Raw genomic sequence first — 144,179 nt, 5'->3', positions numbered from 1 at the left:
CTTTTTGAAATCGTTTTTACTTTTTCTTTTTTCTCACAACGGTAAGAGGGATGACCCTATTGTTGTGATGCAATAAATATTGTTATTGTTGTATTGTTATTATTCCTATATTTGAAACAATTGTTCCAAAAATTTGATGTCCGTGGACGAGCTAATTTTTGGAACAAATGTAACTGAAATTTTTCATCGTGCACTTGACTATTTTTGATTTTTTTGCCACGAAAGACTCATAAAAACTCGATCCTGAAACCTATTTCATATTTCACATCCCCTAAGCAAAATAATTGATTATATAAAATGAATATTTTCACTTTCTTGATTTTTTTAAAGAACTTTTTATAAATTGCAAGATTTTCAAGAATATTTTAATCGTTACAATTTGATTTTAAAAGATTTCGACATTTGCAAACAGCGCCGCCATCGGGGTAAACAAAAATTAGTTCAAAGGAAATTTCTTTCGTCAAGTAAATTGTCACTTGCCGGCGGCGCTTACACATTTTTATTGCGCTTTTCACGTGAAAAACTTCAAAAATCCGCAGATTTCTAACACTTCAGGATGTCTGATGAGTATTTCTACGGTAAGGATTATTAGATATTTGGGGAAATGTAATTTTTAGGGGATGAGCGGGAATTAGGAGAAATTTTAGGTTATGTTTGGGGTAAACAAATTTTGTTTTTCTCACCCCAAAAGGAGTCACTTTGACCAAAGCTGCTCCCACGCAGACATGGGATCCTTTTCACAACGACGAGGACAATGAGCTCAATATCGTTTATAACAAATTAATGGTGAAACAGCTCCTGCTCGGCCACGATGCCAAGGAAGATGAATACAATGTTGTCGAAGTAAGTTGTTTTCTTTTGGATTTTTTTAAGCATTTTATTGTAAATTTTTGTTAATTTTAGGTGACCACTCAGACAATTGATGATGTTATCAAGATCCCTGTTGGTGTCCTCAAAGCTGGAGAAGCCCGAAATATCTGTATGGAGTTGGAATTTGTAGCTCCGGTGATTTTCACACTTGTCAAAGGTTCTGGCCCAGTTCATATCCATGGTCATCATTTGATTGGAGAATCTAACGAGGAGACAGGCCTTTGGGATGATGGAGACACTATGGAAGAGGAAGAGGCAAAAGCCGATGAAGAGGAGAATGGAAGTGCCAGGCGAAAGCAAAAATTTCCCAGCAGCCTCAAGCAATTGACAAAGTTTGGAACTCCTGTCCCAAGAAAGAGGAAATAGAGTTGATGAAATGCCATAATCCACCACCTAAAACTCCATAACATTTCCTCCCACTTCATGTACAATGTTTCCTAATAGAAAACATTTTCATTCATATTGAAAAATTTTGTGTTTGCAAAAAATTTCCGCTGCGATTCGTCAAGTCGGCGCTGAATCTCTTTCGTTGAGTGCACTGTCAAAGTGAAAGTGAAGGCATCCAATTTTCCCAATCATTTTTATCATCTTTTTAAAAATCCGACTTTTCCACATTCATCGCTATGTCTAACGAGTTTTTCTACGGTAAGTTTTCTTTATTGTCTGTCTGGGATTGGTATTTTGGCTGAATTTGGGGAGATGAGGGTGTATTTTGTCCAGGATGCTGAATAAGATAATAGAAGCCGGCTTTTCCTGAAAATCTCAAGTTTTCATGGAATATTTGGGGATTTTTCTTTTACAAAGGGGGTTTTGGTAGCAAAAAGACTATTTTCCAGGAAATTTGATAAGGTTTACCAGCGGAAAATTGCAGATTGTGGCAAAAAAGCCTTAAATTCGGCATTGTGAGGTTATGTCATTCCGGGAAGACTGGATTTGTTTCCACAGTCTCTTTGTTTTTCAGGAACAACCCTCAAGAATGATGCCCCATCCCAGACATGGGATCCTTATCACAAGAATGAGGAAAATAGCGAGATGCTAATGCCTCATAAGCTCATTATCAAGCAAGTCCTACTGGGATATGAGGCAAAAGAAGGGGAATACAACGTTGTTGAGGTGAGTTTGAGACCCTCCCGGACACCTGAAGCAGCTTTGCTGGATTTTCCCAACTTAATTTTCCCAGGTTACCAGCCCAACAAGCCAGGATGACGTCAAGATCCCAATTGCAGTGCTGAAAGTGGGCGAAACTCGATCCATTAGCATGGAAATGGAGTTTCCGGACGCTCCCATAACATTCAAGCTGACTCAGGGCTCTGGGCCAGTTCACATTCATGGTCACCATTTGATCCGGGAGGCCGAAGCTGATCTCATGGGGGAGATGCAGGAGGGTGAGGAGGATGAAGATGGCATTGATGATGTCAAGGATGAGTATGCTGAGGAAGAGGAAGAAGCAGCTCCAACGGCAAAGAAAGCCAAGTTGTCCAATAATTCCAAGGATGGCGGCACAAACAACAAGGCAGCTCTCAAGAGCAAGAAGTAAATTTTTGCCAATCCTAAAGATTTTACAGTTATTAAGACATTTATAATTATTCCTGGAAATATTGTATTCTAAAACAAAAAAAACTTTGAAAAATAAAAACAAATGTCCTCAAAACATTCGTTAAGTTCTTCCCCCACCCCTTCAACTGTCACTTGGCCCGGCTTTGGAAAAGTTATTTTTCAACAGTGCACGTGAATTATCCTGCAAAATCCAATTTTAACACAGCCATCGCCATGTCTGACGAGTATTTCTTTGGTGAGTACCCTTCCTGGATTGTATTTAGAGCCTCCGATGGGGATATTTTGGGGATTGTTTGGGCACCAACCAAGATGGAGCCCTAAACAATTTTTGGCGTCGGAATATATGTTCAGGGACATTTTTGCAAGGAATTGGGCTGAAGATGAGCTCTGGCATGAGGTATTTCTGATCAAAAGGATTCAGTATGATCCTGGGAATGAGCACATATACCCAAATGGTCAGGTTTCAAGGAAATTGTAGTAATTTCAGGGAGAAAACTGAATTGTTTGGGGCTGGGAAAAATGAAAACAATGCCTTTTGGCTGAGATTTGTGGCAGGAAGTGTTGAAATTTAACTGTACAATCCTCCGGAGGATTTATTCAAATAGATTTGATGGATAAGAAAGGGCTATAAAGAGGATTTGGGGCAAAAGCGCAGTTTTTCTCGCTGAAATTGTGAGGTTAAGTAGCCCTTTTTGGGATGATTCTGCTGCAGGTATTACTCTGGCCGCTAATAAGAACACACACACATGGGATCCGTATGGTAACCTGGATGATACGGAATGTGTGGTGCCCAACAAGCTCCTCATTAAGCAGATTCTCCTGGATGTGACAGCCAAAGAGGGTGAATATCATGTTGTTGAGGTGAGTTTTCTTTTTTTGGAGCGAAAACCTTTCCGGATGCCTTCTAACTCGTGCCAAATCTCAAGGTGACTGCTCCCACGTGCATGGATGAGGTGAAAATCCCCATAGCTGTGCTGAAAGTGGGCGAAATGCGATCAGTTAGCATGGAACTTGAATTCCCAGATGCTCCAGTTGTGTTCAAGCTGGTTCAGGGAAGTAGTCCTGTGCACATCTTGGGGCACCATTTGATTGGTGAATCCAGCGAAGAGGAAGAAATCTGGGAGGCTGATTATTCAACGGGCGAGGAGGAGGGTGAACATGCCGAAGATGATGATAAAGAGGGTGCAGCCAGGAAAAAGAAGAAGCTCGCAAATAATTTCAATGCAAGCACAAAAGGTGTGCCGAAGAAAAAGAAGTAGATTTACGGGGATTCAGGTCTAAAACAAAATAATTAACTTCCAAAACTCACCTTTCTTTCTTTTTTCCCTTGACAACATTTCTCTATGAAGATCCTCCTTTGAATCTGTATAAGAAAATAAAATACAAAAAATAAAGATTTAATTTCAATTGGAATTAATGCAATACTTCCGGGAGTTCCGGAATCTTTCAATTTTCTTCAATTCCTCTGGGGTCGTATCCTCCAGATGTGAGAGTTTGATTTTGTGGAAAAAGCCAACTCTCCGTGTGGAACTCGCCTATTTGGTATCTACGAAATTTTCGATTGGAAATTTTCTCATCAAAAACCGGAGAGATTTCTCGAGTGGTATTCCCGGTGAGAGTTTGATTAATTTACATAGAAAATATAGCGTTTTTTTAAGTTTTAAATGGGTTTTAAATGATTATTTCAATTAATAAATACAATTTCTGTATATTTATAAAAAAAATTCAATTAAGTGTTTTTCTTAATAAACTGGGTACGCATTTCGAATTTCTTTTTATTATCTGTTTTTATTTGTCTAATTTTTTTTGAGTTTGATATCAATAATTCTCCAAATTGTTTATTATTTTAATATTATTTTGTTTCAGCTCTCGTAAATAAAAAAACGTTTGTGGCCATTTAATGATTAGATTATTAATTAAACTATTTATATTCTTAATAAATACGAAATTAAACAGATTTTTAGCAGTTTACTTGGCTGTGAACTCTTTGAAACTCTTAATTTTTGTGTTAACTAAAACCGGAGAAAAAGATCGCATAATTTATAGGGAGTTTATCAGAAAAAAGGTCTTTTTTAGTACAGTAGACTCTCTCTCAATTGGGCATTTGGGGCAAAATGTCATCCGGTTTAGCGATAGAATTGAGCGTCAAAGCCTTTGTAAATTCCACAAAAAACGCTCAATTATAAAGAATCACGATAAAATAGGAAGAACTACAGCGAATTTGAGCGAATTAGCTTCATAATTAAACGTGAAAATTGTCAACAAAATTTGTCGCCCTATTAAAAAAGAGCCGATTGAGTGAGAGTCTACTGTAAGTTGAAATTGTTAGATCTCAAGAGTCAACAAAACAAATATTTTAAACAAATATTTTTTATTTTTTATATGTACGTGTTCCTCCTTAAATTAAGAAAAAATATATTGAGTGGGATTCTTGAAATTGCATCTATATTATCTTTTTTTATTCGACATACAATCTAAGAAAAATTGTTACTTCTCTATTGAAAAACTAATTACAATATTTGAAACTCTTCCTTAGGTTAATAAAGTTTTTATTCGAGAAAATTCCTTCAAATACTCCATGCAAAATAGAAAATAAAACGGATAATGTCTAGAATTTTCCGAGAAAAACATATATCAATTTTGAATTTTACTCTTGAGTGATTGTATGTATATCAGTATCCCGTCTGACCAAGTAAGCGTGGATTATAGCCTCAATTAACCCCTATCTTTCATACCTTACTTTTAAGAAGCTCCCATACAAAATACCCCTTACTAAATATATGTGAAGGACACTGTTTTGCGTTCATGGTGGTGAGCAGCGAAACTAAGAAAATTATGTTGCCGGCCTTGTTGCTCAGCTGTAAGTGACAAGATGGAATATTTTCCAAAAGAGTTTATTTGTTTTTAAAAATCTCTCAAAGATTCTCAGTGTTTTTAGTGTTTTTATTATTAATAATAAATGTGCGTGGGTGCGTTTCGTGTAGAGAAAAGTGTCGTGGTAACTATAGACAAATTTCCAATGTTGAAATACGTGTTTTTATTTCATTTCGGGGGTATTTTTTATGAGACAATTTTTTCAGAATAGTTTTTGCTTTTCTAAAGTGTTAAATCGTTCATCCTGGTTCAATAAAACATTTCCCTATCTTTGTAGCTTTTGTCATTTGTATAAAATTCGAAGGTGAAATCAGGATGTGCATTGTGCAATTGACAGTTTCATAACACCGCCATTGATAATCCTGGGAAGATTCAGTCCTTAATTTGTGCCTACCACTCGGATCTTGCCGATGAGGGCTAAAATAGTGCCTAAAGCTGGGTGTTAATTAATGGCTCAACGCTGGGTCCCCCTTACCCTGTGTCAGACGGGATCTTATAAATTTCAAATTTTCAACGATCTTTCTATTTTTCTCAAATTGACTATTTCTTATGTGTTCTTATAGAGATAAAACCGAATTCTGAAATAATTCTGTAATAATCGAAAAATCAAAAAATCCTCAAACTCTCATTAAAATAGCGGAAGTTCGAAATGATTATCAAACATTGCGAAACTATCATGAATATTTGTCGAGGTTCTCGTTACAAAAATACTCGTCAAATCCGAAAACAATACCTAATTAACCACTAAGAAAACTTTCCTTGGCGAAAACTCGTAACCTTCATAACATTTAATATGCCTTGTCGCTTGAAAATTGGTTCTAAAAATAAAAAAAAACTACGAGAAAATGTGAAAATATTGAAAAAAATAAATAATAAGAATTCTTGCAAAATAATACTGCAAAATTGAATTGAATTGAATTGAAATTGAACGTGGTTTTTTGTTACAAAAATCTCGGAAAATTCACTTTGGCATTATTAAACAAATTTCAGAAAATTTATAAAAAACCACAAGAAAATGAGAAAAATCTTTATACGTATAAATACGTATTTATAATTGAATTGGTACAAATGCAAAGGGTTTTTTTCCTATTTTTTTTTACTGTAGTAAGAGAAATTTTGCATGAAATACCGTTGCAGACATTTAAGTGTTAAGAATAACACTTTGAATAAATCAAAGCTTATAACAATGTTATTTAATTGTTTATTCATTTATTGAACTTATAATTACTTTAGTATTCAGTTTTTTTTGCGACTAAAAAAACGTGGATGTGGAAAGTCAAATAACGATTTCCACACGAAAATGTCGCCTGATTCTCGCAGATAATATTAGTGAATACGGAAAGAAGGCAGGTGGGAAAAATAGGAGAAAATGTCACGGAGGGAAACTCGCGCAAAATCTTTTCTTACAAAGTGGAGGGTATGACCGATACGACCCCAGCGTTCCAGGCTCTTGCAAAGGATCAGTAAAAATTCTTTGATTTTTGAAATTGTTGCTCAATTTACGGTGTAAAACTCAGAGCTAAGAACTTTTTATTGTTTTTCTTCTTTTATTCCTAAGTTTACAAGATTTTTTAAGAATGCTGAAGGAAGAATTGGGAATTTTCTCTGAAAAAAGCCTCTGGTTTCTAGAAAACTGTTTTTCTTATTTTTTTTTTTTGGCGAAAAAACAGGACATTTTGAAGGTGAAAGCTTAAAAATTACATTTCTTACACTGTTTTCTTGGTTTTTCTTTTTCTCAAGTAGCACTAAATTGGCAGTTAATTAATGTATACTCTGCAAGTTTTGATACATCTTCACAACTTTTCGGTTCTTAACTATTTTCTTTTTTAAATGACTGTTAATTGAAGGTGAAATAGCAATGTTGAAAGTTCTCTCTTGTTCTGTATCTCCTTATTTTCATCCTCAAAATTTGTTTTTTTTATTGTTGCGGGAAAAATCTAATATCACACACAATACATTATCAGGGGGAAAGATGGTCTCTGTGAAATAATTTTTCAAAGAAATTGAAGGGATGGGAGAGGAATTTTCGACTCCTGCAAATCTTGAAGATTTCATCTTTAACTCGGTTTTCTCTTTTTAAATGTAAAATTTTCATCTAAAACTTCCTCCTAGATTTTTCTCTCAATTTTTGATTGCAGATGCTGACTGATAATTGTTTAAATATTTTTTTTAATTCATAGAAATTCATTTTTAATTTTTTTAAACTTTGGTAGAGGAGAGTAGGTCTGTTTTAGACAGGGGCAGTTTGAGGGTAGTAGGTTTTCTGGCCTTTAAGAATTATGCGAAAATTTTCCACTATATACACAATTATAATATTGAGCATAAAAAAATAAAAGTGTAGGGGAGGTGGGTTATATTTGCATTGGGGCACTTTTGAAATAAAGCTTTTTCTTGTTTTGAAATGGAACTGGACTTCAACATAAGCTTCACAAACCAATTGTAAAGCTAAGTTGCATTATGTTAGGGTTCAGTTCTAAGGGAAAGTACGGCGCCGTTGAAAGTGGAGTACCTTTGAAATTGGGATTTTTCACCTATTTTTAAATAAAATTTAGGCCTATCGTGATATAATTTAGCTGCACAAACATATTGAGAAGCTAAATTACATTATGAAATGACTCAGTTCCATTTAAACATAGGAGAAAATCCCAATTTTAAAGGTGCTAAACTTCCCCTTAATGTCTCAAATTACCCCAATATCGTCTCAATCTGCCCCACAAAAGGGCTACTGATCGTACAGAATTTAAAGGTTTTTCTTTTAATCAAAACGCAAAGGAACATCAATGATACTAGAGATCACATGAAACTCTTAATTTGCTGGATCTTTGGAAAAATACCAGATAACATTCGGATCATAAAGTGCTCTAACCGCTAAATAAATTAAAAATAATTTAAATAAGAGATTTAATACAATAAAAAGGGTTAAGCTAAATGGATAAATAACCCTGAAGATCGTTTAAGTTTAGATGGTAAAATAGATAAACGGAGTAGAGGAAAGCGTCCATGCTTTGCACGCTCCCAAGCTTCATAATGACTAAATTTTCCTATGATTTTCAATAAATGTTATTCATTGCACTAATATTTCAATAACTAGGGAAAAGTGATCTGTTTTTAAAATATGTTGCAGTCGCATTTATTTAGAAACATGGGAAAAATTTAATCATTATGAAGCTTGGGACTGTGCAAAGCATGAGAACTTTCCCCTAGGTAGAAACGATCGCTTGTGTAAGAAAAACTCTTCAATATGGACATAAATTTCTCAAGTGTGTAGAGGCCATTACACATAATTATCAATAATTGATAATAAGAAGTTAATAATGTGTAAGTCTCTTAGGAAAAATAAAAGAAAATTCACATTATTCGAAGATAGTCCCCGGCGAGTGGCCTTCAAAGTTGAAGCCAATTTCTTACTTTCACATACAAATGCGTATGGGAATTTTTCTGCACTCGTGATCGATATGCTAAATATTTAAAAAATGAGAAGTTTTTCCGTATTATAAGATACCTTTCCGTATGGAGGGATAAATATACTAAATTTTTGTTTAAATAAATTTTTTCCTCGGAGCACTGTGAACTGAGTCCGAGATCAATTTAGGAATTGGCTTCAAATAGCTCCATATAGCTCCATATCCAAATAGCCAACTTGCCAGGCGCTTGATTCGAAGGCATGAACGTTTGAAGGGGAAGTAATTTCCTCTATTAAGGATTTCTGGGATTGTAGTCAATTAACATTCACAACTTCTCTCTACGATACTCCTTTGAAAAGGTAAGTCTTTGTCTAACAATAAAAACACTTAGGAAAAGTCCGGTCTATTCGCGAGATTTCCTAACATTTATGATATCCATTCAAATGCCGACTGGGAATTTAAGTCTTTCCTGATCGTAAGATATTCAGCAAGTCATTTTCATTCAAACTTACGTTTTTCAAAGATTTAAACGTTTTTTTTAAGTGTTGCAAGGTTTCGCTAGATTCTTGCAAAAATAGTGTTAGATTTTTCACAGTCCTTTTACTTTACGATTATCCACAAAAAACTAAATTCTAAATAGTTCAAAAAATTTCTTGAGTATTCAAAGTCCCAAAAGACACGATGGAATTAACAAATGAGAAAACGCTATCAAAAAGATATGAAAACCAAATATGAAACCGCTCTGTCGTTAAATTACCCCACCCTCTCTTATGGCGTTATCACACTTGCACATTAAAATTTTAATGTGATTCACATTAATTGTCGCTTGTGAGCGTCCAAATATGTTATTTGTGTCTTTGAATCACTTAATATTTGGGGTTTTTTTCTATTTATTGATAAAGAAGTGGACTTGGCCTGCAAAAATAAGTTTAAATTTACCTAAAGCATAAATATTTTTCACATTAAAAAATTAAAGAGAAAATCGCATTAATTTTTCGCATTAATGCTATAAATCAATTTATATCAAATTTTTGCGGGCCAAGTCTACCTTTTTATCAACAAATAGATCAAATTTTGAATATAAAATTCAAAATTGATTCAATGACACAAATTACACATTTGGACTTTCACCAGCGACAATTAATGTGAATCATATTAAAATTTTAAAGTGCAAGTGTGATAACACAGTTAATACGGTTTTAAGAGTAGAGGTGTAGTCTATTAACAAAGATTGCTGTGATCTTTCAAAATTTGTTAGATCAATTGCCCTTAAAATACAATACCAAATCATTTTTTTTTATTTTCCATAGAAAATTCTATTCCTTAGTTGAAAAAATTATAATGGTTAAGTCATGACGATTGAGCCTTCAAAACTATCAGTTCTATTTCCAATTGCTTCGAAATCCTAAATAATAAGCAATTTTATGGGTTTTAAAAATATAGTAGTCAATAATTTGCCCTGCATATTTCATTTATTAATGGTGCTATTCCATTGAAAAACGAAAAAAGGGTATCTTTTTCCTGAACATTTTTTTGGTGCATGACTGTTCTCATGCGCTCCTGCACTATGAGTGCTTTTTTTTGTTCCCCGCCTTAAACCCTTTGCTCAGGTCTTAGGCCTTAGGCCTATTTTGACCGATATCATGTCCACTAAAAAACCTAAAAAGGATCAAACTCCACTACTATGAGTGAAAAATTGCCAGACTACCATAAATTTTATAAACTTATCGTATTTCTCTTTACAAATTTTGCAATTAATTTTAAAGGTCCAGCCACTATGAGTGCTATTCCAATAATAAATTGAGCATGCTTTTTAGCACATTACTGTTCCCAAGTACTAAAAAAAACCATGACTGTTCCCACATGTTATTTGAATGAAAATACCTATTAATTAGTAGAGATTATTACAGAGTAGTCCCGCTATAGGCCATATTTGGTTCCAGATTTGACACTTGGGTCGCACTATAGTCCATGTCATTTTTTTTAAAATTATCAACGACTTTTAGTATTAAAATTGCTCGACGGCTTCCACTTTCTTTGCGATTGTGGTACTTGTCCTCGCTCTCTTCATTATGGATCACAATTATTATAACTACTCAATAAAGTTTGCCAAAAATATTAAAATAATTAGCACAACATGCATGTCGCGTACTAAAAAACATAACCTAACTTAAAATCAGTGTTTTGAAATCAACGGTCGATGAATTTTGGACCATAGAGCGATGGCCTATAGCAGGGTTCTACTTTATGAGTAAAATTGTGTAGTTTTCGTCTATGATAATTATGAAGGAGTCGTTGCGAGGACTGCGGAAAACAGTCAAGACAGGAACAAACACAAAGAAAAGTCGATAATGCAGAAACACTCTAGAACAGTCATGTACTAAAAAAATGTTTAAGAGAAAGATTTCTCTTTTTCATTGGAATTAGCAACAGGATCCCTTTTTTTCTGTAAAAAATAATAGCAATTTTGGTCAACATCTGCAAGCAAATATTAGTTGGTGCTCGATGGAAAATGTCCAAGAAGAAAAATTGATCATTTAACACTCAGAGGTCGGATACAATTATTGTGTTGTAAATTTTTAAACTCTTCGCTAAAAATTTTTAAGGCAATTTACAGTTGATGATTTACGTCTACGCTTTTTCTTTTTTTAAATTCTCTCTATCTTATTTTTTTTTCCTACTAAGAAAGTTGAAATCATAAAACATTTCAGTCTTTACAATAAATATCCATTTTTTTTAGAAGCAAAAATTCTACGATTTCTTTTTATTAATTTAATATAGTTAGTCAATATCTTTAATGCAAAAATTCTTATACTTTTTTTCCTGTATAAAAAATTCCACTATAATTTTGCTCTCAATTATTTTAATATTATTTTTTTATCTTTTGAGAGAAATGTCGAGTTGACTTGGATGAGAACCTTCAAGATTTTGCTGAGGAATTCTTTTTGTGCATTTTTTTTTGGGTGGATTCATTAAAATCTACAATTTTCTTTAATTTTTCTGTGTTCTCTTTTTTTTTTTTTAAATATTCCACTATCACAACACAATTATACACATATTTCGACCAATTATGCCAATTTTTTTGTCCACATGTTTTTTTTTTTTAATTTTAGGAAAAAGAAAAATTATTTTCTGAATCTTTGTTCCATTTTTTTGTGGCTTCTTTTTTTTTTACAAATTCATTTTGCTTTTTTTTGTCCTTGTAAAGATCCAGCTCTACAATTCGAAAAAAAAATTAAGAAGGGATTTTTTTAAGGGTGAAATTTTGTTACTACACAAGTCTTTCAATTCAACGTCAATTATTTGTTTTTGTTAGCAAGAAATGTTAGTTTCAGTTAGAGAAGTTTATTGCTGAAAAAAAAAATAATAAAAAATAAAAGTAATTTGTTTTTCTTGAACAATCCGCGATGAGAAATTTATTTAATAAAAAAATATCTACCTAAAAATTACACAAATAAAGACATTTAGAAATATGCTGAAATTCGCGAATTGTATAAAAGATTGTTTTATTTCATAAGTTTTATTAATTATTCTCTCATTTTTTTTCCTAGAATTTAGTGGTATTACTTTCCTTCATTTTTCTTTTATTTAAAAAATCAATCTCTCATTTCTAAATCTGTTTTTCAGCTTTTTTTTTTGCTTAAGTTTCCTATAAAAAAAAACTGAAAAGAGAAAAAGAAAAAAAAACATTAGTCGGTGAGGAAGAAAAAACAAAAATAATCTAACTTATTAATCGATACTACTTTTTTTGTTGTTCTTGCTTTTTCTTTTATCAATAATTCATAATTCATAGAATAACGTAAAATATCCTCCTTTTATTAAATTTATGTTGCTTGTTTTTTAAATCCTTTTTATTATTCTATATCAAATTATCTAAATTATAAATTAAAAGAACTATAGTTTTTTTTACATTATAATTAATTATAAATTATAAAGATTATTTCAGTGAATTTTTTCTTGTATTTTATATTTTTTCACGTTTTTTTTATTTCTCTTTTTCACTTGTTACACTTAAAAAAAATAGGAAGGAAAATATTGTTTATAACAAAACAGATAGTAAAGTAACTTAAAAAAAAACTTTTGTGCTCCTCACTCGCAATTTTTTTCTCACTAAAGTACATTACTTTTTTTTGAAGTTCTGTTTTTTTTCTCTTTTAAAAAAAAAAAACCTTACAGCACAGAAAATTTATGTGCAAATTTTCAGTACACTTTTCTAAAAAAAAGGGACGCAAAATAGTTCTTATTATTTTTAAAAAATGTAAAAAAAAAACAAATTTTTAAGAGTTTTTCTGTGTTTTTTTTCTTGTTATTGTTCAAAAGAAAGAAAAAAAGAGGAACTAAATAATTTAACTGGAAAGCCAAAGAGATGAGGAGCTCTGTCCAGAATTTTTTTTTCTTCAAAAATTATTCTCCACAAAAATTTTGCAAAATACTTCTTTAAAAAAAAATGTTGAAAAAAATGTTTGCTGATTTTTTTCACGCTATTTCCAGTCTCTCGTGTTTTTTTTTCTTTTTAATTTTCTTTTTTTTTTACTTCTACCTCTGTCTCTTGATTTCTCATCAAATTTTCTCTCACCAGTTCCTGCTACTTTTCTCTCAATTGTTTTTTTCTCTTTTTTTTGTTGCTCATTAAATTAAGAAAAAGATTTCTCACGGGGCATCTTTCTTCCTCTTGCTCACTCACTCTCCCTTCGTCTTTCTCCCTCTCTCTCTCTCTGTCTCACCACTCTCCTTAGCGCCTTCCATAGGTGGAGTTTCCTCCAGAACTGCCCAAAGGTGCTGAGGAACGATCCTGGTCACCACCTCGACCCATCGGCATTCGGTCAGAGCGATTGAAGCTGTTTCCACGCATTCCACTGTTGCTCCCGAGGCTGCGATTTCCTCCTGGGCGCATCATGGGATTATTGGAGCCCCTGAGGTTGTTGCCACCTCCGAGACCACCCGGTCCACCACTGTTCATACTTGATCGTGTCCCATTGCCAGATCCCATTCCTCCGCCGCCCATAACGCGCCTGTCGCGATCTCCGCTGCCCCCAAGTTCCCCACGGGGCTTCGTCTTCTTCAGCTCGATATTGAGCTTCTGGCCATCCGGAGAACCGTCCTGATAGACGACGTTCTACACGATTAAAAGAAAAAAAAAATTGCACATAAAAAGGCTGCTCTTGAAAAGTACAGTGCCGGACAAAATTGTACCAATGTTTCAAAATTCTCTATAAAGGATTTAATATCTCTAGATCTAATTTATATTTTAACTGAAACTTTTTTTTCTTAGAGAGCTTTGTTATAAAGCTACAAATTGTGCCTTATTAGAATTTTTTAGGAGAAGGACTAATATTTTTTTAGAGCCTTTTAAAAAAAGGATGCATTGGTACAATTTTGTCACTTGTACCCAAACGCTACTTTTTGTTCTAAGATTTTATTTTATGAACTATTTACGTAAAAAGTAATTTAATATAATGACTTCCGGCTGTTTTAAATGCATTTTCCATGAACACTTCCGGAATTTTTTTTACTAACAACTTAAGTAAATGGTATATTTGAGTAAAATACGCTCTTATATGAAAAAGTGTGTCAATAACGGATTTTTGTCTAACAAAATGGCTGCAAAACATGACGTAGGCCATATCACAGAGATCAGACTACGTATCTAGACGTGATCCAGTGGTAAGACTATCAAATCCGGACTCCAATCACAGTTTATTACCATTTATTTTTGTATTTGGGCGCAAAAAATCGCGTTCGGCGAGGTCTAAACTATTAGTTAGCCCTTCAAACTAATCAAAATCGATATCCTAAGCAACATCAGCTTCAGGGTATGATAACTAAGCCATGAATTACCCGACGGAATAGCCTATATACTCTGTATAGGCAAAAAAGCAGCGAAATTATTTATAAAGATTTTACGAACTGATTTAGTATCATAAAGTTTAATAGCAAAATCGGACGATTAGGGCTGTATGACCATGGAAATAAGCGCAGAAATATATAAAATAACCAACTGGGATCGAAAAAATATTGAAAATTCTTAAGAAATGTCGGTTTAATTTAGGAATTGTAAAATTAGTTGAAAACTGTTTTAGTTTCTTTTGCATTTCGTTCTCTTTCCCTGCTTTACCGGCCATTCAGCCAAGTATTTTATGATTCAGTTATTATGCCCTGAAGCTGATGTTGCTTAGGATATCGATTTTGATTAGTTTGAAAGGCTAGCCAACAGTTTAGACCTCGCCGAACGCGATTTTGTCAACCAAATACAGCAATAAATGGTAATAAACTGTGATTGGAGTCTGGATTTGATAGTCCTGCCACTGGATCACGCCTAGATACGTAGCCTCATCTCTGTGATATGGCCTACGTCATGTTTTGCAGCCATTTTGTTGGACAAAAATCCGTTATTGACACACTTTTTCATATAAGAGCGTATTTTACTCAAATATACCATTTACTTAAGTTGTTAGTAAAAAAAATTCCGGAAGTGTTCATGGAAAATGCATTTAAAACAGCCGGAAGTCATTATATTAAATTACTTTTTACGTAAATAGTTCATAAAATAAAATCTTAGAACAAAAAGTAGCGTTTGGGTACAAGTGACAAAATTGTACCAATGCATCCTTTTTTTAAAAGACTCTAAAAAAATATTAGTCCTTCTCCTAAAAAAATTCTAATAAGGCACAATTTGTAGCTTTATAACAAAGCTCTCTAAGAAAAAAAAGTTTCAGTTAAAATATAAATTAGATCTAGAGATATTAAATCCTTTATAGAGAATTTTGAAACATTGGTACAATTTTGTTCGGCACTGTAAATGCCTACTAAACGCTTAATAAGGAATTATTTCCCTTGAAGTTCGTTAGAGAAAAATCTATATAGAATTTTTCGAGTTCGAAATGAAATCGCTCTAGAACACTAGGACGTATTTCTAAAGTAGTTCGGCTCTTCAAAATAAAACTGTTTTAAGAGCATTTGCATAAGCCCTCGTATGAAAGTTTGGAATTAGGGTAAGTGTACAAAATTCCGGCCAGCTTGCAATTTCGGCCACTTTGTTTTGTTTTTTGTTTTTGAATTTTTTGTTTTTGCATCTTTTGGAGATTATACAATTCAAAAAAGAATAACAAAAAATGTAGCTTCGTTAAATTAGATTATGTGAAAAAGGCATTGGAAGAATTTCGGAAGGGCAAAGAACTATAAGAATGAAGCTGGCCGAAATAGGACACCAAAGCTATGTCAACATTTTTATTCATTTTAAAATGTATTAAGAATGATTTTAAAGAGAATAAAAACGACAAACTGTTTACTAGGTTCCAGGCAACAATATTTAAGATGGAATAAAAAAATCAATTTGCATTAAAAAGGGACAGATAATCCTAACCGGCTTATGTAGGTGAGATTCTTAATGTGAGCTAACTCGAAATGTATGCAAATTCGATTTAGAGCTGAAGTTGGGGGACGCCATTCAGTTATCTTGAATCAAATTCGTGAAATTTTACAAATTTTATATTAAAACCAAAATATCAAGGATTTGGATGGAGTGACAGAAAAAAGATATATGGGTGAAATGTAGACCAGAATGTTCTCTTGTCTATAATTTTGCCGTAGAACTTGATCTCATCGATTAATCAGAAGCCGAGATAATCGAGGTTGTTTGTTTCTGAACTCGTTTTTTCGCCCAGAGCGCCCCAAGTGTTCATTTGATGAACTTCAACTATATCAAAGAATTGTTGTATTTTGTGAGACTTTTCATTTAAAACCCTATTTTAAGTGTCTTGGTGGAGTAGAGGCAGTCAAATTGACATCTGATTATGGGAAAAATCAATGTTTTCACACTTAAACGACAAAATCGGACAGATCGCATTGCCTGATCGAAAAATGATGTATGGACGAAATATAGACATAAATATCCTCTACAATTATGTCGAAGTAATCATCAAGATTGGTTAAGCACGTGTCGAGATAATTGAGGTTATGTGATATTGAAATTGGTTTTTCGGCTGTAGCGCCTCTGGTATTGGTCCCACGAAGTTCAAATGTACTAGAAAGTTGTAGCATTTTGTGAGATCTTTCGTTTGAGCCCTCAATCATCAGCACTCAAAAGTGCTCATCGAGATGAAACCAAAACACCAAAATTTAGCTCAAAATATTAATTAGAACCGGAGATAGATGCCGATCAATTTTCGAACTTTGATCCCTTATAGCTCGGGTCAGGGGTTATGGATCGACTTAAGTATTTTTTTGTTTGATAGGTATAATCAGCGGCTACAACATACTAAAATTTCAGCTTGATGCACAAAGGAATTTTTGAATTATGTAACTTAGAAAATTGAAAAATCTTCTTTTTAAAAATAGCGCCCCTAGCGGAAGTTTGAAGCAACATTGCAAGATGTGAATTTAACCAGTGTCCTGTGTAAATTCCTATAATTACCCTCAAGTTCCCCCTGTTAAGACTTAAAAAGAGTTGAGATATATTTAAATTTAATAAATCTATTACGGAATTCGCGAAACTACAGCCTTTTACATTATTCCAAAGTGCTGTATGCTCTATTCCTGCAATATATTAGACGGAATACAGATTAAATCGCTGGAGAAATAACCTCACTTAGAGGTAGAAATTTAGGTAGAACTTGTTCCACCAATGGTTGTTTATAAAACTGATATTACACAAATGATTGCCGTTCACAACGCAATAAAAATTTTAAAAATGTAATAAATAATTATTTTCTCATTTTAATATGCTTGTAAATTGAGTGATCCAATTAAAAGACCATATGACCCAATTAGCGAAAAGGCGATCCACTTAGTGAACGCTACCTTATTTCAGTATTATCATTATTTTATAAATTTTCTTTACAATTTTTGATAATTTTTTTTTTATATTATGTTTCTGAATGAAACAGTGAATAATTCTATGGATTTAGAAGAATTAAAAAAGAATTTCATCAGTTCAAAAACAAGCGTTTAAGTAGCACTCTTCGGAAAACGATCCAGTTACCGCACCTTACTATATTTTGTGATTTTTTTTTAATCTAAAATATTAAAAATAACCGGAAATATCGGAAAGAACCGAAAATATGGTTTGTTAAAGGTCATAAACTTTGAATTGATATAATTACAGTTTGACTAAACCCAGAAAGAGCCTACATTACTTTCCTTCAACATTTCCCTCTAACCTACAGAACTGCAAAAAATTATAAAATTGCACCAAAAAGATTCGGAGAAAAATGTGTTCAAAGTTTGAAGGTTTTTTGAGGTTAAGGGGAGAAAACTGCAAAATTAAAACTTCACTTACATTCTCGTTGTGGCAATTTGTGGCGGCGTCTGGGTCAGAAAAGGTGATGAAGCCATAATTTGGAGGCGGAGCCCTTCCGATGATCTTGGGTGTGTTGGTCTTACTGAGAATCCGAAGTTCCAGTACTTGACCGTACTTGGCAAACAGCGGCCTTAGATCCTCTTCAGTGGCCTGATGGGGAATATTGCCGAGGAAGAGCTGCTGCATGTCTGAATACGAGCCCTGATTCGTATTGCTGCTCCTCCTTTCACGCAGCGGTCTCGGTGGTACATTTCCACCCTGACGCTGTGGCAGTCCTCCCATTCCACCCCCTGGACCCATATCACGCTCCCCACTGCCCCTGTAGCCCCCACCACTGTTGCTGCCGTCATACTTTCCCGGAGGCGGTGACGTAACATGTCGCTGGAGGTTCACGGGAACACTGGGCTGAGGAACTCCGCCCAGGGGCCCATGAGGACCACCACCGGCACCAGCGTGAGCCATAGCCGAGGCGAAGGAAAGACCACCCGGGGGACCTCCACCGGACTTCACCAGATTCGCGTAGGTCGTCTCAGTTTGCATAACTCGTGGCGTCATGTCGTCCTTTGCATCATCCTTACCCTGATCCTTGACCGGTTCCTCTGCTGCCGCTGCAGCTGCAGCAGCCACCGCTTTAGCCTTTTCGGCCGCTTCGATGGCGCTCACCTGGAAAAGATTCCAGCCAAAATGGAAGTCAGGAATAGAGCCATGTACGGGTCGCTTTTTTGGGTTTCTTTCAACCCGCATCCGCAATGGATTTCACCCGTACCCGACCCGACCCGCAAGAAATATATAAATTTACCCGTGTCAAACGATATTAACCCGAAAAAATCAAAATCGAATAAGTAATTCTAGAACTATTAATAATTTAATGTCATCGATAATCGATTTATAACCAATTAAAAACACAATAAAACCATAACATTTTGAAGTAGAATATTAGCCGTACTCACTATGGCGTTGTTATCTCGTAATCTCCGTAATCTGTTATCTTGTTATAATTTTTCAATTATAAAATACATTACGAGAACATAACGAGATAACGAGATAACGATATTACAAGATAACAGCGCCATAGTGAGTACGGCTATTGTGTTAAAATAATATTGTTATTTCTTTATTTTCGGAAATACCAATTTGAGAAATTTCTATTTATTGCTGTTTTTACTAAGAGTACTCCAAGATCAAGAAAAGTCGTCATATAAGTGCAACAATATGTTGCAAAATACACGAAATTATAGTAATTCAAAGCTCAGAATAAAAATCAAACATATCCTATATTGTATAAGCACGCATGGGATATTTTTTATTTTTATTTTAAATCTTAAAATTATTATTCAATTTTTGCTATAAAGCGTCGATAAAACTCACACTCAATTAATGTAAAACGATTAAGATATTGCGTTAAACGGTCTTAGCCGCATTAAAATACTTAAGTGTTCAGCCCTCGCAATACTTCAGCATAAACCGCTCTAAAATTTGTTATAGTAAACTCGTGCACAATACAGGACAAATGTAAAGCCATTGAAATTGCGCTGTTACAGATGGTGCACAAAACGACTCGATTAAACTTAAGATAGTAAACAACGGACTAAAAACACGGATACCTTAATCATAAAACGGTTAAGATTGTGTTTATAAATACACATAGTTTAATCACAAAAGGGTTAGGATTGCGCTTAAAAACACGCACAGCTCAATTGTAAAACCACTCAGATTACAGCTTAATCATAAAACAGTTAAGATTGCGCTTAAAATCACGCGCAGCTGAATTACCAAATGGTTAAGGCTACGCTTAAAATCTCGCACAGCTCAATCATAAAACGGTAAATGCGCTTAAAATCACGCACAGCTCATACATAAAACGCTTAGGAATGCGCATAAAAAAGCGCATTCTTAACCTTTTTATGATTCAGCTGTGCGTGATTTTAAGCGCATTTACCGTTTTATGATTGAGCTGTGCGAGATTTTAAAAGTATTCTTAACCGTTTGGTGATTCAGCTGTGCGTGATTTTAAGCGCAATCGGAGTAGTTTTATGATTGGGCTTTGTGAGTTTTCAGCACAATTTTAACCGCTTAATGATTGAATTTGATAAAAAAATGTGAGTATTGGTCAATGTGGATTGTTAGATATTAGTGGACTATACAATAGCTAATCTACTTACATAATATTTGTCAGTGAATCAAATTTTTAATTAAATAATAGGGTAAGGGCTCATAATTTTGCCCAGTCTGCTTATAAGCATCGATGTTCCAAGTTTGAAGTGCGATATTTCCAATAGTTAATTGATTTTTTTTGTTACTCTCTTTTCAAAAGCATTATTTAGAAACTTGGCAAGCTATTTATCGTCTTATTTTTACTAAAATTAGTTTTAATACGTTTAAAAATGAATTATTATGTAGAGGTGAATTTGACTCTTATTTTGGACAACTTGGTTATTAATTTGGACAACTTGGCTGTATATTTGGATAGCTAATCCGCTTCAACAGGATGCCCCTTTTTCTTCATTTAATGAACCAATCTTACCAAGTCCTCTTCCTGTTCATGTAAGGAAAACGTAGAATGTGAAAAGAAGCCCGGAAACTTTCCATATCATTCATTAAAGTGAGTTGACTTCGGTACTCCAGGTACGTGCGGATTCGCTCATTCCCTGGCCTTTCCGGGAGCCTTTCAAGGCTTTTCTCACTACATATCGTTCGTAGAGATGATGTTCCTTTATTTCTCTAAGCATTTGTCCAACCTAGTCATCACAAAAGCTAAAACTTCACAAAATTTCGTGAGAAAAACACCTGTCCAAAATAAGAACCATCACCTCACTGGTGAATGTCTTAAAAAATTTCCCATTTTCACGCGAAAAATCTAATTCACAAGGCAAATCTCAATTCAGGTCAAATGTGCAAATCACCACTAACGTGAATCAATACAATTTTCAATGAATATTCAATAATATCACTCAAAAAAAAAGCGAAGAAACATTGTAGTACTTCACCACAGCTAAATAAGAACTGAAGTAAACACGAAGTTCTGTCATATTTCTCGTAAGCAATTGCTCACACTGAATTTTCAACAAAGAAATTTCAACTTAAATCATATTCAAAATTTAACGTATTTAGTGTTAAAAGCTTTCAAATAGAACAAATATTGAAATAAAAATCCATCATTTTAATCAATTTATTTTTAGTGTCCAATTTTATCCTCAAAGTGTCCAAAATAAGAAACTGTCCAAAATTATGAGCCTTTCCCCTAATCAGTTTTTCTAATAATTCTTGTTCACAATAATTCTTCTTTAGACCAATAGTAAATTGGAGTTTATTTTTATGAGAAAATTTTTCAAGGACATATTTAATAAATGATACTCCTAAAAAAGTTTAAAAATTTATAATACTATTGTCGCGTTATTAAATTTCAGAAAACATAGTCTTGGGGTAGAAGTCTTACTTATTATCTTGCAATCTTTATCCCGGGAACATGCACATTATTGCGCACGAAAAAAATCGAGGAAAATGACATTATGCACCTAGAGGTGATTGCATTTGATTAAGTCTAAAAGAGTTGAATTTATAGAAAGGATTTTTTGGTTTTTGCCCGGAGTTCTTCAAAAAATTGTTAGAATATTCAAAAATTTTACCTTAATAAAACAAAGTTTCCTAAAAAAATAAGTATAAACTGTTTCAAATCAAAAATAAATTCACAAATTGATTTCCAATGGTAGGCAAACATGCTTAATTGTATGAGCATAATAGCATAATCCCGTCAGGTGCGTAATTCCTGGATCTAGTGTAATTGTTATTTGTCTTCGTCAGACCACTTTATTACTGTTTCAAGTTCATATACTCTTTCGATCATATAAATTGTTCTTTGATTATCATATCTTTTTTCTATGTTTCTGTAAACTTCGCCAAAGTTTAATATATAAAAAAAAAACATTTAAAAAAATGTTTTTAAAAAATCCTAGAATTCTAGAATCGCGGGTCGGGTCGGGTATGCGGGGCTCTAGTTAGGAAAACTGAAAGAATTCAATGGCACAATGTGAAACTCACCTCAGCGACAGTGGGCAACTGGATGGTGTTGGTGTCCTTGCCGGTATTCGGAGTCAGAGGCATTGTTCCTTGAGCCACAGTCGGATCCAGTGGCAGAACGCCCGTATTGGCAGTTGGAGCCACCAAAGGTGTTCCTGCAACGGTTCCCGACGTTGGTGACACGGGCAGGAGAGTGGCCGACGGGAGACTCTGGAGCAATCCCTCATCGTGTACCACTCCATTCATCTGGACCGTTTGCGTGATTTGCTGCAGTCCCGAAGTGCCACCCTGTTGGACCAGAGGATAGTAAATGGGCGGTTGTGGTTGCTGAATAGCAGCCCCAGCAGCTGGTTCCTCAACTCCACCCGCCACAGTTGTCCCATCGGCATCGGCATCATTCTCAGAACGTTCACTATCGGCATCTGCCTCGTCGTCAGAATAAACGTCCTGGTAGCGAAAGATGTCATTGTGAACATAGTACTTCTTGGGTGTCTCGGCGGCCAGGACAAAAGTCTGCGTGAAACGTCGCATCGGTTGACCATCATTGGACAATTCTCCAGTCACCTGAACCACAACGCCATTCCCCAGGGTCGCCTGACTGTCCACCTGGCTGATCTTGGCGTGGCAGTCGCGGAAATTGAGCTGCTGGATACGATTATGGATCTGCTTCTGTCCAATCACCAGGGTCGTCTCGCGATTATTGGGCTCAAGACCGCCATGCACGAAGCTCGATTGGTGATTGTAGAAGCGATGCAGATGGTTCGGCGCCTTGTTCAGGAGCGTGTAGTATTGGCGCACAAACTCACGTCCAACAGATTGGGGAGATGGAGATGCGTCCATGACCATTGCCGTTATGTTACTGATGTGTTGCTACATTTTTAAGAGGACAATTACAAAAAATTCTAAATGCATAAAACATAAAAATTTTCTCTAAAAGAAAGTGATTTGAATGAAATGATAAAAAATAAAGGAGGATGGACAAAAATATATTAGCGCTAGTGCCACTTTTCCCCTAATCTGACTTAAAGGGACCTAGGGTGGAGTAAGTACTATTGGCCACTCCAAGTTTTCATGTGCTTGTAATTTTTATAATCTTTATTTAAATATAAATAATCCAAGAGAATTCCCAAAATTTATTGGATATTTTAGTGAAAAATGCATTTTATGAAACTACAGTCAAGTGTGCTAATCTGGGCGCTTCGCTATCTGGATCTTTTATGACTAATCCACTTAAAACTATACTTTTATTTTTATTTCCGTAATATAGTCACTATTCAAATTTGAGAAAAAGTAAAAATAATATTTTTATCCATTAAATCTGTCGTCTCCTGAAAATGCAAGTGTTCTAACTCAAAATAAGTTAATTCACGAGAAAAGCAATTTAATACTTTGTGAACTTGATCCACATTCTTGACACCTCAAAATCGTTTTTGTTTTTTTTGTTCAAATCTTCGAAGCAACTAATATTGGATGAGTTCATATATTCTGTCAGTAGAAGAGGTCGAAAGTTTGGAGTGGTATATCTCAGCTCCTGATGAATATAATTGGATGAGTGAACTATTGTTGGAAAGCTTGGTTCATTAGCTTTTAGAATCTGGTATATGTAATTGGCTATGGGTAAATCATGGTCATCCAGAACCATTTATGTCGAAGAAGACACTTTTTGCAGCGTCACTTTTGACCATCTACTGCTGGGACCAGGAGTGACCCACAATTCTCGCACTTGGACTGTTCGTTAGAGGAACTCAAAGGGTATAATTTGTAGAAGAAACTTTTTTTTTGGACATCTTACTTTTTTATTCATCGACCGATTTGATGATTTTGACCTCCTTTACCATTATCAAAAGCTTATGATGTATTTTAGCGATCACATTGACCCTTCTCCGGTTCCTTAAAACCTATATTAAAGTGCTTATTATTTTTGCCCTTTTCACAACGTAAGTGCATGAATCGTCACATAGAACAATTTCACAGAAAAATTTAGTGAATTCATGCACATAGAATAATTTCATTTAATCATATTAGAAAAACAAATGGTTTTTGGGAAAAATTTTATGAATTTTCCGATAGTATTGGGTTAATATAGTACCACTATGGCAGTAACTGAAAATCGACCAAAATATGAGTTAGAACACTTGAATTTGAGGAGATGAAGTGAGTGCCCGGATTAGCACGCTTGACTGTAATCGACTCATTTCAATCTTGTGCCAGCTGGGTTCTTCACTAAAAATTTTCTATCAGTGATATTTTCGCTAATGACAGTTGGTTGATTGAAAACATTTATTGTTTTTTCCTTGTGAAAAAAGTATTTTAAATCCAATGTTTAATTAAAAGTGAATTTGTTATCCTGGGCCCTGGAATAACCCCTTTATTCGCTCTCAGGAGCCCAGGACTCGGAGCTTCATGCTCCTCACTTTTAACTCACTCTCTCTCACTCCAATTTTATGTGATTATTAGAGTATTTTTAACGACTTTTTGCACATTTTCTATTTGATGTAAAAATCAGTCACAAGTCACGATAGTTTTTACTGAAATCTGCGAGGTGCGCCATGTGTAAAATGTATGGGAAAATGAATGGCCAGAAGTACTTACACAGCCGAAAAAAGTAAGCTCTTTTAGCCACATCCGATTTTCATTTAATTTGTTAGAAAATCTTATTAAGGATGATATCACAATAAAATTTAGTTAATTAAGAAATGGACTTTCATTGAATAACATCAAATATTTTCATAAAAAATATGAATTAATGCAAAACAATTTCTCTTAACATTAACAAATTTCTTAAGAATCCCATGTTTTTTTTTAGAGATTGTTTACCTTGTCGAGAATTTCTTTCAATAACTTAGAATTAATCAAGTCGATACAAAATTAAATATGGTTTTCTAATTCGTTAGATTAGAGGTCACGAAATAAGACCCATTTTTCTGTTCTAAATAAACTCATAATTGCCTTACAATATGATTTTACTTTAGGTGGCCAAAAGTGCTTACATGGCCAAAAGGGCTGACTCTACCCTAATTTGTTACTTGGGATATTACTTTTGCTTTAAACTTATTCAAAGTTTCAGAATACCGGTATACATTTTTCGACTGATCTTTAGTAATCTTAGTTTTTTTTCAAATTAATATATTCGCTCCCAGCGAGCACCAAATGCTAAGCTTTTTCAAATCAGCTGAAAACATATATTTTTTCAGCTGAGCTCTGCTGACCTCGAAGTTACACTAGCGATCGCAGTGGCAATTAGTCAAAGTTATTCTTTTTCCCCAATCGAGTGAGAGACTTTAATGCACTTGGTTTTTGTCTTTGCTGAGTTGAGTAGAAGCTAAGGTTAACCTTTTCCATTATTACAATTTTATGATTCTTACAATAACCACATTTGACATTAAAAAATAAAGCAAAAAATTTAAGATTCACAAAAATTTTAAAAAATCATATTTATAATATATTTTGAATAATATGTATTCTTAAACCTTTTCCGACCAATAAATTTAATTTTTTTTGTCTAATTTTATCAAAATATATTGTGAATTCATTTATAAAAAAATATACTACACCTAAATTAAAATTGCATTGCCAAGAATTCTTGTCCGCTGTGATTTTACAAAATTAATAACCCAAGAAATTCTTGGGAATTCTCAAGATATTTTGATATTTAATGAATTCTAAATTCGAGAAATATTGAAAAAACTTCGGAACCTCATGGAAATACCAAGAAGATCAAGAACATATAGAATTTAGAGCCTCTATCATTTTTATTTAATGGTATACATAGTCTACTCAAAATTATTTGAAATGATTTCCAACAAATTAGCATATTTTCCTGACTTTAAAGCTATTTAAAAACTCTCTTCTAAAAAATATAAATGCATATCATTTTAATTTAAAAAATGAATCATCAAATTGAATAAATTTTTCATTTAAAAAAGAATACGTACAGTATTAAAAAAACGATAATTGTTGGTTTCTTATTTTACCACGATAATAAAAGTAGTTTTTTGCGTAAAAATGCGCTTTAGAAAATTTATAAATAGAAAAGTGCAGCATATACATTATGCATACGCATCGTGCACGGATCATACATTTATTTCACTTGTAAAATATAAAACATTTTATAACATAAAAAAATATATTTTCCGCATTTGCCGCAACAAACAAAAACGCTTTTATGTAAATTTTTCAACTTAAATTGTGATAAAACAATTATATTTTATTTTGTAGTATCCATAGAAATTTTTTTGTAGTATTTTTAAAGGCATTATTGAACTCATTAACTCTTTCCGGACCGCAGCATATACTGTAAGTCAATTTCACTTTTTTTTTTAAATCAAAAATATCTTTGCTCAGAAATTAATTGAGGTCCTACAAAAAACTATTTTACATTTAGACATCCTTATAGTTTGTAATCATTCACAAGAATAGGATTTTTATCAGTTCTGAATAATTAAAAAAAAAAAAACATTGTTTTCCACAAAGTATTCATATGCTGCTTTGTGTACTCAGAGTCCCAAAAGAGGCGAAAGAGTTAAGTGGGGGAGTCACAACTTTTAAAAAGATTTTTTTAAATGCATCAATAAAGTTATTTACCATAAAAAAGTTAAAAAAGTAGAAAAATCCTGTTTCAAGATCAATTACAATAGTTGTGACCGACTGTGAGCATAATACATCAATGGCTGTTCCAGGAAAGATGCCAATATTTAATTGCGAAGATTGAGGAAAATATGCTTTTTGCAAAAGAAAAAACATATTTTTCATAAATAATGAATAATTTTATAACCCCCGACTGAATATTTGCTCAGAAAAAAATATTTTTTTTTCTCGGGAAAATAATGACGCAATTCACTAAAAAATGCAACATTTTTAGTCGGGAGTATGTTTAATACTCTTATTTGACCATTCTCTATAGGCAGCATACCGCAGCATAATTCCTATAATAATATAAGTAATAAAAATCGTGATTATAATATCCCCAAATTGATAAATAATTTCAGGGGAAATTCCAAGTCCATTTTGACATTTTGAGAGAAAAAGAAAAAAAATGAAAGAGAAAATTTGCTGCTAAATGCTTCCTGGTGCCATCTACCGGCAGTATTTAGTTCTGCCATCATCCACTGCGAGCGCTAAACAGTGCCATTTTTATGTATTTGCTTAGCACTTTTTGTTCGAGAGCTGCTGATTGGCCAGCAGACCGATTCAGCAAAAAAATGCTGAAAATCCTATTTTATTCTGCTAACTGTGCTCGCTGGGAGGAGGAATGTCGTGACATGCGATTTTTTTTCGTGTAATTAAAGGATATTATTGTAGATGTGTGAGGAAAATTACAGGGAATATAAAGAGATAAATTGTTCTAGAAAATATTCTTTGAGTCCTATAAAAAGTATAAAAGTCTCTTAAGCGGGGAAAGTTAATTTGCCCATTCTCCTTTAACTTCTCTGACAAATTTTTATAATAATTTTAGTAAGTTTCGAAGATTTAAAATTTTGGTAGAGGGGCAATGATTAAATTTTGCCCAGATTCCCTTTCCTTCTAAACCTTTGAATTCTCTGAATAAATCACTTGTTCCTGTCTTGTAAAATCTTGTTAGAACTGAATCTCTCAAAATTCATTCAAGATCTTGTAGAAGTTTAGTCAAAAGACTCGTTTTATATGAAAACAAAAGAAAATCAAATCTTGCCAAAATCTTGTTTAATTAATGAATTAGCTTTACTCATAAAATTCATCATCTGGTTCTGTTTTGATTTCTGTGGTTGCTGTGGCTTCTTGAGGTTCATCATCATGACTGTTTGTCCTCTTGCGTTTTCCGTGCCCTTTCGCCTTCCTAATACTGTTGTGATAAGCAAAATACAAAGTGCCTCCATAGTGCTTCTTCTTTCCGACTCTACTGACTTTGTAGTAGTATTCCTGCAATAATTTAATGTTTTTTATAAAGATTACGAGACTAAGGAATAAAAAGAAAACCATTAAAAGGAATATTTGAATATACCTTCTCTTCTTTGGGAAAAACTTCATGAATTTCCTCTGTAAGCCTATCGATAACACGAGATGTTAGTGGAAGCTCTCTATCTTTTGCAGATTGAAGAATAAGAGCCACTAAATCTTGTTTATTGCTTTTCACAAATCCTCCTTTGTTTCGATAAATTGTCTTAAGCCTTCTGCCTTCATTGCACGCTAAAATATCAACCAATTTGAGGGTCTGAAGGCCTCTTTCATGACTTGAGGCGACGGGAAGCGTTGCAGCCATTCCCGTTCCGGAATGTCCGGGACGCATATTCATGTCTCGTCCATAATACTTTTCCCAGCCACTTCTAAAAGCAATCTGGAGACCAACTGTTGGAAAAATGAGTCTGTTGTCTTCAGGAGTCATTTTTGCGACTCTTTCCATATTCATTTCTTGGTCTGTAATTAAAAATTAAGTAAAAAAACATGTAAAATGAAAATGTTAGGTTATGTCTTCACAAACATACTTACTCAACAAGAAAGCGTAGGCTTCAGGTAAATCGAGCTTCTCACAAAACTCCCTGAGTTCTTCGTCACTTCCTTCTTTCATTTTTCTGAAGAACTTTTCCTAATTCACGCCACAAAATGACAAATTTTTGCTTTAAAAAGATTTTGTTGTCAGCGTCGCAAAAAATGAAGCTTCTATCGACCCGATTTGCACCCGAAGTCAGCCGATTTAGAAATGCATATACAAGATCTGGGCAAGAAACCTGTATAATGCTGACATAATCTTGTATATGTAGTAAATATTGATTTTTACTTGTGACATTATGTTTCATTGCAGAATAACATATTCTTGTTTTCTTGGCAGATTCTTGTACAATCTGGCGTGTATTAAACGAAAACTCAAGACAAAATCGATATTCAATCAAAATTGGGTTCTACTTTACTGAGGTTAGTCACATTCTTACAAAATAACTTACATCTGCCGTTAAAAATATTTTATAAGCCTTTCTTTTATAATATTATAAAAAAAATACTGCTCGATCTCCAGACAGTGCAGTACACATAATCCCTCGAATTTCTCAAATTTGTACCTTCCTCAGAGATTACCCTTCTCAACAAATCTTCGCGTCTCAGACGATTTCTGAGAAATGTCGTCACGCTGTTTGTCTAGAGGCCAAACGGTAAGAGATAGGCGTCTTGGGACCTTCGGGACCCCACCGCTCATAAGTCAACCCAAAGATTGTTAACATGTCCCTCACCTACCCCTTCCAAAACCAGGCTTTTTTGGAATTGTATGAAAATGCTTCGAGCAATATTTTTCACTTTTGGATATGTTTTAGACAAATCCCCGGCGAGTGGCCTTCAAAGTTGAAGCCAATTTCTTAATTTTATTTATTTTTTTAAAAAATAAATAAAGGAAAAATAAAGGAATAAGCAGAGCTCGCACTAATAGAAGCCGGACACTCTGAGGAGTGTAGAAACGATGTCTACGAAGGGTGAAAAGTGAGAAGTTCACTCTCTTACAAATGTAAGAATTGTGATCGTCCCATGTCATGGAATCACTGAAAATTATTCCAAGATTCCTGAAAATGGGAATTAGGGAAGGATGACGCCGATTACTTGACACAATCAAAACCTGTGACTTCTACAGGTTAAGAAGAAAATCGTTAGAAGATGCCCACAGTGAAACGGAATTCACAATGTTATTTGCACCAATAAAACAGTTTTGAGGAACCTGGTTATCTCCAAAAAGATAAATATGTAAGTCGTCAGCATATAAGTGGAAACTATGATTAACTAAAGTTGAGGAGATATCATTAACGTATATAGAAAAAAAGGAAGTTCAAATACCGCACCCTGAATTAATCGTATAAAAAGAGGCATTAGCCAATGGCCACGGGAATTCCACTGAAAATACCTCGGATTCTTTTCAAGGAAATCTACGCGAAAAAAAAACGATAACTCCGCAGAATTCCAAGCGGAATATTAGCGTTTATTTCCACGGAAACTCACGCGGAAAAATAGAAGATAAATTCCATGAATTTTCCTGTTACTCTGAAACTTTGTGACCGATCGGCTACAGCGGGACGAAATACTATCGTCAATTTTAAGGGATTGTGTTCTACAAGATAAATATGATTTGAGCAGTTTTATGCTAGAAGAAAATGAGTATAAGGTTTCCAATTAATGACACACTGAGAAAAAAAGAGGGTGCGATTAACTTTTTTTCTTCATAACTTTAACACTTTTTAGATGTAAAAATATATCAACATTTTTTAATGTTAATTTAACACATTTTCAAGGGTAAAATTAACATGAAAAAGGGTTAATTTAACCCCTAATACACCTAAAAACGGTAATATTTACACCGAATTCGGATCAATAATGAAGGTTAAAATTAACATTTCCGGAATGTTATTTTAACTTTTTCGGATTTCTCTCAGTGCAGCATCAATGAGATTGAGCATTAATGACAATAAATCTATCAATTTATTTAGATAAATTTCGTTACTATTAAAAGCTTTAGGAAATCTAAGGTCAGAGATTAAAAAAGCTCTAGAGAGCGAATTCTCATCCGAATAGTGTCAGTTTTGGGCTTATTAGAAAGGTCTTGGAATTTCTGACAAGACTGAATCGGTTCCAATCGGTTATGAACCACCCCCTGAAAAGTTGCTTAAAATTTGAAGCCACTTTCTCATACATCGATTTAAATTTATATGGGATTTTTTTGCACTCGTGATCGTTATGCTAAATATTTAAAAAGTGAGAAGTTTTTCTGTATTATATAAGATACCTTTCCGTATGAAGGGATAAATATACAAAATTTTTGTTTAAATAATTTTTTTCCTCGGAGCACTGTGAGCTGAGTCCGAGATCAATTTAGGAATTGGCTTAAAATAGCTCCATATAAAAAGGACAACTTGCCAGGGGGTTGGTTATGAACCGGTAATGAATTTATGTATAACCGATATGTAATTTTTATGGAAAAATCAATTTTATTACTACTGAGGTGCATTAACTCTTTCGTCTCTTTTGGGACTCTGAGTACCCAAAGCAGCATATGAATGTTCTGTGAAAAATAATGTTTTTTAATTATTCAGAACTGATAAAAATCGTATTCTTGTGGATGATTACAAACTATAAGGATGTCCAAATGTAAGATATTTTTTGTAGGACCTCAATTAATTCCTGAGCTTAGATATTTTTGATTAAAAAATTGTGAAATTGGCTTGCAGCATATGCTGCCGTCCGGAAAGAGTTAAGTGAAGATGGCCTACAATTGTGTGTTTTAATGGGATAACGTAATGGCATGACCGCTTTCCTTTGAAACCCCTGTGTAGGTATTCTGTAAGTGAAGTGATCGCTTCATTTGTATTTTGAATTTATTTATTTGTGAGACTTTGTTAAAAACAAAAGAAAAAACATTTATTGCTTTAACGCATTTTCAGACCTATTCTAAAATTCTTTTCGGTTAAATAGTTACATTATCCTGTTTCTGACAACATTCATTCACAACAGTTAGAGAATCCCTACCATGGGTAAGGATTCGGTAAGTGAAGTGATCGATTCACCAAGTAAGTGATAGATTCACTACCTTGGAAAAAACAGATAAATGTACTATTTAACCGAAAAGAATGCTAGAATAGCTGTAAAAATGCGTTAAAAATCAATATTAGCAAAGTTTCACAAATAAATTAACTCAAAATACTAGGTGAAGCGATTACTTCACTTACAGAATTCCTACTCTGGACCGTAGCCACGCTAATAAAAAGTACCAACCAAGAATCGGACGAAATCGAGTTAGTTAGCCAGTTAGAGACTAAACGCGGACTTACAAAGACGAGTGCCTTTGCAAACCAAAAGAGGATCTATTTGAAAGAAAAGAATGTGTTAAAGGTTCATATCTCGTCCCTGCAGGGAAATTCTGTAACACTGGTAAAAATAAAAGGATCAAATTGATCCAAATTTGATCCTTTTGCAAAAGATGGATCAAATTTCGAATTCTGAATGCACATTTTTCATAATAGAATATGTTAATTTGATCCATCCTTTGCAAAAGGATCAATTTGATCCTTTTATTTTTACCAGTGAACGATATGACAATGTCATGACAAATTTTCGTGATAAATTTGGGAACAGGACAACATTAAAGGCCAGTTGGGCATCGCATAGCCATTGCAAGGAGCTCTATGAAGCTTTTAGCACCTTATATGAATCGGATTTTTAATTCATTTTTCCGAATTTACAAAATAAAAATTCTTAAATTTGTCATATGACATTCTCACACTGTTTTAGAATCCCCTACCTGTAGCAGTATGACAATGTCATATGACAAATTTTAAATTCGATTTATATCAATTACTAAGGGCTTAATGGAGCTTCTTGTAGTGGCCATTAGATGCTCACTGGGCTTTAATGTTGTACTGATCCCGAATTTTACCACGAGAATATGTCTTGACATTGTCATAGTGTTACGGAATTCCCCTTCTGATCCCCTTTCTAAGAAATCTCGGATGCTTTCCTTTTGGGACGCTTGCATCAGGGGCCCATCAAGCCTAATAAAAAATGAAGATATTTTTCACTTTTCATTGTAAAAATTTAGCAGATATTGCACCGCGACTTAAACAAATTTGCTCGTAGTTCTTGTATTATTTCGGCGAGCATTATGAAATATGTATTTTTAGATAGCTTTTAGTGCACGATTTCGAAATATATAAAACTGATAAGTGAATGCTCTTTAGGAAAAAACTTGCCAATTGTCTTCAATGCCTCTATGCAAAAACGTATGGAAAAATGAAATGTTGAGAGGACCCTGTTTGCATTAATTCTGAGGGAAATAAATTTTATTTATTTTTGTTGAAACGGAATTACATCTTTAGTTCTGAATTATTCAACAAGTCGTAAGGTTAGTAAAGTCTGTTCGAAAGCCAAATTTGGTATCAGAATTTGGCAGAATCCTTTGTCTGGCAATTGGAATACTACAATGCATCTAATAAATCGAGTAACTTAATTATTAAATTTAAAAGTTAAAAATCTGGTTTTCAGAATACAAAATCTTTAAAGACAAAGAAATTTAACAGATTAACTTGTAATCTTGTTTGTAGAATACCAAATCTTTAATTTTGCTTTAATTCCGATTTTGCAGAATAAAGCCCTACTAAATGGTAATTCCTGAAATACTAAGATTCTCCAAGATTTTACAATCGACAATTGCGTGATATCCGTCCCCAATAAAATTCAAATGGTTAGAAATCAATTAAAATAGGTCACATCCTGACCCAGAAAAGTTTCTATGGAAATTTAATCGAGGTTCCGGAAATTCCTGGAAAGTATTGCGAAGGTGAGGATAAAAGGATTTCCTGGATGCTTCAATCCATTGTTCATTGTGGTTTGAGAATCTCTCTGGGATTGTAAATATCCTCAAATTATCAGGAAGGAAATCTATTTCAGTCGAATTAGGATTCAAGATAATTCAATTGAGACAAGTAGAAGAAGTAAAAGGGTCTGGAAGTCTCTTGGGAATAATAAATCTCTGTGAAATGAAATAAAAAAAGACCCACCCTTATCTCTAGAATTGGGGCAGTTTCTGAAAATCTTGTAGTAGCTTCAGGGACACATCCGCTGAGGCCTCAAAAGAAAAGAAAAAGCCCGAAAGTCGCAATAAAAAAGTAAATGGGGAACAAAGGATGCCTGAGACAACAAATTGCGTCGAGAAATCCCAAAATCTTCGATCAATAGTGTCACATTTGGGGCGCTCCTGACCCCAAGAGGCATTCTTTATGTCAGATTCACAGTGAAAAAACCCAAAACCAAGACCTAATGGGATGTTTTTGCTCCCGGAAGAGCACTTCAAGGAAGCTTATCGTTCTGAGAGGATGTCGCAAAAAAGGGGATAGAGAAAAAAACGCATGGCCCATTCGCGGTACTCTCATGGCGTCTGCAAAGCCACTGTCACTATCACACGATGAGGGAGACCTTCGGGAAGGGTGGTTTAGTCCCCCAAAAACTGCCCAGAAAGCCCTTTGTTCCCCTAAATACCCAGTGAAGCACTTTCCCAGGACCTCAAGGAGGCATCTGGATAGGGATTTGGATGGTAAATTGGTGGGGAAAGTGGCAAAAAATGGGTGAGAAAATGTAAGGTTAAATATGGCATCGTCGGAAGCTCTCTCTCTTCCCTTCGAGCACACTCAAAGCACTTTTGTTGGGACTTTTTGGGGCCCTCTGAGAGCCTCCACACCCCCACAAACACAATCACTCAGTAACAATTACCTGCTAATTTTGATTAATTCTAAAATATCACTTATTTGTATTACAACAAGTTAATTATTTTAATTATTTTGAGAGAAAAGCTCGGACGCAGGAAAATTTGACAATGGAGCAATGTGAAGTGAGGCACACTTCGGGGAAATTTTTATTTCGTTGAAAAATTACTGGGATATTTCTTTTAACGAAAGGGAATTTTACTGTGGCGCAATTTTTGAATATTGAAACTTACCGTTGAGGATTTAGATTGCAGTTCTGATGAAGAAGATAGAAATTTTAGTATTTTTAGTAAATAAAAATGATTTTTTGTTATACAATTTTAGTTATTATCGTACAAGAAAACTAGCTTAAACTTTATAGTTAGAATATTTCTTAAGAGTATATTTCTTGTAAAAATCTTCAAGATTATAAGTTATTTTTCTTGCTAGAATTAAAACCAATTTGTGCTAGAAACACTTGGTTTTTTTTAATAAAATAATATACTTAGAAAATGCTAAAATATTCTATCAGAGAAAGAAATTGCAATTTAAATCACAAATGGTGATTTAGATCCCAGAAAACCTACGCAAACCATTGTGAGGAGGCATCCACCTCGAGACAGACCTAGGACAAGGTGGCAGAATCAAATTCAGAATCTTGCCTTGGAACGCCTTGGGATCGAACCCGAACATCTTCCTGAAGTGGCGGAGAATCGACAAGCGTGGGCTGCTAAATTGGACGTCATAGGCCCTCGACCCTCGACCCCAATAGGGATAAGCGGTTGTGAAAATGATGATGATCACAAATGGTCAGTTTTGGTAATTATTGGTTTTTATTGTAGCAAGAAAAGTAAACTTAAGTTTCATGATATTACAAGAAATAAATATTATTACAGTGGGCCCTCGATAGAAAATCAATTAAAATGTGAAATTTTGATATAAAGGGGTATTTATTTTATATTTTTACTAGATCATTGATAAATTTAATACGAAAGTAGAATATTTTATTAAATTAATTCATAAATTCTATACCCTCTGGACCAAAAAAGTCGTGTGTTTAGGCAAAAGTTTGAGAATAAGGAATGATTTTTAGGAATATTTTTATTATTAGTAAATATACTCAGTCCCAGGGGTCCCAGGAATATGCCCAAAGCACAATAGCTTTTGTTTGTAAACATGTTTTCAAAATTTTCTGTAGGGGAGACTGGGGCACATGTAACCATTTTCGATAGATGCGAATTTGAGGTGATTTTCCAAGGACACCGTGATTTTTTGGAAAATATTTCTTAGCTCATGTTTTACCCTTGGGTATAGGCAATTCATTGCGGGTAATGCGGACGCTGGAAAACAATTGAGTTTTCCATAAAAATAAAATTTGTGTCACTGTGCATTTTTCTCTTTTCACAAAATACCTGGGGTAGAAGTAAACACTTTCTGGGGAGGATGTAAACACCCTTTTTTCCACCCTTCAAATTAACTTTGCACCACTTTCAATAATTTTAATTACTTCAGAGATATATAAAGACTGTATATTTTTCAAAAAATCACGACACTTTCTACAAAGAATGATTAAAATAGCAAAAAAACTAAAAGCATGCTTTTCAAAGACATTTTTCAATGGATTTTCCCCATATTTTGACATCATGTGACTTTTTATTGAACACAGTGCCACCAATTTTTTTCGTAATCTACGAATTATAGATATTTCGCATGAAGGTCAATTTCCCGCTCTTTTACCTACTCATTTTGTGAAATTGAAATTGCCTGTTTACATCTACCCCAAATGCTGTTTTCTGACCAATTATTAATTCTTTTGAAATAATGAGAATCTCAATTTCTCTAGTAAATGTATAAATATAATCCTAAAAGATGTAGGAAGGAACTGGTATTGCTACATTTCGATTATTTTACACAGTTCTCAATTTCTAGGTGGAAATCCAAATGACCAAAATAATCGAAATATCAACATTTTCGGGAAAAATGATTTTTATTTTTAAAGTACTAGGATTTTATTGACCAATTTATCTGTGGACATACATCCCCATGGTATCTATGAATGCTTATGGGTTTTATCCTCTGGAGTCTTAAAATTAATGAAAAAAATCACAGTGTTTACAACTACCCCAGTTTACTACTGCCCCAGTTCCCCCTAGGAGTGTATGAGGTGTCTAGATGTAGATCTCAGTCACTCTCATTGAAATGTCAAAAACATGTTTACTAAACAAAAGTTATTGTGCTATGGGCATTATGCAAATTTTCGGGAACGAAAAAAAACGTACAAAATGGTATTATGCATAAAAAAAAAATTGCATACCCACAAGCGATTTCTTTTTAATGAATTTGCTTAAAAATTTTAATTTTCTGTTGCTTATTTTTGTTTTTGATCCAAATTTTCTTTTGAGATACTAATTTTTTAAATTAAAAATGTAAGTTAAAATAAATTTACACGTTTCTTTTAGAAGCGTAATTTTTATGATCGTTTATCATGTACATTTTTTAAAGAAGTAAGATCTATAAAAAGATCGAATAAATTTAGAAAAGTTTCTTCACTGTTTTATACTCAAAAAATCTAGCATCTTGTGTGTTTTTTTGTAGTTCGAGTTTCTATTTTTTTGTTTTTGCCATAATATTATTCACTTACAAATTAATGATGGCTCAAAAGGAGAATGGTCAAAACTATATGGGCGCTGGTCCCGGAATCGCCACAAACGAGATTAGGCGCATTTTGTAAGTACTGATATAAGATTGAAAAATTGCCGGGACCCAGGACCATAAACGCTGGGAGTCCTTGTAAAAATGCCTTTATCCTTTCGATAAATCGCTGTTTTGACAACGAATTACGCAAGAACGACTAAAGTGATCTTGATGAAATTCGGTATAGGGTCACTGTATGACTTAAAGTTTTTATCCATGCATACCACCCCCTCCCCCCACCCTCCATTCTGATAGCCCCCATACAAAATGAGGGCACTTTACCTTATAACTCCTTTCTAAGAGGAGGTAGAAAGCTGAAATTCGACAAGGGAACAAAGCTTAGGGAAGACTTTTAAACTATGTATAATATCTCCCTCCTCTGTCCCCCTTTCTGGTAGCCCTCATATAAAACGAGAGCATTTCACTTTATAACTCCTTTCTGAGAAAAGATAGGAAGTTAAAATACAGCATGGTAACAATGCTTAAAGAAGACTTTTTAACCATACTGCCCAAACTCTTCGTCCATCACCCCTTCTGGTAGCCCCCATACAAAATAAGACTATTTTACCTTATAACTCCTTTCTAAAAGGAGGCAGAAAGCTGTAATTCGACTAGATGTCTATAAATGCATATAAAATCTAGAAAATTATTGTTAACGTTATTAGTTATTAATTTTTTTCATTCTTTTACAAACAAATTACTTCTTCTCAGAAAAGAGGTCAAAATGTTCTCATTTTGTATAGGATTAGTAGAAGGGGTGGTGGAGGAGGGGATTAACATGCATGGTTGAAGTGTCTTCCATAAGCTTTGTTCCCTTGTTGAATATCAGCTTTCTACATCCTCTTAGAAAGGAGTTATAAGGTAAAGTGCCCCCATTTTGTATGAGGGCTACCAGAACGGAGGGTGGAGGGAGGGGGTGGTATGCATAAATAAAAAGTTTAAAACATACACTGACCCTATACCCAATTTCATCAAGATCATTTTAGCGGTTCTTGTATAATTCGTAGTCAAAACAACAACTTTTCGGAAGGATAAAGGCCTTTTTACAAGGACTCCCAGCATTTATCGTCCTGGGTCCCGGCATTTTTCTCAACCTTACATCAATATCTTCAAAATGCGTCTACTCTAATCTTTGTATGAAGATGAACCAGCGCCCATATACTTTTGATCATTCTTCATCATTCTAAAAAATAGTTTTTATGCTCTAGAACTGTTCCTCCATGGTTTAGAACATTGATCCCAGAACAGAAGTTGTTACCTATACTAATGTCTATCCAATGACATAGGTCCCGTTCGTGGCGATTCCGGGACCGGATTTGACCATTCTCCTTTCTGACATTGTGATCATAGACTTAATCAAAAAGTCTTAAGACAAGAGAGAAAAAGACAAGAGAACTTTCAATCGGTCAGAAAGCTTAAAATCACGTAAAGAAAATTATTTTGTTGGTAAATGATTAAATGATAAGGAAAAGTGTTCAAATTTCGTATTTCAAATGGAAAAGAGTAGGGTATCAATAGGTCCTGATACGAGTTCTTAAAGTGTCAATAGGTGTTCCTTTCACCCTACGAGCAGGATGTTTGAAGAAATGTATTTATTGAGAGATCATCTGAGTAGATTTGTCAGTGATTTGAAGATACCTCGTGTCCAATAAAATTGTTTATAAATTATTCTACGGTGGATAAATAAGCAGAATACATGCATCGAGAAAGAGGAAGGAGTTACGTGCGGAATAAACGTCGAACTTCGCCAAAATTGCTCGCTGGTCTCCCCCTTTCAAGTGGTGTCTATAAGAAGCATTGTTCCCCCGCTTAAGCGCTCATTCAGTCTTGAAATATTGCTGGAGACACTTAAGTCAGAGACGTGACACTAAACCCTAATAGTTACCAATCAACTGTGAAATATTTCTGTGACAAAGGATCATCTTCTTTGGCTCTTCCTCAGTGCTTTCTAGAAAGGTGAAAAGTGATTAAAAAAATTATTTTGTGAATTTTTTTTTGAAGAAAATTTGAATGAAGGAAATTTAGTTAAAAAAAAATTGGTTGTTAAGTTTTAAATGAGTGCCCTTGCTTAAGTTACAAAAAAAAATAGTTAATTGATCTCTATTTTTTCTTCTTTCTCCAAACACGTTTTGCCGCCAACATAAATTTTTTTTTTTTAAATTTATGAATATATTATTTCAATGCATTGTAAAATAATTTTTTGGCATTGGCATTGCAATTAGAGAATGGTTCAGTGTGACAATGACTTCTTGGTGTGCAATGTGAATTCACATAAATTAATTAGAGTATTCTGGATCAAAGAACTTAGAGTGTGGTGTGATATTAGCAAGTCTAATTAATTGCAAATTTGTCTTGATTCTTTATTGTGTTAGAAGTTGCCCCGGGGCAGGTCAAGAAGCATTACATGTCACTGTGCAAAAACCTAGTAAATTTACAACAGACCTCCTAATAGATCCGTGTGCATTAATTTTAGTGCAAATTATTTTTGCACCCACAACAATTTAAATTTCCTTCCGTTACTTGTTTTGGTTTGAATGTGAAAGAGTTTTGAGCCAAAAGGAATATAACAGGGTTTAATATTAATATTTACCTTGAGGAATTATTAATACATTTCACAAGATTTGGCTCTATGGTCAAATGACATAGTTTCTCACCTTTACATATTCAACAAATCTTGGTTTATTTTTTTAAAATCTTTTTTCCACGTGAGCTACAAGTATTGAGACATAGTCAAATATTTCTATTCAAGAATTGACACTGGTTTAATGCAACTTTAGACTATATTTTGTTTATTTCACTAACAAAAAAGAGATAAATCAAGTCTATGAGACAGATATCAATTATTCATGGCATCGTGTCGAGAGGAACAATTGTGTCCATCAACTTCAAGTGTTCTTCAACAAAGAGAGAACTCTCTCTTTTAGGGTCACAAGAATGTATACAATAATTTCACCATGTTGAGAGTTCGTCGTAACAATTTATTAAATGCAACTTGACATTGGCAATGAGTTGCATACACAGTGAATAATTTCTTTAATGCTGTTTCACTTTCGACAGCACTGAAGTATGCATCTGAAGATATGAAGAAATTTAGGACAAAACTACTCTTTACAAATTGTTCTTCACAATTTATGAATCAAGTCATTAATCTCGTGATCACTTCTCATTTCGTCTCAAACTTATAGTATAAATCTTTTAATAAATTCAATGTGCTTTCTGTATTAAATAACCTCCAGCTATGAATTTTGTTATATAAAATCCCAAACCCAATGTGCACTTGAAATTTTGACAAACAAGAAATCATTCAAGTAATCAACTTTGTTGTAGTTCCCAAGTTTGCATGCTTTTGGTCTTAAGAAATCCAATTTTATTTTTACCATTTTAATTTTAAAAGATGGGTACAATTTGGGAGTATTGAGGAATTGATGCATTTATAGATAATTGGTAAATGATTGAATTTAACATGCGTCATGCGACATATCGGAAGATATGGTTGTTAATTTAAATGGACAGTGATTTCAAGACAGATATGGAAAGCTTTAAAGTATAGGTACATAATAAAATAAAATGCTCGTGGAGTATGATCACGTACCTAAGTATTTTGAGACTTTGACCGCGACAGAGTGTATCGAAAATGTTCTCCTATATAGTTTAAACTTTTATGTGCTACTGATTAATTTTTAAAGATCTAAAACTTTTACGATTGTTATTATTAAATATTAACGTGTAATATATAGATATAATAATAACGTGTAATATAACGAACGTAATAACGTGTAACATATAGATATAACACATTTGTAAAAAAAATGCACTTATTTCCTATGTGTCGGAAGTTTTCTTACAGTTATCCACAAAAATACATAAGGTAGAATAGCTTAATTCAGAACCTGATTCAAATGGGAAGATTTTTAATAAAAATTTATCAATATGAAAGGTTTTTCAAAATCTTTAAGGGGGGAGAAACAGATAAAAATTGTGACATACTAAATACTATAAATAAAAGTTCAAATTTCCATTTGCAGCAGGTTCTGAATTAGGCTATTGTACCCTACATTAACTTATATATTTCTTTATTTGAATCAGTACGTAATATTAATGGTAATAAAATTATAAATAAACACAAAAATAAAGAAAACGTTAAACTCCGGGACTTTTCAAACAATTTTGGGTTTCGTAAGGAAATTTGGTGACAAAAAGAATACCTACATCATTTTTAAGAACTCCAATAGAAAACCTGAAAGAATTTTAATTAGTACAACCTTTCCAAAAACTATTTTCCTGTAGCTTGAAGAGAAATGTGCTTTGTTTATTCATTTTATAAAAGTTGATTTTTGTAAGAATTCTTTAAAGCGTTGGGCAAGGGCGTCACAGTCAATCTTATAGAGGGATTCTATAACAATATGACAGTGTCATACGACAATTTTTGTAGTAAATTCAGGATCAGGACAACATTGAAGGTCAGAGGTCACTGAATGGACATTGCAAGGAACCCTAAGAAGCTCTCAGTCAAGCGCCTGGCAAGTTGGCCTTATTATGTGGAGCTAGTTGAAGCCAATTCCTAAATTGATCTCGGACTCAGCTCACAGTATTCCGAGGAAAAAATGTGTTTAAACAAAAATTTGGTATATTTATCCCTCCATACGGAAAGGTATCTTATAATACGGAAAAACTTCTCACCTTTTAGATATTTAGCGTAACGGTCGCGAGTGCAAAAAAAATCCCATATAAATTTAAATCGAAATATGAGACAGTGGCTTCAAATTTCAGGCAACTTGCCAGGGGGTTACTCTCAGTAATTAACACAAATCGAATTCTCGAATGATTTGATTTGTTCTAAATTAACTCTTTTTTATTTTTAAGAATATATAGCGACTTAGGACTAACTAAACCTGCCAAGACCCGGTCAAATTGACCGGTTTAAAATTAACATATATTTAAACAGTACACTGTCACTATCAAACCTTATGAATTTCTTAAAATATGCGTGTAATATATTTTTCAGTGTTTAAATTTTAATTTTTGCTCTTTTCCAAGGCAATTTTGTTGAGTATCCTACCATACCGTGCATGGTTTGTCATTTGTCCGAAAAACGACCAAAAACGTTCGGTAGGTTTAGTGTTAAGATGATACGTGGTTCAATAGACTGAAAATCAGCATATTTTGTTAACAAAAAAATTATCTAATTCAAGTTCTTAAGGTTCAAGTTCTTAAGTTCTTTTGGTTTCGTCCTTTGGGGCAAATGGAAATTTTTTGAGAAAAGGGAAATTTTTGGAAAGTTATAAAATATCACTTGTGCAAAATGTGTTACAGACAAAATTTACAAAAATTGTGCTAAATATATGAAAGACAAGATTTCCAAAGACAAAGTTTCTAAAAAACAAAAATTACCGAAGACAAAGATTCCAAAGACAAACTGGAAAAAACAAAATGAAAAAAAAACAAAATGGAAAAAACAAAGATTCCGCAAACCATAAAAGTGCAACGTTTAAACAATATTTCCTGAAATTTTCATTAATAGAATTTTAAAAAATTTTGAAGATATTTTTTGGAAAAACTTAATTTTCGGTGAACAAGATTACTTAGGATAGGTTCATCTGAAATTAAAAAAAAAACAAATTATTACTTGTTAGCTGATGGGTCAGACTCGTACTTAACCGGTGGATCTTTGAAAAAATAATAATTTTGGGAGAATTTTATTACCATTTTCCGTGTTTTTAAACAATATTTTGCTTTACAAAATAAGTTGTAATCAAGGAAGTAAAGAATCCTTCGTTCAAGTACTAGCTAAACTCATCTACTAATAGGAAATATTTAGTTTTTGTGTTAGTAGACGAATTTATTCTGATTAATCTTGTCCACTGCAAAGTGATTTTTAAAAAAGGTACCCAAAAACACAGAATTTTTAAAATCCTTAATAAAAATTTCAGAAGATATAGCTGAAATGGCTGAAATATTGTACTTTTGTATTCTTAAGAGATTATTTAATTAAGTAATTTTTTTATATTGAAAAAAAATTAGAGTAAATATCCTTTTTTAGTCTGTGCGACTCACGTAACCAATTGAAAAAGATTTGATGGAATTTGTATTATCGCATCGCTTCGAAAGATCTTTTTTAACACAATCATTTAAAAAAAAATCTGTTTTCTTTTCTTATCTTAAATTATGGTAATATATATTCTTAAAGTATATAATACACATTTCCTGAAATATTTCTGTAAATAATCAGAACAATAGCTTCTCGAGTGTGATAATTGAACTATAACAAAATGTAATCATAGAAAGCAATTGTAACTTTATTGTTTAAATTCTAATTTATTTTAGAGTTACTTCATTTATACTTCTTCATGTTTATGATTGTATTTAAAGTAAAATTTCTATGGGCTTTCCATTTATTTTCTTCTGTATAAGTTTTAAGTCTTACAGACCTTCCTGATCTTTTACTTTATTACACAATAAGAAGAAAATACATATTGTAAAAATTATATCAAAACGTTTTGATACTCCATTATAAAGTTTTTTTTTTTGTATTTTGAAGTGGTAATGGGTAAGTTGGATAAATAACAATTATTATTAAATTGTTTATAGATAATAATATAATAGATATAGAAGGAGAATTGTTTCTTTACGAAACACATTAAAATGTTCTAATTAGAAAAGTAAATTGCGGATGAGTATTGACGTCCAAAATAAGATAAATATGTTTAAAAATAAAAATATTTCAATAAAATAAGTAAAAATAATTTAAAAAACAAATAAACAAATAAAACAATAAAAGAAACTTACTAATTTGCAAATATAGACGCGCATAGAATTGTTATAAAATCTTTAGATAGGCAAAACAAGTAAGGCTTAAAAGCTTGAATAAAATTTAATTAATTTACTTTTCAATCATGATTTTTTATTGGACTCTTTTGTTTTTTTTTTAGCTTCTTTTGTTTTTTTGATAGTTCTTTTCATAATAATTTCGTAGACATTGGAATAATATTGTATAAATCCCGATTATCCTAAGTAAAGCTTATCTTATCCTGACTAAAGTAATAGACTCAGATTGATTCTCAAGAATATTTATCCAATAAAAATTTGAGGGTAAAGGTTCATGTTTAGGATAGTTACGGAAAGGACCTCTAATTCATTATCCTAAGGACCCAACAGGCTGATCCTCGAAAGTATTTAGTTTGTAAAATTTAACATTAAATATTTAGCCCAAACTGTCATATACTGAAGGCTTAGGATCATCGATTAAAAGTTATTTGCATAAATTTCCTTTACCTAATCCTTTACTGCCAAATTTTACAGGCTAAATATTCTCGCGGATCAGCCTGGGTCTATTTAGGCCCTAAGCCCTCAGTGTGCGAAGGTTTGCGATTAAACTTTGCAGTAAAATTTCACAGACCTAAAATATTCTCGAGGATCAGCCTGAGTTTATTTGGTCCTTAAATTGGAAATTGAAGATTTGAGGACTAATCCTTTAAGAATGAGTGGGACACCGGTGGTGTCCCAAAAACAAAAAAAAACATTTTTTCTGACAATTAGAGGACATGATAACTTTCTATAACTAAAAAAAGTGTTTTCGTTTTTGGGACACCGGTGTCCCATTCGTCCTTAAAGTGTTAAGTATTTGATATAAAAAAACTCCTTCGTCACGGTTTTGTGTTAATCATTTGCGGGCTTTATTTCAATCATCTCCCTCGATAATGCAGAAAATTATGGTCACTTTCTCCAAAAATATTTACCGGCACGGCAATTCATTATGCATTTTATACATAACACATACCTTCAACAATTTTGCACGTGTATTGTATGAAAATGAACCTTAACCTTGGGCAAATTTCACGATCATCATTGATTTTTTACAACTTTGATTATTTTTCCTATAAAACAAAAAAGACTAAAACTATCAATTATCATATACTTGGGTGTATTGGCTAAATGATTAGATATTTTAGCGCAAAAATGAGTAAAAATAGTTTGTGTGCAAATGTGTGACTTGCGCAAAGTATTTCTTGGAAAATTTATGCAAAATATGCTACCTGTTGATATGTCTGGTTTATCTGTCAGATGCTCACAATTGAAATATAGATTATTTTAGCAAAAGTGGCATAGTACATTTTGGAATTTTCATTGGGAATTTTTGAAAAATATTCTCACGCTGAGTTTCGCTGATATTTTCACCACTGAAAATTTCAATGAGAGTGTAAGTTGCAGTGGGTTGTCACGAAGATCATAATTTTGGATGTGCAATTTCACTTCTATTCTCAAGAGATACTTGGCATTGCAAGGGCACGGCAATTTATTGAAAACCGGATACGATTTCTCCGCTGATGAAAAAAAAAAGAACATCGTCCAAAAAATGATGAGTTGCCCAAAAAAAAAAAATTGGTCATTTATCGTGTTATCATCAATTTATTGCAGGCGAACCAGCGAATTTCTACAAGAAGCACGTATTGCAGTGAAGAATCATGCCGCCAAATCTCTTTGGGAACACACTCCTCTTGGCCGAGGGCACACTTGAGACAGAGAAAAGTGCATCTCGACAAGATACAGATGAACCCCAAATCAAACCACAGACTATTCAGGTGAGACATCTTATTCCACATTATTTATTTATTTTTGATCTGCGAATGTTTCCAAAGTTCTACACGAAAGCAAAGCAATTATTGAATGAAAGTAATAGTTATTTAACAATGCGTACATCATAGTACCATCAATTTAAACCTTCTTGTTAATTATTTTAATATTCATGAATAAAAAATATCAATTTTAAGATAAAGGTCAAAGATTTACGTTAAATATTTAGTGACAAAATTAAAGATTTGCAATAATTACTGATCAGTGTTAAAGGTCTTCTATCATATACAGTGGCGCTCAAAATAATAGAATCACTATAAAGACCATACCATTTGTAATTTTTTATTCCAATTCGTTGATATAATTTTGATGAAGGAATAGTTGAAATAATTACCTTACGTCAAATAAGTATTGTTTGGCCGCTAGAGGTCTCTTATTTTTCACAGAAACCATAAAAGTAAAATTAAGGAAAATTTAGCTTGAACAAAACGATAAAACCAATATCATTTAAGGAGATTCCCCTATTTTGGAAGCATAAAAACGGATTTGAAAGGCATAAAAACGATCAATCTTATTGAAATTCTTGACATTTCGAAAAATTACAAAATAGCGGACGTATGAGTATTTCACTGGAAAGTAAAAGATTGAAGATTTCTTGAAATCTACTGAAAAAGTAAAAATTACAATTTCTTATTTAGATTTATCATTCTTATCACTTTCTTTCAATTTACGGTTGATTTTCGTAAGATTTGAAGCATATACAGTAGAGTCTCGCTATAGCCCATATTTGGTTCCAGATTTGACACTTGGGTCGCACTAGTACATGTCATTTTTACAATTATCAACGACTTTTAGTATTGAAATTGCTTAGCGGCTTCCACTTTCTTTGCGATTGTGGTACTTGTCCTCGCTCTCTTCATTATGAATCACAATTATCACAACTACTCAATAAAGTTTGCCAAAAATATTAAAATAATTATGACAACATTGCATGTCGCGTACTAAAAAACATAATCTCAGTGATTTGAAATCAACGGTCGATAAATTGTGGACTATAGAGCAATGGCCTATAGCGGGACTCTACTGTATTACTTACGTAACGTCTGCCTTGGTCTGTCTTTGAATTTTTGGAGCAGAGACCATGGAATCACTATCAGATATACTTGTAATGCGGTTATCAACTCTCTGAGTCGAATCCTTGAGTCTACGGTGTACCAGTAGCCTTTTTCAAATGTACTCGTGTCTCATCACTACAAATTTTCGCTATTTTCCATAAAATTTGGCAATTAACAACGTACATTCATTCCAGCAGTATCTCTGGATAATTTTCTTTCTTTTTAACGTTTTGTAACTTGCCATTTTAACACTAAATTGTAAATTAACAAAGAAACACATTATTTCTTATTATTTATCATCACTTTTATAAAAATATATTTACCACTGAAAGCTTTAAAAGCGCGCAAACAGTGCAAATCCACCATTTGCCTCCCAAATAACATAACTTAAAAATATGATCGGATTACATTAAGTTAGTTGCATGTTTTTGATAATTTTGAACTACTTTTCAAATGAGGCAACAAAGTTTTGGCTCATGATAAACGATCAATTTTTGGAAAATAATTATATTTTATATATAAAATAAAATGAGTTATTTTTTTAAATGCATAAACAGGGGCAAAACATTTCCTGTTTTCCATATGTTTCTAGCGCGCCAAAAAACTTTTGAGTTTATTAGCTGTTTTTTGTCAGTGTAGAATGAATTAGAAAAAATATAAATGCAAAATAAAAGCCAACTTAATATTGAATATGCAACCGAAAACCCCAAATTGGCAAGCTACGTAGTTTTGAAGATATCTCGTGAAATGTGTACGAAAACAGGAAAAAATTACACTAAAACTGGTCGCATTTTTCAGAGCTAATGTCATCCCCCTGTGCATAAATATGTTCTACGGATTATAGGCAACTCATTAACAAAAAGAAAAAAATTAAAAGCAACATTTTCTATCATTTTTCCACGTGGTTTCTCGAACATACATGAGGCAACAAACTTTTGGCACCCACTGTGCGATTTGAAATAATTTATAGCAAATTAGAAACATTGTTAAATATCAAAAGTTTTCCAGTAAATCGAAGAGATAGCCAAGAAGAAGCGTTAGGATTTTTTAAGCATCAACTTTAAAATTCAGATAAAAATTTGTGTTTAGTAGTTGAGACAAAGGAATGTTTTTAACACTAGTCTCTTTATAATAATGGTAAACAATAGGCTAAAAGATGATTTTATGCTCAGAACTTTCAGATCTTGATATCTTATTCACAGTAAAGCTCCTAAATTAGGGTAAAATTAAGCTTATTCAAAACCTGTTTCAAATGGAAACTTTTCTCTACTCTAAATGGAAACATCACTTTTTTCCATGATAAATATAGTATTAAATTTTTATTTATATATTTTCTATACCTCAGTTTCATAATTTAGTTAATTTTGCTCCAAATAAAGCGAAAGTCCATTCATATTCAAAAAATTTAATTTATAAATTTCTCAGAAAAAAAATTAAAAGTGTGCCTTTTCACCATCAAATATCTCATCAATCAACTATGTTTTCTAATGCAAAACACAATAGGGTGATTGTTCTTTATTCGTTTTTTACATTTGTGTAATATTTCTATCAAATTATATGCAATTAAGTATTAATCTTTACTGTTAATTGCAACTGTTACTGTTTTTAAATGAAATAATTACCTATTTCGTGAACAAAAAGGGTTTTTCTGAAGTGTCTGCAAATGCTTCAATAGGAAACACCGGAAATATGATTTTTTTCGAGATTTTCTTATTGTCTCAGATGGAAAAGGAGAAAAGACCAGGAATGAGAATAAATCCTAGAGCAACTCAACAAGATTTTGGAAGCCTTTCGTCGCGGTTTCACTTACACTGTTTGTCTCCAATTAGAAACTTTCCCTTGTCTCCATTTGGATTAATTTGTTTCCAATAGAAGCATTTTACACTCGTGTATTTTTCTTGCATTTAAGAAATTTTTAAATAATATTTAAAGAAAACAGTGACATTTTAGAAGAGTCAAGGACCAAATTTTTATAATTTTCTTCAGAAAAAATGAACTTATGTGTTGAATCTTCTGTCAAAGTTAAAACGCCTGCAAATGGTTTTGAATTAGGACATTTACCCTACTGTCTAATTTAATATTTGTGATAACTTTTTAATGGTATTTATTTGACAAACAATTAACATGTTTAAGTCGATTTTTTCTTAATTTTTCGTATTCATAGTTTAAAAGGGTTGCAATGCTATAACATTTTAATTAGTAAATTAGTATACATTTTATCAGTAAATAAATAAAAAAGAGAGAAAATTAATATTTAAAAAGAAATTAAGGAGTTATAAATAATTTTAGCATGTCAGGCGTAGATTAGACTGATTTCTAATCACTTTTAAGTTCTTTACTGGTCAAAATAAAAAAAATTGCTAAATGTATTTTTTTTCAGAATCTTTTCGATAAAAACATAAGTAAACATCATATGCCTTCTGAAATCTCAATTTTTATGCCCAATGCACAATAATTTTTATTTAGTAAACATGTTTTTGACATTTCAATGAGAGTGAGTGAGATCTAGATCTAGTCATCTCGCTCACTCTCATAGGAAATTTTGAAAACATATTTACTAACAAAAGTTATTGTGCGCTGGATATTATGAATGAGTTGTAATGATCTTTAAAATATACGTAGAACAATATTTAAAGACAAAAATTTAAAAAAAATAGAAATTAAAAAAAAAATTACTAAATCATCAGAAATTATTACATTCTTTTTAATTTTATAATTTAATTTTCACACTTTCCAATTATTATTTTTTATTTATTAAATGTCAATGCTAATGGATAGAAGTAAAAGCGGGTGAAATTTCATTTCAGACAATTGACGAGAGAAGGACATCAACAAGAGTGGTGGAGAAGGAATCGTACAAAACACGTTATGTTTGGAAAAATATAATTGTCTTCTTGTACTTGCACTTGGCGGCACTATATGGGATTTATTTGCAATTAACAGTTGCGAGATACATAACATTTGGCGTTGGTAAGTATACAAATACCTATGAAAATGTGTGAAGATAATTTAACGATCAATTTCCAAAGTACCAAGTACTTTCTCTTTAAAATAACACTTCTAAAGAAATGGTTATTGTTTAGATTACTATTGAATAGTTAATTGCATTTGTCAATTCAAATAATATTTCACTCGATTATTGATTGTGTACAAATGTAGGTTAATGGTGAAAAATGTTAACTCGTGTGCCTTTTCAAGTTCAAAATCACAAAAGGGTGTACGTGCCAGATTGAAGATATTATAACTTTTTGCACCAAGCAAAATCATATCTGAATGAATCTGACGATTAGATTCTAATCCAGCAGGAATATAAATATCTTCATTAGATTAAACCGATAGCGCTGTCGATGAGTTTACGTCTTTACCCAAATTTGCCTCATGAACGAAAATTGACTATACAGAAATGGTAGAAAATCACAATGAAAAATTTTCTAAGCACGTCTCCTGGAAAATTTACTTACAAATTGGATGCTGAAAACACGTGTTTCTTATTTTTTGCATTGGGAGCCTTCCGGTGTTGGGTGGATCATTAAGAGGTCTTTGATCAAAAGAACCATTCCACGGACCACACCTTTTTTGCCATAGAGTCTAAGAAATGGTATTTCTGTGACGTCAATTGGGATCTACATTCAATAAAATTTGGACCTTGGACGTGAACCTGAGAAGATTAAGAAAGTATTGAGTATTGCCAGCCAAAAACTTCTATTGAATGGGGATTCATGTCGCATAGAGATGGATGGGATATGCTAATATTACGAACAAACGTGGACCTAGCAGTGGAGTGTTTCAATTGTAATTCAGTAAATGAGTTATTATGAAATATTTCTATTCAAAATTCAGATCATGCTACACTTCAGCGCGTAATTTATCTTCGAAATGTGCTGATGATCGTCTTTCCTTCGAAAACTATCAATATGTATTCTCAATAGATTCAATATTAGCCAATAAATTTAACACACTTCCCGTCGATCAGCTGAAAATTAGAATAAATCCAAATTTTATTGCTGCATTCTGGATTTAAAAAATAAGGAACAAGATTCAATTAAAAATATTAACAATTGGTAATGTAATTAAATAAATACATGAGAAGAAGGTGGTCTGATGCATCATCGCAGAAATAGGACTTAGAAGGCCCATAACACTTCTGGAAATAAATAGATAAACTCGTGAATAGAGATTTTTGGTCAATTTGGCTTCAAAAAGATTCTTTATGCTGTCGCACTGATCCGGTACCTTGTCGTATTGCTAATGCAAAGCAAAGAAAAATGAAATGCTTGAAAGATTTATTTATTCAATAATTGCAAAAATATAATGAATATATCGTAAAGTAAAAATAAATTGTGCTAATTAGATTTATGATCTTTTTTATAAATTGTCGATTAGTACAAGAAAACGTAAAATTTTAAAATCTAATTATAAATGAATTAAGACTGCAAATGTAAAAGAAATACTCGTATTGCAAGGCAATGGCTTTATTTTCTTTATTAATAGGGTAAAGTGGTACAAGTTGGACAATGGTACAATTTGGACAGGGCTTTTTGTCTTGATAAATTTAGTACTTTATTTTTATTTGTATATTTTTAATGCTTTAGTTTTATAATTTGGTTCCTTGTGCTTAAAAACAAATTTTGTACTGTATTTATCAAGAAAAAAGCCATGTCCAACTTATACCGGCGAATTGTCCAACTTGTAACACTAATTCTAAATTATATCACTTTACCCTAATGCTAAATAAAATGTTGCTAAATAAAATTTTACACTAAGAATTTTTATGTCTTTTTCAAAGAAAATAATTTAAATTTAAATTTAATAATTCTGATTACTATTATACTTTAGTCTTATCTAAGGGCCCTTTTCCTTAGTATCTTGTAAAATTGTTGAAATTCCTGGACAAGGCACATATTTTTGAAAATAATTTTTTAAATGAATTTTTTATGCGACTGACACTGACATACCTCAACCGGTCTCCGTAGGAAAACAGTAGCAATTTTAGTTCAATAACTAAAACAACAATTAACTAAAAATTGAGCATATTTTATGGTTTTAATACAAAACCTAGATAATATGTCAAAATAAGCATAAAAAATGTTTATAAATCGTAATATTTTCGTGTTCTTATACCTAGATCTTCTTGGAGGCGTAGTTTCCTTTTTTTTTTTTTAAATAGAACTCTTTGGTCATTATCAATTTAAAATACCGTAGATGAGGGTAAATTTCCCATTTCTGCTGTGCATAGGTTTTTCTTTTATTCCATCACTTAAGGATGGTCTCCATTAATCCGGACCTATACCATGTCCGATCGGTGAAGATTATCTTTAAATGCTATAGGATTAAGGAGAAGCTTACGCACAGCAGGGGACCAAAGTTGTCAGTACAAGGGTATACCCAGGATTTCAGGTCTTGGTGCGAATGGATTGGAAGTGTTCCTTGGACCAGTTGGTGGTCTCCGTTGTCTCCCATATTATTGCCCAAAAATAAAATAATATTTTTTAACCTCTTCCAATGGATGAATTTTTAAAATTTTTAAATGAAAATTAAAAAAAAAAATGAAATGTTGTGCTTTCACGTGCTTAAGAGGTTGAATTAAATATTTGTTTTATTATGCTGGAAAAAACGTAAAAATTATGTTATTTTTCAATCTTTTTGACCTATATAACCCGTAAACCGATTTAAACGAAATTCCGCTCAAAGTCAATGTAGGACCTCAACTTTATATTCACATTCTTAGATTTCACCTCCGACTATTCCATCTGGTGATTCCTAAATAAAAATTCCTAAATTCGGAGTATTTGAAAATATTAAAAAATATCTCTCGAAGGAACTTAAGGTTCATCACGTCAAGCTTTTAAGAAATCTTAAGGGGAAGATTTATGAAGAAATCAGTAGAATTTTGTTCCGAAACTTGCTTTTTTCTCAATAACAGTACGTGGCAAGTTCTTAAAGAACGATTTCTAGAGGAATCAAGGAAGACTGCCATAAAACAAATTCTAACGCTATCTTTTTTTTATTTTCTCCGTGACTTTTTTTTTAGAGTTTCCTTATAAATAAAATAATAAAATAAACTGGCAAAAATGAAAGGATCATCGGAAATCCTTTGAAAGTGTTCCTATTTTGACCGTTTTGATACTTATTTAAATGCGACATAAACTGATAAAAATAATGAAAAAGTCATCTTTTGTGTTCGCTCAAATGAAAGAAATATGATATGAGTAATAAGTTTACAATAAAAATACCTAATTTATCGTAATGAGGCATTAGTGCACCTTTGAAAGGGTCAAATGTGATCCAGTTTGACCCTTATATTTTTGCCAATGTCCTCTTATACATTTTTACTGATACTATAATATTGGGGAAACTGGAGTACCACCAAATACAAAAACACGGGGTAGCACCGAACACTAATTTTTATTTATAAACTACTTGGAACCTAGGATGATTAACTAACGGATGGAGCATTTTAATTCAGAAATGGTATATTTTTCTTAAATTCTTTATAATTTTTAAGTTTTAGATCCCACAAAAATAAATATAACAAGAAATGGTAGGCACATGTACAGAGAATTTTTTTTTTATTTAATTTAAAATGTTACTGGTGTTACAAATAGAAAAATTCTTAGAAAAATTCAAAAAATTGCGAATTTTACGTCTTTTTCATATAGGTTTTAGGCACTGTTATCTTCGTGCAATCAATATAAATTTTGAGCTAATAATATAACATTAGATACTCTTCCATTTGGTAAAAGTTTTAAAATGATTGCATTTGGTTTTACACTAAAACTAAAAAATCACTTAAGAAAAAATATACCATACTTTTGTACGGAAAATGTATGAGAATGCTCTACCCTGACTTAGACTAACCCGACCATTTCTTCAGTGGACAAGCACCCCTATAGCACCTATAAATTGCTATCGGTCTTATCCTCTGATATCCGATTAAGAAATCGCAGTGTTTGGTGCTACCCTGTGTTTGGTGGTACCCCAGTTTCCCCTATTGAGTGCAAAAATAATTAGAAAATATTTCTCTAATTTTACGATTTTTTTTTAAATAATTGAATGTTATATAGAAAGAGCTAAAAGTCTTGCTCTGCCCCTCTCACTGGCCTATTATTTATTTCGGTTTTTATATTTAAGTACATTTTGCTATTGACACTGTACGTACAAACGTGCAGAGAAAATATCAAATTTGAGCAGTGAAAATTTACAATTTCAAAAGCAGTAGAATTTTCATGCCAGTTTCGGTCTTTGTCGATAAATAAAAAAAATTAGGCCTATTTTTGAAAGATTTCGATTTTTTTAGTATTAACTTACACTTACTGAACAAACTTAATTTTTAGCTGATCAAATTTTATATTTTACTTATTATTTGATTTTGTCTTTTATATTCTGCTTTTATAAGGGGGCAGCTCCCCTAGCTGAGTACGCCCATGTACTAGTATCTACGGTATTGGCATCAGGGGCCTCTCTACATTTCAATTTTCAATACGTTTTTGTATAGAGGCACTGAAGACTATTGGCAAGTTTTTTCCTAAAGAGAATTCACTTATCAGTCTGGTATATTTCGAAATTGTGTATTAAAAGCTATCCAAAAATATATATTTCATAATGTTCGCCGAAATAATACAAGAACTACGAGCAAATTTGTTTAAGTCGCGGTGCAATATCTGCAAAACTTTTACAAGGAAAAGTGAAAAATATCTTCACTTTTTATTAGGCTTGATTGATCCCTGATTTGCATTATACTTAGACTTATTTATAGCTTAGACCGGATTACTACAAAAATTATAATTCGCTATAACTTTTAAAATTTCTTTTTGGGTGTATCGATATTATCAGGATGTTACAATATGGATTTTTACAGATAAAAACAAATATAACGTTCGCTAATCCATTCTTTTTATTGTATATTCTTGTAGATTAAGGGTAAAATGAGATAATTTGGAACCATTTGCAATTTGGGGCATTTGAGATTTTCTCACTTCTTCATAATCGTCTTTTTCTTCTAATTTTGCGGTTTCTGTTTTCTCCTTGCTCATCAGAAACAATGAGAAAATCTCAAGTATCCCAAATTGGTTCCAAATTACCTAATTTTACCCTAAACCATAAAATTATCCAAGTGATTTTATTACCATTTTTATTGTGATTTGCATAATTTCAGCACTCATGCTTGGTTTCTGTGGTGGAATGGGAATTACAGCTGGTGCTCATCGTCTCTGGTCACACAAATCCTACAAAGCAAAGCTTCCCCTCCGAGCACTTCTGATGATCTTCCAGACCCTCGCTTTCCAGAATCACATCTTCGAATGGGTCAGAGATCATCGAGTGCACCACAAATTCACTGACACCAATGCCGATCCTCACAATTCCCGACGAGGCTTTTTCTTCTCGCACATGGGATGGCTCATGACCAAGAAGCACCCTGATGTGAAGGAGAAGGGAGCATCTGTGGACATGAGTGACCTGGAGGCTGATCCAGTCGTCATGTTCCAGAAGAAGTAAGGCAAATAGTTTTCTAATGATAGATCGTGGACTGAGATTGATTTTTCCTTGTAGGTATTACGGAATTTTAATGCCAGTGTTCTGTTTCATCATTCCCGCCCTAATTCCGTACTTCTTTCTCGGAGAGACTTTCTCAAATAGTTGGTACATCACATCTATGCTGCGCTATGTTCTTTCTCTGCATGGAACATGGCTTGTGAATTCAGCAGCGCATTTGTGGGGAATGAAACCCTACGACAAGTTAGTTAAATTTGGAAAAGTTAGAAAAGCAAAAATGATAAATTAATATTTTTTTTTTTTAGAAATATTTCCCCAGCGAATAACATCTTTGTGGCTATCTATGCTTATGGTGAAGGCTGGCACAATTACCATCATGTTTTTCCATGGGATTACAAGACTTCAGAATTTGGTACATACACCACAAATGTTACAACGGCATTCATCGATTTCTTCTCCAAATTGGGTCTTGCCTATGACTTGAAAACAGTCTCTGAGGACATGATCAGAAAGAGGATCTTGCGAACGGGTGATGGATCACATGAATATAGTCGCAATAAGCGCGAAGAGGAACTCCGACAGATGCTCATGAGTGATCACGATCACTATCATGATCAAAATATGGTTTGGGGTTGGGATGATAATGATATGGACGAGGAGGATAAGAAATTTGCCAAAATCTACAACAAGGAAGATTGAAGATGGTTTAATTTAATTTATTACCTTTTAGTTTTATATGTATTCCTTTTCTATTTGTTTCAAGGTGCTTTTAATCACTAGTTTAAAATACCAATACAAGTATTTTGTAGCATTGTAGAGTCATTGATATGTATTAAAGAAATTTTACATCTCAATTCTTTTAACTTTGTGTACGGTTCTCTGGAAGAAAAAAATTTCTTCTTTTATAAATTCTGTGGTAATTTTTAAAATCGAGAAATTGTTGATTTTTTAAAGTTAATTGAGACTCTTGTAGTGCCACTCTTATAAAATTATAAATTCCTAATAAGTTATATGCATCACATTAAAATATATTCTAATATTTCAATATAAAGTCCATGAATTTGATTATTTATGTAGTTTTGAAATCTTTAGTAAAAATTTAATATGTAGTTTTATTTTATTAAATTCAGTTTATTGCTGTATCGCAAAGTTGCAATAAGAACTGCATAATTTCCTTTTTTTTTTGGTATGCTTTGATTTTTGCAGAGTTAAATAAAGAATTTATTAAGATTTAACGATTTATTGAATAAATTTTGTTCTTAATCTTTTCATATTAAAGAAAAGTCCAAAAATAGCAAAGATTTGCACCCCTATCGAATAGAGTGATTGTTCAATTGTGTTTCCTAAAAAATGGTTTAAACCTGGTTATGCTTTTCTTATTCCAATTTGCACGATATTATGCAGATTTTCCTCGCTCCTTAATTACATCATAAAAACATTTTTAATTTAACTGTACGAAATCTGTCAGAATATTGTTGATCTAACCATATTTATTTTTTGACATGTTTTTTTGAATAAAATAATGGAAATTTTTATCCAAAGATTTTGCTGTTTTTTTTTAAATAAATCAATACAATTATTAAAAATATGATACTATAGTCAACCTTGCTGATTTTGCCAGAAAATAATAAAATTACAAATGCAGCATTAAACTTTCTGGACTTTTCCAATTAAATGTATAAAGGACAATAATGGGCAAAATGGTCCAACTTTTCGTCGCAAATGAGACTCATACCGTCGAATAGGTATTGGCAAAGGTAACAACTTTTGTTCCGGGACCAACCTCAAAAGTGTGATGGTAGAGCATAAAACAAATTCTTAAGAAATGTGACGATTTTTTTACAAAACTTTTTATACAATAACGATGTATCTTAAATTGATCGTTTCTAAGAACAATTTGTAAAGGAAGGCTCAAAGAAAATTTTTCTAGAAAAAACCATGTCTTTATCTTTTCATTTTCTTGCAATTTTCAGGATTTTCGCCATAAATCCTTGAATATTCTTCAAATTCAAATTCATACACTGACTGAGAGAAATCCGAAAAAATTAAAATAACAATCCGGAAATGTTAATTTTACCCTGCAGTATTGATCCGAAATCGGTGTAAATATTATGCTTTTTAGATGTATTAGGTGTTAAAGTTACCCTTTTTCATGTTATTTCTACTCTTAAAAAGATGTAAAATTAACATTAAAAAATGTTGATATATTTTTACACCTAAAAAGTGTTAAAGTTATGAGGAAAAAAAGTTAATCGCACCCCCGTTTTTTTATCAGTGTATGTACAAATATTTCCATTGAATAAAGATTAAAGCTTCTGAAGATCGCAAATTCCTAAAAGTTACCGTTATCCAAAACTTTGAATAATAAGTTCAGAATAAAAATGTTTTATAATATAATAATAATATAAAGCCATTATACTCTGAACTTTTTGTTAAAATTTCATTGGTAAACAGTACTTTTCAACTCTATGATCATCACCAACTCTGGCTACTTTTTTAAAGAGAATATTTCTGTAAAGGAGATAAAAGGACGTAATACTTTTAATGGAACTAAAGGACATTCCAGGATGCTTGAGGAAAATCTGAAAAATTACAAAGAAAATTGAGAGATAGAGATATGGTTTCTTCTAGGAAAATGCTCCTTGAGTTCTCCTTTAGAAATCGTTCTTTGACATCAACAACTTACGCTATATTGTTATCAAAAAAAAAACAAGTTTAATAAAAATAATTCTACTCATTTCTTAAGAACTCTTACTTTAAGATATATGAGACGCTCAGAGCAAGAGTGGTCTCCTTTGTATGCATTTCCCTATTAAAACGGTTCACTTTAGCTCTGAGCGTCCCATATCAGAAAATTTACGTAATGGATTATAAGTTTTGACAGGAGATAAGTTGAAGACACACCAAGGACTTCGAAAATACCGGTAGTTTCCCATTACACGAAGAAAGTCGTCAGTTTTTTGCCCTGTAATGCTTTATAGATTTAAGGTACGACTAGTTTGTATGGGAGTTACCAGATAGAGCAGTCAGGGAACAAATATAGGATGTACCAGAAATCACGCAAGATTTAAATTGAGCGGCATTTCTGAAATAAAGGTCCCCAACGAATAATAAAAAAAATTACGTGACAGTTTATAGTTTAGGATTATTAAAAAACAATCACTAAATGACAGGTCAGCGCTTTTTTGTTTTTAAAAAATATTTTAAATATAATGAAATAATTTGGTTCGAGAATGGGTCAGAAAATTGACTTAACTTCGTCAACTATGAAGAGTCTAATTCAAAAATTCACAGAACTGAATCAATTGGGGGGTGGGGGCCTAAATACACTTGCTATACAAGAAAAATCCCTTAAAATAATTAATAATATCGTAGCTAATGTATTATCTGACGCTCGATATCGCGACATGATAACCGAGTTTATTAAGCCTAAATTGAAGGATTTGTTTAACAATAAACCTACCGACCGTTTTTGGTCGTTGTTCGGTCAAATGACAAACCGCGAACCGCGGTAGGTAGGATACTCAATAAGTTTGTCTTGGAAAAGAGCAAAAAATAAAATTTAAACACTGAAAAATATATTACATGCATATTTTAAGAAATTCATAAAGTTTGATAGTGACATTGTACCGTTTAAATATGTATTAATTTTAAACCGGTCAATTTGACCGGGCCTTGGTAGGTTTAGTGTTAAATAAATTTATAAATTATGAATTTATTAATATTGAGGGCATGTGGATTTAGCAGGATAGTGTGACGTGCTAGGTGATCAGAATTGGTCCCTTAGATCATGTAATTTTAGACCATTACATTTTTTTATTCGGTTATTCGAAGTCACAAGCTTAAGTTAACAGACCTTCATCCACCTGTGTGCATTAAAAAAGGACTTTTAACACTGAATCATCGGAATTTAGCCACATTTGTTCCAAAAGGTCATGAAAACCTTAGACAAGAGGATTCATATGCCAGCAGAGCTATGAAGGTTAATTACTGGATGCGATATTTAATACATAAACCCTATCTTATGTACTTTATTTTTCAATTTAGGAAAAAAATGTAATTGAGAAAAAATGTGTTTTTTATTTATTTTGAATCTTGCGTAATTTATGGGACACCCTGTATAAAAATATTTATTTAATTCTTAAGACATACACCGACTTGACTCGAGTTTTATTAAGATCGGTTAAGCCATCTTCGATAAATGAAATGTGAAAATTGTGAATTTTCATAAGGATATCACTCATTTCTCAAGGACCGACAATCCTTTTTGACTTGGGTCTCGGTAATTTTTAAGTCAAATACCTATATCTACGAAATGGGTCTAGTCCCATCTCTGGAGTGTTGGATCATCTGCCATACATTTCTGCCCATTGTCCTTTAACAAAATTAGAAAAGATTTAACAATAAAATAATGGCCAAAAATGAAATATTATCCATATAGTTTTCTGCATAAATTTAGGCCCAGAATATTTTTTTTTAAATTATTATTATTATTATTACAGAATTATTTTTCAATTCGATATCGAAATGTTTTCCGGTTATAGGTGTCTATTCGTGTCTATGAACGAAATATTCATCTTGACTACCTCCAAAGCATATCCAAAAATAAAATAAATCCTTGGAGCCGTCTTCGAAATAAACCAAATAACATGGTTTTGGAGGGGAAGAAGAGGATGGGGTGAAAAAGGAAGAAAAAAAAAACAGTTTGGAGATAGTGTTCATTTGTGGGGGGGTTACTGAAGATCGTAAGTCGATATCTCTTACCGTTCGTGCTCCAGGTGAGTGAAAAGTTGAAAAAAAAAAGTGGATTATATAGCTTCTCTCCCTTTGAGTTCGAGCAGTAAAAATGGGGAAATCTCAAAATTCAAAAATTAAGGTTTGATTCAAAATTACCCCCTCGTACCCTAATTGTTTGAATTGACGATTAGCGTGGCGAGCGTGGGCAAGGTTCTATGTCCAAAAAGCTTACACCGAAATTTTTATTCTTTCCAAATTTATTGATTAACTTTAAAAATTTCTTTTTAATATGTATATTATTATGAAATTGATCACTATGCTATTGTATTTGTACTCATGTAGATAGCTGATGTTTTCTGATGATCGGAATAGTTTTTGGCAAAGTACAAAATTGCCGCCAGAAGGGCTGCCTTGTTAACGACTCCGGAAAGTATCGTTGCCATTTTAAAAGCCGGCAGGGCCATGGGTAGCACTGATCCCATTAGGATTACTGGCAACATTAAGGCAGGTATTCCTACATTCAAAATGTACTCAAGTGGTCGTTTCTTGCGTCCCAATGTGGAATTTGTATTTATGAATGTGTCCGCTGGGGAAAGAATTTTTTTTTTTTTTAAATATTATTCAGAGCACGAAAATGCACTTTACTGGATGAGGTATACCTTTCTTCAGTGACAATTCCAGTTGATTCTCTTTGCTTGGCCGCACCTTTACCACCATTCCCGGAATGAAGTGCAACTTAATTTCTCTATTGGCAAAGAATCGCTGAATGGTATTTATGAGTCTGGTATCGATTTCGTGATCATGCAGATTTGTATAATTGGCCTCAAAATCGAATTTATCGTCAGAGTCTCGCATTAGGATGTGATCGAGGAAGTCACCAGTAATATTTCCGGTATTCCCAAGATTTTTCGGTAGATTTCGTTCCATTCTCTGGAGCAAGAACAGCTTCATGCATCTCACAATATTGTACCTTTTCATACATCGGAAGATTTTCATTGGAATTGACGCCCTGATGTATGTGATGGAACTTTCATTTTTAGCATAAAATTTACTATTTTGGTGAGGATCAATTTCATGTGAACGTTTGGGCGGTGATTTCAAGTCACGACAGACAGATGGGGTTACAATGTACACCAACCAAATAAAGATCATCATTTTAACGATCATTTTGGTGATTTGGGGGGCTTTTATTTCGTTGGAGGATCACTTTTGAATTTTAGTCACTAAAAAAGAAAACGGTTTTGTGATCGATCATTTGCACACGATCGCGACTCTTTCACGGGAGCTCTTTGGTAAGAATGCGATCGTGCTTGAAGTCACTGAACAACTAAAGGTGCTGGTTCTGAATGATTGGATCTCATCTTGACAGACAAGTTCATTGCATATCTTCTGATGAGTGGTGCAGAATGTGATCTATTAAAGGTGTTGTGCATATCAACTGCTTTTTGCTCATTCTTCGAGCACAATTTTCTCCTGATCTTTCCTTCCAAGATCAAGAACACACCATTGACTTAGTGACTGGCCTAGACCGTTTCAATAAGGAATTATGAAATCATAACATCAACGGTATTTAGTGCTAAAAGAAGATTGTGTGCCTCAATTAACCGTAAAAGACAACTGTTCACCTGGATGGAAAATTATACTAGCGTCAAATGATGATATAACCACTAAGAAATCGATCAGTTACACAATGACACAATTTTTCTTAGCCATCCACCACTGAAAATAGATAATTTTCTCCGTCATCAACGCTTTGGATATAGGTTTATAGATTAGGATACAGTTGCACTATCGTTACCATCAAATTGTTACTATTTTTCTTCAATGCAACGAACGTGTTTGGTTATCATTGGACTAATTTGGCCAATCCGCAAATTTTTAATTGATTTTCAAATGGAAATTGACACACTTTCCCGTATGCACAATTTAAAAAGAAATTTTATTAAATTAATTGATAGAGATAAGAGCAAGGGGGAGATATTAGCTTGGAAGTGGTGTACACTGAGATGGAAGTATACTGCGGAAGTGGAAGTCTCAAAAATAAAATTATTTTTGCTTTTTTCATTTAAGTACAGTAGGAAAAGTGCTGGTAAACATATAGCGCAATTAAAACATGTCCTGGAAAACTAAATTTATGTAATTTTTGATCGCAATTATCGTCAATTCCTCATCGAAATTCTCGTAAAAATGTTCAAATATCGTTCAACTAATGCCATCTATTGCAATGGACGAAACTTAATGGAATTCCTTGCAAAAATTTTCAAATTATGATTTTCAGTTAGAAAATATTCGAGTGTAATGAGTATAATAGTAGTCAATTCTTTGAGATGGTTTAGCTTGAAAACTATCGGGAATGACTAAAACTAAATTATAGGATATTAATTTAGCCTACCGTCGTTGCGGGTGACTTTGCACTCGGGGGGTGACTTTGCACTCTGCTGTCCGTAAGACTTTCATAAATTCTAGCACTTATTGATAGTGTTCGCCAATCCGGTCTACCATGTCAAAGTATATAGGGATATGTTATGTACCAAGTAAGGTACAATGATCCCCAAAAGGATTCTTGTAGTTTCAGTAATAGTCAATGAAATGCTAATATAGGTATTTTGTCAAAAAACGGCTCCGTGAAAAAGTTATCTGAAGGCACAATTCCAAAATGGATTTCAGAGTAGTAAATTGTCCAAATCCAATCTAAATTTATCTGGCTAGAATAATCCACTTCGATTTTGTTGATTATTTTTATTAAAATATTTTTTTTCTCTATTATCTTCCTAAGAACGCATGATTTATGTCATAAAATTGCATATAATGATCTTTCTAAAGCTTTATTATGGAAGTATTTGGCTAAAAATTATCCAATTTTGTGGGAACTTAAGATAAAATGACCGAGATCTACAAGATGGTATGATCGCCATCTTGATTTGACGTTTCTGTCCGCCATTTTGAATAACTGTCAAAACAAAAGTCTCATCTGATTGAGCTGAAATTTTAGTATGTTGTAGCTGATGCCAAGGCCTTTTCAGAACATATATAAAATCCGACCTAGGTCAAGTGGTTGTCTGGATATAGGAGCTCAAAGTTCAAAATTTTGACATTTTCATGAATACAGAACTACAGGGAGCTTCTTTTATCAAAACCATCACAAAAAAGACAGCGCTATCGTTAGGCGATGAGATCTAATAAACAAACAAAAAGAAAAGTAATGTTTTTGTTTATAACAGCGCATTATTTGAGAATCTTAAAAACTGTTTTCGCAAAGATGAAAAATAAAAAAAAAATTAAATGCACTTTTCGTTTAATTTTTTTAAATTATGTTAGAGTAAATAAATATATAAAATTAAAGACTCAACTATTTTTAATGGTTACTGATGCATTTCGTTTAGGTTTTAAATATTGAAGATTAAAAAATAAAGAGCGCCAAAATATGAGTATTACAAAATTTTAAACTTTGAGCCTCTGTATCAAGGTAAATACCTGACGTAGACTGGAACATAGATACGTTTTAGAAAGGTCTTGACATCAGCTAGAACATACTAAAATTTCAACCAAATCGGACCAGTTTTAGGGTTTGACAGTAATTCAAAATGGCGGACAGAAACGTCAAATCAAGATGGCGACCACGTCATCTTGTAGATCTCGTGCATCTTACCCTTAGATGTGAAGATCTTCATTGTCGTTTATTATCAGAAATTGTTGATTTTTTAAAATTTATTAAAAAGTGCAAAGTCACCCGCACCTTACCCCCAGTGCAAGCCTTTTTTCTTGATTTTTTTTAACATAGTAAAATTTTATAAAATTAATGTTAGTGGCACGAAATCCATTCATTAACAACTGAACACAAATAATTTTATCCATTCACCCCCCTCCCTTCACTTTAACTGTCCATTTTTAGAGGGTAAAGTTGAAAAATAGCGAAAAAACGTGCAAAGTCACCCGCAACGACGGTACTACTTTCAGAAAAAAACGAAGAATTAAAAAAAATGAAAAACATGCAGACAGAAAATTTAAAAAAATATATAAATGATTATTTTTATATAATATTTACGACTCAAGTTCTGAAATTCTATTTTTAACACAACGACTAAAGTAGTATAAATCAGAAATCTGCAATAATAATAATAATAATAATAATTATTATTATTATTTATTCGCTCTCCAAAGAATATTTACAATGTATAGCTGTTTATTTTAAATATATTAAAAAGATGTTCATTCCTATACAAATGCTTAAAAATAGTGATTTCTATGTCTTTTCCTATCATTGCGTCCACCGCCGTCTTAGCGTTGGTGATCAACCTCCAGAGGCAAATATATACATGGTTATACATATGGTTCTTTTGGTTTTGAGTTTTAATTCGACAATATATATATTTTTTTTATTATAAACTTTTATGTATTTTTTGTATTCAAAAATAATATTTTTAACATAAAACGAACTCTATTTTTTAGAAGCGTGATAAACTGAATTTTCGCATCTTTTAAGGACATATATTATATATTATGATTCATATACAAAATGTCATTTTCACATTCTTTTAAATAGAATATTTTAAATTCTTTTAAATTTTTCTACACAATGATGTAAACAGAGAGATTAAAATTTAAAGAAAATGTACATACTCTTGGTAGAATTTTGGATATTTTTTAGAACTTAATTTGTAGTCCAAAACCGTGAGTTTTTCAGTATAAAATTTTTGACCATTAATTGGTAGGTATCCCCTAATTTACTTTTTCATTATACTCTATCTTGTTTGAATTATCGTTAAATATACTTTTAAAAACGTTTTGTTAAAAGCGTTAAAAGTATAACAACATAATAACAAAACTTGAATCAACCTAAATTAAATATGTTCAATGTCATGAGTATATATGTTAAAAATTATACACAGACTAGTCTTTTTTATTGTTTAATAATAATTCTGGATATTTATGTTCATTGCTAATTTATTACTTAAAAACAGCGTAATATTTTTTTTTTCAATATTAAGAATTAGATATCTAAAGAAAAACAAGTAAGTTATTTGGACATTTAAATTATCAATAAGGATTTCCAAGAATGCGAATGACATTGCACGTATAGTGACGGTAGTTGTTCTACTGCGTTTAAATTATGAACACGTTCCTAGTAAAAATAAAAAATTAGACGAATATCACTATTAGTTTGTGAATTTTAATAAAATTTTCTGAAACAAGAAACGAATATTGTAATGCAATTATTAGATTTATTTCTTTCACCAATTGAGTCGCATTGGAATGTCAGAACTAACAAACTAGTAATAAATATAATTTAAAATTTTGCAAATGGTGAAGAAAAAGCTTTGAATAAAGTGAGATTTAGGGAGATTTAGAAAATAGACGTCTCAGTTTTGTTTAATTAAAAAAATTGTTAAGTGATGATATACACTGTTTGTTTCTATGAGAATTTCTTGATTCATATTTTCTTCTGAATACTAATATTTTTATTTTAAATATATGTTCTACGTGAAAAATAAATAAATTTATTATAACATTGACGCTTGCATATCAATTCCTCATGTATAACTTTTCTAGATTCATTTAAAAAATCAGCCTTCTAAAAGAGAAATGATTAAAATAAAGCTTTATTCTCAGTTTAATTAAAATGCAATTACGATATCTAAAAAAGCGAAAAATAATAATTTAACCGTTCGTTGAAGAAAATTCAAATTAGATTGTAGTCATTACTTTTAAATTCAAACGCCGGAAGTGCTTGGAAGTGTCTAGAAGTGCAAGAACTGCTGGAAATCACCTATGGCACTTCTGGAAGTGTGGAAGTCTTTGACGTTTCCCATACAAATTTACGAAGTGCTAGAAGTGGTGTACACGATTTTTCATCTAATATCTCCCCCTTGGATAAGAGTAACTACAAATTGTAGAACTTAAGAAGAGGATAGCTTAACTAATTTAAAGTTGATCTACAGTTTAAACTGGAACTGTTAACTCTTCTTTCTCCCTTATAAATTATTTGCATAAAACCATTAAAGTTTACAATCTCAAGAATGATATCCCATAGTTTCTTTTTCAAACAAAGTGCAAACATTGTTGACTTTACTGAAAGAAGTAATTTCAATAGAGGTTCTTAGCCAATAGAATACTTTCTAAATCAGTCAATTTGTGAAGAATAATAGGCAATACATCGACTTTTTATGCACTCTGCGTGCAATAATGCGCGAAATCAATATTCACATTCTGAATGCAATTCGCTGTTGAATGCTAATAAGACCAAGTGTGAAGACTTCTTTTCACATTAAATTCATCTTTAATGCAGAATTTACTTAAAATGCATATCACATCCAACATGATGAGTCTAATTTGACTATTTGCTGCCTCTCATCCATCATTTAACGAATTAATTTATTGTCTTCATGGGTGGAAGTATAAGGAAATCGTGAAGCAGGGTGCACGACTTCTTTCATTCAAAAGCTAAAACAATTCGATGTGACTCAAAATAAATTAAAACTATACGTGCAGACATAAAAATGTCTGGAAATATTGGGTGAAAATTGGGGCTTTAGCGTATTTCCTCGATGGACAAAATTGTATTCAAATATCGTCACACTTTTGCCCCATTGAACTTGAGGGATCCACCAATAAAACCTTGTGACAAATTACTTTATCACCTCAGTTACGATTTAGTGATCAAGCTGTGAAAGTAATAATCAAAATAATCCATCCAAAATGCCATCCACCCAGAAATTAGTCATCAAGGGGATTATGTTGTTCTTCATCTTAAGTGTCGATTTGTGTTTGTGTGAAGAAAATGTGCTGAGTGATTCAAGTGTTGGAGGTTAGGAAAATCATTTAGAAAATTGATAAAAAGAACAATGTGACTAATTTATGGTGTACTTGTACAGAATCGAGAACATTTGGTCGTCATTTGATCAGGAGGATCAATTTTGTTCTCATTCCAACGGCATTCGTTGTTGGGGTCATAGCCACTCTTCTGGCCACCTTGACCGTTGTCTCGCTTAAGGGTTTGGGTGTCGGAGTTATTCTGCTGGTTCTGGCTGTTGGACAACTTCTGGCCAGAGGATTGCCCCAATTAACAACGCCTCCGACTACCTATGCAGCATCTCCAGCATCTATCATCTACGGTCGCAGTGACATCAGTAGTCCAGTTTATGTAGAAAAAGGCTGGAGTTCTTAAGCACACCGGAGAGATTAGACCGTTTTTAATTTAAGTGATTTTATTTATATTTATTTTAAGAAATTACTTACCTCATGATACACTTGGAAAATTTATTAAATACTTGCGGTAAATACTTAACTTGGCATTTAAAGTAAAGTGGTATAGGCTATAAGTTCAGTGCTTGGTCTTAAGGAGTACAGTAACTCTCTCTCAATAGGGCATATGGGGCAAAATGTCATCCAAATTATTGATAGATTTGGGCATCAAAGTTAATGTAAATTCTACAAAACGAGCTCAATTATAAAGAATCAGGATTACACCAGAGGAATTACACCGAATTTGAGCAAAGTTGCTTCATAATTAAACGTGAAAATTTTCAACAAAATTTTCCGCCCGATTGAAAAAGAGCCAATTGAGCGAGAGTCTACTGTAAAACGGGTTTAAACATAATATCCTTAAAATAGCCTAAATTAGGGAAAGGCTTTGAGGCTTCGAACATACTGTGGCTTCGATCACTTCATATTTTTCCCATCATCATCGTCATTTTCAACCGCTTATCCCTATTGGGGTCGCGGACCTATGACAACCAAATTAGCAGTCCACGCTTTTCGATCCTCCGCCACTTCAGGAAGATGTTACGGTTCGATCCCAAGGCGTTCCAAGGCAAGATTCTGAATTTGATTCAGCCACCTTGTCCTAGGTCTGCGTCGAGGTCGACGACTCCTTACAATAGCTTAAATAGCTTTTCTGGGGAATCTTTCCTATATTTCTTTAACCCTTTAAGGACGATTGGAACACCGGTGTTCCATAAAGAAAATAATTTTTCCTGATTACCTAAAGATAATTTTTTCTTATGTCTGTACATAATTGTGAAGTAGAAGGTTGAAGGAATTTACAATATTTTTTGCAAGTCTCTAGCTATTTGATATAGAGTAAATATTTAAGCTTAAAAATGGCGAATTTTTAAATTCTCAAATTCATAATTGATTTTATTTATTTTTTATACTTCCAATTTTTTTTTAAGCAAAACCCTTTTGGTAATAAAAACTACAATACTCATACGTAATATTTTTCATTAAAGTGAAAAATATTATTCATTGGTATTGTCAGAAAAATTACTTAAATTTTTGGGCTATTTTTGTCCCTATCGTTCATAGAAACACAAAATACACCGAATCAGATTCTGTTGGACTTTCCAAGGTTAGATGTAAGACTTATAATTGATTATGTTTCCCAGTTTAATTTTTATTGTTGATTTTCAGTCCGAAAAAAGTGTCTCGTCGTTAAAGGGTTAATCTCCCTTTTCATTTTTTTTAAATCAAATTGTTATGGCGCTGGCACACCTTTTCAATTAGGTGAAATCCAATCGATTGAAATTCTACCTCTTACTCTTTCAAACTTAAATTTAGATGTGGCTGTCTCTTTCTGCCAAATGAAAATTGAAATTTCAATTTCATTTTCAATTTTCGTTTGACAAAAAGAGACAACAATATCTGATTTTAAGTTTGAAGGAGGAAGAGGTAAAATTTCAATCGATTGAATTTCACTCAATTGAAAAGGTGTGCCAGCGCCATTAATTTTTCTTTCTTAACTGTATTTTGCTTCATTTTCCTTTTCTTACTACATTTTATGCCACAAATTTGTAAGAGGGAATTACCCTATGTTTTGTGAGTAAATTTTGGGCACTCAATGGGTCAAGTGGTAGAGCACTCGCTCTATAATGCAAGTGTCCCGGGTTCGAATCCCCTTTAGGTCACCAGGAATTTTTATAGCGTTAAAGCTGTTCGAATTGCATCCAGTGAGCTTCACTGCTTTTGATTCCACGGGCATGGGACTGACAATCTCATCCCGTATAAGAAAAAATAATAATAATGCATGTCTACAAATCCCCTTGCGGGAAGGCCTTGTTCCTTCATGGAATGTTGTGCCCGCATTATTATTATTATTATTATTATTATTTGTGAGTCAATAAATGAATTGAAATTGAAAAATATGAACTGTTCGAACCCAGACAGTCTGTACGAAGCCTGAAAGCTTTCCCCTATGCAGTAGGTAGTAGGTAAATTTTTAAAATTTAATTTATTAGAAATGTTTTAATGTATTTCCATTTGAAATTATTTGAGCCTGTTTTAAAATATTTTAAAGAGTTTCCGAGCATAAAGAATTACGTAGGTCTTGTAATTTGAAAAGCAAAAATAATTTATATTTATTTATGTTTTAGGTATAAAATTGTATAAAATATCTAGGGCATTTTCAGAAAATTTCAATTCATTTAGAATAAAATTGAGAGTAGCCAGTGAAAACCGTCAAATTTAAAAGCTTTTTTTTTAATTCAAATTTTGAGATCGGTAGTCAAGACATCTTAAAAACGAATGAATTGTAAAAACAATCTTAGAAAAAGAAATTTTAAAAATACAAATTAAATTCAAATTTAATACAAATATTTATTCAAGAATTATGCCTGGCACCCAAGGGCTTTTGCTTTGTAAACATATTTTTGACATTTCAATGAGAGTGAGGGAGATCTAGATCTAATCATCTCGCTCACTCTTATGGCCTCTACACATTGGAAGCAATTTTCGTCAAAAATTGCATTTTTGACTGAATTTTGACGTTTGTGCCTATAGCATTGCATGTAATTTCCTTCAAGAAAGCAATTTTTGATAAAAATTGCTGCCAATGTGTAAAGGCCTTAAGAAATTGACGGTATTTTATCCAGGAAGAAATGTACAAAAATTCGGTTTAGAGAACAGCTTTCGACGAAAATTGCTCCTTATGAACTCTAAACATTTCTTTCCTTAAAAAAATGCGTTTTTGAAGGAAACTGCCTGCAGTGCTGTAGATAAAAATGTAAAAATTCTGTCAAAAATGCGATTTTTGACGATAATTGCTCCCAATAATGTGTAGAGGTCTTTATGGAAAATTGTGAAAACATGTTTATAAATAAAAGTTATTGTGCGCTGAGCGTTATACCAGCGCACAATAACTTTTGTTTTGTAAACATGTTTTCATAATTTCCTATGAGAGTGAGCGAGATGACTAGATCTAGATCTCACTCACTCTCATTGAAATGTAAAAAATATGATTACAAAACAAAAATCATTGTGCGGTTGGCATTATACCCAGCGCACAATAACTTTTGTTTTGTAAACATGTTTTTGACATTTCAGTGAGAGTGAATGAAACGTAGATCTAGTCATCTCGCTCACTCTCATAGGAAATTATGAAAAAATGTTTATAAACAAAAGTTATTGTGCGCTGGGCATTAAAGGAATTATTGATAAAGCTGAAATTTTGAAAGTGAAAGCACGAGAATAATACTGGGAATATAGCAAATTGAAAAATATTGGAAAAATGTATTTTTATGTATAAAAATTGAGATAAGAATTTGCAATAAAAGAAAATGCTCTAAAAAGAACACGTCTCCTTACCGTACTGCAGAATTCTAGGACAGTTGACCGATTAGCTTTTCTCCGTTAGCTGAATATGTTACATCATTTTCCAGAAAGTAAGATGGGATTGAGAATGTAGGTAAAAGCATTTATCTCCAGGAAAAAAATGATATCTGAAACAGACTAGAAAATTATCGATCTTTTGGCAAATAGTTCGTCAATGAGAAAAAGAAAACCACAAATTACCTTAATGTGGTTGAATGATGAGGACTAATGTGCGTGATCCAGTGAGACAGTGCGGGAAAATGAAAATTACCAAATGATGCGTCCCATGTTGATGGAAAAGTCAAGATCCGCTTCATCTGCACTAACTGTATCCCCACCTTAGTATATCGTCTTAACTAAAATAATCACTGCGGTCGAGAATAAAACACGACTAACTCGATTACAAGACTCACGTAGAACGTTTTCTTATTAACAAACTTGCTGATAAAACACAAGAAAAACCTCTGATTTTTCTCATTTCATTGAGACACCTCAGCTAATCCCATTCAGTTGATGATTAACTCTCGAGTGGAGAACAGTGGTTATTATTGCAGAACAATAGTGAACCTGGTGATTGATCATAATATGGATTTACAGTGATACGGATAACTTTTACTACTGAATAGCTAATTCATAAATTGAGATTGATAAATTGAAAATTTTAGTAAAAATTTTTGAAGGAATTACAACAAAAAAATTGTGGGAAATATGATGGTGAAAAAATTGTTAATTATTGTTATATTCATTTATCCCAACATTCATTCAATCTTCTGCGAGATGAAGAAGTCCTGGATCAAAACAACAGAAAGCCAAATTTTTAACTCCTCAACAACTGCCAATATCATTCAAGAAGCCAATACGGAAAGCACCTTCAATACATCAGAACCAAAAGTTGATACTGAAAAATCTTTTAATAAAACAGAATCAGAAGTTAATACAGAAAGGACCTCTACTTCATCTGAATTAGAAATAAGCACTGAAAGTACTTTAAGCAGATCAGACTCAACAACTTCCCGGAAGACAAACTCACTGAAATTCAGTAATAACTCCACGAAAATCAATGATAAGATTAGTAAAGTTGAGACGACTGTAGCTGGATTTCAGAGTCATAAATACAAGAGCACATACGTGGGTAATATCACAAAGCCAGAAACAATTAAGGTGAATCCCAAATTGGGCAAATCAAAGGCCAAGAAGCACCACCAAACTCACCGGAAGTATGAATTCTTCGGAGATGATCTTCCGCGCTACAGTTTGGGTCCAGGCGTAAAGATCAGTATTGACATGCCTCGGGAAATTGTAAATGTTAATCTCGATGAAGACTACCTCAGGGACATTTTTGCAGGTGGGCTAGGTGTTTAGACGGTTCCAATCATTCTCTGCACTCTACAAATTTATTAAAATCTTCAAATTGTTCATTCACAGGTCGCGGAAAACGTCTCCAATTGATTGCCAGGATTATCCCTTTGTTCATTTTACCTTTTCTGGTTCAATCAGCCATCCTCCCCTTTATGGTGTCCACTTTGAAGATCCTTCTGATAAAATCAATCGTCGTGGGAAAAATTGCCATTCTCTTACTCATTCTATCAGCCTTTAAGAACTACCATCGACATCATGCAGCTTATGAAGTGCCTTATTACAATCTCGTGGAACCTCCAAGCAGGAGATCTGAACAACCCTTCTATGGGTACAAAGTTGATGGACAAACAGGTTGGGTTAACTAAAATCCAATCATATAAAACTCATGTAAATAGAAGAAAATAATCGTTTCTGTAGTAGCTGTTAATGTCTCAATTTTTAAAGATAAGAGTTTAGGATTGTTGTAACTCAGCCAACATCAATAAAGTGTTCATTATGCTGTTCTTTTATTATCAGTTGAGTGCCGCTGGAGGGGCTTCCATTCCCATGTCGCAATGTTTTGAGGGTTTCTTGCGTTGTAAAGAAATAAATAAGATTTGGTTAAATGGGTTTGCAGTTGTTTATTTTGTACATTTCTCCAAATTAAGGGTAAACATATTGCCATAAAGTACTTTTATGATCTTTTCGTTTTAGGAGGTGTTTACTGAATTATTGTTCACTAATAGTTTTAGTTTATCAGGGGTTTTTCCAAGAGTAAATAATGATACTTTTTTACCCGACTGTTGGTAGAGCTGTTATACTGGACGATCCTTAAAAATATTGGTTGCAATATTTTGCGTAGAATTTTGGTATAGGGGAGACCGGGGAGGTTTGGGACACTTTTTCATGTTTTGACTTTGAGACACTATTCCAAAAAATTACGATAGTGTATTACAATTTTATGCGGTCTATAGGATACTTATGGGTATTGACTTTGTAAAAAGTACTCGATAGAACTTGGAAAACAACTGAGTTTTCTTGGAGAAGATAAAACATTTGACTTGACGTTTTGTCCCAAACCTTCCCGATGCGGGGCAGTATGGGACGCAAAAGGTGATGTTTGGGACGCGTTTTTTCTCGCATAATTTGCATTACTGGAACACGTTAATTAATTTTAAATACCAGATTAAAAAGAAATAAAAATGTTTCATCTTTTATTTCACACTTAGAAATTAATATCAATTTTATTTGTAGAGTGGAGTCATTTATTGTCAATCAATTTATTTAAAGTATTTTCTTCTTATTTTCCATCTACCTTTCTTTTCTTTTTTTATTCTAAATATTGCAATCATGATTATCAAATTGCTCAGGCGAGTAGATTTTCTTGCAACTCTTAGTTTTGAACTCATTGACGGATTCCTGTTTGATTTTACAACAACTGCATTGTACCTGTTTTCTCATTATTTCTCTGAATTAGCTCTCGCCTTGCCTTTTCTGTAGAATTTATGAGAATTGTAGAGTAATATTATTCGAGAAATTTTCGAAAAAAATAGTTTTTAACGAGATTGGACAAAGGTCGAATATCCTCTGGAGAAGAAATTATTGATTCCCAAGACATTGATTGTTTAATTGTCTCTGTATTTAGAGACATCTGCTCTACTGGTAAAGTTTTCCCAAGAGGGAGATTTTCAGTAGAAACTGGGCATTACTTTCCATTTTGACAATAAACAATTGCATACCACCTACAATCTTGTCGAAAATCAACGTCCCATTCATCCCCTTTCAGGTGTCCCAAACATCCCCACGTGTAGTTTTGGTATTTAAAACCTTTTTGTAAAAAACAAGAGCGTATAATCTCTGAAACTTTTATAAAAATATGTTCCCAGATTACACTGCTATACCTAATGAGATAAAAAAGTTTTGATCATATATTGCTGATATAAAATACAAAGAGGAAAACTGAGACATCAAAATATACGATTTTTATCAATTTTTAAAAAAATGTTCATAGAATTAATACAATAAAACTGAGGATATCCGTTCTTTTAGTCAAGATACATCTTAATATTGTCTATGATACAGTAATGGATAAATCCCATTTATTTCAAAAATTAATTGAAAAAATCGCCTTATCCCACACTACCCCTGTCCCAAACCTCCCCGGTCTCCCCTACAATTCTACTGGTTTTATTCTATTAGGGGAGATCGGAGAGATTTGGGACACTTTTTCATGTTTTGACTTGGAACAGTATACGGAGAAATCACGATAGTGTATTACAATTTTATTCGGTCTATAGAAACTTATGGGCCATAAGTTATGGGTATTGACTTTATAAAAAATATTAGGGTAAACTTTGGAAAGTGGGACACGTGGGACACTTTAGAAAAATTTCAATTTTAAATGCACTTTTCAATTCAATAAATATTTATTTTTCCCATTTTCTCTACATCATGAGACAACTTGTGAAATATTCTCACAGAATCTTAACAGTTTTTATTAGAAATTTCAACCAATTTTTTGGAATATTCAATCAAATTAAAAAACAACACATTTTAAAAAGATGGACAACATTTTGGAAAGTGGGACAAAAGTTTTTGGAAAGATGAACATAGTGATAATAATAACAAAATATTATATGAAATATGTAGCAAATCAATTGTTAAGGTTTTTCTGCGTAATACTTGCACATTAGATGGCTATCCTCTTCTCTCTTTTATTTCCGAGTAACGTATGAGGAATCCTAATTCCGAAGAACTTCCTGGACATTCGACCAAAATGAGGTTCTGCAAATTTCGCACAGATGCTCCGCACTGTCTAGCAATTGCACCTTGATTAGAGGATATAACATTTAGCCCATTTTAACACCCAATTCGCCCAGGTCCTTTTCCACTTACTTTAGAAGTAGGGGAGACTGGGGCAAAATTTGTCAAAACGAAAATTTCAATATTCACTATTTTCTAAAATAAAAGAGACTGAGGCTTGAATTTCTTATTTTAGATAGCATTCATGAACCTTCTTAAACTTACAAAGTTTGAAGGGATTCGAGGAAGAATTATGTAAAAAAAAAATTATGAAATTTTGAGCCCTATTTTTGGAATATTTGGCTTACAGAAAATATTAATACTGATTAGCTCAATTTAAGCACATTTTTCGTTAAGATAGAGAAAAATTATCTTCAACAAAGTTGTAGAGGAATAAATTTCCTATAAAAATATGTCTATTTGATCATTTTAACGTTTGCGAGAGTAAAACGTCACAAATTATCCGAAGACTGACAAAATTTGCCCCAGCAATTTTGAGAATCTCCACAAAATCGACTTTTAGAAAATGATTCGAAAATCACATTTCTTTCGAGATAGAGGAAAATAGTCGTCTGCAATGTTGTAGAGCAGTAAATTTCCTATAAGAATATGCTCATTATAAAACGTTTAAGTTTTCTCAGAGCTCGTAAGAGAATTAAATATGCGTTTTGACAAGTTTTGCCCCAGTCTCCCCTACTGCAGAGGCTCCCCTTTGGGTTTCTCCAGGTTCTTCAGGTTTTTTATTCTGACCACTTCGTCAGAACAAGTGGTATCTGTAATCTGAAATGTTTTGGCAGCCTTTTTCCAGGGGATTTCCTCCTTAATAGCTGCTACTGCTTTTGCAACCATTTCCCTGGATAATTAAGGATCCTTTTCTTCCTCGTTGACGAGATTTAACTGCACAAAAACACCAAAATCTTTCACAGAATCAACCTGTCCAAGATTTCATAAAACTTGTTTTGAATGCAACACAAAATTAAATCACATTTCTCTCCTTTTAACTTTAATATTTCACGAATATTTTTTTATTCATTTTCTAAATGGATCCTTCGATTTTCACTGCGCACTTATTAATAATTCACAAATTGTGCGAAAAAATCAAGCAAAACACTATGATATTTTCCAAGCAACTTTCATAAGAAATAGAGAAATTGACAACTACCGTGTGAAGGTTATGATTATCACGCATGCAATATATTTTTAATATTCTTCTTGCAAGTCACTCTTTGATTGTATAGTAACGCCTTTAGGCTTTTTTTAACTTTTTATTTAGTCACAAAATTAGGATTAATAATCGTTTGATCCAAAATTAAAATAATTAAGTGATTTTTTATGAAGTTTTGAGGTAGGTGTCCCATATTCCACACCTCTTGGTCTCATTTTCCAAACTGTCCCGCTTTCCAAATTTTACCCTATATGGAACTTGGAAAATAACTGAAATTTTTGGAGAAGATAAAACATTTAATCTGACGCTTTGTCCGAAACCTTTCCGATTTGGGGCAGTATGGGACACGTTTTTTCTAGCATAATTTGCATTACTGGAGCATGATAATTAATTCTAAATACTAGATTTAAACTGTTTCTAAGAGAAAATGAAAAGACTTAGAAATTAATATCAATATTATTTGAACAGTATTTTTGTCAAATCAGTATTTTTTTAATCTAAATATTGGAATTATCGTCATCAAATTCCCATACTACCCCTGTCACAAACAGCCCCAGTCTCCCCTACCTCTCTTATTGTCTATACAGAGCGTAAAAACATTTAAAATTATTTCTAAAAGAAATACAATTTGAAATATACGGAATTTTGATTTTAGCAGCCACCGTTCTATAATTAAACTTTATTCCATGGCCTATATTATTTTTTATAATAAAAATTAATTATATAAAGTAATTTTTAAATTATTAATTTTCATATTTTTTGTGAAAAAAGATTGAATATTAAATAATTTTATTGAAAAGGAAGTTATTTAGTAAAGATAAATCCCTGAAAGTTCTCCAAACTAAAATTGCAATATCTTTCAATTTATATTTTATAGATTATTGTATTCGTTTTAAAAATACAATATACAAAATTTAAGCAAATTTGGATAATGGATCATATGAAAAAAGGTTTTATGATGACCTTAAATGTTAAATTGAGTACCAATATAGTAAATAAACAAATATTATACTCTTAATTATTTCAACGCTTTTCTAAAATTCATTTTATTATAATTTGAATTAAATCAAATAACTAAATTCATAAAATAAAAAAATCAGCAATATACTAAATATTTTTCTTCCATAATTTTTTCTGTCTTGGTTTTTTGTGTAATCCTTTTAAAGAGGCCTTAAACCTATTTAGGCAATTGTACCAGGTAGATTACAGCACAAGGGCTAATGTTTTACGACATAATACTGTTTTGCCGCAATAAACTTTAAAAAATATGTAAATTTGTGAAATAAACACAGATTTCATTCAAGAATGGTTTTTAAAGGTATCTGGGAGGGAATCTTCTCTCAGTTTGTAGCAAACCTTCATAGAGAATCCTCAAATTTTCCAGTGAAAAATGCATTTTTTGGTATATTGTGTAGGATTTTTTCTAATTTTTCCAATTTGTGGCTCAACCTCACTGCAAAGTATTCAGTATGTTAATAGACCTCCCCTCGAAGTAAATATAAGGAACAGCATAGTAAGTTGAATACGACTATCAGTTTTTGTGAATGAAAATGAAAATTGATTGAAATTCTTTTTGATATTGTCTAAGACTCGATTCAACCCATTGGCTGATATTGTTCGCCACAGTGAGAGACTAGCTCTAAAGAATTGCCAGGAAGTCTTTAGATGGGATCAGTGGAATTGCCCGACGGAGGATTTCTTCCTTAAGAAGTCTTCCAATTCTTTGGACAGAGAAGGAGCTTTTGTAAAGGCCATAACTGTGGCAGCTGTAATCTACACTTCGATCAAAAATTGTTCAGCGAATTTTATGGAATGTGATTGCAATTTCAACAATCCTGCATCAGATGAAAATCATTTGATAAAATGTGTAGATTATATCGCTTTACTGGAGAACCTTCTGATTAGAAGTGAAAATTCCGTAAACTTTGATATACAAGGTTACGCAGAAGTGCATAACGCTCGAGCAGGGAGAATTGTAAGTGTGTTCTAATATTTTATTTATTTATTTATTGCACCAAATTATTTATTATTAAATATTTATTACCAAAAAAAGCTTTTTTTAAGTGTTTCGCCCTCGTTGCTGTTCAAAATCCAGAAAGCCAAAATACCGAATGAATCAAAATCCCGAAAAACTAAAATCCCGAAAGTCAAAATCCTGAAAAGCCAAAATAACAAAAGCCGAAATCCCGAACGCTAATGTCTGGACAATCAAAATCCCAAAGCTAAAATCTTGAAAGCTAAAATTTCGAAAGTCAAAATTCAAAAGCCAAAATCCCTAAAGCCAAAATCCTAAAACTCTAAATCCCGAAAGTCAAAATCCTGAAAAGTTAAAATCCTGAAAGCTATAAAAGCCTGAATTTTAATGTCCTGAAAATTAAAATTCCAAAAGCCAAAATTTTGAAAACCAAAGTTTTAAAAGTCAAAATTCGAAAAGCTAAAGTCCCTAAAGCCAAAATTCTAAAACTCAAAATCCCGAAAGTCAAAATCCTGAAAGACAAAATACCGAACGCTAATGTCCTGAAAATTAAAATCCCAAAAGCCAAAATCTTGAAAGTCAAAATATCGAAAATTAAAATTCGAAGAGCTAAAATCCCTAAAGCCAAAATCCTAAAACTCAAAATCCCGAAAATCAAAATCCTGAAAAGCCAAAATACCGAACGCTAATGTCCTGAGAATCAAAATCTCAAAAGCCAAAATATCGAAAGCCAAAATTTCGAAAGTCAAAATTCGAAAAGCTAAAATCCCTAAAGCCAAAATTCTAAAACTCAAAATACTGAAAAGTTAAAATCCTGAAAGCCAAAATACCGAACGCTAATGTCCAGAAAATCCCAAAATCCCAAAAGCCAAAATCTTGAAAGCCAAAATTTGGAAAGTAAAAATTCGAAAAGCTAAAATCCCTAAATCCAATATCCTAAAACTCAAAATCTCGAAAGTCGAAATCCTGAAAAGTTAAAATCCTGAAAGCCAAAATACCGAACGCTAATGTTCTGAAAATCAAAATCCCAAAAGCCAAAATCTTGAAAGCCAAAATTTCGAAAGTTAAAATTCGAGAAGCTAAATTCCCTAAAGCCAATATCCTAAAACTCAAAATCCCGAAAATCAAAATCCTGAAAAGCCAAAATACCGAACGCTAATGTCCTGAGAATCAAAATCTCAAAAGCCAAAATATCGAAAGCCAAAATTTCGAAAGTCAAAATTCGAAAAGCTAAAATCCCTAAAGCCAAAATTCTAAAACTCAAAATACTGAAAAGTTAAAATCCTGAAAGCCAAAATACCGAACGCTAATGTCCAGAAAATCCCAAAATCCCAAAAGCCAAAATCTTGAAAGCCAAAATTTCGAGAGTTAAAATTCGAGAATCTAAAATCCCTAAAGCCAATATCCTAAAACTCAAAATCCCGAAAGTCAAAAATCCTGAAAGAGACGAAACGCAGAAAATTTCCTTTTCCTACCAGCAAGTACGGGCGCAATCGTGGGAGTTGCTGTCACTTTTAAGAATTCAGGATTTTGGTTTCTGGGATTTTGGCTCTTTAAGGTTTTGGGTTTTCAGGATTTTGACCCATTACTATCCTGTTAGAGGGTATGACACCAAGGGAAGGATATATGTAGTATTTCAATTGACTTATACTTGAAACTTTTAAACTGTTTCTGAATTGATTGCAATATAACTATAAATGCAATGAAATTCACAATAATAAATAAATAATAAAAGATATAAATTTGCAACAATAATAATAAAATTTAAGCGAATTTGATTCATAAATTACCACAGAGTTTAATTTTCACAATACAAATTTTATGGTTTCATTTTATTTTACGATTTTATGATAGCTATGGCAAATATTGCTGTTTTTATTAATAATTTAATTGTTCTATTTAAACAGGCAATTCAGCAAGCTCTTAAACATCAGTGCAGATGCAGTGGCTACTCTAGTTCTAATTCATGCTCCCTCCAGACTTGTTGGATCCTTATTGAACATTTTTCAGATATCGCTGGAAATATCCGGAAAATGTATGATCATGGTATTAAAGTGTCTTTTGATAACACCGGACGTGTTAAGAGGAACATCAAAAGTGAATCGCTGGTATATCTGGAAAATTCTCCAAACTACTGTCGAGAAAATGTAACAGAGGGATGGCCAGGAATGCGTGGTAGGCAGTGTTCCAGGCGCAAGAAAGATGCTTCGTCTCTGCAGGAAAGACGATCCTGCCGGAAATTGTGTCGTGCATGTGGACTTAAAGTAAAAAAGAAGCAGGGGATTAAACAGAATTTGTGCAAGTGTAAATTTTTCTGGTGCTGCGATGTTCAATGCGAGACATGCCAAGAAGTTATTAATGAGTACTTTTGCTACTAAACTTTATAGTTCTCTTGATCACCATACTTCAAGCAAAATATGAAGAGTTATATTGCAAAAATATCGACATTTTTCCAGCTAAGTAATTAAGAATTAATTGATCATGGACAGTTCGGGTCATAAATTTAAAAAAAAAACGCGTTATCAATCATGAGAAATTGGTGCTTTACCTAGAGATAAGGCATTGAAGTGGATAATCAGTAAAGCAAACGAGCTACAGAGACCTTTTCATTCAGTATCAATCGAACTTCTAAGCTTAAAACATCACATTAACTCAGTATACTTCCGGAGAGAGTAAAATAGACAAGTGAAAATGGCATTTCTAGACTCAGTTCTAGGTGAGAAACAATTTTTAAATTATTTTTTTAGCAATATTTTGCAATATTTTTAAATATTTTGAGGCTTTGTATCTACATGGATTATCGTTAGAGAAAGTCTTTGTTAAAGAATGTGATTATTTCGATTTTTTTAAGTCTACAGATAACAAGTATTAAAAATACCTCGCAATAACTGAAGTGTTACCAATACGCCTTACCAACTATAAACAATTAATCTCCTATTTTATCAAGCTATTGCATGTGATAAGAGTATTTATGAGAGTATTGAATGGTGACACTTTTACATTCTTTCATTGCAAAACTTTGCGAAATATATTTTTGACAATTTGTAGTTCCCCTAAATAAATTTTTATATCTTTTTTTTTCAGGGTGGATTGGCCAAAATAAGGCTGTTTGTGCACTTTCAGTATTGCTATTCGCCTTCTTTATATCAACAATTGCTCTAGCCGTACAAAAGAACAATCTTGCGGCTGAACTGGAGACTTGCGGAGTTACAACACCTCCACCAACATCACCACCAGAAAGTTTTAAGGTAGAATATTAATCCAGCACCATAATCACATTTAGGATTAATTGGCAAAAGTCTGTTACAACTTTCCAATGTTTCAAAAGAACCACAAAAACGCCACAATGTAGAGAAAAGTGTGATCATGACTTGTAATAAATATTTGGAACACTTTTAATTTAAAAAAAAGACATCTTTTAATTTTTTCATTGTAGCACCGACTTCCTTCCAACATTATTCCAACTCACTATGAATTGTTCTTGCATCCCAATTTGGTGGACGAAACCTTCACAGGGAATGTTACAATTTCTCTGAAAGTCCTCGAAACTGCGTCACATATTGTCTTGAACTCTAATAAACTCACAATTACATCCGTGGCTCTGCATTCTCCGTCATCGCAAGCAATTGATACGGTAAGTGATATATCTGCGAAAAATATCTTATTATCAAGTACACGTATTAATCACCGTCTGGAAATCTTGCAGGAACATGAGCTTAGTGAGGAATTTGAAAGTTTACGTGTGACTCCAAAATCGGGAAATTTAGCAGTTACAACGGATACTTCTACCTACAGCCTTTTTATAGAATTTAATGGAGTTATGCATGACAAGAATGTAGGACTATACAGCAGTAAATACAGAAGGGTTAACGGAAACAACGAGGTCACGATATCATCATCTAAATTCCAACCTACCTATGCCAGGTAATATATTCTAAATTTTTTAATGGAATTTAAAATGTTGTCCAAATATCCTGATATTCAGGACATTCAAAGGACGATTAACTAAAAGTGTTAAAAAGAAACCAAATGTTAGAACGGTCTAAAATGCGTCTTTACCAAGCAATATTTGTTAAGATTAGATTATTTTAAGAAAAGGTGTCGAAATTCTGATCAAATTTTAATCGGTCTCAACCTGTATTGTACCAGTAGGGAAGGTGGTCAAAATTTAGATACTGTCATTTTTTTCCTATCAAAATTGAATTTGTTATTCTTACAACAGAATAATAAAAAATCTTTTCTATTAAGAGACTGAAATACAATTAGGGTAAGTGTGCCAAATTCCGGCCAGCTTGCAATTTCGGCCACCTTTTTTGTTCCTCAAATTTCCATGAACTTTTAGATTTTACGTACTCTAGAGATTATACAATGCAAAAGAATAACAAAAAATGTAGCTTCGACAAATGAGATGACGTGAAAAAGAATAAAATTTTTGGTAACAGAAAAAAATGAAAAAATGCAAATTAAAGGATAACCACTGTCTCCTAGCTAATTTATGTTTTACAATATTAATTTAAACTATGCGTTTATGCAATTTTCGAGTACCTCTTAAATTATTTATAAATGGAAATCGGAAAAATCGAACCTAATGACTTCCATACCAGCGATTTTACTCTTAAACAAATATTCTATTTTACTATATTTTGTTTTAACAACATAAAACCAGTGATAAGCCCAAATGCTGAGATTCGTTACAGGCGACCACGAAATGCGTGCAACTCGGAATGCGTGAAAATTCGATTGTGAGTTGAATTTGGGGTAAAGAATCGCGTCGAGTACACTGTTTTTCTCGGTTGAAATGAATAAAATTGGCTCGACGCGATTCTTCACCCCCAAAATTCAACTCTCAATCGAATTTTCACGCATTCCGAGTTGCAAGTGTTGCACCTGTAAAGATCTCAGTGGCGCAATAGGCAAGACCGTTGGGTCTTGGGTGGATGAGATCTTTGACTCGACTTTCACAGTTGTGAGTCCGAGTCCCGCCTGGTGCAAACAACTGAATGTTAGAAAAAGACATTTTCACTGTGATATAACGTAATAAAATGCACCGCCGCTGCCCAGAAAAAACTCCGGGGACATGGAAGGAGCATCCACATCACGGGGAAGGCGCTCCTGGGTGGTCTACACATGGAGACTGAGCAGATTCTTCCAACACGGGATACCACAGCAATATATTATAAAATGATTACATGTAACGAATATCCCGATACGATTAATAATAACCTGTAAAGAATCTCAGCTACCATAAGGTTTTCTGGGATTGTCAATAATAATTTTCTATTTTAAATAGTCCACGTGGGGAAGGCGAAGAAAAAGAAAGTTCATTGAAATTGGTTAATAAACATTAGAGTTAGAGTCCGGTCCATATGGATATAGTAAGGGTCGGGGTACAGTGGGTTGGGGTAGAGAAGGATGGGACCCATCGTTAGAAAGATCTTGATCTCATATACAATATATACAAAAATTTCATCAAAATAGCTTTATAAACACCGAAAATATGGTCCGGTCAAGACATTTCTGGTTATAGCTCAGGTCAGGGAACATCGAGGAAGGAGTGAGACCCACCATTGGAAAGGTCTAAAATTTAAAGAAAAAAAAAACATTGTCTGGTTTTCGATATTCTAAATAAAATTTTCTAAAATCGATTTTTCGGTTAAATCTGATGAAATTAAGGTGTCAGAAAGGTTGTAGTACTCAGCGAGAGCTTTCCAAAACCTCAAAATTTTTCAAATTCAGATAATTAGAACCGGAGATATGGCCATTTGATTATTGAATTCTCGACCTCTTCTAGCTCAGGTCAGGGGAGTTGGGGGGACTTAATTTTTTTTAAATCGAATGCTAGGCCCAGGTATAACGCATTAAAATATGAGATCAATCGATGCCATAGGGGCTGAGTTATTGAGAAAACAAAATTTAGGGGTACAGTGCTCGTTCTCTAATCCGGATCGGCGCAATCCGAGTTATCGACGGTTACATTTGAAATAATTTTGAGTTCATGTATGCATGTATGTTCAGTAATGAAAATGAATTATCCTGTTATACTTTTGTTTAATAAATGAAGTATAATAGCATAGAATTCTCTAATTATGTCTTTTTAATATTCTTTAAAATTTTTATTCTAATTCTACAAAAAAAACTTGAATTATATATTTGAGACGTAGAAAAAATTCGAAAAATCCATCCGGATAACGAAGCGGTCATCTGCCAGATTGTCTCCCAATTATCCGAATAACAAAGTGGGCACTCTATTTCAAAATCTGGGAGGTAGGGAGGGTAGAAAGGATTATATCCTTTTAATTAGATTACATATATTCTCGCTCTGTCCCAAAATAAGTCGTACGTTTGGGACAAAAATTTTATCGCAAAATGTTTTTATTCTTCGGGGAAAAATTATTATGAATAATGGATCTTTTAACTCTTTCGTCTCTTTTGGGACTGTAGTACCCAAAGCAGCATATGAATGTTCTGTGAAAAATAATGTTTTTTTTAATTATTCAGAACTGATAAAAATCCGATTCTTTTGGATGATTACAAACTATAAGGATGTCCAAATGTAAGATATTTTTTTAGGACCTCAATTAATTCCTGAGCTTAGATATTTTTGATTAAAAATTGTGAAATTGGCTTGCAGCATATGCTGCGGTCCGGAAAGAGTTAAGGTAAATGCTTAATGTTCTGTAAATGCTTATTGTGTGAACAAGGGTGTCTCAAAAAACAAAAGAAGTCTAATATACGTAGACTGTCGTAGACCACTTGAGTATATATAATATACTCGAAATATTTTGTAGTGGTGCTTGCATTTCAAGAAATAAATCTAGGTTTAAAAGAAATTAGAACATTTTTTTACGAGAGACGGTTTAAAACTGATTTCACCGCTCAAAATCGGTTTTAAAACCGTTTCAAGAATAGGGCAGTTAGCCGTTTTTTTGATAACCGTTAAGCATTGTTGGAATTACTACTTAGTAGTAAAAAAATTATTTGTTTGAACTGTGAAAAAATAAGGAATAGGGTAAAATGAGGTAATTTGAAACCATTTACAATTTAGGACATTTGAGATTTTCTCACTGTTTTAGAAATTCAAAAGGAAAAAATCTGATCCTTTTTTTCTTAATCGTCTTTTTTTCTATTTTGCGGTCTTTGTTTTTTCTTTGCTCATCTAAAACAGTGAGAAAATCTGAACTGTCCCAAAATGTAAATGGTTCCAAATTATCTCATTTTACCCTAAGTTAAGCTGAATTGACCTGGGATTTCGGAAGATATCCAAAGCAAGAGTGTCAAAAACGAGGAGAGCGCCATTATACGATACACCTGAACCAGCAGAAACCAAATCATCCCAACCCCAGGGCTCACTTCCCAGATAGAGTCTGTTTTAATATTTTCTTAAATCTAATATTTTTCAGACAAGCTTTTCCATGCTTCGATGAACCTGCATTCAAAGCAACGTACAGCATCAGCTTAGTACGCCCTAGACAAAATGATTATATAGCACTGTCTAATATGCCTCAACTGGAAGTTACAGATGGTCCTGGTGAAAATGAAGTGACTGTGAAATTTGCTCAATCTCCACAGATGAGCACGTACTTAGCAGTGTTCCTAGTTGCAGATTTTCAGCATGAGGCAGTGGAGATTGTAAATCCTCTAGGGGACAACTTTGATCTGAAGATTTATCTACCGGAAGGTCAACAGGAAAAGGGCAAGTTCGCTCTAAATGCAGCAAAAAATATCATTGAGTACTATATCGAATACTTTGATATTGAATATCCATTGCCTAAGTTGGATATGGCTGCAATTCCTGAATATGTTTCTGGAGCCACAGAACATTGGGGATTGGTTACATTTAGGGAGACCTCTCTTCTATGGGAAGAAGGTGAAGGTTCTTCTAGGAATAAACAGAGAGTGGCTTCTGTAATTTCTCATGAACTTGCGTAAGTTTTTTTTTAAGATTTTAAAAAGAGTATTATTTATAGATTCTATATGGTTTAATGTTGCTCTAGGCATATGTGGTTTGGAAACTTAGTTACATGCGAATGGTGGAATGATATCTGGCTCAATGAAGGATTCGCTTCTTACATCGAATTCAAGGGTCTTGCTTGGTTGAATTGGAACATGGATGAGCAATTCCTAATTGAAGATCTTCATGGGGTTATGGAATTAGACTCGAAGGTCGCATCCCATCCGATAGTTCAGCAAGCTACAACACCTGACGAAATTACGGCTCTTTTCGATAGCATTGCTTACAGCAAAGGTGCATCGATAATAAGAATGCTGGAGGGATTTGTGACAAGTGAAGTATTCCGAACGGGTGTCCAGAAGTTCCTTAGAGACTTCCGATACAAATCAGTTGTAACTGCCGATTTCTTCCGATACATGGATGAAGTTACTGATGATGACATGAATGTTACGTAAGTTTTACTGTTGCCAATATTACTTATTGACTTTCTACTAAATGAATCATTGCGATTTACCAACATAAACCTACAATTTTCTCTATAATTTGTCTCTGCAGACAAATAATGTCTACATGGACTGAGCAGAAGGGTTACCCAGTGGTTTTCGTTAAGAGAGTAAATGATACCACGTATGAGCTTACCCAGGAACGTTTTCTTCTGAATCCTGACTCCAAGGAGGAGGAAACTGAAGACTCGCCCTTCCTCTGGTACATCCCCATTACTTACATGAGTGATAAAACGAACAGTGATAAGGTCCTGTGGATGAAACCTTCTGATACCAACAGTGAGTAACTCTTTCCATATCTCATAAGCGATAAACCACAATATGAATAACTTAATCTTTATTGCAGTTCAAATCAATATTGGATCTGAATCGAAGTGGATCAAAGTCAATGACAAACAAATTGGATACTATATCGTGAACTATGACAATTGGGATGAAATTATCAATCAGGTCAAAATAGGAGATAAGTTTACGGCGATGGATCGGGCACAACTCCTTCATGATTCCTTCAAACTTGCGGATTCATTGAGTATTTCGTACAATGTCCCCTTGGAACTATCAACTTACTTGACTCTGAAGACTGAAACTAATTATGTTCCTTGGTCCGTAGCTTCCAGTAAATTTTTAAGTCTTCAGGGAATGCTCGATTATCCCTCTTTAAACCTTATACGTTATGTTCAAGAAGAGATCCTACAGATTTACGATTTTGTGAATCCAGTAAATATTGACAACGATGGACCAGACGATCATCTTAAGAAGCTACTTAGGGAAAAGATCATGAACTTGGCATGTCATTTTGATTACAGCGATTGCCTTACTTACGTAAAAGAACATTTTGCGCGATATTTAGCCAACGAAAATGAGAAACCGAATGTCGATATTCGTCAATCCGTTTACTATCATGGAATGAGGGATGTTTTCAATCGAGCTGATTGGGATAAGATATTTGATCGTTTTGTAAAAGAAAATGATCCCCAGGAAAGAGCCAAGCTTATGGAAGCTCTGGCTGGTACATCTTCCCAGCTCCTTCTAGGAGTTTATTTGGATATTGCTCAAGTAAGTTATTCCGAATCAGCTGGAAATTTTTGCCAAGTTCTTATCAATTTTTGTTGATGTAAATGTTATTTATTTTAGAACAAAACTGGCCCCATCAAGAAGCAAGATTATGTTTCTGTAATGCAGTACATTGCCTATAACCGAAATGGCGAGCAACTCGTCTGGAAATACGTTAGAGAAAATTGGGAAGCCATTACGCAAATTATTGATGTAAACGACCGAACTCTGGGTCGAATGATTCCAAATATAACAAAAAGATTCAAAACTGAAGCACAATTGAAAGAGGTAATATTTCTTGCAAAATTGCTCATGCTGTAATCACTACAATAACTACCTTTTTCTTCACCAAACAGCTCGAAGAATTCATCGAGAAGTATCCGAATGCAGGAGCAGGTGAAGCAGGTCGGAAAGAAGCTCTGGAAACGATCAAGTACAACATTAAGTGGAGTGCACAGAATAAGGAAGTGATTAATACTTGGTTGACAGAGCACTTTGGTTCTTAAGAAGTCTTTCACATTGTCTTCTTTCACTACTCATTCTCTTTGTTTGAAAGAAAAGGTACCTTGAAAATCCAATAAATAAAAACTTTTTGTGACCCCAAATTGGGAGCTCGTTTTGGAATACTAAAAACATCATGCAAAAGTAATTGGTATGCTCCAAACACAACTTTGTCGTTGGTAATAGAATTTGGGACGAGAGTGTTTGCACGAGTCACGGGCAAAATAGTGAGTTCAATGAAATTTACAATCTTTTACACATTTTTTTTTCTTAAATATAATTCGAAAGCATCGACTATAATGATTACAATATTTTAATTTCTAAATTTATTGTCTCAAATTTAACCCTTTAACGTCGAGAAGATTTTTTTTGACTACAGTAAAGATTTTTTTTTACAAGAAATCGATCTACAAAAAATTTAGAGTTCCTCTTCTCCACGTATAGGTAATTGTCATTGCCGAAATTTTACCAAAATGGAACGTGATGAAATTAAGTAATTTATGAGATATATATTAAATAGATCAAAAATACGTTAGGATATTACCTACGCCTCTTTGTGGTTAAGAATACAACTTAAGCATGACGTGATTTTGACCTTATTATTACCTTTCACTTGGTTAAAATATAAGAGGTCTGACGATAGTACAGCGAAGCTTTTGAGCATAAAAGAAGTACAGTGCCCGCTTCGTTATCCGGATTGATTTTTTGAATTTGGTTAACGTCTCCAAAATATAATACAAGTTTTAAAAGTTTTAAATAAGCTTAAAAAACATAATTAGAGAATTCTATGCTATTATACTTCATTTATTAAGCAAAAACATCACAGGATAGTTCATTTTCATTGCTGAACACACATGCATACATGACCTCAAATTATTTTAAATGTAACCGTCGTTAACTCGTCCGGATTACGCCGATCCGGATTAGAGAGAGGGCACTATTTTATATCTTAAGAAAATACGCTGTTTTTTTAGTTTTCTGACCCGCGTAGCCCCTTAATAGGCCGCTTTAAAGCGATAATTATTAAAAAAAATGTCTCATTTTTGCTTAATAATAATCGTGAAATTGTAAATTTGCAGCTTTCGATGATGTAAAATTATCATTCTTCAGTGAGTAATTTTTCTAGTTACTTGGCCTAAATTGTTGTTTTTTTTCTAAAGTCGTTTTTGGTTCCTAACTCTCCGAAGTACTTCAAGTAGCATGTTCTTAATATTTCCTTGAGTTATTGAAATTATTTTAGCCTCAGCATGCTTTCAAAAGTGCTCCCGGAAAGTGGTTACAACATTATACAATGTTTTGATCATGTGACCAATAAGTGGAAATTTTTCTAAGGGTACCAAAAATAAATATTTTTTGTAGGTGAGCGGAAAATCAGTAGAAATATTGGATATTATCTAAAGGTGGTACATCTTGGCAAATAATGGAAACATTTGAACAACATTTCTAAAAACATTTTATTTCCTATTTTTTTAAGGTATAATGATTCATTTAATGCCATGCCCCATTTGTTGCCACTCCTAATCAATATTTCGATACTTTAGTATAGAAAAATCAAAGTATAAGGTAAGTCTGCCAAATTTCGGCCTGCTTTCAATTTCGGCCACTTTGAATGTAACTTCGGCCAAACAACTAAATTAATTAATATTATGGATTTTATTCTTCGATTAGTCAAAGAACTTTTTTTCTCTTAAATATTTATTCTTTTTAGAATGTAACAAAACTGAAACCTTTAAAATTTGGGTATAGTTTGGATTGAAGTTGTGCTACAGAAACTTCGGTGTCGAAAGAGTCTTACTAAAAATGTGACAGATCGGACAGATCGCTTGTGTTACTGGCAGTCAATTAATTTGTGGTGAAGTGCAAATATTTTTCCTTCGAAGTTTTTCATTAGAATTGATTAGTCTTCATTAAAGATTGCTTTGGTTCATGTTAATAGGGAATCGTTCTTTAGATTCCAAGTCAAATTTCCCAGCTGGATCACGTATTTTGTGTCAAAAAAAGACGGTTTGTCGGCGTCTCTCCAGTGAGGTAATGTTTGCTATTTCGGCCACATTTAATTTTGTAAATATTTAAATTTTAAAAAGTCCTAATTAGGGTAAAGGCTCATAATTTTGGACAGTCTGCTTATAAGCATCGATGTAAAATCGATCGTTGTAAAATGTTCAAAGAAAGAAAAAAGCATCGCCTCTGTAATAAAGATGTTGTGGAAAATGTCTTGGAAGAGTTCAAGATGGGCAAATTTTTCAGGTGCCAGGGTTAACTCTTCAGGTCTTCCAGGATAAATTAAAGGGAAGATCTGAGACTTTATGAGTCATATAAATATATTAAATCAATTATTAAACTCGTTCCGTATAACATTTTGCAATTTTCTATTCGTTGTTTTACATAAGACGTCCGAAATTCCACTCAAAGTGGCCGGAATATTATACCCAAAACATTTTATATATTTTCAGTATTGATAAGTCATTATTTTTTCAGTATTTTTGGAACTGGTTTAAAGAAAACAAAGATGATAATCTACTTTTCAAGGTTCCAAGCAACCCTCATAAGAGAGAATTAACAAGAAATTTCAATATGTATTATAAATATTGCATTTAAAACTTCGGACCTTGGTGCTTATTTGTAATTATGTCGAAATTTGGCATACTTACTTTATGATTTAAATTTTACAAATCACTTTTAAAATGACAAAATATTTATGGAAAAACAACAGTTAATTAGCGGTGGTATAAAATGGGCCAGGGCACTCAATGGGTCAAGTAGTAGAGTGTGCTATGACACAAGTGTGTCGGGTTCGAACTTCCTTTAGGTCTAGAAATCCCCTTGCAGAAGGCCTAGTTATTATTATTAGTCATTATTATTAAATGAGTCATCTATTGCATCTCACCCAATCACAAAAAGCGATAGGACTAAAATATTTTATGGAATTTGATATTTAGCTACTCTGTGGTCTCTCTCGGGTCGTCAGGCTTTTGGCCTCTCCAATTTTGTAAAGGAAAATGGTTAGACGCGGTGTATGGGAAAATGGGCACATTTAAATTTGAATTTGAATTTGAAAAAATTGTAAATTTTTTCCTTATTTTTTAAATGGAACTGGACCTTACCGTGATGTAATTTAGCTCTGCAAACCAATTGTGAACTTACAGTGAGTGTCAAATGTTTGTTGCCTCATGTATGTTCGTGAAACCAGGTGCAAAAACGACAGAAAAACTTACTTTTCAAATTTTTTTCTCTTTGCAAATAAGTTTCCCGTAATCCATAGATCTTATTTATATATTTCAAGAAAATTAATATATTCTATTTCATATAAAAAAAATAATCGTTTTCCAAAAGCTGATTATTTTTAATGCGTCAAAAGTTTGTTGCCTCATTTGAAAAAGTTATTCAAAATGGTCAAAACATGCAACTAATTTAATGCAAACAGGTTATATTTTGAGTTTATGTTATTTGAGAGGCCAAATGGTGGATTTGAATTGCACATTTCTAAAGTTGTCTAGGGTAACACGTGGACATAAAAGTGATGATAAATACCAGGAAAATAATTTTTTTGATAATTCATAATTTAGGTTAAAATGAAGAAGTTAAAAAGATGAAAATTATCCAGAGATACTACCATTTTATACTTTCAAATGATCCTTGGTGATCATTTCATTTTTATCAGTGTAACCTTTTATCCAGATTTGAGGATTTGAAGGCTTGCCACCAACACTGAGACGGCGGCGGACACATGGTATGGTGGGTTATTGTTAAGACATATGAAACCTAGTAAAAACATTAATACATTTCAATATAAATTAAGTTCATTAAGCTTACCAATAATTTCTTGATTTTGACATTTTTTTTTAAATAATTTAAATGTGTTCCAACAAGAAGCGTTAAAGGGTTAAATTCTGAAAAGTGCTAAAGCTACGGCATATTTAGATATAATGAATATTAAACAGCAGCATTTATCATGTATTTTCTCATCTTAATCGCAAACTTAATCTATCCCTCCCACAGCAATCAAATATCTCCCTCTCTTGGGAGAAAATTATTCAATGTAAGTGACCTCAGCCGACCACTCGTTGCTGATTGATTTCGCTTAGCTGAAAGTGATTAATTACTTGTCTACGAATTAAATGCACTGGTGTTGTGACTTTCCTTAACATCCGATTGCAATCTACAAATGCAATTTGTCTAAGACATCGCAGTGCTCTTGCGCAAAATGTGCTAAGTGGTCTTTCCTCTTGGTTCATCTCCAGAACAAGTTGAAGAACTTGATTTTAAGAGCCAAAACGTGCTTTGGCACATTCTTTTTCTTCTCCTGGGTGTTTTGTTCTGGGTCTCCTCGGCTTTTCGGCCACGGTGAGCCGAAAAAAAAAGATGCCACAAAATGTGAATGTGATGGTGTCGAGTTAAAGAATTGCAGCATATTTATGGTGGAAGAAGGCAGTCTCCAGTGCGATTTGTGGCTTTGAGCCAAATTTCAGTTGGAGCTCTACCGCGAACCACGCAAGACGCTTTTAGGGCTCCCTCGGTTCCCTCCAACGCACCATAAGATATTAAGTGTTTTTTTTTTTAAATTAGTGATTGAGACAAGCAGATGTGAGAAGATACAATTTCAATGAGGTGATTGCTTAATCCATTGCTCACAAAGTAATTTGTGCTTTTCAGTGGATTGTGAATGTAACACGGTTCTTGTTGGCGTAAACTTTTGGGGTCATTTGACTCATCATCGTTGCGCTGAGTGAATCCCAACAATACCATCAAAAGTTCTGCGACAAAATCGCAAATTCGATTTTGCGGCATTGAAAATAATAGAGAAAATAATAATTTTAGTGTATCTCCTGTCCCAGTTGTAGTTTTTTAAATTGATTACCTATCGAACTTTTTGCATCTCCACGCTTCATTTCACAGTGGAATTGATTGAAATGCAATAAAAACATTTACCACTTTTGTTGGCACGCTGAAGGCAAAAATAAGCGGGAACCGTTAATATATTGGTCGCTTGTATCAGCAATTGATGAAAGGGAATATTATCTATTTAAATTTTTTCGATGCTTTGAATCTATGTAAGGGAAGAGTACCAGCGATCGGCAGTGTTCCTCGGATTGTCAGGTTAATACCACATTGTTGCTCCAAATTAAATGATTTTTTAAAAATTATTAGCTACTTTTTACCATTTAACTCTCACAAGAATACAGTGCATTAACTCAGATTTAATTTATAAAACCAATTTTCTCTGAGACACTTGATTAAATGCCTGACGATCCGAGGTACACAGTGCAAGTTTACAATTACACATATTTTTTTAATAATTTATTGTAAAAATTAAAAATTCAAAAGCACAGATATAGTTAAAGGGATCACTAATGTATCAATTGGCATACATAAAAATACCAAATAATGTTTTGTGGATTATATTTTCAACTAAATATGGAGCATGTCTCTTAACATTCCGATCCGGGGTACTCTTCCCTTATCGATCTAAATATAAAGTGTTGGTAATACAGGAACTGTTATATAAGCTCCGCCTTACAATGTTTTTTGGTCACGCCCCGAACAGAATTTTTAAGCCAAGAAATAAGATTGAATTTTTCTTCTTTATCTGCTAATGATTTTGCTTTACTTATACGGATGATATTGTGTTTTTTCTTACATTTTCATGATTCTGAAACATGATTTGCTGTAGTTGTCGTAGTTTAATATGTGGCTTAATAGGTTTACCTCGAGGGTTAAACAATCGTTAAATTGGAACACCGTTAAATTTTGTTTTCTCAATAACTCAGCCCCTATGCTATCGATTGATCTCAAATTTTAGTATGTTATAGCTGAGCCTAAGGGCTTTCGACTAAAAAAAAGCAAGCCCCCGCGACCTCCCTAACCTGAGCTAAAATTGATCAAAATTCTATTTTCAAATAGTCATATATTCGGTTCTAATTACCAGAACTCGAAAAAAATTGGTTCTTTGGAAAGGTCTCGTGGAGTACTACAACACTTATGCCAATCCAATTTCATCCGATCTAAGCGAAGGTCCCATTAACCCATTCCTTACCATGGTATTACACATCATACACAAATTGAGTGATTTTAAATGATTTATTCTTGCGCAATTGTCATCCGAATTGCTGTTGGGAATGGATTTTTAGTAACTTTATTCCTTCAATTACTTGGGAAAAATAGTCCAACAGAGATGAGAATACATTTTGTTGTTCTTTTTTGCTCAAAATGACGGATGGAAAATTCGACATCTCGTTGAATTTGCAGAAATTGGTCTTCATCCTCTTTCCTGATTTGAAATTCTGTTTGCCAATTTGTGTCCTTGTATAAGGGAAGAGTACCAGCGACCGGCAGTGTTCCTCGGATCGTCAGGTTATTACCGTATTGTTGCTCCAAATCAAATGATTTTTTTAAAAAATTATTAGTTACTTTTTACCAATTAATTCTTTGAAGAATGCACTGCATTAGCTCCGATTTAATTTATAAAATCAAATTTCCGTGAGACACCTGATTGAATTCGTGATGATCCGAGGTACAGATTACAAATTTGCAATTACATCTAATTTTTATTAATTTATTGTAAAAACTAAAAATTCAAATGTACAGATATAGTTAAATGGATCACTAATATACCAATTAGCATGCACAAAAATACCAAATAGTATTTTGAGGCTTATATTTTCAACTAAATATCGAGCATGTCTCTTAACATTTCGATCCGGGGTGCTCTTCACTTAGTTATTCTATCTAAATCAACAGAGTTTGTAATTAATTAATGTAAAGAATTTAAATTCAGCGATCGTTAAGACGCATGCTTGAGAGAGGCTCTCCGAGCCCCGATAATAGATTAAATTTTTTCTTTTCAATAAACATCATTTTTAATCTATAAGAAACTAATTCCAAAACATGAATATTCTATCTCAAGTATTTCTAGTACGTTGACTGAATGGGTTAATCGAAAAAATGATTTTCGATTAATCGATCTCGAATATTTTGAAGACTAGACGATGCTTTTTAATTAAATTTTAGTATGTTGTAGCTGAGGTCAAGACCTTTACAACGGTGGGTCGTACTTCTCCTTCGATGTTCCCTGACCTGAGCTATAATGAAAAATGTCTTGACCGGACCATATTTTTGGTGTTTATGAAGCGATTTTGATGAAATTTTTGTGTATGTTGTATCTGAGTAAGATCGTGATCTTTCTAACGATGGCTCCCATCCGTATCTATACCAACCCACTGTACCCCGAGACCCTTACTATATCCAAATGGACCGGACTCTATCAAAAATAACTAAATATGTCCCCTGTACATATAAGCACTAAAAATTCAATTTGGTCTGAAAAAATTTTACAGTTGAGCTATGTAATTATCGTGAAAATTTTAATAAAGTGAAAAATGAATAGTTTTTAATTTACATTCGATTATCTGAGCTGTGAATTAAACTTAGATCAATTTAGGTTTATTACTGACTATATCAATCTTTTTATTGCTCATTTTTTTCCCATAAAATATCAGTGATTTTTAAATAGAAATTTAAATAAAGGTCCGATGATTGCTGATTCAAGCGACGAGATATCGATGTTTGAGTTGGTATTACTCCTGATCAACAGTTTTATATAAACCTCCGCTTCAGACACTATTTAGAATAGCACCATAAACAGAAAGTTTTTGATGGAATCTGAAAAACTTTTGGATTACGATTGATTTTGAACTCTAGAGAGGAGTGTTTTATTTTTAAAGTTTCTGTGATAAAATTTTTAAGTGATATTGAGGAAGTTTAACTAGTTTTTTGGTGGAATTTTCCCAGTACAGTTCTCTTAGAAAGTGTTTCTAAAATCACTATAATAACATTTTATTGTCGACAAGTGATGTGAAAATATATAAACTTTGAATATGTAACATCGACAAATAATTGATGTGGCATTTATCAAGTGGATCTTGTGTGAGAACCTGCACAAAGGCAGTTTGATTTGCATAGTAAACAGCGTGATACTCTACTAAGAAATGGTTCACAATCCAAATCTCGTGCGCCCGTCGTCAGTTTCGAATTTTTCCCGCCAAGATTCCACGACTCTGCGCAAAAGCCATTCACTGGTGGTGACTCTGGCAACCATCTGCTTGATACTTATATGTCTGCTATGTATTGTGGTGTTTGGGCTGGTGTTAGTTGGGAAGAATCTGTCAAGTGTATCTCAGTCATCGGCACTCAGGAGTACCTCTGGACAACCGCTGCAGGATAGCATATCCCTGGTTAATCGTTCAATCCTCACTCTTCAAAATTCAGTAAAGTCCCAGGAAGTACCAGGAAACACAGTAATCCCAGGAAACAGTACAGACGGCGGAATGGCATCAGCGAGATTCGCCAAGATTGTGGAGCAATTGTCATTCCGGTTGCCAAGTGAGGTGAGGCCAAAAAGATACAATCTTCACCTTCATCCCAATCTCGTGGAGAAAACCTTCTCTGGCAATGTGTCTATTGACTTGGAAGTATCCAAGCCAGTGTCTTTCATTGCTGTCCACACCAAAAAACTCACTATCAGCTCCACGAGTCTCGTCCAGAAGCTCGGAACATCTCAAGCAGTGCCACTCGAGGAGACATTTGAATATGAACCCTTTGAATATTGGGTCACTGTGCCAAAAGAGACCATCCAGGAGGGACTTTATCAGCTCAATATGTCCTTCAATGGGAGTTTGATAAACAGAATTGTGGGATTCTATGCTAGTTCATATTTTAACCCTCTGCGGAATGAAACAAGGTAATATTAGAAGTATTAAAAATTGTTATAAACATCTTTGGTCAGTGAAATAGTTTATTTTGTTCACTTAATAAATTAAAAGTGATCAGTAATTTTTTAAAACTATTCCTGAGATATTAGGATGATTTTTAACGGCAAAAAACAAACGATCAGTAAAAAATTCAAAATGGGCAGTAAAAAATTAAAAATGAGCAGTAAAATATCTAATTTTGGTTGGTAAAAAACTTAAATCTTTACAAAAATGGTCTTAATTTATATATTTAACATTTAAAATATTTCATATAGAGTGAAAAGCCATTTATTTTCCCTTTGCCAAAATTTGGACGATAATATAACTGTTTCAAATTTTTTTGTTGCTGATCAATTTTAACTTTTTACTGCTCATTTATTCAATGCCATTTTTAACTTCTTAGTTTTCGGTTTGTCAATTATAATTTATTAATTTAAATACATTAAAAGATGCTTACTTGCTTAATTTTTTTATTTGAAATGGTCATATTACTTATAAATCATACAAAAGATTTTTTTCGATTAAGGGCTTAAACTAATGTCGGTCAAATACTTGCCATTACTCTAAAAACAATTTTTATTACCAATTCGTCGGTTGCATCGACCGTTGTCGTATCTGCAATTGTTTTATTTTGCCTGAAATGTTGCTACAAAAGAAATGCAGATACGACAACTGTCGATACAACCGACGAATTATAGCTCAATAATATTTTTGTCGAAAAATCGAAATACTTACTTCATACCTTGTTGTATTAGATAAAAATTAAAACAGAAAAATAATTAAAATGACCCATTACAGAAAAAAATAGAATGTTAAAATTTTCACAATGAGTCGAGACACAAACCACAAAAACCAGCTTGTACTACTGTAAATTATTTTGTTTATCCGGAAAAATTCTCAGTGAAGAAAAAAAGAAAAACTAATGGAATGGAGGAAAGCCAGTGTTAAAGCGGCTAATAAAGTAGCCTTGAATAGAGCCACAGTCCTTACGTCTAGTAATGTCCTGCCCGATTTTTACACCTCTTTCCGATTAAGGTTTGTCTATAAATAAGAAAAAAAGGAGGTGCGATTAACTTTTTTCCCCGTAACTTTAAAACTTTTTAAGTGTAAAAATATTATATATTAACATTTTTTAATGTAAACTTTACACTTTTTTGAGTGTAAAATTAACACGAAAAAGGGTAACTTTAACCCATAATACACCAAAAAGAATAATATTTACACCGATCTCGGATCAATAATGCAGGGCAAAATTAACATTTCCGAAATGTTATTTTAACTTTTCGGATTTCTCTCAGCTTTTGAATCGGTTTAGAAGGTATATCACAGAGAATGTAGAGAACTTACCTAGAAACTCTTTCGAAGTTCGAAAATTTAAACCGACGAATTGCACAAAATTCAATAAGTTCATGAAAATGGCATTCATTTTATTGAAATTAACGTTCAAACGTTCTGCCATCCTGAATTTCTACAAAATTACTGAAAAAATCACTTTTGGTGGCAAACGTTTACGGTCTTTTGTTGATAATTGAGGTGGCAAGAATACTGAAAATTCGAAATAAAAGGACAGCTAGCACGCGGCGAATATGTGAACTTATACCTTTTACTTCGAATAGCCTTCAATTCAGCTGAAAATACAGTGGGACCTCGATAGAGTCAATCTCCATTAGACCACAGACTCCATCAGATCAATCTCCAAATTGACTCCGATAGAGTCAACTTTTCTTGTATTATTGAACTAATAATATTATATGATTTAATATGATCTTTTCGAAATAAAAACCAGTCTTATTGTGTATCAACGTAACACTTTGAATACAAGAAAAAAATATAAGGACATGGTAATTTTGTGATGAAATTCGTAGGTTTATTAATCGTGTAATCATTTTCCAACAAAATGATTTTCTTTACGTGATTTTAAGCTTTCTGACCGATTGAAAGTTCTCTTGTCTTTTCTCTTTTATCTTAAGATTTTTTGATTAGGTCTATGATCACAATGTAAGAAATTTTGAGCCATCATTAATTTGTAAGTGAATAATATTATGGCGAAAACAAAAAATATGAACTCGAATTACAAAAAATGTACAGGATGCTAGATTTTTTGAGTATAACATAGTGAAGAAACTTTTCTAAATTTATTCGAACTTTTTAAAGATCTTACTTCTTTAAAAAATGTACATGATAAACAATCATAAAAATTACGCTTCTAAAGAAAACGTGTAAATTTATTTTAACTTACATTTTTTAATTTTAAATATCAGTATCTCAAAAGAAAATTTGGATCAAAAACAAAAATAAGCAACTAAGCAACACATAATTAAAATTTTTAAGCAAATTCATTAAAAACAAATCGACTGCGGGTATGCAAATTGTTTTGATGCATAAGGCCATTTCGCGAGTTTTTTCGATTCCAAAAATGTGTATAGTCCCGAGACTGAATGTATTTACTAATAATAAAAATATTCTTAAAAATCATTCCTTAATCTCCAACTTTTGCCTAAACATACGACTTTTTTGGGCCAAAGGATACAGCATTTATGGATTAATTTAATAAAATTTTCTACTATCGTGTAGAATTTATCAATGATCTAGTAAGGTAAAGTACCCTGTAGTCGGGCGGTTTCTCAACTCGGCCAGTGGGACTATTTATTCAATTTACTTAGATTTGTTATAATATGGTTTTACCCAAGCACCTGGCAAGTTGGCCTTTTTATATGGAGCTATTTGAAGCCAATTCCTAAATTGATCTCGGACTCAGCTCATAGTGCTTTGAGGGAAAAATTTATTTAAACAAAAATTTAGTATATTTATCCCACAATACGGAAAGGTATCTTATAATACGGAAAAACTTCTCACTTTTTAAATATTTAGCATAACGGTCACGAGTGCAGAAAAATTCCCATACGCATTTGTATGTGAAAGTAAGAAATTGGCTTCAACTTTGAAGGCCACTCGCCGGGGACTAGGTTTTACCGATCAAACATTATAAGGTCTATTATATTATATTTAACGTAAATCAGTGAAAATTTCATAGAAATTGACTATAATACGTTAAAAAATTGGTTAAATAATTCAACTGGCCGAGTTGAGGAACCGGCCGACTCGAGGGTACTTTACCTTATAAATATAATATAAGTAATACCCCTTTATATCAAAATTTCACATTTTAATTGATTTTTTCGGACTCCGATAGAGTCAGCGAATCCAATAGAGTCAACAGGCCTGGAAATAATTAGTTGACTCTATTGGGGTCCCCCTGCATATGTATTTTCAGTTGAATTATGCTAACTTTTAACCGAAACTTGGCAGTGCCATTTCCATATATTGGGTTAGCATTTTTTGTTCGAGAACTGCTGAAAGGTTAGCATATTTTTCTGATCGACTCAGCAAAAATATGCTGAAAATGCTACCTTTTTCAGCTAACTGTGCTCGCTGGAAGGTTTGGCTTGGTTTTGAAGTGGTTTTGTGTCTTCGAATGGTTATTACTGAACAGAGCCTATGGGTAATAATCATACAGTTTTGTTTAGCCAAGACACTCAATTCACTCACCGTTTATTATAATCTATATTCAAACTTTTAATTGTTTTATTAATTCAGTTCTTTTTTTGTAAATTGAGCATTGCAATGATTATTATTGTTTGAATTTAGAATTAGTTATAGGCGCTAAAATTCTGTAGTAACCCTATACACAAACCATAAATCTAATCTAAATATTGACAACAAAATATTTAAATAAATCAAGAATTAATATTATAACTATTGGTTTCTTTGGATTTCAAAAAATATTTGTATTTTTTGAGTATTTATTGTGATAATGTAGTAGACTGTCCTAAAACAGGCTCTAGACCTAAGGCTTAGGCCGGCTTCAGACTGGAGGTTTAGCTCAGTTCCCGAAGGTCTCAAAAATCTAAATAATAAGCAATTTTAATGATTTTTCAAAATCTAATGGATGATTTGCCCTTAATATCCAATTCTAAACAACAATTTCTTAGAAAATCGTACTAGAGGAGTTAAGCCAGATGGCTAAGCCTTATACGGGCTTCAGACCTAAGGCTTAGCCATCTGGCTTAACTCCTCTAATTCCTTATCAGGCAAGTTTTATTAGGAAATTGCTGTTTAGAATTGGATATTAAAGGCAAATGATCCCATAGATTTTGAAAAATCATTAAAATTGCTTGTTATTTAGATTTCAGAGACTTTCGGAAACTAGGCTAAACCTCCAGTCTGAAGCCGGCATTAGGTCTGAAGCCTGTATTAGCCATTTGGCTTAACTGCTTTAATGTCTTGTCAACCACGATTTTTTGGAAAAAATTTTCTTAGAATTGGGATATTAAAAATAAATTACCTATCAGGTTCTCAAAAAGCAATAAAAATGATCATTATTTATAAGAGTTTGAGACCTTCGAAAACTGGGCTAAAGCTCTAGTCTGAGAAACGCTTAAGGTAGAGTGTCTGAGCTTACCATAGTTTTGCTGGTGAATATGTTTGAGCCTTAAAAGAGAAATTTGCTTTCAATTGTAATTCTGATCAAGCAATTTTTTTTTTTAAATTATTGTAAAATCCGTATTTTACCACTTGATTGGAAATTAAATAACAAAACGTTTAAGCATTTGCTCTCAATCTCTTGGTACTCGATTAAAGTTCCGACTTAAATTTTGCTCCAAACATCTAAAACCATAATTGCAATAGCAGTATAAGTGTTTTCGATGCCCACAGAGAAAAAGCAAAAAAATGAGATGATTTTCTCTTAACCGGAATAGCCATATAAATCACGGTGAGAAATTCACGTTATTTGTGCTCTTTCTCGGTGCAAAAAAAAGTCACTCTGCAAATTGCTCATGAGACTAGTCAATGAAAGTAAAAGTCATGACCGCAAGGTGTTTATAATGTCATTCACCTTACTAATCGTTCTATCTTGCAAACTAGGACAATCGCAACGTCGAAATTTGAGCCAACTTATGCAAGGTTCGTGAAGATTACATTTCAACGATATCACTTTGTTGTGCAAATCCTCTAATTTCCCTCAAATTTTTGCCCGTAGACAATCGTTTCCGTGTTTCGATGAACCAGCCATGAAGGCACCATTTAAAATTAGTATTGTTCGTCCAACTGGTGATAACTACATCTCCCTGTCCAATATGAATGAGGAGGAGACTCAAGAGAATGGACCGGAAACTGTGTCGCATTTTGCCGAAAGTGTTCCCATGAGCACTTATTTGGCCTGTTTCATCGTATGCGATTTTCTTCACAATGCGGAAACTGTAAAGACCAATGGGATTGGGAAGGATTTCCAACTGAAAGTTTATGCGACTCCCCATCAACTCAACAAAACACAATTTGCACTAAAGACTGGCGTGGGAATTACTGAATACTACATTCAGTATTTCCAAATTGAATATCCACTTCCAAAACTAGGTGAGCAATGTAAACAAAAATTATTATTTCACTTTTCAATTATTTAATATTTAATTGCTCCAAAATCAGTTGCATGTTTCTTGGGGCGCAACTAATGTATTTTTGTTTGATGTTTATCCACCTTTAATTGAAAGTTATGCTTTTGTTTGTTGCACAATTTAAAGTATTGTGCAAAGAATAAATATAAAACCACATAATTTTAAACAGTTTGCAATAAATTTAATCGACTAAATGAACTTGCTGCAAACTCATAAAAGAAAGATGTTTTGTTTTTTTTAATTTGGTTACATACTTTTGCAATGGGCTTAGAGATCAAATGGTCAGAGATACAGATTTTCGATCTTCGATGACCCCACCCAAATAATGCGATATCTCATAGAGCTGCTTCTTACTTATGTTATCTTTGTCCAATACTTCAAACCAATTCCTTCAATTCCTGGATCACACCTTACCTTTCAATTTATGGTATTTATCCTCTTTGCATATAGTTCTCCATATTATCTTCTTATATTTTCCTTGGTTTACCGACCACAAGAGTTAAATCATTACTGAAAATTCGAACCAGTTTAGCTCAAAATCCATGAGGAAGCCGAGAAACTCCCGGGAAAATATATAGCAAGGGTCTCTACGCCATACTATATTAAATAAATATTAATTAAATAAATTAAAAGAAAAACTAAACTAAAAGTATTTTTAAAACTTTAAAAATTGGCGTTTACTGGTTTGAAAGGTCTTTTGTTGGGTCTCGGTTAAAATCCTGATTAGCCAAAATCCCGAATTCTTAAAAGTGTCATAGCTACTCCTACGATTGCACTCGCGCTTGCTGGAGGCAAATGGAAATTTTCTGTGTCTTGGAAAATTATTCTACACATTATCCTCTGTAAAATTTCGTCCCCTTCAGTATTTTAACCATTCGAGATATTGGCTTTCGGGATTCTGGTTCTCGGGGTTTTATCTTTCTGGGATTTTTCGTTTTTCGGGATTTTGGCTCTCCGAATTTTTACTTCTAGGATTTTGGTTTTCGAAACTTTGATTTTTCGGGATTTTGGCTGCCTCCGCTTTTATTAAATCTTATGAGCTTTCCAAAAAGCGCAAAATCTTTCAATTTCGATTAATATTTAAAAAAGACATTTATAATGAATTTCTGGTAAAAGAAATTTTGCATAACATTCAGTATTAAAAGAACTTGAAAATATTTTTAAAGTACCTGGGGAAGCGTTTGATAATTTTTCAAAATAAAAAAAACAAAGGAAAAATATTTGTCTTAGAAGAGCTTTTACAGAATCCATCAAACTTTTCACATCTGACTAAAATAATCAAAATCGGTTTTGAATAAAAAAGGTTATAAATTTTTATGTTGTAAAGTCAGAAGAACTAATCGAGAATTCGATTCATAGCAGTAACTTAGAATTTCGTAGAGTTCATAGAGCTCCATACAATGTCCACTCGTTTAGCACTGGGCTTAATGTTACCCTACTACCGAACTACTTACGGGGAATTTCAAGAACCCCCAAAGAACTAGAGAAATTTATAAGGAATCCTGGAAAGTCATAGATATTTTCGGGGAATCTGAAGCTCAGACCGCTTTGATTACCTTGACTAACTGTTCTGCATACGACTGGCTTGCCTTAAGTGATTTTAATCATTCTATTTTCTAACATCCCCATTGCATGTTGCATGTAATATTCATAGGTTTTCTGCATCTTTGGATTAGTCCCTATAAATACCGCATAGTTATCCTCGCTGTCTTCCTTTGATAAAACTTTCTGTCTCCAGATTTCTCTCTAAATTGCAAATGATCCACCGGAAACTAGGACTGGGACCTTGTTTCTCCAAGAATTCAAATGAAACCCTATCTATCCCTGGTACCTTTATAAACATTTGGATTTAGAATCCTTCGGTGGTGGCCAGTGGATTTGAAGTCACTTTACAAAGAAAAACACTTTTTCAATCTTTCCCAGAGCTTTCGGTCCTGGATGTGGACCTTCTTCAGTGGCTACAAGGATTCATACATTTATTTAAGAATTTACATTTAAAATACAAGGTCGTTTTTTCTTTGGACAATTCAAATTTTTACTCACTCGACAAAGGAAAAACGACCTCGTATTTTAAATGTAAACTCTTACATAAATGTATAAATCCTTGTAGCCACTGAAGAAGGTCCACATCCAGGACCGAAAGCTCTGGAAAAGATTGAAGAAAGTGTTTTTCTTTGTGAAGTGACTTCAAATCCACTGGCCACCACAGGAGAGTCTTCCTTCTCTCAACTCCAAATCCTTCGGTGGCTCATTTTCGAAGTCAATACTTTCCCCTGCGATTCCCTCTGGTTCTTGCTCTGCAGTCCCTCTATTCCGCATTTTATCAAAATAGCCTTTCGTAGGCCCTATCTTACCCTACCCTGATGCCTAATGAGTTACTTCAGGAAAATTGCTAAATTAAGAGTTGTTGTTGTTTTTAGTTACTGTTTAAATGTTAACAAGTTAAGGTGCTAAACTTATACTATAACGAAGTACCGGTCTGACTCAGAATTCTTCTTGAAGCTTGATACAATCCACGGTTCAGCTATAATCTATAATGCCTATAATACATTTTCTTGGGATTCTTATTCTGCAGATATGATAGCGATCCCTGATTTTGTATCCGGAGCAATGGAAACATGGGGTTTGATAACTTACCGTGAGACTGCTCTTCTTTATGATCCTCTCATCAGTTCCTCAGTAAACAAGCAGCGAGTGGCTAGTGTTGTCGCTCATGAATTAGTAAGGATCTCAAAGATGGACAAAAGAGAATTCATTGAATAACATCCTGATAATATTTTTCAGTCTCACATGTGGTTCGGCAATCTCGTGACGATGCGCTTCTGGAATGATCTATACCTGAATGAGGGATTCGCTTCCTACATCCAGTACAAAGGCTGTGACCATCTTTTCCCATCCTGGGGCATGATGGATCAATTCTTAATTGATGATGTGCACTATGTGTTCAGAATTGATGCATCTCTTGCAACTCATCCAATTGTTCAGACTGTGAGCAATCCCGATCAGATAACCGAGATGTTCGATTCGATTTCTTACAGCAAAGGAGCAGCAATTATTCGGATGCTGGAAGATATTATTGGGAAAGATAACTTCCAAAAGAGCATCACTAGATACCTCAATGCTCACAAATACGGAAATGCTGATACAAATGATCTACTGACGCAAATGGAAAAGCTCAATTTGGACTATGATATCAAGTATGTGATGGACACATGGACCAGACAAGGAGGATTTCCCGTGGTTACTGTAGAGAAGCTCAACAGTACTAAGTACAAATTAACCCAGAAGCGATTCTTCTCCAATCCTGAGAATGATATTTCATCAGCACCTCCCTCTGAGTACAAGTAAGTTGTGATTTGCGTAGTAATAGATCGGCATCGGTTGATTTTGAATATCTTTCAGCTACCGGTGGTATATCCCTATAACGTATTACACGGATCGGAATTCTAAAGTTGAGAGAAAGTGGTTCCCTAATTCGGATACGGAGGCGGAAATTGTGATTGATGAGCCACATAGCTGGATAAAGATCAACAAGGACCAAATTGGCTACTACTACGTCAACTACCCTGAAGAAGTTTGGCAAGCCCTCACGAGTGCCTTGATCGAGGACAAGAACAGTCTTTCAGTATCTGATCGATCACAGCTCCTGAACGATGTGTTCTATCTGGCGGATTCGACGCAAGTTTCCTACGACATTGCTCTCAATCTCACTAGATACCTCAGGAATGAAGATCAGTATGTTCCTTGGGTCGTGGCGATCAGTCGACTGAGGAATATTTACAATTTGATGTACCAGACGGATCTAGTGCCTCAGGTGGAGAAATACTGCTTGCAGCTCCTCGAGAAGGCCTATCAATCAATCGGATGGAACGTTAGTGCAGATGATCATTTGAACAAGTAAGTTTTAATACGGTTTCATACAAGAGGCTTTGCATAAATTTTATCTATTTTTTAAAATACTTTCTTCTAGTCGTTTGCGTGGTAGAATTCTGGATTTGGCTTGTTCAATGGGTCACGAAGAATGCCTGAATCACGCGGGTAAAGAATTTGACAAGTGGCTACAAAATCCTTCCGATCGACCTCATCCTGACCTCCGTGCCCTGATCTACGAGTACGGAATGGTTTCTGTTGGTAATAAGGCTAAATGGGAACAAGTCTGGAAGCTCTACCTGGCTGAAACTGATGCCCAGGAGAAGATCAAGCTGATGAATGCCCTGTCAGCAATTACAGATCTCTCCGTACTTAATCGCTTTATCAGTCTGTGCTGGGATGAGAAGAATGTTCGGGGGCAGGACTACTTTTCAGCCATGATCTCTATTGCCAGCAATCGCATTGGGCAGAACCTAGTTTGGGACTATGTTCGGGAGAATTGGGAGAATTACGTGAAGAGATTCGGACTCAATGAGCGTTACTTAGGTCGCATGATTCCTGCAATCACCAGACGTTTCAATACAAATACTAAATTGGAGGAAATGAAGGCATTCTTTGCTAAATACCCAGAAGCTGGAGCTGGAACAGCTGCACGACAAGAAGCCCTGGAAAACGTACATGGGAACATAAAGTGGCTTCAGAATAACAAAGATGTTGTCGTTGAGTGGTTCACAAAAAATCTTTAGAAATATTTTCTTATGAATTTTTGAATAAATTGATGGATTTGATGAGTTTTTTTTTTAAATTGTTTTTAAGAGTTTCTTGGGAAACTCACAAAGATGAAAATGCTGAAAATGCACTCTGCAGTGCTGTACACTGGTAAGTCTTGGAAAAACTTCTCAGTTTATCACAATGTGACGAAGTTTCCCTAATACCTTTTTCCCACTTATATTATTTTCAAAGCTGAGTAAGGAGTCATCAAGCTCCGAAACGTCGATAAGGAACAGAAGACAAGTATCCGGTTGAAATTCTGTCTTTTAAGACTTCATTTATCTGAGCGAAATATGGAAAGTGCTTGTAATTTGGGACAAGGAGCACAATAAGCACCAATGTTCAAAATTTGAAGTGCGATATTTGCAATACAAATTAAAGTTTTTGTTACTTCCTTGTGAGAATTGTTATTTGAAATTTTCAAAAGCAGTCTATCGGTTTTGTTTTCTCTAAAAAATGAATAAAAATATAAATATTCATTGGAATGTAATTTTGGACACTTTGCATGTAATTTTGGACAGATAATAGGACTCAATAGGATGCTTATTACGGCCCATTTCAAGAACCTAGATTAACAAGTCTTCCTCCTGTTTATGAGAGGGAACCGTAAGATATCCCAAGGAGCCCGGAAACTTTCTATATAATTCATTACTTACTTGTCCTCCAGAAACCATTCTAAAAATTTTTGCACTACATCTAATTCGTAGAAGTAATACTTTTTTGTTACTTTAAAAATTGAATAATATCATAAATATCATAAAACTTAAATATTTATAAAATATCGAGAAACAAAGCAACTGTCCGAAATAAACAATACAAGCTCACAGATGGGCCTCTGACAAAATAGTCTATTTATTTAGAGTAAATAGCTTTTGAAAATAAAAAATATCTAGCTGAAACGCAAATACATTATACTCATTAAATACTCAAAGAAAAATTTAAAATATTAATCAATTCTTTTTATAGTGTCCGATTTAAGGCTCAATGTGTTCAAAATTACAAGCATTTGCTCTATATTCGTGTGGTATATTTTGAAACTTTTAGAGTATTTTCTTCATTATAAAATCCACTTAGCGAGAAGTCCTTTATTTTATTCAGTGGAAATGGGTTAACTTGTTCCCTAACATTGTTCACAATCGGCGGATCTTACAAATCAAACGAGTATCACATGTTGAGGTCCATTCTCGAAAAATCCAGAAAATAATTAGAGCCTGAAAAAAATACATCTGTGATCATGGAAATGTGCAAATGCTTTACTGACGGGATAGATCAAAATCTTCAGCTTCATTTCTGAGCACCAAATTTTAGCGGAAGTTCTCAATGCTAAAAAGTTGATTGTAATAAGATAAGATTTTCGAAAATATTTCGAACATAGGACCTCGCAGTGGAGATTTAACACTAAACCTACCAAGACCCGGTCAAATTGACGGGTTTAAAAACTTATTAAAACTAACACATATAGTCATTCGAGGAGAGTTGGAACAGTCAGTGGGAGAGATGGACCACTTCACCTCCTGCCTACACCCTATGCACGATCTCCACCTCATTTGGTCTATTAGTGCCCTTCAATATTCTAATGAAAACCCCCAAGTTACAGCTTTCTACCTTTAAAATTGTACGAAAAAATTGCAATTGAATTTTTTGAATGTCCGAAAAATGACCAAAAATTTTTATTTCGCCATAAGAATACGTGTATTTGGGGGTTGAGGAGAGTGAATTTTGGTCAATGTTCTTCAAAATCTTTTTAAGTAAATCTTAGATATTATTTTCCCTAAACTTCTGGTAAGACTGACTTGATACACTCAGCAAAATTGCCATCGAAGTATATGAGCCACATATTCCACCAAATAAATTATTTATACTGACAAAATAAAATAAACTCCAATAAATTCAATGAAATAGTGTTCATGTCTAAAATCACTTCCCTCCTATTCTAAATTAATAAAATAAACTACATATATTTTGCTAAAATTAGGGGTGTTCCATCTCACCCGCACTTTTTTTGAAAAATAGGATTTCTAAGGTGTTCCATCTCTCCTCGAATGACTATATTTAAACTTTCAAACAGTAAAATGTCGCTATCAAACTTTATGAATTTCTTAAAATATGCATGGAATATTTTTTCAGTTTTTAAATTTTAGTTTTCTTTCTCTTTTCCAAGAAAAAATTGTTGAGTATCCTACCCTACCGTGGTTTGTTATTTGATAAAGCGCGATAGGAAAAACGACCAAAAACGGTCGGTAGGTCAGTGTTAATTTCCAAAAGTTAAGCAAATTTAAATCGTGGTGAAGGTCTGCTGGAAGTTGGAAATTTTTATTTCAAATGGGAGATTTTCAGTCAAATCACCTTTAAGTTTATATGGGTCTTAAGCGGGATAATTGGAAAATCCCTGTTTACCTTTCCACGCCGCTTGAGTGAATCCTGATTAGTAGGGGTGAACGGGGCAATTTCAATAAGCTGAAGATATTTTTAAGGCTACCGTCAAATCATACAACTTTGTGTGACTTTTTCGTGTTTTTCTTGAATATTTTCCAAATTAGTTGAGATATTTGAATGAGATTTTTATCCAAGGTAACTACACATCTCTAGAATATAGCCCCATGGTAGAAAAAACTCCAGGTATCTTCGGACAAGGAGGAAAATTTCTTGTATGTGGCAAAAAATCTAAACGAAAGTTGTGCTACTTTGTGCCACCCTCTTTTTAGCGGGAAAATTGGTCTTGAACTTGTCCAATCTCACAATTTTTGCTTCAAATCATCACTCTATAATTCACGATTAAGCAGTACACATAAGAAGTTTCATTTTCATATCCCTTTTAATTTAATTCAATTTATTATTGTTTATAAATTATTTTTAATAAGTCGACTCAAGTAACATCGAGAGGCTAGTGCGACCCACCGTTAGAAAGGTCTCAGCCTTAGCTACAACATACCAAAATTTCGTCGAAATTGGAAACGCAGATTTCGAAATATTCGAATTCGAAATTACGAAAATCAATTTTTCGATTATAGGGCCCCTGTCGGTGGTCGGTCGAAGTTGTAATGTTCCCAAGAATTGTATATTTCATAAGACTTTTAGTTTACATCATCAATGATCAAATTCTAACAACTATAACGGCTCTAAATAAATAAAGTCTTCAAATGATTATAATAAGTCGCAAAATTTATTGTTTTATGACCAATATTTCAGGTCAGGGGGGTTGGAAGGGTCATTTTTTTCTTCTTTGAAAGATCTGAGTCCCAGATAATACTAAACACCGAAATTTGAACTAGATCGATTAGGGGTCAAATTATCGAGAAAACTAGTGGCACAAAGTTGTACTGCGTTTTCCTTATTTTGAGATTAACACGTCACTACAAGGAAACGGAACAACCCATGAAATATCCGATTTAGCTATTTTATCCTCAATAGTCAAGGAATACGACAAGACCCACGAAATAAATTAGAATTTTTTTTGAAATGTGTGTTCTAGAGGAGACTTTTTTTGTATAGTAGAAACTGGGGCACCACGAAACACGGGGTAGCGTCAAACACTAATTTTTATTTCTTAACTACTTGGACTATCTCAACCATTTCTTCAGTAGACAAGCATCCCTATAGTGCCTATAAATTTCTATAGGTCTTGTCCTTAGAAGTCGAATATATGATTAAAGAATTGCAGTGTTTGGTGCTACCCCGTGTTTGGTGGTGCCCCAGTTTCCCCTAATTGATGTAGATTAGGTGTAGACAACACAGATAATGATGTAATTTTTACCAACCTTTGGTAAGAAGCATATAAAAGGGAATACCCATGATCACTTTGCGTATGTTAGAGCTACCTTGCAGAATTTTTGGAGAGCTTCCCCGCAACTACCAATTCCACTAGAGAGCTTTTCAAGTCTAAAAATAGGGTGGCACAAAGTTGTATGATTTGATGGTAATTTACCAAACGTATATGAACTATATTCACTATATTAAAGTTAAGTTTCAAAATTTTATGGTTTTGAAAAAATTATATGTCTGAAGTTTTTTTAGAAATCATAAGATTCATGAGAAATTTTTAAATTTCTCAGAATTGTAGTTATACAAACCTTTTAAAAATTTATTCTCACGAAGAAGAAATAAAAAAAATAATGTAATTTCAAAAATATTCATAGGTATATGTATTTCTTGAAAAGTCAATATAAGTGTGTCTGCTTAATAAATAATTTCAACTTAGGATTTTTGTTAAGTTTATGAATTTTTTCTTATAGTTACATTATTTATTTAAAAATATCTTTAAGACTTTGTAACAGCTTACATTGTTATCTTGATCTACAATTTCAATTAATGCACTACACAACACTATATAGAGAGCTTAAGAGCTATTTCTTGTGAATTTCATTCTTTTGCTGAATCTCCTTCACAATATTGTTGTTTGTTCTAGCAAATGTAGAACATTTTGTCACTTGAGGGAAAGTCAGAGGGATTATCGAGAGATATTGAATTGTCCAGCAAGTCACAGAAGTCAGTTCTGGACATTTCAGGTACTGAATTGCTAGTTTTTAATCTCGTTGTTAATCTCCTCCATATATTTCACTAAGTCTGAACTGTTGAGTTCCTCATCCATCTCCTGGAGGCTGGAATTGCTGATGGTATTGGAATGAGCACTGTCGATGCTATTTAATTTTTTTAGCTTTTCATCTGAAGTCCTTAGTACAATGTCTCCATTGTGGGATGGCTTCAGTTGGAACACCATCTTTGTGCTGCGTCGCAATTTCTCAGCTATTGAGGAAAATGCGTGGAATTTCACCTTTCCACTGGAATGCTCCTCACTAACTTTTACTGGAGACATTTCTGGGATAGTCTTTGATGGACACAATGGTGTAGGAGGACCTTTATAGGCTTCTCCTGGTGTCAATTTTCCATCATTTGTCCCAGTTCGACTGAGAGCTGTGGCAATGGTCAATTGACTCTCAGAAGTATGATAAGGAGGAGGCCTAATATCACCATCATTGTCCACCTTGAAGCAATTATTCATGAGATTCAGCGTCTGATTCCCATGGATTAATGAGAGATCTGACTCTCTCTTCTCAATGTGACCCACCTCTCCCAGATTATTAACATTTCTATTGAGATTCGAAGTGAGCCTCAGTGATCCTCCTCCTGCACCAGCTGCTCGACTGAGAGCACTGTAGTTGTGATTCTGACTGTGGTACTTCTCACCAAAGCCACAGTGTCGAGCCAAAGTTGACTGAAAGTTATACCATAGGATTATCTCCTAATAAAATCTAACTTTTGGGATTCTGGCAGCCACTTTCACAAGAAATGGAATAAATCTAGTAAAATGTCGACAAGTGCCATCATAATGTTAAAGTTTGCAAGTGAATTGGGAAAAAGTTTAACATGGAAGGAAGAGGGAGGAAAAAGAAAACTTCTGGCGACTCCATGTCAATGTAATTTTTCACTCTAGTCTATATATATTCCTTTTCCGGCTTCTCCCTTTCACTGACACACTTAGGGCAATATTTATGCGTTCATGATATAGAATTTTAGGGAAAGCAATTTCCATCATTGTATTATGTTAACAGCGTTTCCTTTTCTCCTTCAATCTAGTTTTGATACACTTTGAATCAATATTCTTAACTGCGAGTGTAAGACAAAATGGGGAGGAGTTATTGAATTCCAGGTGAAATATTCCCAAGGAAAAAGCAGAAATTTTTATACTAAAAAATGCAAAAAATTATAAAGGTTATCGTAAACTATTATAATTCGATCATAAATAATTTAAAAAAAAAATTGAAATAGCTAGAGTGGTGTCACCACTTCTCGCCACCTATAGTTAAATCGAAGAAAAATCATATAATACGAGTAATAAAAAGGATTATCAGGAAGAAAAAGCAACGCTGAATATATTTTTTAATAATATTGTTCAAAATAATCGAGTTTGGACCTTTTCAAGTAGGTGGCGAGAAGTGGTTATTTTTGAATTTTTAATAAAAATATATTTTTTTTAAGTAATCCACCGTTAAATTGATGGACTATTAGTTTGTTATATCTATAGACAACATATTTAAGAAATTTTGTGTCAAATTTAAGTTACTTTATAATAAGGGTTTAAAAATTATAATTAAATTAATTTCAGTTTTTCCTAAAAGTGCCGATAAGTGGCTACTCCACCCTAGTTCTATAACATCGAATTGGTATGGAACTTCCGGCATCCGAAGCTTCAAAATCTCCCTTTACTGACTACTTTTAAAATAAATAAATACGATTTTTAAGGGGATTCCCCTAAATAGGAAGCTAAAAATGAGCTGTTTTTCACTTTTTTTTTGGAGATCAAAGAAACTAACAATTTTCTTGAAATTTTGGTTAAAGTGCTTAAATTTTTTTTTGAAAAAAATAAGGTGAAAGGAACACCTATTGACACTTTAAGAACTCCGTATCAGGACCTGCTTACCTGAAAACACCCTTTTGACAAATTTTTATCAAGACCCAGTTGGCTGCCGATTTAACAAAACTTTTTCATATTCTGCATGGACAAACATTCTTTTGACAAATTTTTCCTGCTTATTTGATAAAACTTTTTTTTAGAGCACATTTACTTTTTTTTAAATTGTCATCGATCTGGAGCTTAAACGGTAAGAGATATCGACTTACAGTCTTTGCTAACCCCCTCATAAGTCGATACTATCTTGATATATTTTTCCTATTTTTCTCCTACACCCTCACATTCCTTTCCAAAGCCATGTTTTTGGTTTATTTCGATAATGGCTTCTACAATTTCTTTTTTGTCGAATATAACTATAAGCGAAAATTCGAAAGTCGAAATTTAACCACTCAGGAAGGCCCATTTATCAATTGATTTGCCTAAATTTAAATTTTTTGGAAAGCTCCTGAAATTTCAAATTATTCGCATGAATCAGTTATAATTGGCAATGAATCAGTGAAATATTCGTTATATTGATTTACCTTTTTAATATATTTTTTATTTAGACCAAAAGTTAGGTATCGGGCTATATAGGTCAAATGGTAAGAGATATCGATATCTAGTCTTCCATGAATACTAGTACACTCAATAATATCTCGATGCCTTTTTCCTCTTTTATCCTTAACCGAAAAATATTCAATATCGAATTTTCGAAGATTAAATATTTAAGAACTCCAAAATTATTTCATAACTTATTAAAGATTTACTTGCTTCAAGACGAATTCTTAAAAACTTGCATTAGGGGAAGTGGGGCACTTTTAAAATTAGGTTTTTTCACTTATGCTTGAGTGGAACTTGAACCATATCATAATATAATTTAGCTTTTCAATTTGTTTGTGCAGCTCGATGCAATCACGATAAGGCTTAATTTTATAGGTTTTATTTCAGATGTGCTCCACTTTCAAAGGTCCCACACTTCCCCTATATACATCAACAATTGTCAATTTTGAAATGATTTTCAAGCATAAGGTAAAGTACCCTTTATTCGACCGGTTCCTCTATTCGACCGGTAGATTTATTTATTCAATTTAATTATATTTGCTATAATATTTTGTGTATAATCTAACATTAATAGGTCAATTATTCTTTAAATAATACGAATCAGTGACAAATTCATAGAAATTGATGAAATTCACCATCAAATATTCAAAAATTGACCCACCGGTCGAATAGAGGAACCCGGTCGAGTAAGGGTACTTTACCTTACTATCCTATAAAAAATCTAGGCCATTCCATAGAAAAATCCCTAAGAAGTGTCATCACTTCCTTACCGAAAATTCTCAAACGTATACTTAGGGAAAAGTAGAGGGAGGCCAAGTAACAAAGCTGAATTGGTATGTAACGCAATTTCCTAGGTAATACTTCTCACCTCGGGGGAAAAGATTCCTCAGGCGCACCTTGAGAAATCTCCGGTAATATGGAACAGAAAAACGGGGATTTTTCTTGAGGAAATCCCGAGTAACTTTCCAAGAATGGTGAAGAAAACTGAGAGATTTTAGGGGACTTTTTTCAAAGAAATTCCTGGGAACTTTTCAGGAAAGATCGGAAAAATTTGAGGATAATTCTCACGAAAATCCTTGGGAAAAATCGTAAAAAATCCCTACATATTTTTCTTTCATTTTTGATTTTTTTCTTTTATTATTTCTTATCTTTGAATTTCTTTTTCTTTTAGGTCTCAATTGGTGACTCATATGTATAGTGCTCTCTCACACGGCTCTTTGAATTTCTCTATTCTTTTATAAAATATTCGATGCTCTATATGAACTTTGCAAACAGAAAAACATCTCGTCCGAAGTATAAGCTTAACTTTGTGCAGAATTTCTCTTAGGATTTCCTCTAAAATCGCCGCGGAATTTTCATGTATCTCCGGAAGGAATTTTCCTCCGGGGGGAATTTTTCCTCGATTTCCCCGAGAAATGTTCTAGAATGATCTAGAAAATTTGAATGTTTTTCCTCGGAAAATTTGAAGGAATTCTCTAGCAATGGTCAGGGAATATTCCCAATTATTAGGAGAAAATTTTCCCTTTAAATTCCCAGGAATTTCCCCTTGAATTCATCAGGAATGCACTGGGAGCCAGCCAAATTTTTCCAGGGAATTTTTAAGGAAAATTTACCAAGGGAATTTAAAGGGATCTCTTTGGAAAATGTCGCAACCTCGACTGGGTAATTTTGCCAGAGATTCCACCTTAATTCTCGTTGTGGAAATCGTCGGAAATTTTAGGGAGAAAAACCCTGACGTAAATATCGAAATTGCGCTGGTAAATCATAGAGAACGATAATGGAAATTGCTTATAGAAATTTCTCTAGGAATTCCATTGAAATTACTTAGGAAATTACAATATTTTCCGGACGAAGAAAATTCCAATGGAAATCTCTATGATTTACTTGGGAAATTTACACTGTTTAGTGGATAATTTCTCGAGCAATTCCACTGAAAGTTCTATGATGGGTAATCTTGGAGACTTGTGGAGGAAAATTCATTTGGTACACGGTGAAATTTCATAGAGAATCCCCTGATGAAATTTTCTTCGGGAGGACTTTTTTATGGGGATATAACGCTTGGACGCTTTGTCATGTCCATGTAAGGATTAACTAGACTTCTATTTAAATTTAAGAAACACCAATACAGATGCAAATATTTTAAAATTTATTAAAGAATTTTATCATACGAAAAATTCCTTGTGATTATGTGTTCATGGCGAAAGTTTCTAATAAACTCGAGAATAAAATCCCGCGAAAGTGACAATGTGAACACACCCCCGGATATCATTATTTCCAGACTTGGCACCCTCTTCTTCAATTTCGCCATATCACTTTCTTGTCTACTGAACACACTAATATTTGACAGCGCAGAAATTTTCCAATAATGCTCTCACTTTCCATTTTATTGTAAAAGCAAACTAAACGAAAAAAGATTATAATGCAGCACATTATATTTGTAGAAGAAGTTTTGACATACAATTTCTAAATTGACGCGAATGCGCGGGGATAATGAATGATGTTTGATAAAAGTGTTAAACTTTAATACTATAAAAGCCCTTTTACATGTAGCAAAATATATACTCCCTCTAATGGCTTCGAAACATTTGCAAATGACAGAGAAATTTATTCCAAAAATGGGCAATTTGAAACAACAATTTAAGTGGAATTAATTAAATGGAAAAATGATAAATTTATTGCAGGAAATTTTCCACAGTTTTACATTCGGCATGTTTTCAAAATTTCCTCTCTATTTTCCAACTAATTTCACTTTCTGTTACATTTGGTGTTGGTATTTAAAAGGGACACATAAAAATTGTAGGAGAATTTGCTGAGAAATGTGTTGCAATAAAAATCGACAGTTAAATAAAGTATCTACCCCAGGGTGAGTTTCTGCAATTGTTTATAAATTTTATTTACTCTTTTCACACACCCACTAATGTTGTTGTGAGTGGAGAATTTCTGTATTATATTGCCACGTTTTCTCTGATCATTAAATTGAGAGATTTTCCGGGGAATGGTGTTGAATTTCCCCATAATCCTTCTTTGACTTTGCTTTTTTTACGAACTTCAGAGTGTATGTGGCAGACAAATTGTTTATTTTTGAGAATTTGGAAAAGGCGTTGATGGGGGGTAAATAATTAATTTTCTTAAAGAAAATATCAACACAATATTGTTTACATTTCATTTTAGAACTGTGGGAAATGATTGAAATTGGAATGTTCATTTCAATATCTAATTATGTAATGAAATCCATTTTAAATTTTTAGTTTTAAATGTAAATGGCTATCTTAAATTTACTAAATGAGCTGAGAATAAATCTTGAGAGCTTCTTTGTCGACGTTAAATTCTTAATCGCTGCTTTTTAAGACATTTTCAATAGATTTAGGCTTACATTTCGGCTCAGGTTTGTATGCATATAACAATGAATCTCTGTCTAAGTATATAGCATCCAACATATTTTACAATTCATGTGAATTAATAGCACCAATTAATTTCTCTTAAGTCAATGTCTTAGACGTCTTAGACACAATATTAAGAATAATTGTAAGGTTAGATGGCCCTTCGCTGTAAAATGCAAAGCCGGTCTTTTCTATAAAATAGGGAGGAGCTAGGTTGCATTGGTCTAATAAATAGGGGAAAGTACTCTCCATTCAAACGTTCATGCCTTGACTGAGAAAATAGGTGTGATTATGAAGGAATTACACCTAAAAAGAGGGTGGGATTAACTTTTTTTCCTCGTAACTTTAACACTTTTTAGGTGTAAAAATATATCAACATTTTTTAATGTTAATTTTACACCCTTTTAAGTGTAAAATTAACATGAAAAAGGGTAACTTTAACCCATAATACACCTAAAAGCATAATATTTACATCGATTTCGGATCAATATTGCAGGATAAAATTAACATTTCTGGAATGTAATTTTAACTTTACCGGATTTCTCTCAGTGTTCGAATAATGTGAATTTTTTCTACTTTTCTTAAGAGATTTACACATGATTAATAATCTACTTATCAATAATTGACGATAAGCCAACTAATATTTAATAGAAATATATAAGTCTAGGAAAACTAAAAGTAAATTCATTCAAAGGCATAAACGTTCGAAGGGAGATTACTTTCCCCTAGTACGGCATGGCTTTCAGGTTTCGCACGCACTCTGGCTTCGAATATTCCTTTAATAAATCTGACCTAATATTGTTTTAGGAAATATGTGACTTAAGACTAGCTATTAAAATATGCCATAGATACTATTTATATTTTGATAATACTTTTACAAGAATATACAAAAAAAAATCTATAGCGAACATAAGTAGCGAAAAATCTTGGTACTATCCTTCCAATATTCTATTTTTATATTTTTGCGAATATTACTTTTCTTCAAGGATTTAAATTTTCTAAACTTAAGTTTAACAAGATTGAACAGTCATAGGATTTTAAAAATAAATAGGAAAACTCTTTCGGTTTGTTCGTCATAACCTCTCTATAAAATTCTTTTTTTTTTTCATTTTCCGAGATCTAGAATAAAATTTTTAAGTATTTCCTCGTTAAAGATTGTCAAAAATGACAGCGTTTTTAACCTTTGGAAAAATAAATTGTATGAAAAAGTAGTTATTTTTAAGGAAAGCTACATTGCACTAGCTTTTCTACGGTGCAATATTATTGGAAAAACTCCCAGTAATTTTTCTGCATTCTGAAATTTACTGAACGGTTTTAAACCGGTTGACCGGTTTCAGACCCTTCTAAAACCGGTTAACCGTTTATCCTAAAACCTGGTTATTTGGAATCACTAAAGATAGGTCAAATTCATTTAAGGAATATGAGGAAAATATGAAGTGTTTGAAGTCAGACTCTGTGCGGAGCCTAAAACCCGTCCCTTAAGGGGAAGTGGGGCGCCTTTGAATGTCGGACAGATTTGAAATTGGGATTTTTTACCTATTTATTAAATAAAATTGAGCCTTATCATTATATAATCTAAACATAGGAGAAAAATCCCAATTTCAAAGCTGCACCACATTCAAAGGTGGGGTCCCGGTTAAAATCCCGAAAGCCAAAATTCCGAAAGCCAAAATCCCGAACGCCAAAATCCCGAAAGCCAAAATCCCGAAAGCCAAAATCCCGAAAGGGTCAAAATCCCGAAAGCCAAAATCCCGAATTCTTTAAAGTGTCGTAGCTACTCCCACGATAGCACCCGCGCTTTCTGGAGGCAAAGGGAAATCTTCTTTGTCTTGGAAAATTATTCTAAACATTTTCCCCCATATAATTTCATCCCTTTCATGATTTTGGCTTTCGGGATTTTGGCTGCCACCGCAAAGGTGCCCCATTTCCCCTATACATAATTTACGAAAAAAAGAAAAATAAATTTAATAACTGATATCTTTAAGTTGATAATTTTTTATATTATTTTTTTTTGTAAAGTTAAGTTATTTCAGAGGTTTTTATATAAAGAAATTGTCAATACAATTTACATGTATGAAAAAATCTAATTTTCAATTTTATTTTATCGAAATTAAATTATTGATTAAGTTAGAATTAGAAAAGAACATTTAAAAAAGTTATTTTAACTTAAAACAAGAAATTTGTTAATAGCAAGGTTGAAAATAATTTTTAACAAACTGGATGGAGTTTCAGAAACTTGTAGAAAATCTTTCAGAGGAGGAATAAAGGTGTAAATTAATATATTTCTTGCCATCTTTTTTAAAAAATCATTTTATGAATTTTGAGTTAAGAGTAAAAAAATAATTTGCAAAATTTTTGAAAAACTCTGAGAAAAGTTTTGTCAAAGTGGCAAGAAGTTTGTCAAAAGGATGTTTTTCCATATAAAATGTAAGAAAACGTTTTGCCAAATTGGTAAAGAACATCCATTTGATAAAATTTTGACAAAATTAATTTATCTGCTTAAGAAAACTTTTTTTTTTAGAGAACATTACTATAAGGATGAAGAATATTCTTCAGGAGTGTCCAAAAAGCCTGATAAAATTCTAATTTTTCAATATTTTCTGTGAAGGATTGGTTTTAGTTCTTTCTGAATTTATAATTCGTGACAAAAAAAATTGTCTATACAAAATTGGACCTCAAAATCTTTCTTTTTAACGGATAATTCTATTTCCGAAAAAAATCATGAACTTTAAATATTTATCTTTTAGGTTGGATAATTTTTCTAATTTTTCTTCCAGGCAGCATCACATTTAATTTAAATTTTCTCTTAGCTCATCCACGCTTCAGACTACGAGTATGGACTTTCCTTCCAAATTTAAAATTAAAATTCACGCCAAATATACCCCTGCTATCCCTTATGCATATATCACACGGAGATATGTCAGGAGCATAATAAAATAAATCATTAATCAAATTGAATTGTAGTCCTAAACTTATGAAATCTGTTGGAGTCCACAACCCACTTCATAGGACAAAATTGAATATCCAGCCTAAAGAAAATTTATGTCATTTCAAGCCAATTTCACTGCTGAAAAGGCTCACAATCTTCAATTTGTCGAAGTGCCATCAATCACTTTTTTTTACGCGTCATTCTTGCAAAGTGTTCCAATTTTATGATAATAATTGTATTCGTAATTTTTACAAATTCTCATAAATGCGCAAACAGGAAAAGTTTTTGACCGAAAAAATAAACCGAAGGGGATGTTTTTTAAAAGGGAATGTTTTACGTTTTAGATTTGTTTTTTAAAGTTCAAACATGACAAATATTTTTAGTATTTTAATATATGGCAATTTTGATTTGATTTAGAAATGCTTTATGCAAGGGGGAAACAACTAGCGAGTCTAGAACATCTACCAACGTGAATATTGCGTATATTGGCATTTTTCGTGAATATTGCGAATATTTCATAAATATCGTGAATATCGCGAATAATTCCTGAATATTGGGAATATCACGAATAATTCCTGAATATTGCGAATATCGCGAATATTCCTGAATATTGCGAATATCGCGAATATTTCCTGAATATTGCGAATATCGCGAATTAAGGACATATTCGAATATTTTCTTCTTCCCATATAAAATTGTGAATATTGATTCTACGACATGAAATTTTGGTCAGTTGTTTACCCCTTGGCCTTATGACTTATTTTAATTAATAGTTTTAATATTAGTTGAAGGGGGACATTTCGTAGCATCGGTTGACATAAGTTTGATACCACTTGACTTTTTCTATGTTACTTATTGAATTTGATCCGGTCTTTCTTTTAGGAAATATGAGCTATAGGTCTAACTAATAAAATATTGCCGTATGTCAGATTTCTTAAGCTATTAATCACATTTAGATTTAATTCAAAGACCTTGAAGCTGCCAGAAAGATATTTTCACCTCGAGCCGGTAACTAATTGTAAGAACTCCTATCTGAAATTCGAATTTTCGAGGATTTTAGGATGATTATATCGCTTCTTGGAAATTACAAGGGACCAACTCACTTTTTAACGATTTTGAGGTTTTAATGCACCCAGACAGTGAATTTAATAAAATTTCAGATGATATGAGTCAATAAATTTTGTAATTAGAAGAGTTTTTCAAAATTTTACTCTTTATGATTGATTGCGCGGTTTTGTTTGAAGTCAAGGGGCACAAAATAGATTTATCGTTCAAATTTTTGTGAAACAAGGGACTAACTCAATCAAGTTGATCCCTTGTCATTCTAACCTCATGAAAATTTGCGCATCATTTAGAATGACAAAGAGCTAACTCATAAAAAAAACATATTATGAAAAGTAAAAATATGTATGTTTCGATGTTTGTAATAATGCTCATACAAATAGAAAAGAATTAAATTGTTCTTACACTCAGAAAAATAATTGAGTAAAACTTACTCGAATCGATGTTGAATTAACTCTTTTTCGTTGTGATTTTCGATTAACTATATTTTAGAGTTGATTTTACTTCTATTTAGGTGTAATATTCGGAAGAGTTGTTTTAACTTTTTTTCCTAAAATTTACATGACAAAAGAGTGTAAATAATTCTTTTTAAGACTGAAACTAACTCGTTTTAAAAGTTAAAATAACTCATTTCAAGAGTTAAAAAACTCGTTTTTAGAGTTAAAATAACTCCTTCAAATCCCAAAATGAATATGTTTTTTTTTTTATTTTAAAAATCTATTAATATTTTCTTGACCTCAAGTTCCCTATATTGCGAGCGAAATATCACATATAATGCACGCACATGTCTTCATGAAACACTGTTAGGCATATTTCTAGTTGATGTTCCATATGAACTTTTTCACATGAAAATCTTCTTCACTGAAGTATATTCTTAAAACGAAAACACTTAAGAATATACTTCAGTCGAGATGAAATTTTACATCGAAAAAGAGTAATAATTACATCGATATCCGACAAATTAATTCAACTCGCACAAAGAGTTATTTCATCTCTATTTACTAAAATTTACAACGAAAAAGAGTAACAATTATATTGATATTCGTAGAGTTAATTAAACTCTGCCATAGAGTTGTTTTAACTTTTTAGATTTTTTCTTAGTGTATTAACATACTTAATTGATATAATTATTTATACAAAGTTGAATCTTTCATGCTGTCTCCTGAAAAATGGCTCAGATTGAGTTGGACCCTTGTAAATTCCAAGGATCATATTATGATCCTATTAAATTTCGGATGTATTCGTAGGAACCTTAAAAGAAATGGTTTACCGTATTTGATTTTTCTTAACTTATTTTCAATGCAAATAAAAGTGAATTAAAATATTGGTATGGCTTTATGTAAGCTATATCGGACACCAAGCTTCTTGCATTCTCTTGTCCTTCAGGAATCCTTACTAGGTTTTTTTTTACAGCATTACATTCGTAGATGCGATCCTCTTTTATTTCTATAACATTGTACAATCTCAGTAAATTAAAAAACAAAAGATTATGGAATTTTTAGAAAGAAAAAGAGAGTCCGATATTGTAAATTGTCCGAAATTAGGCACAATTGCCCTACACAGTAAAAATATCAGTTTCAGGTAACACAATGCAGGTGTTATTAACGCAATGACATAATTAAAGGCATTGTACATGCTCTTCTCTAAAAAAATGTCCAAGTGCATAAAATAAGACCTTAATAAGTACTTAAAAAGTCCTTAATCAAGGTATTTTTGGATGGAAGAAGATTTTACGCTTAAAAAAAATGCTTTCGTTTTAATATATTTTTAAGTAATCTGATGTTCGACAACTTCTTAAAATTAAGCTGTCGAGTTAAGTACCTATCAAATACTTGATAAGTTCTTAATGTGTAAGCCGAGTAGCTAAATAAAATTAAGGAATGCTCGAACTCTTTTAACTACTGTAACCCTCCGATTTTTTGAATGTTTATAAAATTAGGGATAAAATGATACTGAGTATAACGATGGTCTTGTCATTTTACTAAAATTTATTCATATAAAAGTAATTACATACCTTGAAGGCATCTCTGAACTTGTGGCTCATGATGTTGTAGAGCAGGGGATTTATGCAGGTTGACAGGAAGTACAGTACGCCAGAAATATATGTTAAGGCTGTGTAAATGTTGTAGAAGATCTCAGGAGGAGTTTCCACAGTTTGCCCATAAACGGCCATCAAACGCTAAATCACATTGGATGAAAATTTACACACACGATCAGCCGGAAGAAGGAAGTCATATATGGTTCTACTAATAACATTTTCGTCCCCATGTAACATGATAAATTCTCTCACCTGAGCGTGAAATGGAGCCCAACAGAGGAAAAATGCCACAGCGACTGCCACTGCGTGAGATAATGAAGACATGATAAAAGTCACGTGTGATTTATGATGTCAAAGTGAGGAGTTTCATACGAAAAAAAAAGAAAATTATAGGACTGAACTCACCCAACATCCTAATAACTCTCGTCTGAGCACTGATGCCTTTTCTTTTGGTACCCTGAAGGAGCTTGGAGTTCTGAAGTTTCACACCAATTAGGATGTACATTATGCAAATGAGTGTCATTGGGCCAACGAAGAAAATGAAACTTGAGATTTCGAAAGCGTGCTCCACAAAAACATTCTTCACCTAAGTAAATTTGAAGGAGCGAAAAATAGAAAATGAGTCAAAAATAGCGTATCATTGGGCAAAAATTCCCTCTTTGTTTCAACTTATAATGTTTATATGATAGACCACATTTATTTTTAGTATTTCATGCAATAGTCTATGTCCAATTATCTTAATAAAAAACAACACTCAATCCCATATGTTAAACGTGAAAAGAAAACTGAGAAAAGTTCTTTGTAGCTCTTTCTTTTTTAATTCGGACCAGTGCGTTTACTTTCTTTTAGACAAACGAATCTTTCTCTTTTGTGTGATAAAAAACATAAGAAAGAATTGTTTTTGGTTGAGGTGTTTTGCAAAAAAGGAATATATTCTTTATTAGAAGAAAAACTAACGAGCAAGTTTGTTTCTTAAAAAATACTCATAATTGTAGCTAAATTCAGTGAAATAAATTTCTCATTTTCAAGGAATAAATTAAGAAAAAGAAGCTATGTTTTGTCACAGGTTAAGCGTAAAGTTCACGAACCGACATTTAAAAAACAATTTTAAAAATAATTTTATTCTTTTAAATTTTATTATTTATTTATAAAATAAATAATATTTATTATTTATTTATTTATCTAGTTAAAACTAATTAAGTGAGGCTCGTACGGCACCACGGGGAATCCAGAGGCACTTCCAGACTGGGCTTGACCAGTGACTTTTTTTTCTTTCTTAATTCTTTGATTTTCTATCTTTTCTTTTGCTCTTTTTTTCTTATTTTTGTTTAAAAATTCCTTTACTTTCTATATTTGCTTGCCACGCATTTGTAAGAGGGTTGTATCCTGTTTGTAGTGGTTTCTAAATAAATTGAAATTGAATTTAAATTGAAAAAACTCTAGTTCAGTTTTGGAAGAAAGGAAGAAACTTTCACGTATATTTAAGTGAGGGATAGGTTTAGAGTTGAAAATTTCTTTCAACTCAAGAAGAAAAGCAAATTGTACGAGTATGTCTTGCCCAGAGCTTTCGATCCGGATGTTGATCTTCTTTATAAAGCATGGTCTAGTCGACCAGTGAAAGATTTCCACATCTGGATCACAAACTCTGCGTAAGACATAAAATTTATTTTTCTACTTAAGGTGAAAGAAAATGTCCACTGGCGATCGGTGGAGGTGTCCTCATGGAATAGAAGTCAATCAATTCGTACTTCGAATACTTGAATTTCGATCGTCAAGATTTCTTTTTAACGGGTGTGTTGTGAATTACTGTGTCCAATTAATTCAAAAATTAAAAAATAAAATTCAGAATTCTTTTGGCATCCCAAAAAAAATGAACTTTTATGCTTCTTTTTGAACTGATAATCCAGTTTTAATCCACTGCAATTGTTTTTTCTATTAATTTAAAAAGATAGTATTACAGTAGTTTCAAAACGGCGTATAAAATTAATTTTATTTTCTTAAAATGGTCCAAATTATTTTGTAAAATTTTCTTTAGAGCAAGGTATTAGATGTTTTTTTAAGGTAAGCTATATCACTTTTCCAAGCAGCTTTTGCATATCTAAATCTTTTTGAAAAATGGGCTGTTTGGATTAGAAATGTTTTGAAGATCTTAAAAATTTCTTATAAATTTTTAATTTTTTTTTGAGAATAGTTATAAAACTGTTTTTATGCTGAAGGTGTAGGGATAAGGCTTAACTTGTCTAATTTTCTACTAGACCATAATTAGGTTGCTATTGTTTTTATTAATTTAGAAATACAAGATAATTTTAAATGATATTAAACCTTAAGTCTGAGGTTCGTGTTGTAGGGCCTTCTGACTAGAAGTTTAGCCAATTTTCAGAAAGTCATTTATTTATGAACAATAAGCAATTCTAGTATTTTTCAAAGTACTATAGGCGTAATGTCAGCTTCAGACGAAGGTGTAGGGCAGTTTTCGAAGGTATAGAAAATCTTAGTTAAAAGGCAATTTTACTAATTTTTCGAAATCTATTGGATCATATGTCTTTAGCGAATCTTAAACTAAAATTTTCTCAAAAATATTGTCTAATAAAGAATTAGAGAAGTTAAAAGCCATATGGCTAAGCCTTAGGTTTGAAGCCAGACACAAGAAACAGATCGTTTTTCGAAGAAGCAATGGAAAAGTCAATATGACGCCTTCATTGCTTTTGAATTTCGAATCAATCACTCAGCAAAAATTGTATCGGTAGGGGGAAGTGGGGCACCTTTGAAAGTGGGGCACCTTTGAAATTGGGATTTTTCACATATTTTTAAATAAAGTTAAGCCTTATCGTGATATAATTTAGCTGCACAAACAGATTGAGAAGCTAAATTACGTTAAGACATGGCTCTGTTTTACTTAAAAATAGATGAAAAATCCCCATTTCAAAGGTGCCCCACTTTCAAAAGTGCCCCACTTCCCCCTACTGTGATTTTGTAAATATTTTTTCCACGCATAAAAAAGTAATGAGGGCGTAAAAAAGCAATGACCATGTAGAAAAGTCCAGTCTGTTCGCTGTGTAATGCCTTTTCCAAATCGAATTAAATATTCTGCAGGGATTTGGGAATATTTTAAATGCCTTGTAAATTTTGCCAATTGATTATAAATCAATCCCCAGAAAAACTACGACCTCGGTGCAGACCTAGGATAAGGTGGCTAAAATAAATTCAAGATTTGCCATGATGTGCCTTGGGATTGACCGCAAACATTTTCCACAGGCGTGGGATGGTAACCTGAGTGTTCTAAAGCCCCAAATAGACTCAGGCTGATCCTTGATAATATTCAACCTGTAAAATTTGGCAATAAAGATTTATCTCAAATTGTCATACACTGAGGCCTTAGGTTCATTGATTTTCGAGGTCCTTTGCATAAATTTCCTTTACCCAATCTTTTACTGTCAAATTTTACACGCTAAATATTCTACAAGATCAGCGTGAGTCTATTTGAGCGCTAAGGCCACGATACCGATTTTGATATAATCGATTAAAAATAAATGAATAATTAAATGAGTATAATCTATTGAATTTAATAATTTTGATTTAAAAATGCAAATGGTCTACACTAAAAGGACTATAATTATAATTTTCTTATTATTTTGTTCAACATAGTTTTTTGAGTTCAAAGAAGTGATATAGAAATTTGAAATATTCTTGAACGGTAATTTTAGATTCTCACTTGAAGTGTTCTAAAATTTATTTACCGCACTGTGTAATATAAATCAATATATTCCCAAAAAGAAAATAATTCAAAAACTCCCCTAATTTGAATATTACTTCATGGAAACATTTATTAAAAATGTTCGGAAAATTCAAAACAGAGGATATTAAAATATTTAGTTAACAAACCCTCGATTTTTAACCCTCGTTTAGACGAGGAAGAAAAATTAAATGATTGTAAAAGGTTTCCTCTCTGACTGTTGTAATTTATTATATTAATACACGTATAATTCACTCGCGAAACATTACGGTGAAGTGGTACAAGTTGGACAGGGATTTTTTTTCTTTTTTTAGTACTTCATCTTAATTTGTATATTTTTAATGCTTTAGTTTTATAATTTGGTTCCTAGTGCTTAAAAACAAATTTTGTGCTATATTTATCAAGAAAAAAGCCATGTCCAACTTGTACCGGCGAATTGTCCAACTTGTAACACTATGTCTAACTTGTATCACTTTACCCTACTTAAAATTCTATACGAGAAAAACTTTGGAAGAATTGATAATGAAGGATCACTCATTAATTTCATCAGGCAATTTGAGAATATTAAATTTTCATGACAGACAAGACACATCTCATTAAAAATTCCTGTTTGTCGGAGAACCAAATATGGAATTTGAACATCTTAAAAAATTTCTTCATATAATTTTCCGACATTCATCATACCTTGTAACATGTCCAATTTTGATTTAATTTTTTCTTGGGGATATTTCAAAATAGTTCATGGACATTTCAATGATTTATTTTCTCGCATAAACACGTGTTGCTGATTCATTTCACTTTATCTCAGTCAGTTCAATTTTCTCCTATGGAAACATCATTTCTGTATTTCAATTTGATTGTAAAAAAATTTGGGGGAAATATCCCTGATTATGACTAGGTGAAGGTATGAGACACAAAAATATTCGCATCGAAGGCATTCTTGGCAAAAAGTAGAGGACGATAAATTGGTTCATAGGGTGTCCTTGTAGCATTTTTTCTACATTATCGTGCACATCTTAATGAACTCCATCGGAAATGTGTTGCTTCTGCTAAATATTCATCGCAGTTCAAAGGAAAATTTGTGCGATGAGTGTGGAAAAATGAAGGCACTTTGACCTGTATCTACTTTATATGGGTCCTATTTTGTAATATAAAAGAAAAGGATATTTTTTTAGGTCGACAACGTAAAATAAGCTCTTTGGGGTAGTCACTTGTGGTAAGGAAGGCTATTCAAAAAATTTGCTACTAAAAGATTCAAGTTTAATTTTAATCCGTGGTAATCACTTGGAAAATTTATATTTTATTACATTTAAGGTCGATTTAAACGAGGGTATTTAAATTCGAAATTTCAGATTTTCAATTTTATCTAAGACACACTTGGGGGGCTTCTGTCTATAAAATCTTATCATTCACAAGTAGATCTTGAAAACTTAGAAAATCTATTTCAAAAGCCAAAAAAGAGACTTTATCGCAAGGTGGCTGAAGTACATTATGTTCGAATTCCTAAGTGCTCAAGTGTCAAAATGTATTGGTCTTCACTTTGTTGTGAGAAAAAATACAAGGCAACGATGTTTATTGTTTCTGTCCCATTATTTAATCACTCCGTAATCACTGAGCAACTCTTACCCCACCTTTTTCGAAAATTGTGTATGAAAATTCGAAATTGAATTTGAGTTTTTCGAACACCAACGACTTTTTATGCAAATAGAGTTCCATTTACCTTTTATCCAAGACACTATTGGAGAACCAGAATTTACTTGTATTTGCACCCAATGAAGATTTTATCTCAGAAGTGAACCACGAATGGAGATTTTCCATGACACAGTAGGGAGTATTTGAAAATTTATCTATAAAAACTCTTGCAAGGCAAATCTAGTCAATAATTAAATATCGATATTTCTGATACGACTATTGGGCACTATTTTCTTTTACAGCTTTAAGGAACATTTATATAAGGGTATTTTAATTCAAAATATCACTTACGAATTGTCCTTCTCAGATTTTTTATTTTATCTAAGACATATTGGTGTATTCTGTCGGATATTTAAGACTTTTTCTTCGAAATGAACCATTAGGCGTCTTCTATACGGGGAGATTTCGAAATGCACCCCACTGTGCTATGCACCGGTGAGTCTCGGGAAATCTACCCTAGTGATTCATTCCTGAGATAAATTTTCTCCACCCTCTGTTATAAATTCTCCAAGTATGGTCTTAAATTAGATAGTATGGAAGATTTTCTACTTTATTTCGAAACGTTTTGAACGTGAATCACACAGTGTTTTACAATCAAAGAATTTGTTAAAGAGTGGTAAAGAGTGACGAACACTTTATAAGGAAGAGATGGGGCACCCATCCGCTATATCAAAACCATCCTACCGCAGGATCTTAAGCCAATATTGTTGCTAAATTAAGAAAATATAATAAGTTTTTATTTTTCTATAAATCAACTTTATTTATATAAGTACGGAAGGGTCTCTAAGTTCCTAGAAATTAATTGAATAACACCTTTCAGCTGACAAATTCCATAATTACACAAGGATGTCTATTTAACAATTCGACCATATTCTAATGAAGATTAAACGATACATTCTGAAGAGTGATCGATACCGTGTCCCTATTTCACCAGCATTTCGACTCTTGATAAATTTGAAAATAGTTCACAAGAGGAACATCTCTTGAAAAACGAAAAAAAAGATTTAAAACCGCTTGAAATGACAAAATATTCGAACATAAACAAATGGAGCTTTCGAAGAGGAAGATTTTAAGCGCCAAAAAATAGGCAAAAATGCACTGGTCTAAAGCTCAGTGGGGGACTTTTGTTTCAAAATGGCGGTTTCGAATTAAAATCCCCATGTTTAGATGCTCCCTTAAGCTGCATTTTTGGGGGAATTTCGATTCAAAATTTCCCTTTCGAAATAAAAATATTTTCCATCTGCGGTAAGAAGAAATTTATACAGGATATGTTTTTCATTTCATCTTCAGCTTTACTTGTTTTTCAGTAAACATTACTGGAGTCCCATTTCCACTTGCCAAAAAAAGAAGAAGTTCAAAACGATTCGAAAGAAAATAGAAAGCCCGCTAGACTTTTTATATCAGTCGAGACACAAATTCGAATGTATTAAAAGCTAAATGAGAGATTTTATTCAGACACAAACCGCAGAGGAGATTTTCCAATAATATGAACAGCAATTATTGAATTTTACTCCTTTATGTAGTATTAAAAGGACAGTATTTAAATCCGAACCTGTCTTTTCGAAATAAGACTATCTTGCTAAGCTTCAAAGTAAAATAGAAAATCGGTCAAACTTTTTTCTTTATCCGAGACGCAGTAAGAGTATTCCCAGGTGACTGAGAGATTTTATTCCAGAAACAAACCACAGTAAATTAGCTGAGATTCTTTACAACTCAACTTTTTTTAAATTCAAAAATATCCTAGAGGCGCGGTCTAATGAAAAAATCTTATTTTCTTTCAGGGTTTTCCGGCAAATTTTAGCGTGAACCTTGTAATTTAGTGACGCATCTTATCGTGATTCCGCAAAAGAGAAAGAAGTGGTCTATATAGGGAAGCACCAAAACCGCCCCCTGAGGTGAGATTATGCCTTATCGAAGCGTCTAATGGAGGGATAAAATAATAAGCAGGAGCATTGAATACTCACCGAGCAAATTCTGCCATTCCCCTCCACTGCCACGATACCAAATTGGAAGGCTTGGGGTATGGCCAGGCAGAAGGCCACAATCCAAATGGCCAGAATAAATTTCACAGCTCGTGACAATTTGGACATGGTGTGCTGCCGGAATGGATGGCAGATGGCTATATAGCGTTCGACAGTGAATGATGTGATGGTGAGAACGGTAGCATTCGTTGATGTCTCCTGCAACAGTCCTTGGAGAATGCAGAAGGATTGGTTGAAAGGATATTGAGCCGGATACCAGATGTTAAATATTTCCAGGGGCATTCCGGAAACTAGTAGCAACAAATCCGACACAGCCAAATTAAACAGATAAAAATTTGTCGCTGTATGCATTGACTTATTCCTCGAGATCACAGTACAGGTGGTGACATTGCCCAAGACACCTGCTAAAAATATCACAGCATAGAAGACTGTTATGGGGATGACCACGGACATGGGATCCCTCGATGAGTGCGTCATGGTGTCAGAAACATTTCGCAGGAATGTGAGATTCACCAGATCCGGGGATTGTTGGGTCAGATTCACAATGAACTGACGCAGAACCTCCCTCGTGTAGTTCTCGTAGCCACTTGACACTATAAATGACTCATTCATGGTGTCAGGGATGGATTGACCACCACCAGATTTTCGGGTAGAGTAATTTGAGTGATGTGCACTAATTTACATCCAAAAGGACTTTTGGCACAATCCTATTGGATTATTTGGGCATCATCGTCTCCTGCAAGCGTGCCACATTCCTAACACAGAAGCACAATTATCAAACCTTAATTGGCCTATTTACCCTTATTATTGAGAATGTTGATTTTAAACCCTCTTGTGATGTAATTTATCTTGGTTAATTAGTACAGAAGATTTTGCATCAGAGACTTGATTAATCAAAATAGAAGGGTACTTCATCTTTTTAATTGTATCAATAAACGAAATAAATAATTACTTCAGGGCAATATTGATCACCAGTGAATTTATATTCACATTTTTTAATTTATAGGTGTCCCAAAAATCACGCAATATATAAATTTAGCGGCATTTCTGAAATAAAGGTCCGCAACGAATAATAAAAATGCTACGTGACAGTTTATAGATTAGGGTTTTTAAAAAATCCATCACTAAATTCCAGACCAACGCGTTTTTGCTCTTAAAAAATATTTAAAAAACAATTAAATAATTTGGTTAGAGAATTGGTCAGAAAATTGATTTAACTTCGTCAACTATGAAGAGTCTAATTGAAAAATTCACGGAACTGAATCAATTGAATCCACCTCTGTGCATTAAAAGAGAAGTTTAACACTGCATCATCGAAATTTAGGAACATTTGTCCAAAAATGTCAGGGAAATCTTCGACGAAAGGATTCATATGCCAGCAGAGCTATGGAGGTTAATTACTGGATGCGAAATTTAATACATAAACCCCATCTTATATACTTCATTTTTCAATTTATAAAAAAATTTAATTGAGAAAAAATGTGTTTTTTATTTAATTTAAATCTTGCGTAATTTATGGGACACCCTATATTTGAAATTCAAATCTTTTAAGTAACACGATTTCTAATGCACAAATCATGTCTTTTTGTAAATAAAAAAATATACCAGTAGGGGAATTCTGTAATTTTCGTGGCATTGTCACGCGTGAGTTCGAAATCTGACAATGCCATTCGAGCTTTTTTTGTCATATCATATGAGTTCGAAAATGCAATTCATTGATTTTTTAATGAAATCCCTTTACTTGATAATTTTATGAAAATACAGCACATCTTGGTGAATTTGTTTAACAAAATTCATTGTAATTTGAATTGTCAGAAATCTCAAATATGTGATTTGTGACAATGCCACGTGAGCTGAAATGGCAACGTCACGGCTACAGAATCGCATTTTCGAAAAAGCTCTCCTAAGATTCGAACCCAATTTGTCATATGGCATTGCCAGAGCGTTACAGAATTCCCCTCCAGGCCATTATACAATGCAGTTGATAACAAAAAATAAATATTTTATAGAATATTTTCTAATGAATATTGTAGTCAGAAAATGAATAATTTTTGATAAAAAAATTTAGAATTTTGATTTAGAAGTTTTAAAAGAATTTAAAATAAATTGTCAACCTTAAATTAAGCGGTCTTCTGGAGGTTTGATCCAGTTCCCGAAGGTTGCAGAATCATAAATGGCAACCAATGTTATTGCTCTTTCAGAATCTAATAGGTCGTCCGTAATAATCCCATTAAAATTAAAGTTGAATTTTAAAAAATATCTCAACTGATAAGAAATTATAACAGTTAAGCCCTAGGGCTAATGCCCTAGACACACTTACGACTTAAGCCGAGAGATGACTTAGTGGAAAATGATTGAAATGTAGTTTAACCATTATTTCAAATATAATTACGTTAAGCCGTCTCTCGGTTAATCCTCAGGTCTGTCAATGAACTAAGCCTTGGGTCTGAAGCCGGTATTAGAAATCACTAAGCATCATGGTTTTCATAAATTACCAATTTTTATTTAATCTATTTAAATATTCAATTCTAAGATAATTTATTTCAGATTTAAAATTTAAAACTGAATTTCACTGTTCATTTATACGAAGGCATTTTTGATTCAAGATTTTGGTTTCATTTTGAAAAATTTTCATATAGCTTTATCTCCGTTTAATTTTGTCTACCTTTCAGCACATAAAATCTCCTCGGATGAAGGATTATTAGAAGTAATTCTTTAATAATTATTTTTTATTTATTTTTACTTCAAATTCTCTTTGCAAATAAAATTATATTAACTCTTTTAAGTTATTTGTGGTTAAGAAATGGTATTAATACAACGAAATAATAATAAACTTTTGGTAGGCCTTTGTATTGGCAGAAATCCGATAAGTTTATCCAGTCATGCGGAGGAAATTGTTGTGTCATACAATCTTCTAGGGATGACTTCCCAAAGAGTTATCAACCAAACCGTGTGATAGTCACTTCAAAAGCCATTTCTTTGTCTACACCCCTTTCATCCGGCTTAAAGGGCTTGGCTTGGTCTTCTGTATAACCGATAAGTGATTTACATGATAAGATTTAATTTAATATCACACATTGTTTCGGAGTCATCACAATCAAAAATCCCGCGGATCACTTGAATTGAGGAAATATATCACAAAAGGTGTCCTGTAGGGGAATTCTGTAACAACTTGAAAATATTTTATGACAAATTCTCATGATAAATTCGAGAGTAGAACAACTATAAAGTACAGTGGGCATCGAATAGCCATTGCAAGCAGTTCTATGTAGCTTTTGTATCTGATATGGACGAATGATGGATTTTTGATTGGTTCATCCGAATTTATCAGAATTCCCCAGCTGATTATAATAAACTTGAAGCAGTTCTAGAAATTATAATGAGGAATTCAATTTGAAATTAAGCTTAAGGTGCAAAAAAATTCTAGTGCGATAGCTCAATAATTTCTATATAATTAATATCTGAGATGATAGCACATAGTGAACGGAAAAATAGACCCTTTCTTGATTTTTACTCTTTAATTCTTCACAATGATTCGAGGATGAATGTCCTCTTCATCAGGTTTCGCATTGGAGGAAAAACCACGTACAGATGGGAAAATTTACTGTTGCACTTCACTTGGACTTTTTCACAATTTTTCACAGAGATGTACACCATTCAATAGTCTGACACAGATTTTGTGTCAGCCTATTGTACATGATTTTTTCCTCTCTGTGTAATTTCTGTGTACGTGATTTTTCCTTCAATTCAAAACCTGATGAAGAGGACATTCATCGTCGAAACGTCGCGAAGAATTAAAGAGTAAATTCAGAAGAGGTCTATTTTTCCGTCCATTATCTGCTTCATCCTATCAGACCTGTAAATTCATACAGAACAATCTAAGATGATGTTAGGTAAAAACTTTTGGAAAAATTTAAAAAAGGCTAGTCGTATTCTGCTAAACTTATTTAATTTTAAAATTTCCAATAAACTTTATTTAATTTATATATTAATTATATATTTTAGTCAGATAGAGAACCAAACAGCCTTAATGGCTAGGTTTTCCAAACTTCTCTCTGTGAGCATACCGAGCTTCCCATTTATAAGTGACCTACGTGCACGGTCCCGAAATATACAATCAATGAAGGGATTTCCATCGTATTCATGCCGGAGGTTGGAATCGACGCTAAGACGGCGATGGCCGCATGGAGGGTGGGAAAGAAAACAGATGTTTATCTTTAATTTATGGGTCATATCTTTTTGAGTCTTTAACCTTTGGTTCAGCTTTTGAAAAAAATATTCATATTCCTTAATAAAGATCTTTAATTTTAAAGTGTAAGATTTTTTTGGGCTTTCTTTATAGGGGTGTAATCTTGGCTTTTAAATACAAAACTGAAAAAAAAATTGAAGAAAGATTGGATTAGATGAAGCGGAATTAGGCTGTAACTCAGAATGGTAATGTGTTCGGCACACCTTTCATATTTAGATTAAGAAAATTTCATGAGATCAAAATTTACATTCCTTTCTATGTTAAACATTTTGCATATGGCTATTTAATTCTATCGTATTCTGAATTGGATCGGACTAAATTCAATTAGTTGTGAAGTTCTGAAGAAGAAGAAGAGTGTGAAAGAATGAGATAGACATATGAAAAACGTTAGAAAAAAACAAAAATGTGAAATTTGATTTCATGAAATTTTCCTGATCTAAAAAGATGGAGCCATAAGTCTTTAATTTGCTGATAAACATAAATTTAAATCCTTATGGCTTCAGCCCACCTTTTAGATCAGGAAAATTTCATAAAGTTGAAATTCACATATTTTTCTTTCTTTAAAGTTTTGCATATATCTATCCTACTCTCTCCCACTCTTCTTCTTCTTTTGAACATCATACTAAATTAAATTTAGTTCAATCCAGTTTTGTATCCGAAAAAGTGGGAAAACTTTTTTTTTAAGAATTGAGGGATAATACGCACGCTATTTCATTAAAAACAAATTGGAATTGGAGCTGCCAAAATTCTTTAAGTATTTAGTCACTAAATCTTTAATAAACGCAAGTTATTAAATTGTCACACTAAGAATTTAATTTAAATCATAAAGCTCTTTCTATCTCGGAATAAGAGGGTTAATTTAAGCTGTCTATAATTTCAAAAAATTGGCTACTAAGAACTTTAGTGCCTTTTAATATTGAAATCTCTATTATGAGTTTGTCCTTTAACTTTGAATTGAAGGTCTTTAATTTTATTACTACAAATTTAGAATAATTTATTGTGGCTCTGGCACAACTTTTAGATCAGGAAAATTTCATAAAATCAAAATTCGCATCCCTTTATTTTTTTTAAAGATATGCATATGTCTATCGTAGGGTAAGTTTGCCAAATTTCGGCATAGTTGTTTGCAAGCGTCAAAGTCTCAAGTTTGATATATAATATTTTAAATTCAAATTGATTTTTTTATTGTTTCTTCTTAAAGAGTGTTGCTTCTGCTTGGGACCTTGTAAAGGGTTTACCGTCTTTATTTACTCTAAAATCATTGTTAATACATTATAAAATGAATAAAAATATAGATATAGCTTTGGTACCCTGTTTCGGCCACCTGTATTCTCATAGTTCCTTGCCCTTCGGGAATTCTTCCAATATCTTTTTCACGTCATCTCGTTTGTCGAAGCTACATTTTTTGTTATTCTTTTGCGTTGTATAATCTCTAGAGTACGTAAAATTTAAAAGTTCATGGAAATTCGAGGAACAAAAAAAGTGGTCGAAATTGCAAGCTGGCCGGAATTTGGCACACTTACCCTACTTTTTCGCACTTTTTTTTCTTTTTCTTTTTATCATCACACCAAATTAAATTTAATTCAGACCAATTGTGAGACCGAAAGAGTGGTAAACTTATGCAAATATGTTAAGAAAGAGAAGCGAATTTTGATTTCATGAAATTATACCAAGCTAAAAGGTGTGCCGAAGGCATAAATATTTAATTTAAAACGTTAAGCTTTCTTTATTTAAGAATTGAGGGTTAAATACTATAAAAATTATTAAGTCATTAGTCTTTAACAATAGGAAGTTATTATATTTTCACACTAGCAATTAATTAAATCTTTAAGCTCTTTCTATCTCGGAATAAGAGGATTAATTTAATTTGTCTATGATTTCAAAATTGATTCCTAAGGACTTTAAATCCTTTAAATAATGAAAACTCTGTGATGAGTTTGCCCTTTAACTTTAAATTAGAGGTCTTTAATCTTATTACTGCAAATTGACTACTCAGAATATAAGTCGAACAACTCGATTTTTTTTTTACAAAAATCGTTTTATTCGCTTTTTGGATACTTCTTTATACCACCTGCCCTGTGTGAAAGATAACTATTTGCAAAGTTATAGAGATTTTAAATGTCAAAAATCCCATACTCTGCATGTAAAATCTCATCTTCAAATGCGAGTTATTCGTTTCTTATTTTGAGTGGACGAAATTGAGAATCATTTTATCACATTTTTAAAGAAAAAAATCAGCTTTTACGGATCATATCAAATGTAGAATAGTTCAGAGTGTTGCAGCCTTGTAAAAATTATAATGGAAAAGTTTTGTTTGATTTTTTTAAATGTTGTAAATAATATTTCCACACGTTTCCTATTGACTTTGCATATTGAATGGATTAGTAAATAATTTTGCCAGAATTTATCAATTTTATTGAAAATGAGTATGATACTATAATGTCCATTAAATATTCAAAGTTAACATTTTTGCATGTGAAAGAAAATCCATGGCGTAATCCACCGCAAAAGTTTTCAAAAATAATATCAAAATGATCAAACTAACTTTAGTGTGAGGTGAGAATTTTAATTGTACGATTGTTAATTACACGGTGTTTCTTGTTAAAGTTTCATTTCATTTTTCAAAATGAATTTATTCTGGAAGCATATTTATAAATGTGTATAGTGTTTATGTTTATATATTAACGAACTTTTTGAATAATTCATGTTCATTTAATTTAAAACAAGTTTATTTTGAATGTTTGAATTTAATTATTACTTCTATACTGACTAATATCAATTTTCTTGCTTGGTTTAATTTGCTGGATCCTGATATGAGTAAGAGAGCAATGTTTACTCTAAACTAATTACCAAATGAAATCAATTTCTTCAGAAAGTACAAATCAATAACGATTAATTTCCGGTTGGATTCAGTAAGTAATGGATATATTAATTATCTTTTGCCACCTCCTATATACAATACACTTCAGTAAATATATCCTTGTTGCTTTCTTCAATATTTGGCACATTTTATGCCCAATAAAAAGGCCAATTTGCATAAGTTATAGTCCAAAATTGTCATTGATACGCCTGATTACATCGATTCAATTAAATTTTTGAATTAAATAATGCCTTGATATCAGCTTTCATCGGGTGGAAAAAAACATTTTCCATAAATATTAATCTTTCTCGCAGCAAATTGAATATTAAACGCCTCTCTTTTGAGATTCAGAAGAAAAACGCATTAAAAGAGGCACATTTTAATGAAATGGTACATGAGTACAAATAAAATCATCGATTTGATTGGGATGAAAAGAGGAAAAGAGGGAAAGAGTCTGAGTGTTTTTTTTTGTCACCAGAGAGAGATTTTGTTGTTACCTTAATTTGAATACAGGTGAAGATTTGTATTTCAGCAATTCAAATTGTATGTTTTTGCATGATGAAATATTGTATCTCATGCAAAATTTGAACTTTTGACATCAAATTCAGAGAGGCTGTAAAAAATGAAGTAGCGCAATTTCCTAAGGAATATAATTCAAGAAAATTGTTCTTACTTTTTCGGCAATTTCAATTTGGTATCACTGCATTATGATCTGGTATTAAATGAGATTCTTGCTGATGTCTCACTGATTTATCTCATAAGATCTGAGACTTTGAGTATGAGATTGCCTTTTCCCAATTTCCTCAACTCTCATGCTTATCTTCAATCAAATGAAACTTATCCTGGAGCATTTAATCATTGACTGAGTATTTGTCATGAAAATGCAATAGAAATATCATGTTAAAATATAACCAGTTTAGCGATATTAAGTTTTAAATAACAATTTATTTTTCGAGAGGACATAAAGTGGAGATAAAATAGAGAAGAGCTATTTGAAAATCCGTTAAATTAAAATATTTGCAATTTTGCTGAATTCGTTGGAATTGGAAATTTTCACAAACATATTTTGTTTTTTTCTCAAATGTCGCGTTCTGTTATTCATTCTCGAAATGTCGTATCAGGCTTAGGGTTTTATTTGTCTCACGGTGTTTTTTATTATTTCAAAATAAAAAGGAATATCTCAGAAACTCTCTAAAATCGGATTTAAGTTCCTGCCCAATCGGCAAAATCTTTTTGGTCTGTATAAAATTCAAATTGTTCAGTAAAAAATTCAAATTGGTCAGTAAAAAATAAAATATTGGTCAGTAACAAATCAAATTCGGTCAGTAAAAAATTAAATACGGCCAGTAAAAAATTAAGTTTGGTCGGTAAAAAGCCAAATTTGATCAGTAAAAATTCAAATTTGGTCAGTAATGATTCCGGCACACCTTTTAGATCAGGAAATTTTCATGAAGTCGAAATTCGAAACCCTTTCTTTCTCACATCTTTTGCATATGACTATCTCATTCTTTCGCATACCAAATTCGATTGAGCTTAATTGAATTTGGAGTGATGTTTAAGAGAAGAAGAAGAGTACGAGAGAATGAGATAGGCATATGCAAAACATGTGAAAAAGAAAGGGATCTGAAATTCGACTTCATGAAATTTTCTTAATTTAAAAGGTGTGTCAGAGCCATAAAAAATTAAATATGGTCAGTAAAAAACTTTTTAAAAAATCGGAAAAAATTAAATTTGGTCAGTAAAAAATAAAATTTGGTCGGTGAAAAGTCAAATTTGATCAGTTAAAAATCAAATTTGGTCAGTAAAAAAAAATTTGGTCAGTAAAAAATCAAATTCGGTCGGAGAAAAGTCAAATTTGGTCGGTAAAAAGTCATATTTTGTCAGCATTTTTTTTAAATCAGTAAAATGTGAAATTTAATCAGTGGAAAATTAAATATGATCAGTTAATAATAATTTAGTCAATAAAAAACTAAAAGAAAATCAATAAAAGTTAAAACTTTGCATATCCGGATAAAAAGTATTGCACATTTCGTATTGCGGAAGCTTTGTATTTTAGTACATTTCGTATTTTATCATTTCGTATTTCATATTTCGTCTTTCCTAAATTTTGTACAAAAATTAAACAGGTGCTACTGATATCTTCCCAAAACACAGAAAATTTCCCTTTGCCTCAGCTGGCGATACAGATAACTTTCCGAAGCACAGAAAATATGATTTTTACTGACCAGGTTCTTTACTTTTTACTGACCATTTTTTATATTTTACCGATAAAATTTAATTTTTTACTGATCAAGTTTGATTTTTCACTGACCAAATTTTATTTTTTAGTGACCAATTTTTATGTTTTACTGACCAAAAGTCGTAGCCTTTGATATCTAGATTCTAGATAATGTTTGTCCCAAATGTAACTAACATATTTTCAACGTAAACAAGCTATTTCCAAAAATATAATGTATGAACAAAATGGAAGTATATTATCTGAAAATCATGTGTATTGTATGCTTGAAAAAATAACTTAACTAAAAAATTAATAGAAAATATCAGTTACTTTCTTTTAATATGAATAATACATTGTATTTGATAAATTCCAGTTAATATATTGCTATTTCCCCTTAAAATTACGACTAAACGTTTTTAGATCCATAAACAAGTCATAATATAATTTATTTTTGAGTGACAATGTTTAAATATTTATAGAAAATATCGAAAGTATATTTATCTTAAATATTATTGCTGTAATGTATACATAATGTCGTGAAATTGTATAAATATCATGTTTTGATATATTTTAGTTACATTTTTTCCATAAAGGAGACAAGTTATATACAAGTTGTGTTCTTTTTGTATAACACTGCCAGTTTGTCAAATTCTATATTATTTACTAATCAGAGATGCACCTCTGAGTTCAAATTTGTGAAAAAAGTGATGTGTTTCACAAAATTAGAGTCTGAAAGTGCATCAATGCCAGCAGTAGAGTAGAGTACTGAGTTAGAAGTGATAAAATTTAGCAAGATAATAAAAATTCACGGATAAATAGAAAATTAATACTGTGTTTGTTTGCTAAAAATTTATTTCTTTAATTGCAGTGTATAACGGAAGTGAAAGCGTTAGAACACTTTTCTGATCATTTATTGTAAAACTGAATTGCAAAGTGTGCCCAAAATTGCCGAAAAAGGTCACCAAAATATTATTATACTACTGTTATATTATTGTTATAAAGAATCTGTACTGTAAATATAATGTACGGCATAATGTAAATAAAATAACAAAAATACAATATATAAAGACACATATTCTTCTGTATTTCGTACTTTATCAGGCTATAATGTCTTGCTTTTATTTCATTAGAACTAAAAGAGGACTATGGCGTGGAAAATTGCAGAAAATAGGTGATACCAAACTCAATTTAATTGAAAAAATATGCAAAAAACATTGATGAGCATCGATAATTGTTCAGAATTGTGTTTTAAGTGATGTATTCTATCAATATACTTTAATGACATGATGGAAAAGCAATAAAACCACACAAATTTATTTTCTTTAATTTCCCAGCATTCTATTAGGAATTTCAAGTTGGGAATGAAATATTATTCAGTAAAATTGTATCCTCTAACGGAAAACAGTCATTGCATTAAATTTTCATACGTGATAAAAGTGCACGAGGCACAGAAAATGTGATTGAATTTTAGAGGATAAATAATTATTGATTCGAGGAAAATATTTGAGGAAGTTTTAAAGAAAACTTCAAAAGAAATGATAGGGGAATGTAGGCATGGTTCGCACAGAGGGAACCTTCAAACTATGCGAATTTTCTCTTTGTTTGCAAAGAGCTGACTTACCATTTCTCATCTCATCTCTTGAGCTTAATAATTATCTATCTTATGGCTAAGAAATCACGAACTACCTCTTTGCAAACAAAGAGAAAATTTGCGTTGTTTGAAGATTCACTCTGTACGAACCATGTCAACATTCCCCTAGCTCTTTAGCCGATATTTATAAAATTTACACTCCAGCGTGATTATATTTCATTTAGTTATAATTGATATATTTTACCGTACATAATGCCGTGATTATAAGGGAAGTGTACCAGCGATCGGCAGTGTTCCTCGGTTCGTCAGGTTAATACCACATTGTTGCTCCAAATTAAATGATTTTTTAAAAAAATATTAGTTACTTTTTACCATTTAACTCTCACAAGAATACAGTGTATTAACTCAGATTTAATTAATAAAATCAATTTTCCCTGAGACAATTGATTAAATTTCTGACGATCCGAGGTACAGATTGCATGTTTGCAATTACACATATTTTTTATTAATTTATTGTAAAAATTAAAAATTCAAAAGCACAGATATAGTTAAAGGGATCACTAATGTATCAATTAGCAAACATAAAAAAACCAAATAATGTTTTGTGGATTATATTTTCAACTAAATATGGAGCATGTCTCTTAACATTCCGATTCGGGGTACTCTTCCCTTATATAAAGTAAAAAATTGTTATATTTCGGATGTAAAAATTCCTCATTCACCCGAATTTGGACTTCTTTTATACGGTTTTATAGAAAGTCTTCTCCATCATTTTCGTGTAGATATCAAACATCTCTAACCGTTTATGGCGATAAATGCTCCTTGGGTGATCATTGACCTTTGATCAGCAAAAAAGGCACAAATAAATAGATCCTCTGCTTAATTTCATTATAAAGCATCATGAACTAAATTTATAATAAATTTTGAGGTGGTTGAAGAGGTGGTTTATAGCATAAAAATGTTAATAAATTTATCATGAGACTTGTTCTGGTGAAGAGCACAACGATATGATCTACTCGTGTTTTTATTGATATTTTATTCCTCTTTATTTTTGGCGTTTTGATTGCATTTAATTTTTGGGCGTATATAAAATGTGATTTAGAGTTTTTGGCGTTTGATAAGTCAATTGATATGCAGAGCTCATCACAATTTAAAGAAATGTTGATACCAAGAATAAATCACATCACGTAAAAGGTATGCTCATATTTGGGTAAATTACATTTACCATCGAGTAAATGAATTTGACTTATACACTTTAGAGACGTTATTTTTACCTTTCTTGGCACTTCCTTTGAACTAGAGTCAAATCACAAATTCTCGAGGAAATTGGATATACAGAAATAAGGTAAGCAAAGTTAATTTTTGCTTTTCTTGATTTCAAAATTCTCAGAATATTCAAGAAAACTCAAGGCCCTCAAGACATTTCCCATTCAGAAATTACTGCTGAATATCTGCATATTCACAGGATATTGTATATTGGCACAATTCATCGTAAACATCACAAAATCCCTTTTTCTGTAATTCCAAAAATATATCCTTCCTTTTCAACTTGCACTTTATAAATAATGTTATCACTTTTAATCACACCCACTTCATGTAACAGGCAACAAGGGGCACAAAACTGACTGAAAAAGAACCTTCTTCCTCAGATTATATCCAGAATTGCGTTTTGAAAGAGCGCGAAAGCTCTACTTTCCAGACTGATGTGATCTGGTTAACCGCCAAGCACCAACTGCTCCAATGCTGTTGAAAAGATGAAGAAGAAGTGGAGTATATCGCATTAAGATACCTACACATCGCGTCTGCTACATAGAATTTCCAAAGAGCACAAGAGAGACGAGAGAGAGAGAGATGCTTTGAAACTCAAGAGATGGCATGAATTTATGCTAAAAATTCCACTTTTCTGATTGACTTGATTGCTATTTCTTAGCATTTTTTCTCCATTCACATAAACTCTAAGATTTTCCCTGTGATTGTCACACTCATCAATTAAGCAATCGAGCATCTATTTTAGTGATACTCCTCTAAACAATGTGATTTTATGCTCTCTCACACACCAAATTCTCTCAAATCAACTTCACATACCCGGCGCCTCCATTCACATTCAAATGGAGACGCCTGGTTGTTTTTATATATACTTTGGATTCTTCTTCAACATCCGGATTTCATCTCAACACCGTTTTTTTCCCCAAACTCGTGCCTGAAAGAATGCATTTTATCAGCCAACAAAAAAAGCAGATCACATTGTTTAAATAGGAATCTTTCAAAAACAAGGACAAAAGACATTCTTCCAAATTTAGAATTTTTCTCAACCGGATTTTTCATCTTCCACACATAAGCTGATCAGTAATTTATAGCAAAATGGCATTTTTAGCTGTGATTTTTATACAATCACTGCTTTTGTGATCTGATGAAGAATAATAATTTCACATTCTTTGTATCTCTCAAAGGTCACGTCAAATTTTCTTGCAATATTGCAAAGAGGAAAATCCCGAAAACGAGACTATGCATCTTAATGAATTTTTAGTATATTGTCATTGACCTCAAGGCCTTTCGAATTATTGATTGAATTTTGGCCTCACACTTCCTTATCTTTAAATATATATATTTCAAAAGACAAAATAAATGTACTTGATAATAGCGTTCCTAGCGGTGAGTTGACGAACTTGAGATGTTTTATCAGATGCATATTTTTTATGAAAACTTGCTTAAGTCAAAAGATAATTGCACTGTGGAATTAAAACTGAATTTAGAGATTTAAGGGGTTACATCGGTCACTCAGGTTAAAAAATCTTTTTTTGTTTATTTTATAGTATAACATTTGAAAAATATATTTGGAAATTTCAAGTCAATCGGAGTAAAACTGTCGGAGGTAGAGCGGTTTTTGTTATGTATTCCGCCCACATGCGCATATTGTTGTAAAATTTTGAACGCGTTTTTCTCAAAACACCGTTTTATGCCCAACGCACAT

The 144,179-nt window shown here is 32.8% G+C and overlaps 11 protein-coding genes across 12 annotated transcripts; 8 read left to right on the top strand and 3 right to left on the bottom strand.

Annotated features, from left to right (window-relative positions):
- Nucleotides 1-446: 446 nt before the first annotated feature.
- LOC129798521 (nucleoplasmin-like protein) lies at nucleotides 447-1,340 on the top strand. Its single transcript, XM_055841723.1, has 3 exons — nucleotides 447-578; nucleotides 692-843; nucleotides 904-1,340. Exons 1-3 carry the CDS (start codon nucleotides 557-559, stop codon nucleotides 1,234-1,236), a joined length of 507 nt encoding a protein of 168 aa, XP_055697698.1. The 5' UTR covers nucleotides 447-556; the 3' UTR covers nucleotides 1,237-1,340.
- A 44-nt stretch (nucleotides 1,341-1,384) lies between these two features.
- On the top strand, nucleotides 1,385-2,521 carry LOC129798520 (nucleoplasmin-like protein). Its single transcript, XM_055841721.1, has 3 exons — nucleotides 1,385-1,515; nucleotides 1,832-1,983; nucleotides 2,051-2,521. Exons 1-3 carry the CDS (start codon nucleotides 1,494-1,496, stop codon nucleotides 2,405-2,407), a joined length of 531 nt encoding a protein of 176 aa, XP_055697696.1. The 5' UTR covers nucleotides 1,385-1,493; the 3' UTR covers nucleotides 2,408-2,521.
- On the top strand, nucleotides 2,484-3,849 carry LOC129798522 (nucleoplasmin-like protein). Its single transcript, XM_055841724.1, has 3 exons — nucleotides 2,484-2,662; nucleotides 3,140-3,288; nucleotides 3,354-3,849. Exons 1-3 carry the CDS (start codon nucleotides 2,641-2,643, stop codon nucleotides 3,684-3,686), a joined length of 504 nt encoding a protein of 167 aa, XP_055697699.1. The 5' UTR covers nucleotides 2,484-2,640; the 3' UTR covers nucleotides 3,687-3,849.
- Nucleotides 3,850-13,205: 9,356 nt separating this feature from the next.
- LOC129798502 (ras GTPase-activating protein-binding protein 2) lies at nucleotides 13,206-34,366 on the bottom strand. Its single transcript, XM_055841687.1, has 4 exons — nucleotides 34,231-34,366; nucleotides 22,042-22,890; nucleotides 17,983-18,666; nucleotides 13,206-13,821 (listed from the first exon to the last, which is right to left on the bottom strand). The coding sequence occupies exons 2-4, from the start codon at nucleotides 22,864-22,866 to the stop codon at nucleotides 13,438-13,440; spliced, it is 1,893 nt and encodes a 630-aa protein (XP_055697662.1). The 5' UTR covers nucleotides 22,867-22,890; nucleotides 34,231-34,366; the 3' UTR covers nucleotides 13,206-13,437.
- A 4,340-nt stretch (nucleotides 34,367-38,706) lies between these two features.
- Nucleotides 38,707-56,616, top strand: LOC129798508 (acyl-CoA Delta-9 desaturase). 2 transcript variants are annotated; one of them, XM_055841695.1, is made up of 6 exons: nucleotides 38,707-38,852; nucleotides 45,312-45,475; nucleotides 49,390-49,552; nucleotides 54,738-55,074; nucleotides 55,133-55,318; nucleotides 55,381-56,616. In XM_055841695.1, the coding sequence occupies exons 2-6, from the start codon at nucleotides 45,359-45,361 to the stop codon at nucleotides 55,772-55,774; spliced, it is 1,197 nt and encodes a 398-aa protein (XP_055697670.1). In that variant the 5' UTR covers nucleotides 38,707-38,852; nucleotides 45,312-45,358; the 3' UTR covers nucleotides 55,775-56,616. The 2 variants fall into 2 exon arrangements, with proteins under 2 accessions (XP_055697670.1, XP_055697671.1); XM_055841696.1 differs by lacking the exon at nucleotides 38,707-38,852 and adding an exon at nucleotides 44,954-45,093.
- Nucleotides 56,617-60,053: 3,437 nt separating this feature from the next.
- LOC129798778 (uncharacterized) lies at nucleotides 60,054-60,967 on the bottom strand. Its single transcript, XM_055842120.1, has 2 exons — nucleotides 60,472-60,967; nucleotides 60,054-60,398 (listed from the first exon to the last, which is right to left on the bottom strand). Exons 1-2 carry the CDS (start codon nucleotides 60,965-60,967, stop codon nucleotides 60,127-60,129), a joined length of 768 nt encoding a protein of 255 aa, XP_055698095.1. The 3' UTR covers nucleotides 60,054-60,126.
- Nucleotides 60,968-66,508: 5,541 nt separating this feature from the next.
- On the top strand, nucleotides 66,509-66,977 carry LOC129798777 (protein apnoia). The gene is made up of 2 exons (XM_055842119.1): nucleotides 66,509-66,617; nucleotides 66,685-66,977. Exons 1-2 carry the CDS (start codon nucleotides 66,509-66,511, stop codon nucleotides 66,975-66,977), a joined length of 402 nt encoding a protein of 133 aa, XP_055698094.1.
- Nucleotides 66,978-70,926: 3,949 nt separating this feature from the next.
- Nucleotides 70,927-72,259, top strand: LOC129798514 (uncharacterized). The gene is made up of 2 exons (XM_055841713.1): nucleotides 70,927-71,750; nucleotides 71,822-72,259. The coding sequence occupies exons 1-2, from the start codon at nucleotides 71,105-71,107 to the stop codon at nucleotides 72,118-72,120; spliced, it is 945 nt and encodes a 314-aa protein (XP_055697688.1). The 5' UTR covers nucleotides 70,927-71,104; the 3' UTR covers nucleotides 72,121-72,259.
- A 574-nt stretch (nucleotides 72,260-72,833) lies between these two features.
- LOC129798776 (wnt inhibitor of Dorsal protein) lies at nucleotides 72,834-80,054 on the top strand. The gene is made up of 3 exons (XM_055842117.1): nucleotides 72,834-72,847; nucleotides 77,328-77,515; nucleotides 79,687-80,054. The coding sequence occupies exons 1-3, from the start codon at nucleotides 72,834-72,836 to the stop codon at nucleotides 80,052-80,054; spliced, it is 570 nt and encodes a 189-aa protein (XP_055698092.1).
- Nucleotides 80,055-80,269: 215 nt separating this feature from the next.
- Nucleotides 80,270-106,542, top strand: LOC129798775 (uncharacterized). The gene is made up of 17 exons (XM_055842116.1): nucleotides 80,270-80,392; nucleotides 80,761-80,924; nucleotides 81,113-81,310; nucleotides 81,383-81,600; nucleotides 85,077-85,601; nucleotides 85,671-86,078; nucleotides 86,183-86,409; nucleotides 86,477-87,186; nucleotides 87,265-87,471; nucleotides 87,540-87,681; nucleotides 95,668-96,421; nucleotides 101,358-101,396; nucleotides 101,473-101,846; nucleotides 104,460-104,605; nucleotides 104,669-105,228; nucleotides 105,287-105,781; nucleotides 105,855-106,542. Exons 1-17 carry the CDS (start codon nucleotides 80,368-80,370, stop codon nucleotides 106,498-106,500), a joined length of 5,838 nt encoding a protein of 1,945 aa, XP_055698091.1. The 5' UTR covers nucleotides 80,270-80,367; the 3' UTR covers nucleotides 106,501-106,542.
- A 4,104-nt stretch (nucleotides 106,543-110,646) lies between these two features.
- Nucleotides 110,647-142,978, bottom strand: LOC129798504 (pyrokinin-1 receptor). Its single transcript, XM_055841690.1, has 6 exons — nucleotides 142,483-142,978; nucleotides 130,273-131,045; nucleotides 123,289-123,469; nucleotides 123,136-123,185; nucleotides 122,860-123,024; nucleotides 110,647-111,737 (listed from the first exon to the last, which is right to left on the bottom strand). The coding sequence occupies exons 2-6, from the start codon at nucleotides 130,900-130,902 to the stop codon at nucleotides 111,042-111,044; spliced, it is 1,722 nt and encodes a 573-aa protein (XP_055697665.1). The 5' UTR covers nucleotides 130,903-131,045; nucleotides 142,483-142,978; the 3' UTR covers nucleotides 110,647-111,041.
- Nucleotides 142,979-144,179: the final 1,201 nt, after the last annotated feature.

The sequence above is a fragment of the Phlebotomus papatasi genome, chromosome 1, assembly GCF_024763615.1.
Source record: "Phlebotomus papatasi isolate M1 chromosome 1, Ppap_2.1, whole genome shotgun sequence".
NCBI classification, from domain to species: Eukaryota; Metazoa; Arthropoda; class Insecta; order Diptera; family Psychodidae; genus Phlebotomus; species Phlebotomus papatasi.
Note: the sequence above shows the minus strand (reverse complement) of the source record. Positions and strands in the feature narration are given on the sequence as shown.

Excerpts from the sequence above, each read along its gene's own strand:
- LOC129798521 (XM_055841723.1), top strand. The coding sequence starts at position 557 with ATGTCTGATGAGTATTTCTACG. Across the intron at positions 579-691 it reads GTCTGATGAGTATTTCTACG|GAGTCACTTTGACCAAAGCT; the intron begins GTAAGGATTATT and ends TCACCCCAAAAG. Across the intron at positions 844-903 it reads ATGAATACAATGTTGTCGAA|GTGACCACTCAGACAATTGA; the intron begins GTAAGTTGTTTT and ends TGTTAATTTTAG.
- LOC129798520 (XM_055841721.1), top strand. The coding sequence starts at position 1,494 with ATGTCTAACGAGTTTTTCTACG. Across the intron at positions 1,516-1,831 it reads GTCTAACGAGTTTTTCTACG|GAACAACCCTCAAGAATGAT; the intron begins GTAAGTTTTCTT and ends TTTGTTTTTCAG. Across the intron at positions 1,984-2,050 it reads GGGAATACAACGTTGTTGAG|GTTACCAGCCCAACAAGCCA; the intron begins GTGAGTTTGAGA and ends TAATTTTCCCAG.
- LOC129798522 (XM_055841724.1), top strand. The coding sequence starts at position 2,641 with ATGTCTGACGAGTATTTCTTTG. Across the intron at positions 2,663-3,139 it reads GTCTGACGAGTATTTCTTTG|GTATTACTCTGGCCGCTAAT; the intron begins GTGAGTACCCTT and ends ATTCTGCTGCAG. Across the intron at positions 3,289-3,353 it reads GTGAATATCATGTTGTTGAG|GTGACTGCTCCCACGTGCAT; the intron begins GTGAGTTTTCTT and ends CCAAATCTCAAG.
- LOC129798502 (XM_055841687.1), bottom strand. The coding sequence starts at position 22,866 with ATGGTCATGGACGCATCTCCATCTCCCCAATCTGTTGGACGTGAGTTT. Across the intron at positions 18,667-22,041 it reads AGTTGCCCACTGTCGCTGAG|GTGAGCGCCATCGAAGCGGC; the intron begins GTGAGTTTCACA and ends AATCTTTTCCAG. Across the intron at positions 13,822-17,982 it reads CAAATTGCCACAACGAGAAT|AACGTCGTCTATCAGGACGG; the intron begins GTAAGTGAAGTT and ends TTAATCGTGTAG.
- LOC129798508 (XM_055841695.1), top strand. The coding sequence starts at position 45,359 with ATGCCGCCAAATCTCTTTGGGAACACACTCCTCTTGGCCGAGGGCACA. Across the intron at positions 49,553-54,737 it reads ATACATAACATTTGGCGTTG|CACTCATGCTTGGTTTCTGT; the intron begins GTAAGTATACAA and ends GCATAATTTCAG. Across the intron at positions 55,319-55,380 it reads GGAATGAAACCCTACGACAA|AAATATTTCCCCAGCGAATA; the intron begins GTTAGTTAAATT and ends TTTTTTTTTTAG.
- LOC129798778 (XM_055842120.1), bottom strand. The coding sequence starts at position 60,967 with ATGATGATCTTTATTTGGTTGGTGTACATTGTAACCCCATCTGTCTGT. Across the intron at positions 60,399-60,471 it reads GGAATTGTCACTGAAGAAAG|CGGACACATTCATAAATACA; the intron begins GTATACCTCATC and ends TTCTTTCCCCAG.
- LOC129798777 (XM_055842119.1), top strand. The coding sequence starts at position 66,509 with ATGCCATCCACCCAGAAATTAGTCATCAAGGGGATTATGTTGTTCTTC. Across the intron at positions 66,618-66,684 it reads GAGTGATTCAAGTGTTGGAG|AATCGAGAACATTTGGTCGT; the intron begins GTTAGGAAAATC and ends GTACTTGTACAG.
- LOC129798514 (XM_055841713.1), top strand. The coding sequence starts at position 71,105 with ATGATGGTGAAAAAATTGTTAATTATTGTTATATTCATTTATCCCAAC. Across the intron at positions 71,751-71,821 it reads CATTTTTGCAGGTGGGCTAG|GTCGCGGAAAACGTCTCCAA; the intron begins GTGTTTAGACGG and ends GTTCATTCACAG.
- LOC129798776 (XM_055842117.1), top strand. Across the intron at positions 77,516-79,686 it reads TTCAGCGAATTTTATGGAAT|ATATCGCTGGAAATATCCGG; the intron begins GTGATTGCAATT and ends AACATTTTTCAG.
- LOC129798775 (XM_055842116.1), top strand. The coding sequence starts at position 80,368 with ATGGCATTTCTAGACTCAGTTCTAG. Across the intron at positions 87,682-95,667 it reads TTGGTTGACAGAGCACTTTG|AAATGGTTCACAATCCAAAT; the intron begins GTTCTTAAGAAG and ends TACTCTACTAAG. Across the intron at positions 101,847-104,459 it reads ATATCCACTTCCAAAACTAG|ATATGATAGCGATCCCTGAT; the intron begins GTGAGCAATGTA and ends CTTATTCTGCAG.
- LOC129798504 (XM_055841690.1), bottom strand. The coding sequence starts at position 130,902 with ATGAATGAGTCATTTATAGTGTCAAGTGGCTACGAGAACTACACGAGG. Across the intron at positions 123,470-130,272 it reads GGAATGGCAGAATTTGCTCG|GTGAAGAATGTTTTTGTGGA; the intron begins GTGAGTATTCAA and ends AAATTTACTTAG. Across the intron at positions 111,738-122,859 it reads AGTTCAGAGATGCCTTCAAG|TCAACTTTGGCTCGACACTG; the intron begins GTATGTAATTAC and ends TATAACTTTCAG.